General features: G+C 44.5%; 5 protein-coding genes across 10 annotated transcripts in view; 2 read left to right on the forward strand and 3 right to left on the reverse strand.

Annotated features, from left to right (window-relative positions):
• Positions 1–5,273: 5,273 nt before the first annotated feature.
• On the reverse strand, positions 5,274–7,396 carry LOC115102751 (eotaxin-like). The gene is made up of 3 exons (XM_029623013.2): positions 6,556–7,396; positions 6,247–6,361; positions 5,274–5,763 (listed from the first exon to the last, which is right to left on the reverse strand). The coding sequence occupies exons 1-3, from the start codon at positions 6,758–6,760 to the stop codon at positions 5,523–5,525; spliced, it is 561 nt and encodes a 186-aa protein (XP_029478873.1). The 5' UTR covers positions 6,761–7,396; the 3' UTR covers positions 5,274–5,522.
• A 9,597-nt stretch (positions 7,397–16,993) lies between these two features.
• On the forward strand, positions 16,994–27,610 carry si:ch211-122l24.6 (uncharacterized protein LOC557261 homolog). Of its 3 annotated transcripts, XM_029623014.2 has the most exons (6): positions 16,998–17,362; positions 17,594–17,696; positions 17,790–17,900; positions 26,685–26,826; positions 27,057–27,171; positions 27,345–27,610. In XM_029623014.2, exons 1-6 carry the CDS (start codon positions 17,132–17,134, stop codon positions 27,483–27,485), a joined length of 843 nt encoding a protein of 280 aa, XP_029478874.2. In that variant the 5' UTR covers positions 16,998–17,131; the 3' UTR covers positions 27,486–27,610. The 3 variants fall into 3 exon arrangements, with proteins under 3 accessions (XP_029478875.2, XP_029478874.2, XP_029478876.1); XM_029623015.2 differs by lacking the exon at positions 17,790–17,900 and having other exon boundaries at positions 16,994–17,362; XM_029623016.2 differs by having other exon boundaries at positions 16,998–17,696.
• A 163-nt stretch (positions 27,611–27,773) lies between these two features.
• On the reverse strand, positions 27,774–29,703 carry LOC115102753 (C-C motif chemokine 20-like). The gene is made up of 4 exons (XM_029623017.2): positions 29,543–29,703; positions 29,154–29,271; positions 28,728–28,805; positions 27,774–28,099 (listed from the first exon to the last, which is right to left on the reverse strand). The coding sequence occupies exons 1-4, from the start codon at positions 29,616–29,618 to the stop codon at positions 27,997–27,999; spliced, it is 375 nt and encodes a 124-aa protein (XP_029478877.2). The 5' UTR covers positions 29,619–29,703; the 3' UTR covers positions 27,774–27,996.
• A 13,801-nt stretch (positions 29,704–43,504) lies between these two features.
• LOC115102754 (ephrin type-A receptor 4-like) lies at positions 43,505–77,249 on the forward strand. The gene is made up of 18 exons (XM_029623018.2): positions 43,505–43,859; positions 45,283–45,350; positions 46,123–46,431; positions 46,588–46,942; positions 60,878–61,033; positions 61,516–61,929; positions 66,723–66,847; positions 67,653–67,812; positions 67,938–68,049; positions 68,585–68,643; positions 68,757–68,870; positions 69,956–70,141; positions 70,293–70,354; positions 70,734–70,943; positions 71,112–71,288; positions 75,051–75,241; positions 75,358–75,516; positions 75,935–77,249. The coding sequence occupies exons 1-18, from the start codon at positions 43,733–43,735 to the stop codon at positions 76,062–76,064; spliced, it is 3,114 nt and encodes a 1,037-aa protein (XP_029478878.1). The 5' UTR covers positions 43,505–43,732; the 3' UTR covers positions 76,065–77,249.
• Positions 77,250–137,214: 59,965 nt separating this feature from the next.
• The window catches only part of LOC115102756 (phosphatidylinositol 4-phosphate 5-kinase type-1 gamma-like), a 17,953-nt gene continuing 10,988 nt past the window's right edge, over positions 137,215–144,179 (reverse strand). For 2 of the 4 annotated variants that reach the window (XM_029623019.2, XM_029623024.2), the window contains exons 8-19: positions 143,974–144,173; positions 143,724–143,807; positions 143,564–143,612; positions 142,879–142,963; positions 142,548–142,706; positions 142,216–142,345; positions 140,396–140,431; positions 140,205–140,288; positions 139,606–140,128; positions 138,777–138,851; positions 138,338–138,421; positions 137,215–138,239 (exon numbers count right to left, since the gene is read on the reverse strand). In XM_029623019.2, the coding sequence (XP_029478879.2) occupies positions 138,237–138,239; positions 138,338–138,421; positions 138,777–138,851; positions 139,606–140,128; positions 140,205–140,288; positions 140,396–140,431; positions 142,216–142,345; positions 142,548–142,706; positions 142,879–142,963; positions 143,564–143,612; positions 143,724–143,807; positions 143,974–144,173 (1,512 nt within the window). In that variant the 3' untranslated portion in view covers positions 137,215–138,236. The other 2 variants (XM_029623020.2, XM_029623023.2) reach the window with 2 other exon arrangements.

Consider the following 144,179-nt stretch of genomic DNA (forward strand, 5'->3'; position numbering starts at 1 on the left):
TAAAGTGCTTTGAGAGACTGGTTAAGGATCAGATCACCTCTACCTTACCTGAAAACACTAGACCCACTTCAATTTTCTTACTGCCCCAATAAATCCACAGACGATGAAATCGCTATCGCACTGCACACTGCCCTATCCCATCTGGACAAGAGAAATACCTAACTAAGAATGATGTTTATTGACTATAGATCAGCCTAAAAACACCACAATACCGCTCCAAGCTTATCATTAAGCTCAGGGCCCTGGGTCTGAACCACGCCCTGTGCAACTGGGTCCTGGACTTCCTGGCGGGCCACCCCCAGGTGGTGAAGTTAGGAAACAACACCCCCTCTTCGCTGATTCACAAGGGTACGTGCTCAGCCCCCTCCTGTACTCCCTGTTCACCCATGACTGCGTGGCCAAGCACGCCTCCAACTCAATCATCAAGTTTGCAGACGACACAACAGTAGTAGGCTTCATTACCAACAACGATGAGACAGCCTACAGGGAGGAGGTGAGGGCCCTGGCGGAGTGGTGCCAGGAAAATAACCTCTCCCTCAACGTCAACAAAATAAAGGAGCTGATCGTGGACTTCAGGAAACAGCAGAGGGAGCACCCACCCTATCCACATCGACAGGACCCGCAGCAGAGAAGGTGGAAAGCTTCAAGTTCCTTGGCGTACAAATCACTGACGGTCCACCCACCATCAATCTGAAACGGTCAACCCACACAGACAGTATAGTGAAGATGGTGCAACAGTCCCTCTTCAACCTCAGGAGGCTGAAGAAATTTGGTTTGGCCCCTAAGACCCTCATAAACCTTTTCAGATGCACAATTGAGAGCATCCTGTCTGGTACGGCAACTGCACCGCCCACAACCAAGGCGGGGGGGTCTGCCCAATGCATCACCTGGGGCACACTGCCTGCCCTCCAGGACCCCTACAGCACCCAATGTCACAGGAAGGCCAAAAAGATCCTCAAAGACTTCAACCACCCGAGCCACAGCTAGGTTCACCCCGCTATCATCCAGAAGGTGAAGTCAGTACAGGTGCTCAGGGGTGTGAAGGTGAACGGCAAGGCACTGGAGCGATGAACTGAACCTTGCTGTCTCTGCCTGGCCGGCCTCCCTCTCTCCACTGGGATTCTCTGCCTCTGACCCTATTACGGGGGCTGAATCACTGGCTTACTAGTGCTCTTCCATGCCGTCCCTAGGAGGTGTGCGTGGTTTGAGTCATAGACGTGATCTTTCTGTCTGGTTTTGCGCCCCGCCCCCTCTTGTTCGTGTGTTGGAGGAGATCTTCGTGGGCAATACTCAGTGTTGTCTCAGGGTAGTAAGTTGATGGTGTGTTGATGTCCCGATAGTGGTGTGTGAGCTGTGCTTTAGAAAAGTGGGTGGGGTTATATCCTGCCTGGTTGGCCTTGTCCGGGGGTTTCGTCGAACGGGGCCACAGTGTCCCCCGATCCACCCCTGTCTCAGTATCCGGTATCTATGCTGCAATAGTCTATGTGCCGGGGTGCTAGGGTCAGTCTGTTATGTCTGGTGTCCTGTGTGAATTTAAGTATGCTCCCTCTACTTCTCTCGTTCTCCCTGTCTCCCTCCCTCCCCTACCAGAGGACCTGAGCCCTAGGATCATGCCTAAGGACTACCTGGCCTGATGACTCCTGGCTGTCCCCAGTCCACCTGATTGTGCTGCTGATCCAGTTTCAACTGTTCTGCCCGCGGCTAGGGAACCCTGACCTGTTCACCAGATGTGCAACCTTGTCCAGGACCTGCTGTTTTCGACTCTCTCTTTCTCTCTCTACCACACCTGCTGTCTTGACCTCTGAATGCTCGGCTATGAAAAGCCAACTGACATTTACTCCTGATGTGCTGACATTTTGCACCCTCTAAAACCACTGTGATTATTATTTAACCCTGCTGGTCATCTGTGAACGTTTGAACATCTTGAAGATCAATCAATATTTATATATTTCTTAATTACATTATTACTTTTAGATTTGTGTGTATTGTTGTGAATTGTTAGATATTACTGCACTGTTGAAGCTAGAAACACAAGCATTTCGCTACACCAGCAATAACATCTGCACCATCTGCACCCATACATCTGATTGTATGTGACCAATAACATTTTATATTATTTATACCTTAATAAAAAGTTACTCAAGTAGAAGTCAGACAGTAAAAAATGACTTGAGTAAAAGTCAATTAAAATGTTCTTGTTTTAAAAATGTATGGTTAGCCAGGGTCACACCAACACTCAGAAATTATTTACAAAATATGCATTTGTATTTAGTGAATCCGCCAGGCCAGAGGCAGCAGGGATGACCATGTGTTCTCTTGATAAGTGCGTGAATTTGACAATTGTCCTGTCCTGCTAAGCATTCAAAATGTAACAAGTACTTTTGGTTGTCAGGGAAAATGTATGGAGTAAAAAGTACAATATTTTCTTCATGAATGTAGTGCAGTAAAAGTAAAAGTTGTTAAAAATATAAATAGTCAAGTAATGTACAGATACCCCTAAAACTACTTAATCAGTACTTTAAAGTATTTTTACTTAAGTACTTTACACCACTGGGTAGCTAAAGGTAAATGAATAAAGTAATAGTGTGTTAATCTGAGTCTGAGGCCATGATCTTCTAAATAATTGTGGCGTGTCTACCTTTTCACTGGAACTGAATCGTAGCATCGTATAACCAAAAACACCACTTCCTGTACTCTAGAATCGAGTGTGTAGAATAGTGTGTGTATAGTGCGTATATGCATGTCTTTATACAGGCCTGGTTTCAACCACAGGTTACATATCTGATAGTTTGTTCTCAGAAAAACAAAACAAATACAAATACATTAAAAAACAATTGTGACAAACAGGATGTGCGTGATGAAGACAGACTGACAGATTAAAACCTTTTCTTTCAGAAGTATTTTTCATGAAAGATTACCTCGGCCTAACTGGTCAAAGCAAATCCAGTAATGGATGACAAGGCCCGCGAGAGAATGTGTACAGCTGTTGTTTCAGCCACAGAGCTCTATCGTAGACAGTGATACAGCCTAGCTGATAATAAAGTGCCACACAGAAAACGTTTGCTCCTGTTCTCACACTGTCTTCTTCCTTTAAAACTCTGAGTTGCTTTTCATTATCGCTGCCTCCGTCTCCTGCTAACCTTTCTCTGGTCTCCATAGAAAAGATAGGAGCATCGTTTTAATGTAGAAGGGTTTCCACCACTGTGGGTTGTGTCGGGTTAACACATGTAGCCTACCTAATGGTGGATAACATGTGTTAACCACAGATAGTGAGACCCTCTACTTCTGACACTGGCGAAGAAAGGAACAACAGTAGGAGTCCTAACCTTTCCCCTTCTTTCCCCTTCTGACTGACAAACCACAGAGAGCCTCTCCATCACCACAGAGACTACACACACACACACACACACACACACACACACACACACACACATACATACATACATTACACAAACACAGAATACTGGAACCTTTTCACTGCACTGGTAACGAGACAGGATAATGATGTCACTGATGATGACAACAAAGCAAAACTACAGATACAGGTACAGTAGAAACCAATGACTCTGACTCCGAATCAAGACTGCCTCTCATTCCTTTGGAGAACAAGACATTCCCAGTCTCAAACAAACTCTTATGGGCTAATTGTAAAAGAAGGACATCACTTAAGAAATGCATTAAAGGCATTTAATCCTAATCATCGCTACCAACAATGTAGTAGCAACAAGTGATTGTTTTCTAATCTCCCTCCAGAAGTGAGTGTTTTTATGTAAATGTTTTTCATGAATAATCAGAGTCAAAATGAAGGTACAGTTTGCTTTAACTGCCTTTCAAGACACCCAAGGAGGGTACTGTACACACACGAGGAATTATACAATAATATGGTATTAACAGATGCTTTTATCCAAAGAAACTCATAGTTAGCAACATACTGTACATTGTGTGACTTACACACAACCATACACACTAAATAGTATTCATAGTGCACAGAACGATGTGACTTTACAGAGGTGGAAACAGAAATGGAGGTGTTGTAAGTGGCTGTACAGACGGAAGGGGAAAATCCGCTGTGGCATTCTAGAGCATTCGCTACACCTCAAACACTCATACCTACTCCACAGCAGCCCCCAAAACCCCTTCGGTTAACAGAGAGACAGCGTTAACTTTCTCTCTTCCCACATGTAGTAACCTATTTAACATCAACCGCCACTGTTAGTGTACACCACGCGCTAACCGGTTGCTCCACCGGAGCTCCAGCCATGTTTTACTGTGTACACCGATACAGTTGAAACAACTCCACAGCTTTCCCTCTCTCCTGGAGCCATTGAAATGGATCATTCTAGAATGAGTCTAATTCCAGAAAGCACCGTCTGGTTCTGACTCCATGGTTGAAAGACAGAGGTCACTAGATGGCCATGCTAAACTGTCACGTTCTGTCACGTTCTGTCTTTGTTTTAGTATGGTCAAGGGCGTGAGTTGGGTGGGTTGTCTATGTTCGTTTTTCTATGATTTGCTATTTGTGTGTTTGGCCTGGTATGGTTCTCAATCAGAGGCAGCTGTCAATCGTTGTCCCTGATTGAGAAACATATTTAGGGAGCCTGTTTTCTATTGTGTTTCGTGGGTGATTGTTTTCTGTTGTGTGTTCTGCACCAGCCAGAACTGTTTTCGGTTGTTTCTCTTTGTTATTTTTGTTGTTTCCGTGTTCATTTGAATAAATATGGACACATACAGCGCTGCAAATTGGTCCGATCTCTCTTACTCCTCATCAGAGGAAGATGACGAACATTACATAAACTGGATAATAGTGTCAATATGGTCAGATTTGATGAGTAGGTACTAGGTAGAGATTGTTCTTTATCAAATAGGGTAAGAGGTCAAATTCAGGGTACGGTTATAGTTCAGGTTTGGGGTTAATAGCATTTGTGTAACATTTGTGTCTATCCATCTGTCCTTTCTAGCATGGCCTGATGTGACGATCATGGAACTTATGGGTCATATAGGTCATTAGTTGTGGAACAAAGTGACTAATATCCACAGCTAGAGGTCAGCAGAAAACGTCACCTTTAACATCAATACCTGCTTTTGTTAACTTACCCCTCTTAATCATTGGTATGCGTTGCTTTTATGTCACTTTTTTCACTTATAGTATTGTAAAGTGCTGCTCATCCATTGCTAATGTCTAGCGCGCACCAGGGTGATGCATGGCAGCCATTTTGCACCAGAACCCTCACCACATGTTGGCTATCACATTGGATGACAGAGGACAACAAATCGGCCATTTAAAACTAGTATTTTATTAAGAAACATTATACATTGTTTAGGCATACTGGCAAATAGCCAGCAAGTTAACACACAATCACAATCATCAAATTCACTGTGGAAGTAAATTCGATTGAATCATTCATAAATATATAAAGATATTCATTAAAGTGACATAAACGTTATAATAGCTGCATATTGAAAATATTCAAACATTCAAAGTCAATAGTCGGCTGTACTAGGAACTGGAAAATTCTGTCCTTCTACGTCTTGTGGTGAGTTGTTGACCATTGAGAAGCAATTTTGAGAAGCAATGTTGTTTTGTGAGGATTGTTGTTGGCTGGTTGTACGATAGTGGTGGTTGTAGTAGAAGTAGTAGTTGAGGTGATGTGATGTTTTTGCAGTGTGTGAGACTTGTTCTTCTCGTTCAGGTACTGCATGGTTTTCTGTGCCCAGGGGTTGGAAGTGTCAGAGCAGATTCGTAGGCCTTTCACTGTGACAAACCTGGGGAAAGAACAGGTTTAAAAAAACAATCAGACCAGTCACAATACGCGCTCAAAACAGTCATGCTTTCTATGAACCAACTGTCTATCTGGGTATAATGCATTATGAATGCATTCATATACTGCATTCACAACAGCTGAAATAAGTAAGGGATAATCAATGGAAAATGAACAATGTGAAAAGTGTGTTCCACGACCCGCTAGCGGAGTGAAACTAACCTTCCACAGTTGCATTATTTTCCAGAGAACACATAGAGCCCCGAGTTGATTATGCCTTTTAATACCATGGCTATAATTTAACACATTTGCCGTAAAAAGTGTTCAATGTTCAACATCCACTGACGTAGCTAGCAAGTTTACTCGATAGCTACTGTAGTTGCCTTGGTAGTCAAACAAACAGACTTGCTAGTTTAGCTAACCACAGTAATGGCTTGCTATTCTTAATATCGAATTCAACAATGCCAATGATGTTATGAGCACTTACATCACTGCCTTTATGTTACACATGGCTGTGTCCTGTAGGTAGTAGGAATCGATCAGGTTGCGGCGCACTATAGTGCCTTTAATCTCCAAACAGCAGGAGATTACTGATCCACCGGCTACAAGAGAGAGAAGAGTTGTAATTATCATGTTCATCATCATCCATGTCCACTGTACTTATAAAGCATGACATGATTTTCTTCCCCTTGAATTTCCATCGTCATCAATTTGCTTCCTATGCTAAGAACAAACATATTGAGTGGAATCTAACACTATCTAACCAAATGCATGATCACAGGACACACACACACACCTTGAGCAGAAGTGGTGGACATCAGTAGAGTGGTGGTGAAGAGAAGCAGGAGAGCGAGGAGGGCCTTCATTCTGCCTGTATCACTGGGTCTGCAGTCAGATGTGTCACGCTCACCAGAACTGTAGCTCTTTTTAAGCCCACCAACCTCATACGCAGAGACACAACATACCCGTATGCAAATACTTTTCCTACACTCAGAGAGCATCACAGACGGGTTTCCTCCCACAGAACCCCCTAACCATGAGGACTGTCTCCCCCGCTATCACTTTCTCATCACTGGTGACTTAGCGGGTTTCCATAGCGGTGGTGAGTGACACTACTATTTCTAGTTCTATGACTGTAGTACTGAGCGGCTGGTTTAATGCATGTCTATGTGGACACAGAGGGAAGCGCTGTGTTTTGGTTAAGAAATGGCATGATAACATGCCCGACTGGTCTCTCAGTATTAGTGTTAGTGAGACAGTTTAATAAGAGGCCCATGTAGCATTTGAGGCTAACCACAAGATAGGTTGACAATGGAAGGGAGGACATTTTGAGAGGCGTCACATCCAAATGGAAGATGTGGCTTGAGTGGAACGCCAAACAATTCCTACGCTAACCCTGACTGACTGTGCATACTGTACTATTCACACAGTAGTGGCAGTAGTGTGGCAGACACTGTTAAAATGGAGCCTTCAACCTGTCACTGTGTGAGATTCAGTTAGTTACCACAAGGGTAAAATGAGAAGTTGCCAATGACCTTTTATTTTTATATCAAAGCTTTGCAGCAGTAAAAACACCTGTAGAATCAATTAATATCAAGCCAAACACATTACTGTTATAATGTATTTATCTTAAACTGATTTAGAAACAGTTTACTAGGTAATAAATGCAAAAAAAAAAGACCCCCAAAAAATCAAAAAAGTAAATAAGCATGTTAGTGTTTGTCATGTAAATACTGATTAGGTCCAGTTTGAACAATCCAAGACTGATCTGTCGGATGGCAAGGATATTTCCTCCAAATATTCTGCTAGGCCATACAAATACTGTGGTGAATGTCCAACTCCTATAATGATGTTATGCACCATGGTGACCATCACTTTGAAGGTAAACTGACCAGGAAAAGCCCTAGTCAGATGAATCCTGCGTAGTCGAGATGTGTTTTCTGTTGCTGCAGGTTCTGAGGTAAAGTTGAACCTGATGAGTGGAGCTACTCATCTCTCCGACCACAGATTGTTTAGACCTCTCTAAATAACACACACACGCATGCACACACACCGTTCCACTGGTTATGATATTTCTGTGGCCACGTGTTCTTTAGACTCCTGAAAGTCCCCTTAACGTTCTTGGGACATTGTGTCATGGCCCCCTGGAGGTGTTTGACACGTGATGGTCCCAGGTGCCCCAAACGATTATAAGTAAAGTAATTAAATGGTATGGGGGTTATAAGGTAACTGTTATAATGTTCAGCTAAAATAGTGTAAAATCTTCAATCAGTGACTATATGATTGCATTTGGCATGATCACTTCACACTGACTTTTCAATATGACCCCACATGCGTTTGAATTTACAACCTCTGGACTTGGGGTGTGCTGAACTTCCTGCTGGGCCACCAAAATCTGTCAAATTTCAGAAGTCCCCTACACATTCATCAGTGGTTCACCAATCAGGGCCTTAATGGGCTTGGCAACAGCAAACAAGGACGATGTGTCATGAAACTAGGGTGCGTGTGCCCTGGGTAAAATGTTTGTTTGTTTGTTGGTAGAACGCCTCTTTGCGACCATCAGGTGACGTCCCTGGGATGAACCGGGGACTACACAAAAACCTCCAGGGAACCATGACACAACGTCCCAAGAACGTCCTAAAAACGTCCTCGGGGACATTCCCGGGACCAACCGAGAACTAGACAAAACCACCAAGGGACCAGGACACAACGTCCTGACGACTTTAGGCCGACTATTACGTGACATCATGGGGTCGTCCTAACAAACTCATTATTGTTTGCAGGGGTCATATCTGAAAGTAATTGTTATCAGTGTCCAGATGAATCATTGGTTATTATTAGAGATGCCTTTTCTGTTGCTGTGGGATCTGAGTCAGGGTTTTATCTGATGAGTGGAGCTACTACTCGCTCTTTCCACTGGTTTATGATGTGTTATGAAGTGTTCTTAACACAGGGCCTAGGTGGGACATGGTAAGAACAGAAAGGTGATGGGGGCTGAGGGAGGAACAGGAAGAGAGTGAGAGAGGTGAAGAAAAGACAGGGGCTTACAAGAAAGGAAGTAGGGGTAGTGTTGGTGGTCTACTCAGTCATTCCATCAGTGTTTGCATGAAATAAGTCGCAACACAACCACTGTACAGTAAGAAGCATTTAAAGTAGCTGCGGACAGAGATTGATTGTGTGTCCTATTCGTACGGTTCATGCAAATAAGGCAGACACCATCAATAATAATAATAATAATAATTATAAGTAATAATAATACAATGTAGACAGTTGAAATATAAGTGGCCGAGCACGTATGCATAGATCTGTGCAAAAGACAAAGAGGAAGAGAGAAAGAGAGAGAGAAAGAGAAAAAGAGAGAGAGAGAGAGAAAGAGAGAAAGAAAGTAAGACAGAGAGTGAGAGAAAGAGCAGAGGTGTCGTCTAACCACAAACATGTACTGTAGGTGAGATAAGTGTGTAGGAGAGACTGGAACACTGTAGTCCGTTATCACAGCCCATGTGTTCAAAAGTACACACTGCGCGTTGCCCACACACACACACAGACTTCTGTTCCAAGCCTGAGGGTTGCTCTCCGGTTGAGAGACAAAGAGAGTATAGCCTCAGGGCTAGTCTATGTTAATGTGCCTCCAGGATATATTAGCTAAGTCATATTTAATATACTGTTCCGTCTGTATAGGGATTCCTATGGTGGGAGAGGCATGGGGACACTCTGACCATCACTTCCCCTCTCTCTCTGTTGTCCTTCCCTCCATCACATTTTTGGGTGCAAATGAATGGGTAAGCATGGAGATGGTCATTTCCAAACTAGTTCTCTTTAAGCCATGTTCTGGGCTGAGATAGGCCTATCGACAGATAACTTAAACTCCTAGCCAACCTGAATGTAATAAAGGTTTGATGAAAGGTTGCACATGATAGTCAGAAAAGGGCAGAGAAGTAAATAACACAACCAGGTTTGGGGTTAATTCCACAAATGCAATTCTAGTTCAATTCCCCCTCATTGTAAATTCCATTTAATTCAATTCAAATTCCTGGTCAGTCTCTGAATTCAGTGATGATTAAATTCCTCCCAATTACAATGTTAGGTGCATTCCAATAATTAAATTCCCAATTAAATTCCCCAACAATTACACAATTCCAATTCCTTCAGCCATTCAGGCTGATCATGTCACTGTTAGCTATACTGGCAATATACAAATCCATGTAAAAATGACATTTGATATGATATTTGTTTTATACTAGGTGGAATTTTAAATGGAATTAGAATTGACCCCAACTAGATAGACACTGGACCCAACTAGACAGACATCAATTAAATAATAATATAAATCATCATCATCATCATAATATTATAATATATGCAATTTAGCAGATGTTCAGAAACTTGTATGGTTCATAAACTCTGTCTATCAAAGACAATTCGTAAAAATCCAAATAACTTCACAGATTGTCATTGTAAAGGGTTTAAACACCGTTTCCCATGCTCGTTCAATGAACCATAAACAATTCATGAACATGCACATGTGGAACGGTTGTTAAGACACTAACGGATTACAGACAGTAGGCAATTAAGGTCACGGATATGAAAACTTAGGACACTAAAGATGCCTTTCTGCTGACTCTGAAAAACACCAAAAGAAAGATGCCCAGATGCTAATCTGTGTGAATGTGCCTTAGGCATGCTGCAAGGACAGCCACCATTGAGTGGCTGCTGCCAACACACTGTCATTGACACTGACCCAACTCCAGCCACTTTAATAATGGGAATTGATGGGAAATGATGTAAATATATCACTAGCCACTTTAAACAATGCTACCTTATATAATGTTACTTACCCTACATTATTCATCTCATATGCATAAATACTGTACTCTACATCATCGACTGCATCCCTATGTAATACATGTATCACTAGCCACTTTAACTATGCCACTTTGTTTACTTTGTCTACATACTCATCTCATATGTATATACTGTACTCGATACCATCTACTGTATGCTGCTCTGTACCATCACTCACTCATATATCCTTATGTACATATTCTTTATCCCCTAACACTGTGTATAAGACAGTAGTTTTAGAATTGTTAGTTAGATTACTTGTTGGTTATCACTGCATTGTCGGAACTAGAAGCACAAGCATTTCGCTACACTCGCATTAACATCTGCTAACCATGTGTATGTGACAAATAAAATTTGATTTTGAAGGAGGCATGAGGACTGAGATGTGGCCAGGGCAATAAATTGCAATGTCCATACTGTGAGACGCCTAAGACAGCGCAACAGGGAGACAGGACGGACAGCTGATTGTCCTCGCAGTGGCAGACCCAGTGTAACAACACCTACACAGGATTGGTACATCCGAACATCACACCTGCAGGACAGGTACAGGATGGCAACAACAACTGACTGGGTTACAACAGGAACGCACAATCCCTCAACCAGTGTTCAGACTGTCCGCAATAGGCTGAGAGAGACTGGACTGAGGGCTTGTAGGCCTGTTGTAAGGCAGGTCCTCACCAGACATCACCGGAAACAATGTTGCCTATGGACACAAACCCACCGTCGCTGGACCAGACAGGACTGGCAAAAAGTTCTCTTCACTGACGAGTCACGGTTTTGTCTCACAAGGGGTGATGGTTGGATTCACGTTTATCGTCAAAGAAATTAGCGTTACACCGAGGCCTGTACTCTGGAGCGGGATCGATTTGGAGGTGGAGGGTTCGTCATGGTCTGGGGCGGTGTGTCACAACATCATCGGACTGAGCTTGTTGTCATTGCAGGCAATCTCAACGCTGTGTGTTACAGGGATGACATCCTCCTCCCTCATGTGGTACCCTTCTTGTAGGCTCATCCTGACACGACCCTCCAGCATAACAATGCCACCAGCCATACTGCTCTTTCTGTGAGTGATTTCCTGCAAGAAAGCAATGTCAGTGTTCTGCCATGGCCAGCGAAGAGCCCGGATCTCAATCCCATTGAGCACGTCTGGGACCTGTTGGACCGGAGGGTGAGGGCTAGGGCCATTCCCCCCAGAAATGTCTGGGAACTTGCAGGTGCCTTGGTGGAAGAGTGGGGTGACATCTCACAGCAAGAACTGGCATATCTGGTGCAGTCCATGAGGAGGAGATGCACTGCAGGACTTAATGCAGCTGGTGGCCACACCAGATACTGACGGTTACTTTTGATTTTGACCCCCCCTTTGTTCAGGGACACATTATTCCATTTCTGTTAGTCACATGACTGTGGAACTTGTTCAGTTTATGTCTCAGTTGTTGAATCTTGTTATGTTCATATAAATATTTACACATGTTAAGTTTGCTGAAAATAAACGCAGTTGACAGTGAGAGGACGTTTCTTTTTTTGCTGAGTTTATATATTAATAGAGAGTTACCTAAACTGAAGTAGGTGAGAGGTTCACACAGCCAAAGGAACATTAGACAAGATCAGTCATTGACACAGGCTTTGCGAGACAGCATATGACATCACATATTACAGTATGTCTTTTTTAGCGTACACTGAATATACAAAGATGTTCAAATAAACCTAGATGTAAACTAAACCCAGCAAGACATTCCCAGGTAAGGGATAGGTCAAGCTCTTACAACTTGGCAATGACCAAACTCTGGATTATGAATGGGGGAAAAGCAGAACTTCTGTTGTTACACTCTCTCTTTCCGTTCTAATTCATAAACGTAAGACGTTGGCAATAGCTTAAACTACATCTTCATTCAGAAAAACGGATCTGAATGACCAAACTGCTGGTAAAGTCTAGGCCTACTTCTGCTTTTCATGAAGGGGGAATCACAATGCAGAACTAGAGAATAATGGCGTTTTCAAACATGATTTCACGACATTTGGTCATTTGTCTTTCACCATTTCAGGGTGCACTTTATCTGAACGTTTCTACTATTCAACGACCACAACAACACCTTGCCCAATGCAGTCTGAAGACAGGCCGTGCCCTGAAAGGCATGACTACCCAACCCATGGGTCCAAACATGACTCAATACCCACACCATCTACCTGTTTCCTGTCACACCAAACTCATATGTAACACAGACACAGAGCTGTCTCTAAGGAAATCAATGGGACGGATGCATCTCAATAGCTTTAGGCAATACGTTTCTGCATATATTATGAGTTGCCTTTTTATCCACAAAGGCATATTTTCGCTCAATTCCTATTTTTTGCCAAAAGTGCAATCTGAAGTACAGGAGAGTGCAGTCTGCACACTGCAAAAAGTCATCATCGATATTCCCTGTTGTGGTTAACCTTTCTGCCTGATAAGATGCTGGTGGTGGTAAGAAGCTTCCCCTAGTCAGGGGATGAGCAACTAGCCGCCCGCCGACCATTTGAAAGCCCTCGGATCATTGGAATTATTTATTTTTTACTCAGTCGGGGTCTCAACTTACTGTTGAGAGTTAGAATAGTAGAATGCAATTCCTTAATATGGTTGTGTATCAGCTGTTTTTCTCTTGTTATGTCAGTCACTGACAGTCTATCTAAACTTGTTATTATGGTCGAATTACTGACCTGGCTAAGAAAACAAATATTTTGTTAGTCAGTCTCACTCAGATATCAAATTAAAAACTGCAAACATTTCTCTCCAGCTCATTTTCCTCTCTGCCCCATGTCAAGATGTGTAGAATTGCAGCAAACTTGTTTTAAAATATTAGTCAGCCACCAATTTGCAAGTTCTCCCATAAAAATATGAGAGAGGCCTGTAATTTTCATCATAGGTACACTTCAACTATGACAGACAAAATAAAAATCCAGAAAATCACATTGTAGGATTTTTAATGAATTTATTTGCAAATTATGGTGGAAAATAAGTATTTGGTCAATAACAAAAGTTTATCTCAATACTTTGTTATATACCCTTTTTTGGCAATGACAGAGGCCAAACGTTTTCTGTAAGTCTTCACAAGGTTTTCACACACTGTTGCTGGTATTTTGGCCCATTCCTCCATGCAGATCTCCTCTAGAGATTTTCTATGGGGTTTCTGGAGAAGGCCACTCCAGGGAAATGCTTCTTGCACAATTGCCCGGGCGGTGTGTTTGGGATCATTGTCATGCTGAAAGACCCAGCCACGTTTCATCTTCAATGCCCTTGCTGATGGTAGGCTTTGTTACTTTGGTCCCAGCTCTCTGCAGGTCATTCACTAGGTCCCCCTGTGTGGTTCTGGGATTTTTGCTCACCGTTCTTGTGATCATTTTGACCCCACGGGGTGTGGAGCCCCAGATCGAGGGAGATAATCAGTGGTCTTGTATGTCTTCCATTTCCTAATAATTGCTCCCACAGTTGATTTCTTCAAACCAAGCTGCTTACCTATTGCAGATTCAGTCTTCCCAGCCTGGTGCAGGTCTACAATTTTGTTTCTGGTGTCCTTTGACAGCTCTTTGGTCTTGGCCATAGTGGAGTTTGGAGTGTGACTGTTTGAGGTTGTGGGCAGGTGTCTTTTATACTGATAACAAGTTCAAACAGGTGCCATTAATACAGGTAACGAGTGGAGGACAGAGGAGCCTCTTAAAGAAGAAGTTACAGGTCTGTGAGAGCCAGAAATCTTGCTTGTTTGTAGGTGACCAAATACTTATTTTCCACCATAATTTGCAAATAAATTAATGAAAAATCCTACAATATGATTTTCTGGATTTTTTTTCTCATTTTGTCTGTCATAGTTGAAGTATACCTATGATGAAAAATACAGGCCTCTCTCATCTTTTTAAGTGGGAGACCTTGCACAATTGGTGGCTGACTAAATACTTTTTGCCCCACTGTATATATATATAGGCCAACGAATTGGTGTGGACTGGGGCTGGTGCACTTGGTTTCAGGGAACGGAAAACTCTCCCTCTTTCTTCCTCTTTTCAGTTTCCTGCTCTGACCGCAAAGGACCGATCTGGATGGAGGGAGGAAGGATGGAAGGAGGGAGGGCGGGAGAGGAGGAAGGAGGGCTGTGAAATGTGTGCAGTCACCAGCACATGATCTCATGACCTCACAGCATGCCCAAACATATCTGTTGACATCCTCACTTGTGGCCCCCGCCACCCCACCCCACCATGCCACACATACACATACAAATACACACAGTGTCGTATGGCAGTATAGAAAAATGTGCAGTTGTTAAGTTGCTAATTCCCTGCTATTCTACACATTTTGAGTAGTGCACACACACACACACACAGTACCTACCGCTGCACAGTGGAAATCACAATCTAGTCACCCCTAGCCCTGGGTTTGTTTCATTTCAATGGACTAGGCCCGTGCAAATGAATGTCCCTTATAAGACTCATGAAAGAACCATCCCTAACCTAAATCCAACATAAATTCTACATTTTCCAACAGTAGAGAAATCCATAGGCCTGAATCCATCTAGTCAGTGGCCTGACCATCATTTTTTCAGAGTTTCATTCAATAAGCACACCATGGTCCTAATTACACAATCTTTGCAGGAAATGTCTGACTAAGCAGAAGCACCCATGAGTGTCCCCCCGTCCCCCGTGACCCCAGCCAACCCCATCCTCGCTCTGAAAAAATTAAAAACAGATCCGGTCGGACTGAATCAGGTTCCTCATTTTAGGGTTTAAAAGCTGAGGATCTGGTCAAGAAAGATCAGTCATCTCCTCTCCTCCAGCCGGTTCTAGCCTTCAGAATCAGACAAGAACACAGTTGTGAACACCACCATAGTAACCATGCAGCTGTGCTACGGACCAATGGCGTGCCTCGCTCTCTTCGCTGTCATTCTCTCGTTAACAGCCACTGACACTGGTAAGTACAGTCTGCTACTGTAGTGAATTTGGGGGGTATAGCCCTTGCAGGACTTGAACCAACAACTTTGCATATGTTCATCCAACAACTAAAATTATGCCAAGAGATCTGTAACCCTTGGCAAAGTTATTGGTTTAGCCCTATTTTTGTGTTTTATAAACTCTGTAAATACAATATTTTCTGGAATAAAATCAGGTGGTGGTGGGTTAAAACATGTTGTACTAAACCACATATGCTTCTTTAACTCTTCAGACGCCAACAAGGTTCACAACTGTTGCACAAATGTCTCCAAGCAGAAGATCACCGTTCCCATCATCGGCGCCAGACTGCAGAAAAAGGCCCTCCCCTGCGTCAACGCTGTCATGTAAGAACCTCTCCATCCCAACAGAACACAGAACTTCACAAATCATCATGTATTAAGGCCCACTCTTACAACCTCCAGACAGACGAATGAGTTAGGACAAAAGAGTAGGACAGCTGTCTCAATGTTGTCATCCTGTGTTCCGCACAGCTTCGAGATCGACAACGGAGAGACCATCTGCAGCCATTGGAAAGAGTCCTGGGTTCGAAAAGCATTCTTCCAACTGGAGTAAGTCCTCAACAATATAACCAATGAGTGATCAATAGTCAGTCCTATTCATTCATATACATAGTGTAGTACTCCCTGTAGGCTAATCCTGAAATACTCACCGGTTACATACTTTCATGGCTGGCTAGAGTAGGTGACTTGCATAAAGACCTGTACAAGCGCCATTAGTAGAAAAGACCGGATGTAAAATAAATAAATGGTTGGTGGAAAGTTGAAATGCTTACTTTTGCTGCTGTTTCTTCTAGGATGGCCAGAAAGTCCCTGGACACACAGGTCCCCACCGCCAACTCCCCCACCACATCCCCATAGAGGACGCTCTTCACCCTCATCATCATCATCGTCACTCGCTGAACTTGAGGGATGGCGTTGTTTAAACCTGTAATTGAAAGGATAAACTATTACATTATTTATGCTAAAGAAGGTACATGTAAAGCCATCGAGATAATATGAGAGAAACTGGTGTATTTATTATTTATTGCCAGTTGAAGTATTTATTGGGTGTTTTATATGTAGATTGAATGGCTTTGTATGAATTGCAGTTTGCTATATGCTATTAACATTTAGTTAATTCATATGATGTGCATTTTAAAGTCAAAGGTCAACAGCCTATTTCCAAGTTGAAATAAACTGGAGATGTAAGAATGTATGTCAAGTATTTATACCAAATAAAACAACTGAATCCTTTGCTATCCCATCTTATAATCAATCCCCTTAGTCATTTCGTTAGAAACATGAGTCCTGCGTATTGTACATTCTCCATTTGCATGGGTTAGTTGGCTTCACACTCCCATTCAATTCTTCATTCTGAACCAGATTTTGGCTGAATTGCCTCTACTTATAGATTCTTGCCGCCACCGGGCGGATTCAATTTAGCATTGCAGCTACATACATTCAACATGTATGGACCTTTCCTTATTTCATCTCTTTCATTTCACACTTGACTTCGAAGCTCCATCAGCTCCTAGGGTTTGCGTTACAGTTGATGCAATTACGGTGGACGCCTAAACGGAAATGAAAACCACATGGAAATATGTTGTGACCTGCTGCACCGGTGTAGATGGAAGGGGGGATAGAAAGTTCCTAGATGTGCACGATCTCGCACTCCACTGGCTCCTTGACACGCGACATTCGGACGTTTCCTTTCAAAAAAAATCCAAAGCTCCAAACGGGACCTTTCTATTCATTTGCTTCCCAGCTAACGGCATTATTAACGTTTCACCTGGAGCCTGTCTATCAAATGAGGTGACACGGACGTTTGATGAGGCATTGTATGACGTTATTTAGCTTACGTTAGATGTTCGTGTCATTCGGTAAACAAGTCGAGCAAAATTATTCGAAGGATTATGCAAAATAATCACGAGTTGGAACCGCTAACGTAACGTTACCTAGCTAGCTAACGTTACTCGCCGAACTGTTGGCCAGCGGCTAATCAACTGCTATCCTAAACGTACTGTACTTTTGTATTCTTGACAGGTGCAAACTAGCCACGGTAACATAGTGCGCAAGATGGGGTTGTCGTTGTCATATCCACTGGTGAAAGAGCCAGAAAGTTATGTGGATCCTGATCTAAACGAAGGTAATGGCGTCAACAACCGTTAGTAGCTAAAATGCTGAATGAATAACCTGTGCATGGCTGGTGTACCATTCTTGTTTCCCAACGCCTCACCAGACTCCGACGAGATGAATTTTGCTATGGAAATGCATGAGATTAACTTGAGCTACACATACGACATGATCCAACAGAGGATTCGCTCTATCAAGGAGTCCGCCAAATTTGACAGTGAGTTTGGACCTCGTAATATTTGTTGTAAATATCCTATCAGAAATACTCGGGCTCCCAAGTGGCGCGGTGGTCTTTGGCACTGCATCTCCGTGCTAGAGGTGTTACTGCAGACCCTGGTTCGATCCTGGGCTGTTTCACATCTAGCTGTGATTGTGAGTCCCATAGGGCAGCGCTCAATCGGTTGGGAGGCCGGGGTAGGAGGTCATTGTAAATAAGAATTTGTTCTTTACTTACTTGCCTAGCTAGTTGAATACAAAAATAATGTTTGACTTTCAAGAAAAACATATTGGTCAAACTCGGCACAAATTCCTGTTAGCTACATAAAACTAATCCCATACAGTCATTGAATAATCTTAAATCCATGTTAGGTGCATAAAATTAACCCCATACAGTCATTGCATAATGCTAACCGGTTAAATTGGATTACTTTTCTCTATAATTTAGCCTAACAACAGGGTGGAACTGTATGGATTAGACAAACAGACCATCATCAAACATGGGAAAATAGATCAAACTGAGTGTATATACACTATATTGTAATGACCTGACTAGATCATAAATGAACAATTGTCCAGACAGAGGCTTGAGTTTGCGAATTGACGGTTTATTGAACCAACTTTACACAGGCTACTGTTTGGGCCGTAGCACACGCCAAATAGATGACAGATAACCCACAATCCAACCGTGACCTTCTCTTGTGAAGCCCAGATGTAAGAGAGAGAGAACAAAGGCTGAACCTGGTCTTAACTTCCAATGCCCAACCCCCCCTCCACGCCACTCCGCCAACCACCAGGATGCCCGGCATCAGAACATTCCAGGCATTCCCGTGATTGGCAGATAGCAGGTTGATTGACATGTCGGACCCCGCGAACACCGGGTACTGGTCAGTACAACACAACCACCTCCTAGCCTAGCACATAACACACAGCTGTCTGTGCGGGTCGCTACACAGCCCCCCCACCACAAAGTCCCTCGTCCCCGAGGGAACAAACAAAGTCTCTGAAGCGACCCGGAGGTCTCCTTTGCCTGCGTGGCCGTGATGGTCGCAGAGTGCCCCTCTGGGAACCAGGGGATGAAGGCAGGGATATGGGGGACAAGGAAGCGGGAACGGGTAATACAGTCCGTGGTTCTGGGGAACCACGCGGTGACACAGGGGGGGAGACAGGGGAGTGGGCTGTCTGGAGCCTTGTCTGCGGCACCTGAGGGTGGGTGCCTGGAGAATGTCATTGCCAGAGAGGGAATTGTGGGGGTTCCTGGGGTTTGGGGAGAAGAGGCCCCTCTGTATGGGGCTAACCTGTCCCGGTGCAGTGCCACCTTTCTCCCCCTGGGAGGAAGCTGCACCCGGTACACAACCTCCCCTACCCTCTCCAGGACACTGCAGGGTCCCACCCAGTGACTGTCCAACTTGGGGCATCTGCCTTTTTTCCTTAGGGGGCTGTAGACCCAGACCAGCTCCCCAGCCACAAAGTGCCTTCCCCGGGTGTGCACGTCATAGTTCCTTTTCCGCCTCACACCTGCATTCACCAGCTGCTCTCTGGCGAAGGTGTGGGCTGTCTCCAGGCGGTCCTGGAGTCTCCGGGCATACTCCGGCCCCGGAGGAACATGAGGGCTATCCAGGGGCCGACCAAACGCCATCTCCGCAGGGGTGCGGATCTCTCTCCCCAGCATGAGGAGGGCAGGCGTGCAGGAGGTGGAGTCTTGGACAGCGGAGCGGCATGCCATGAGGACCATAGGCAGGTGCTTGTCCCAGTCACGCTGGTGTTTGGAAGAGACGATGGCCAGCTGCTGTCCAAGCGTTTTGTTGAAGCGCTCCACAAGGCCATCACTTTGAGGATGGAGAGGAGTAGTGCGGGTCTTGTGCATACCCAGCCTCTCACACATGGTGGCGAACACACGGGACTCAAAGTTTCTGCCTTGGTCGCTGTGGATGGACTCTGCAGCTCCAAACCTGCTGAACATCCCCGCTGTCAGGGCGTCGACGATGGTCTCTGCCTCCTGGTCAGGCAGAGCATAGGCCTCGGGCCATTTTGTGAAATAGTCCATGGCCGTGAGCACCCAGCGGTTTCCACTGTCTGTGGTGGGGAACGGCCCAACTACATCCACTCCCACCCTCTCCATGGGAGCCCCCACTGGGAACTGTTGGAGCTGAGCATGAGAGCGGCCTGGGGGGCCCTTTCTCGCTGTGCAGTTGTCACAGCGGCGACAAAAGTCCTCCACATCCCTCTTGTGCTGCCCCCAGTAGAAGCCCTGACGGAGACGGCGCAGTGTTTTTGAGTACTCTGGAGCACAGCCTCCCGCAATGCTTTTGGGACCACCACCTGCCACCTCTCCTCTCCCGTAGCTGACTCCTTCCATGCCCGCTGTAGCACGCCATCAGCCAGCCGCAGTCTCTCAAACTTCGATCACAACCCTTTGGTCGCGAGTGAGAGCGCTGTCACCTCTTCCCATGGTGGCCTCACCTGCGCCTCTACCCACTGTAGCACTGGCTGTAGGTCTGTGTCCCGTCCCTGCTGCTGCCGCCATTCAGCCACGTCGACAGTCTGCAGCTCACAGCAGACAGGCCCGCTCACCCGACACACTGTGGCACAGACACCCTCCTCTGCCCGCAGCTCTCTCTCCCGTCCCTCTCTCCGTTCACAGTGGCGGCAGCCGTCTGCAGTACAGGGCCGACGGGACATGGCGTCGGCGTTGGAGTGGCGTGCCCCTGCCCTGTGCACCACCGTGAAGTCATACGGCTGAAGCTCCTCCAACCAGCGTGCCACCTGCCCCTCTGGCTCTCTGAAAGACATGAGCCACTGGAGAGCAGAGTGGTCAGTCCTTACAGTAAAGGGCAGACCACCCAGGTAGTACTTGAAGTGTTTGACGGAAGCCACAACAGCCAAGAGCTCCCGCCGGGTGACACAGTAGCGGCGCTCATGTTTGTCAAATGTTTTGCTGAAGTACGCCACCACTCTCTCCCCCTCTGGCCCCACCTGGGCCAGCACCCCACCCATGCCCACATTGCTCGCGTCTGTGTCCAGGATAAAGGGCAAGGTGAGGTCAGGGGCGAGCACGGGGGCCTCGATCAGTGCACGTTTGAGGGTGTTGAACGCCTCCTCACACTCCACTGTCCAAGTGAAAGCCTTGTCCTTCGGCAGCAGGCGGTTCAGTGGAGCAGCAACGCTTGAGAAGCCCCGTACAAACCTCCTGTAGTACGAGGCCAGGCCCAGGAAGCTCTTCAGCTGACGCTGGTCGGTGGGGTGGGCCAGTCTCTGACAGCCCCTACCTTGTCCTCCATGGTGCTGATCCCCTCCTTCCCCACTCGGTGGCCCAAGAAGGACACCTCTCTCCTCATGAAGTGGCACTTCTCGGGTGGAGCTTCAGACCTGCGGCAGCCACCCTCTCCAGCACACGCCGTAGCGCCCCCAGGGCTGACTGGAAGGAGCTGCCATGGGCCAGGATGTCATCGAGGTATACCAGACACTGCTGTCGGGGATGCCATCCAGCACCCTGTCCATCAAACGCTCAAAAGTAGCTGGAGCGTTGCACAGGCCAAAGCACAGGACCTTGAACTGCCAGTGTCCTCTGTTAGTGGAGAACGCAGTTTTGGCTCTGGCCTCTGGGGAGAGGGGCACCTGCCAGTAGCCACTGCGGAGGTCTAGTGAGGAGAACCAGGAGGACCCCTAACCAGGTCCAGCGACTCATCGATACGTGGTATGGGGTATGAGTCCTTCCTGGTTACCTCATTCAGCCGCCTGTAGTCCGCACAGAACCTCAGCTTGCCCCCTTCTTCGGAACCATGACGACTGGCGCCGCCCAGGGGCTGTCTGAGGGCTCAATGAAGTCTGCCCGCTGCATCTCCAACACAGCCTTGTCTGCCGCCTCCTGGCGTGCCAGCGGGATACGGCGGGGACGCATCTTGATGGGTCGAGCATCACCTGTGTCGATCTCATGCTGCACCAGAAGAGTCTGACCCACCTCTTCCTCACTCAACGCAAAGCTGTCTCTGAATTCAAACAGCAACTGCCACAACCGTTCCTGCTGCTCAGGGTCAAGACCAACACAGTTCCTCCCCCATATCTCCCTCACTGCAGACAGTGTCCTCTCCTCTCCCATCTGGGGTAGCTGGGCTGGGGGTGCGGCCCGGGCTCACAGAGGGCTGTGTCATGGAGGTAGCTGGGGAATGTAACACACCGCCGTAGGTGACAGGGGGACTGGGGAAAAGTCACACACAGCTGTGGGGAGGGGGCGCAGCCATGAGTCTCTGCTGCTTTAACTGTTGGAGTAAAGGGTTTGTTGGGTTGAGTGAATGTGACATTAGGGGGGCCATGGTGACTTCCGTCCCTCCCTGGAAGCTCAGTGTGCCCCTATTTAGGTCTAACTGGCAGCCTGTGCTCCTAAGAAAGTCCAACCCCAGGATACAAGGGTCCTGCACAGCCGCCACCCACACAGGATGACGCACAGTCCTGCCCCCTACTGTCAGAGTCATTATTCCCTTCCCTTTCATGGGTGCCAGCTCACCTGTGACTGTGCGGAGCTGCACAGTTGTAGGCTCACACTGAGTCCAACCTGGCACAATATCTGGCCTCACCAGGGTTACTGTGGACCCAGTGTCCACCAGGGCGGAGCAGGGCACCCCTCCACAGTGACAGGGACATGACAAAAGTCCCCAACACAGGTCCGGCCCACCACAACAACAGGCTCCCTCCGCTTGCCCTCGTCTGCTTCTGGGGAAGTGGAGCCTTGCTTCCCCGTCTGTGCCGGTGGGCTCCTCCTGAAGATGATGGTGGTTGGGATAGAAAGCCAGGGGTCCGCACTACCCGGTCTATGCGGACCCCGAGCCGTTTCCCTGAGCTCTGGGGGACATGGGGCAATCTCGGCGCAGATGGCCTGGCTGGCCACAACCCCAGCAGACCCTGGGACCAGGGCTTGTGTTTCGTGCCGCCTGTAGCGACACAGCCCGAATGAGTTCTGTCATTTCGGCCACCCAAGCAGGCTTTTCCGGCCCGGGCTGCTCTGCCCCCAGCTCGCACAGAGGGTGTGTCTCCCTGCACCCCCACCAAAGCCCCAGCTGAAGCCCCAGCCCACACCAGCTCCCTCTCCAAAGCCATCTCCAAGGCTGTCTGCAATGACTCAGGATGAGCCAGCTGGGTCTGTATGCGCAGCTCCGTAGGGGAGAGCGCCTGTATGAACTGGTCCCGTGCTAGCTCGCTCTGCACGGAGGGGGCATGTGAGCATATGCCCGCCGAGAGAGGCTCTCAATGTCATTAGCTAGCACCCGTAGAGGCTCTCCAGGCTGCCTGCGTCTATTCCTCAGTTCGGAGCGCAGTAGCCCGGGCTGTACACACTGTCCATAGCGCCTCCTCAGTGCTCCCACTAGAGCACCATAATCATGCCTGTCCTCGGGGCTAATCAATATCAAACAGGACAGAGTTTCATCCGTGAGGCATAAAGCCAACTGCAGTGCCCTTTCTTCATCCGACCACCCCTAAAATGAGCTAACAGTTCAAACTGAGCATGAAAAGCTTCCCAATCCGCCTTACCGGAATACTTCGGGGTCTTAACAGATACGGACGCAGCCGGGAACTGGGCGCCGCCATGTTTGTTTACATCCTGAGCCCCAGATTCCTCGTCACGCCGCGTCGCGTCGCCACTTCGGTCCGCCCACCAGAATCCGCGCGAAATACACTCGACGAAGCACTCATGCCCGCTTCAGCCACCATCACTCTAACGTCCTCCCTCAAGCGGCCTCTGCGCTCCGACGCCCTGGCGATCTCCTCAGACAGAACCCCGACGTCCATTCACACGCACCTCCTTGGCCATAATCGTCCCCTACCTCCACCTTCACTTTCGGATTCCTCGAAGCATTTTCAATCCCCGTTCTCACCTACGGTAGCTAGCCACATAAGTCAGCTAGCTAGCTGGCTAACTTGTATCAACGTTTTTACTTCTGACACCAATGTAATGACCTGACTAGATCATAAATGAACAATTGTCCAGACAGAGGCTTGAGTTTGCGAATTGACGGTTTATTGAACCAACTTTACACAGGCTACTGTTTGGGCCGTAGCACACGCCAAATAGATGACAGATAACCCACAATCCAACCGTGACCTTCTCTTGTGAAGCCCAGATGTAAGAGAGAGAGAACAAAGGCTGAACCTGGTCTTAACTTCCAATGCCCAACCCCCCCCTCCACGCCACTCCGCCAACCACCAGGATGCCCGGCATCAGAACATTCCAGGCATTCCCGTGATTGGCAGATAGCAGGTTGATTGACATGTCGGACCCCGCGAACACCGGGTACTGGTCAGTACAACACAACCACCTCCTAGCCTAGCACATAACACACAGCTGTCTGTGCGGGTCGCTACAATATATACAAAAGTATGTGGACACCCCTTGAAATTAGTGGATTTGGCTATTTCAGCACCCGTTGCTGACAGGTGTATAAAATCAAGCACACAGCCATGCAATCTCCATTGACAAACATTGGCAGTAGAATGGCCTTACTGAAGAGCTTAGTGACTTTAAATGTGGAACTGTCATAGGATGACACCTTTCCAACAAGTCAGTTTGTCAAATTTCTGCCCTGCTAGAGCTGCCCCAGTCACCTGTAAGTGCTGTTATTGTGAAGTGGAAACATCTAGGAGCAACAACAGCTCAGCCACGAAGTGGTAAGGTCACACAAGCTCACAGAACGGGACCACTGAATGCTGAAGCATGTACTCGGTTACAACACTCTGTGCTCGGTTACAACACTCACTACCGAGTTCCGAACTGCCTCTGTAAGTAATGTCAGCACAAAAACTGTTTGTCTGGAGCTTCATGAAATGGGTTTCCTTGGCCGAGCAGCCGCACACAAGCCTAAGATTACCATGCGCAACGCCAAGCATCGGCTGGAGTGTTGTAAAGCTCGCCGCCATTGGCCTCTGGAGTGATGAATCACGCTTCACCATCACCAACTTCATGGCAACATTTTGGCCCTTTGCGGTTTCAGCATGACAATTCCCCCGCACACAAAGTGAGGTCCATACAAAATGGTTTGTCGAGAGATTGGTGTGGAAGAACTTGACTGGCCTGCACAGAGCCCTGACCTCAACCCTATCAAACACCTTTGGAATGCCGACTGTGAGCCAGGCCTAACCGCCCAACATCAATGCCCGACCTCACTAATGCTCATGTGGCTGAATGGAAGCAAGTCCCCACAGCTATGTCCCACCCAAAAAATAATGGCACTTCCTGAACTTGATGTCATTGTTGGAAGGGGCTGTTTTCTTAAATGAGAATTACTACAAATTACTACAAAGTAACAGGGTGGAAAGTGATATCAGGGACACACAGAAAATGTTAAATACAAATATAATAAATACAATAATCATGAAAAAAACATATAATTTGATGAGAGAAATTTTAAGGACTATAAAAGAATGAAGAAATACAGCCTTAACAGCCAAATGCTCCATCTTAACATAGGGAGGGCAAACCCATGTTGGTGAATTCTGGTATATCATCAAATAAGTCAATCACAGCATGTTTTTGGATTTAATACATTTTTAAAATTCCATTTATATTCCGAAAACCTTAGTTGAAAATGATGCTGTTGCTGATCTTGTTGACAAGACGATTTAATAAATAGCCTAATGTCACAACAGTTCCAAATCAATAACCACAATGCAGAAACAGTTTGATATATTGAAAAACCTAAACATTCAAATGTATTATCGACACATACATGTGCAACAATAGTAATCATATTACTTCGATAATTTTTTTTAACAACACCTTGTAAACTGCACACGCACCAAAAACCCTGTTTTGACAAGTGACAATATATTACTCATATTGATCAGGGGGGGAAATCAGGTTGTACGTGCTGTTGAAACTAACAACAACAACAAAAACCATGGAAACTGGATATCTTACATATCAGTGTTGCAACATATCAGTGTTGCCAAAACCAAGACAAACACAACACTGTTTTATCAATTACTCCTAACGATATCAAGTTGATTTCAATAGAGGGAGGGGGGGGGATAGGTTGCACATTCTGTTCACTAGCACAACTCAAAAACCACACAGAATCTGGGAATCATTTGTATTTCACTGGTAGAGGGCAACACGTGGAAGTGTTTGCTTTTTGATTGACGTGAGTCACCAACGTGGCAAGTGTAATGTGACATATTTAATCACTCGTATCACTACACATTGAAACCAAAAGAACGGCCCAAGCGTTTGGGTAGTATGTGCTGTTTTAAACGTAGGTTATATCAAGGCCGTACAGAAACTAGGAATGACCTATACATGGTTGGTTTGACGAGAATTTGTAGAAGGCTTCTATCTATATTTTGGAATGGGCGGATGTTGATTTCGTGATTGTTGCAATCACGTAAGAGGGAACAAATCACCTTCTCTGATAGTTAACTTCAACGAATCACAACCCGCCATAGGATATCAACAGTGACGATGGTCGGTTGCTGTTGAAGAGAGAGTTTGAATGTCAAATCCGTGTATTGGTGTGTGGCCAGCGAGAGACCGTCCCGAATTATCCGTGGCATTTGAGAAATCAAATAATAGCTGCGTTCTAAGTCCTGCGACCCCCCGTTGACAAAATCAGCAGTACAAAACCAACGATATTGATCCGTTTTAAGCAATTGATATTGTGTCATCATGTTGCCTATAAACTTTTGTAGTTACATCACCAATCTGAAGTCAAAAAGGATCTGTACAGTGTGTTCAGAAAGTATTTACTACCTGCTGTGTTTTTATAAATGTAACCCGTGTGTGTCTGCCTGCGTGTAGAGTACAGCTACGACTGGAACACCAGTGTGTTGGATCTGAAGGACGAGTTCCCCCGCTGGACAGCTGATGACCTGCTCAACCTGAGACGGCAGTTTGAGATTTTTGACACCAACAAGGACCGCCTGCTGGACTTCAGCGAGTTGTGAGTGAACTTAGTACACGCCGATGTGACTTTTGATGTCACGTGGCTACTCGGTGGTATTTAGCTCAAGCCTAGGGGGCTGTAGGTGGCAGCACACGCACACAAATGCCATCTACAATAACGAGGTAGGTCTACTAAGTAGTCTTCTTGTGAATCGTGGTTTTAAACCATCACACTTGAATAAAGTGGCTACTGCGAGCACAGACTTACCTCCCTCTACCCCCTGACAGTTGCGCTTCTCTGAACATGGTCAACGATGCATCAACTATGGAGGCCAGGAAAGAAATGTTTAGTAGAGCGGACAAGGACAACTACAAGTCCATCAACTTCGAGGAGTACCTCCAGGTAGAGCACATGTCATGGCGCTGATGGGAAGTCTCTGCATCTACTTCCAACTCGGACCGTGTTGGCTCGTCTTGCACAACAGAGGATGAGTGTGTCCCCGTTTTCTCTTGTGTTTCTCGGCCTACATTGTGATTAGACCGGTCTGCGTTGTAACTGTGCTGTGTCCCCTCCAGCTGATGTATGACCTCAAGCAGGGCACGCCGGTCCCCAAGCCCCTCGAGAGCGAGGACGACAAGGACACGGCCACCGGTGACATCATCTGTGAAGTGGCCCGCATGGACACCTTCCAGCAGATGTGTTACGGGGTCTTCTAAACACAATTACACACTCCTGATGACATGATGGATTTGTTGTGCCTTAACTGGGATTGAGGAAATGACGTTGTATAAATTGGCTTTATATAATTCAAAATGATTAAATATACAGTTATTTTTCCCAACCTCTTGGTTTGTCTCAGGTGATCATTTGAAGTCGTGATGGGTTCTGGTTTTGCACTGTACTGTTGAACTCGGTCACATTCACAACTAATGCCCATTGCCGTTGTCAGCTCTAGTTCTACAGTAATGTGACTCAAATAAATAATCAAGGCTGGCATTGTCTCAAATATTTTTTTTATTTCTGCCGACCTTAAAAGAAACAAACGTTCAGCATTTAAATGTAGAAAAAATATGATTCATTGAAGCCGTTGACTTACTAGCTTATTTTGTGGATTCAGAGGACCCCTGTAAGCTTAAGCACTACAGTCATCAACAACAGCAAACATCAGAGCTAATGCATTATATTTCAAATATCTGCATCATTTCACCACATTACTGAATGTTGGGATTACTGGTGATGTAGGAGAATGTTGCTGTGGCTGGATGTTTCTTTCAGATCGGAGGGGGTTCCCGTCACAGTCTTGCTGCTAGACATCTTCTTCAGTTTGGCGCTGCATATGACACAGAATATGAAACTCAGGACAAGCAGACTCGCATGATTGTCTTTCTTTAGAAGGCAGTCGTTTGTACATGAAGACACTGGGTAAAACCTGTATGGCAAGTTCTATTGACATCCAGTCTTGTGGTTTTGGTGTATTTTGTAGTTCTGAAACCACGGTGTTTTACCCAAAAGGCTCAGACTTTTCTGTTTCCATCTACGAGGGCCGGCACCATTTGTCTCACTTGGCCATGGCTCCGGCTGTCCTGCTCTCACTCGGGACCAAGTACCAGGACACTGGTACTTTTCAGCTGACATTTACATACCACTGGCTAACTGTGAACTTTAACACCTCACAAAGCAACTGTTGTGATTGTGCAGAGGTTGTTGATTCTGTTCTTCACAAGTCCTCACTGTCAACACTCGCTATGAAAACACAATATCCTTAGTGTAACATCAAGGAGTACACACTAGTGTAACATCAATGAGTACACACTAGTGTAACATCAAGGAGTACACACTAGTGTTTCATCAAGGAGTACACACTAGTGTAACATCAAGGAGTACACACTAGTGTAACACTGGTGTTCCAGTTGAAAGGCAGCATGTGTGGTCTTATTAAGAGAAGTGTGTTTGCGTACCTGAGACGAGCCAGAGCCTTCCTCACCCATTCGTCCTTAACTGTGGCGCACACCTTTTTGTTCTTCAAGGTGTAGAAGCTACGACAGAAAACACACCATACATAAGCGTGTTTGACGCCAACGTTTGTAAACAATGTCAAACTAAAACGATATAGCCTCAACATGGTTAATAGAACAACCATTTTTTTTATATCGTGGATGGTCAGTCCTTGCGTCCATAGCTCTGTCTATGAATTTGAGTGGTTATATTTCTACAGGCCCATACCTCAGCTTTTTACCAAAGCAGAGGCGGGGTCACTCGTTGTTATTGTTTCAATTAAGGACTGTAGCTTATACCCTTGACCCCATAGAGATGACAAAATATGAGCATACATTCTAAGACTATGGTAAAGGTGTGTGTGTGTGTATACTTTGTTCAGGGCTTACATGATAGCGTCGATGTTGCACGCCTCCTTGGAGCTCTGTAGTTTGTAGCCTTTTATCTGCTGGTCAGGTACAGGCTTCTCCTGGTACTCCACACAACAGTAAAGTCTCCTAGGACCGTCTGAACACATGTACAAACATCAGTCAGCCACATGCCACACACACACATGCAGACCACAAGAACATGAATGTCAAATGTTCATTTCACTGTAATCTATTCTGTGAACTACAATGCTAGTCTTCTAATCGGATCTAACCTAACCAACATGACCCCAAAACAGAGTTGGCAGGTCTCACAGCTAGACCTTATCAGACTTTGGTAAAACAAAAAAGTGGTACATGGTCATGGGCAAAACTATTAAACGGGTAAATTGGTTACCAGGTAAACTTACATGCAGCTGAGGTTGAACTGAACATGGTCACAACACAGCAGAGAAGCAGGATTGTCTCCAGGTATGTGGGAGCCATGGTGATGGTAGACTAGAGAAGATACACCAAACGTGCCTACGGACTGATCCTATATACCCCTATAAATAGGTGTGTGCATGTGAGTGTGTGTTTGTTGACGATTCTGATACATGTCAATCATGTCCTTCACTCCTAACCTGTGGTTTCTAAATTGAGGACAGGAAGCCCATCTCTGCATATATATCAGTTGTTGCACTGGTTGTCGCTGTGTGCTCATTTGTTCTCAGTCGTATAACCTGGTTAAGGTCATATCATAGGTCCACACCTAATGGTGCTTGAATGGTGTGTGTTTTGTCTGATATGCATACAGTAGTGACTGTACAAATCTAGGGACTGATGCATGGTCAAGGCCAACTCAGGCTCCCCTCGACTTTTCCCAAAAAGAGCAACATCACCCCACATGGGCATATTAAAAAGGTGTTTGGCTGTCATGTCTGATATTCAAACTCTAACATTCATGAGTCGAGCATCTTTTACAAGCTCAAGAATAGTCAGTAATAATATTATGAGAGCACAGGAGGTTGGTGACACATTAAGTGTGGCAGGTAGCCTAGTGGTTGGAGTGTTGGGCCAGTAACCAAAAGGTTGCTGAATCAAATCCCTGAGGTAACAAGGTAAAACATCTGTTGTTCTGAACAAGGCAGTTAACCCACTGTTCCCCAGTAAGGCCGTCGTAAATCAGAATTTGTTCTTAACTGACATGCCCTTTTAAATAAAGGTTCAATTGAAATAAAAACATTGGAGAGAACAGGCTTGTGGTGATGGCTGGAGCGGAGTAGGTGGAATGGTATCAAACACTTGGTTTCCGGTTTGATGCCGTTCTGTTCCAGCCACTATTATGAGGCAGCCTCCCCTGTATGAGAGTGTTTGTGGTGAAGTTATGAAACAATAGCAGGTTGTCAAAAAAAAACTTGTCTGTACCGTGACCTATTTAGTGGTTCCTGCAGAAAGCTGACAAGAGCAAACCCAGATCACCTGACCTAGATCAAATAAATGATATTATTGTGTTGTCATGCAGCACTGAACATTAGTCTCAATAACAAATGCCATGAGAAAAATAGCTAGTGGGGAAATACAACTATGTGGGTTCGATTGAGCCCAGAATCTGGTGCAGCACTATGAAAGAAAATATATGTGACCTAACTACCGAAGATCAATAAAAAGTGCATGTTTCAAGTACATTTTTGAACCGTTTTTGAACAATATTAGCATAATAGCTTCAAATCAATTGATTAAAGCTCAAATCAATAATAGTTTAATAGAACTCATCATTTGCTACTTCTGTGGCAACTATGACAATTTTCAAATGCTTTTTTGTCATTAATTTAAGCCACTTTAAACTTTCCAATATATATGCAGCTGCTATTGAAAAGCCATCCACATACAGATTTTTGAGAAGTAGCCTATTGATTTTGGGTCAGCTACATTAAGTGTTTTTCACATAAAGTATTTGAGTAATACTCCAATCGAACAACATATTAGCGGGGGAGTGACAGTGTGGGAGTTTGGGACAATGTATTTGTATATATTATGGATACCCATTATATACCCATTAGCTGCTGCCTTGGCAGCTCTTCCTGGGGTCCAGCAAAATTAAGCCAATTTATACCATTTTAAAAACATTATAACACATTCACAGATTTCACAACACACTGTGTGCCCTCAGGCCCCTACTCCACCACTACCACATATCTACAGTACAAAATCCATGTGCATGTATAGTGTGTATGTTATCATGTGTGTGTGTGTTTGTGTGCGTGCGTGCGTGCGTGTGCATGTGTCTGTGCCTATATGTGTTGCTTCACAGTCCCCGCTGTTCCATAATGTGTTTTTTAATCTGTTTATTAAATCTAATTTTACTGCTTGCATCAGTTCCTTGATGTGGAAAAAAGTGCCATATAGTCACAGCTCTATGTAGCACTGTGTGCCTCCCATAGTCTCTTCTGGACTTGGGGACTGTGAAGAGACCTCTTGTGGCTTTTCTTGTGGGGTATTCATGGGTGTCCGAGCTGTGTGCCAGTAGTTCAAATAGACAGCTCGGTGCATTCAACATGTCAATACATAAATACAAGTAGTGATGAAGTTAATCTCTTCTCCACTATGAGCCAGGAGAGACTGACATTAATATTAGCTCTCTGTGTACATCCAAGGACCAGCCGTGCTGCCCTCTTCTAAGCCAATTGCCAATCTACTGTAAGTCATTTTTTGTGGCACCTGACCACAAGACTGAACAGTAGTCAAGGTGCAACAAAACTAGGGTCTGTAGGACCCGCCTTGTTGATAGTGTTGTTAAGAAGACAGAGCAGTGCTTTATTGTGGACATACTTCTCCCCATCTTAGCTACTGTTGTATCAATATGCTTTGACCATGACAGTTTACAATCCAAGCAGTTTAGTCATCTCAACTTGCTCAATTTCCACATTATTTATTACAAGATTTAGTTGAGGTTTAGGGTTTAGTGAATGATTTGTCCCAAATACAATGCTTTAAGTTTTAGAAATGTTTAGGGCTAACTTATTCCTTGCCACCCACTCTGAAACTAACTGCAACTCTTTGTTAAATGTTAGTCATTTCAGTTAGTTTTTTAGCTGACGTGTATAGTGTTAAGTCATCAGCATACATTACTCAAAGTTAGTGGCATACCCTGGGGAATTCCTGATTCTACCTGGATTATGTTTGAGAGGCTTCCATTTAAACTTCTTAAGGATTGGTGTCCCGCTAGCGGGACAACTTCCAGTGAAACTGGAGGGCGCGCAATTCAAATAAACAATCGTAAATATTATGGATTTTAAACATTTATGTACATTTAAGTGTCATATATCGGCTGAATGCTTAAATACTTGCTAATCTAACTGCGTTGTCCGATTTATAGTAGCTAGTACAGCGAAAGCATGCCATGCAATTGTTTGAGGACGGCACTCGACATCAAAATATTTTTCCACAGGTACAGGTTTCATACATTCACATATAACAATTAAATATTCACTTACTTTTTGAGAATATTCCTTTGATTTGTCATCCAAAGTGTCCCAGCTATAACATGTAGTGCCGTTTTGTTAGATAAAACTTAGTTGGCACCATCGATTTGAGTAATCCACTCGTTCAATTTGCAGAGAAACGAATCCAAAAATCTACCCCTAAACTTTGTTTCAACAAGTCAAAATACATTTCTATTTACTCCTCAGATACCCTAAAATGTAATCAAACTGTAATATTTATTTCGGAAAGAAGTATGTTCAATAGGAAACCGATTTTAGCATGCCCATAGTGTCTTTATGGCGCATGCAATCAAGAATTTCCAAGACTGTGTCCTTCTACTAAAACTGACTTAAAAAAAAAAAATAGTTACAAGCCTGAAACCTTGAACATAGACAACTGACACATTGTGGAAGCCATAGAAATTGCATCCAGGGAGCTAATTTTCAATATGACCTTTCTCTTGCATTTCTAAGAGGATGGTCTCTAAACATTATTATTTATTTTTAAATCTAGTTGGTTTTTCTTTGGATTTTCTCCTACCATATCTATTGTGTTATATTCTCCTACATTATTTTTACATTTCTACAAACTTCAAAGTGTTTTCTTTCCAATGGTACCAATTACATGCATATCCTGGCTTCAGGGCCTGAGCTACAGGCAGTTTACTTTGGGCACGTCATTCAGGCAGGAAGTGGAGAGAAAAAGGAGCCTAGCCCTAAGTTAAAGAATGCTGTGGCAGATGGCAGGGAGAGGTGAGGGGAGTGGTTATTGAGGGGAGATATCTTGCAGCCCCCTGGCTCCACACCTAAGCCTTATTTGGACTTCCTGCCCCAACGAGTGTGCTTTACTGTGAAATAGCATTGTATCTGGTCAAACACAATTTTTTTCCAGGATTGATAGCAGGCTGATTGGTCGGCTATTTGAGCCAGTAAAGGAGGCTTTACTATTCTTGGGTAGCGGAATGACTTTAGCCTCCCTCCAGGCCTGAGGGCACACACTTTCTCGTAGGCATAAATTGAAGATGTGGCAAATAAGAGTGGCAATATCGTCTGCTATTATGCTCAGTAATTATCCATTCAGATCGTCAGACCCCGGTGGCTTGTCATTGTTGATAGACAACAAAACCATTTTCACCTCTTCCACACTGACTTTATGGAATTCAAAACTACAATTCTTGTCTTTCATCATTTGGTCCAATATAAGTGGATGTGTAGTGTCAGCGTTTGTTGCTGGCATGTCATCCCTAAGTTTGCTTATCTTGCCAATGAAAAAGTCATTAAAGTAGTTGGCAATATCAGCAGGCTTTGTGATGAATGAGCCATCTGATGGTACAATGAATGATGGAGCCGAGTTGGCCTTTTTCCCCAAAATGTCATTCAAGGTGCCCCAAAGGTTTTTACTATCATTCTTTATATCGTGTATCTTTGTTTCATAGTATAGTTCATTTTCGTTTAGTCACATGATTTCTTAATTTGCAGTATGTTTGCCAATCAGTTGGGCTGCCAGACTTATTTGCCATACCTTTTGCCTCATCCCTCTCAACCATAACATTTTTCAATTCCACATCAATCCACGGGGATTTAACCATTTTTACAGTCATTTTTTAATTGGTGCGTTCTTGTTAGTAACTGGAATAAACAATTTCATAAATGTGCCAAGTGCAGCGTCTGGTTGCTCCTCATTACACACCACAGACCAGCAAATATTCTTTAAATCATCAACATATGATTCACTACAAAACGTATTGTACAACCTCTTATTACCAGCCTTTGGAACTTTGGTTTTCCTAGATATGGCTATTATATTGTGTTGACCTTCTACAAATGCCTCTTCTGATATTGAAAAGTTCAAAGGAAAAGTTAGAGATTGTCTAACGGTCTCTCACATAAGATCATATTTTTTGGCTGAAATATCTATATCAGCAGTTGAATTTGTGTACTCTGAAATGGTGCACTGCCATCCATAAACTGTCAACACAGAGTGCTGATGTGGAGGAAGGGGTGCATGCACCTGTTTTAAACAAGATCAGAATTTTCTCAGCGATGTCTGAATGCATGACTCACTGTGTCCTTAGGTAGGATGTTGACACACTCATCTCAAGGTTTTCACTCACCCACCACCCACACCCACACTCCACAGCCTTTTTGTCAATGTTGTACTTTTAATCATAACCAGTGGAGGGGGATATGGTACAGTAATTCAAATAAAAATACATGTAATCTGCATGAATAGATTTAATATAATCTCATTCCATTCTGTATTGTTAGATTTGTCAGTAGACATCAATGATGTATAGAAACACTAGATTGCAATTTGCTATGTATTGGCCAATGAGAAGCTTTGAAGCCTCCCGTCGGCCATATTGGTACTCCTCAGAAGAAGCAGTCCTCCATAGGAATGTACAGTATTTCAATTAAATGTTTCAAGGACAAAATAACATGTATTTAAGTATTATTTGGTTGTTGTGGGGACAGTAACATAAGTACTCTCAAAAAAATGTATTTTTTTATTTGTATGTTTAACTCACACAGTGTCATTTAAAAGTGTGCATTACGTTGTCTGTAATAGAATAAACATGGTAAAAATGAATGTAGACATCAATAAATGCATTTCTATAGCTTCCAAAATCTTTTTTACAATGGTGGGGGAGTAGTAAAATGGAGGTGCGGTGGCAGTCATGTAGTGTATGTATAAATCATTGATAGGCACATATGCAAGCTCTTGGTCTCTGTCTGACCCTCTCATGTCTGTCTGTGTCATATCTGCACTGACTGGCTCTGGTGTTCATTGTCCGGCAGTCTTTAACTGGCTCTGGTGTTCATTGTCCAGCAGTCTTTGACCTTGTGCATCCCCCGCACCTTGGAGTCTTTTGGTATACTCCAGTCAGCTATCTCTGACCCTGGTGACCCCCGAAGTCTCAGTCCTTTGGTACAGACTGATAAACTCTATCTCCAGAATGCAGTGGAATCAGAGCAAGCCTTCCAGTTGATCTGTAGACTATCATTGACTTTGATGAGCCCAGTCCTGGAGATGTGTCAGACAGACCGAGAGAAGGCAGAGAGAGAAGGAAGGAAAACATGGTCTAAGTGTAGCACAAACCAATAGACGTAACCTTGAACCCGGAGCTCCCAGGTTTGGGTTAGAATCAGCCAGTAGAAGATGGTGAATAACACCTATAGAAAGTCAAATGGGTCAAGCAGGTTCAGAGGAACTCTCCGTGAGTTGGTCTATCTTGGTGTTTGTCTCTCCCTGTCTGTCTCTCTCTCTTTGCCATGCAAAACACAGGGCCTTGTTGTCCTCTCATCCTTGAAGAACTGAGAGATAAAGAAAGCAAAGAAAGAAGCGATGATTGGTTATTTGACACTTCCCTCCTTCACCCTCCTCCTGCATGTGTGTGAGTGTTGTTAGTTGGTGTGAAAGAACAAACATGGCGGAGGGGGCTGTCAACAGACAGAGACAGGAAGTCAAAGGTGACGAGTGACAGATCTCAAAACCAACTTCCTGTTGGGAGAGTCCACTGTTCTCTTCCTTATTTTTGGTCTCCTCTTCTCTCCTTTCTGCTCTCAAAGCTTTGCTATGTAATACCCAAGTTAATGCTTTGTTAACAGAGGGCTGGTGTAGAGCTGCTTTGTAGTGTGTGTGTGTGTGTGTGTGTGTGTGTGTGTGTGTGTGTGTGTGTGTGTGTGTGTGTGTGTGTGTGTGTCTCCTGTCTCATCAGTGCAACAAGGGCCTGACATGTGCAATCATCTGTTTACATCTAATCCCCAAGTCATCTCCCTCATAACACAGTTCACTTTGTTTCCTTCCCCGTGCTCACTCAAAGAGACATCTACAGAGGGATCCTTCTCTGAGAAGACACCTTTCATCTCTTTTACTCACTCACTCTTCCTCTCTCTCTCTCTCTCTCTCTCTTTCTCCCCTCCTCTTTCCCCACATCCTCTGCCACTTTGATTTATTGTGGCTCTTGTGCCCTGTAATCATGTGTTTGTTTTCAGTAACAGTGGGAAGTGAGTCTGTGTTTATGTAGTGGTGCTCCTATACAGTGGCATGTGAGTGGTGATCTGTGTTTGAGTTCAGTAACAGTGGCAAGTGAGTCTGTGTTTATGTAGTGGTGCTCCTATACAGTGGCATGTGAGTGGTGATCTGTGTTTGAGTTCAGTAACAGTGGGAAGTGAGTCTGTGTTTATGTAGTGGTGCTCCTATACAGTGGCATGTGAGTGGTGATCTGTGTTTGAGTTCAGTAACAGTGGGAAGTGAGTCTGTGTTTATGTAGTGGTGCTCCTATACAGTGGCATGTGAGTGGTGATCTGTGTTTGAGTTCAGTAACAGTGGGAAGTGAGTCTGTGTTTATGTAGTGGTGCTCCTATACAGTGGCATGTGAGTGGTGATCTGTGTTTGAGTTCAGCGTGAATGTTGTCCAACACGAAAGAGCTAAATGTTTGCATAAGCAAAACACGTGTGTGTGTGTGTGTGTGAGAGAGAGAGAGAGAGAGAAAGCAAGAAAGAAAGTCTTCCCTGTCCACATATGTCTTGCCTTGGGCCTCTCTCCCACTCGCCCTCCCAAAATGGTGGAAAAGGCGGGAGGGATTCCCTTTGAGTTGCCCACCCACACACTGTGTCCTCTGGTCACCTCTCTCCTGCATGGGCTGTGGGGCAACAGAAGCTGCAAAGGCGTTGCCTTAAAACTTTCAGTGGAAGCTCGTGTTCCTCGAGTCCTCTCCAATTGAACAAGTACTGTGTCATTAAGTGTGAATTACCAGCAACGATTTAGATACTAGATTACAATGAGTCTCATTCCAGAATGTCACACGCACACATACAGAGGAGCATCCTCTTGACTGACATAATTAATGGCTGTGGAATAGTGGTTAGCCCTAAGCCTTTTTCCTTGATGAATATCATCCATCAACAGAGCGACACAAACTACCAAGACGGATGAGAATCATAGTACATTCCCTCTGGAAGTAAGGACACGCTCACACAAACGCACACCCAAGACACACACGCTTTGGAACTATTAGTGGTTGGTTATATATAACCATGTGAGTCGTGTCGGAGACCTCAGGGTGTGCGAGAGAGGGAGATGTTGAGAGGTGTGGTTTGGTCAAACGTACACATACAAACACGCACACACACACATGCGTGGAGTGAGAGGCAGGATGGAGCCTGCGGGGTCACCAGGTGACCTGAGAGTGTGCGTCGCAGACTGTGCTGACAGACAGACACAACCAAGGCCACCACGGAATCTACCACCACCCCACAGCTCTCTCTCTCTTTTTCCTATCTTTCTTTCCCAGTCACTCACTGCCTCTCTCTCTCGATTTTCTCACTCACTCTACCCATCTCTCTCTTTCCCTTGGGACTGCAGTGATCTGTTCATTCTGCCTTAGTGTACCAGTTGGAGAGAGGGAGAAAGTGTTCCCCTGTTCCTGAGGAGCGAGCCGCCAACAAGACGCCAGCACAACAGATGGATGGATGGAGAGAACAAACGTGTTCTGCATCATATCACTTCACTTTACATAACCGCACACACTGACTCACGCACTCACAGATACCCACACATAGATGAACGCGTAAAAAGTTATCTTTCTACCACATGCTAACAAGGAAAGACAGCAATAGAACGAGAGGGAGGGGGAGATGAGGAGAATTAAAGAGGGGAGAGGTTCCCTGGCTGTGTTCTTTTAGCATCAAAGTAAGCAAAAAATAAAAGGACACACACTCCTGGGTTTACTGATGACATCTTCTGCTGCCCTCTTCTTCCTCTGTTGGCAACTTAAACATTTTTTCACACACACACACATACACACACACTCCTGGGTTTACTGACGACATCTTCTGCTGCCCTCTTCTTCCTCTGTTGGCAACTTAAACCTTTTCACACACACACACACATACACACACACACACACTCCTGGGTTTACTGACGACATCTTCTGCTGCCCTCTTCTTCCTCTGTTGGCAACTTAAACCTTTTCACACACACACACACATACACACACACACACACTCCTGGGTTTACTGACGACATCTTCTGCTGCCCCCCTTCTTCCTCTGTTGGCAACTTAAACCTTTTTTCACACACACACACACACAAATGCTTAACAGATAAATGCCAGCAGATACATTATGGCAGAGGATTGCAAGGGGATTTGACCTCTTTAGTCCTTTCATCAGAGCATATGAAGGAAAAGAGAGGAGAGGACCATCATGCTAGACTTGATGCACCTGGAGTCTTATTCCGCCAACTCTCCGTCAGAGCAGCCGGTGGCTCAGTGGAATCACGTCAGCTGTGTGTACACTCATGCGTGTGTGTGTGTCTGTGCTCCCTCAGAGTGGTGTGACAGATGCTAGCGATCCCTAGGTCTCACCACTACGCCTCAGGCATGTTAATGATGCTCCGTTAACTGTGGGCTCTGGTCACATGCGTGAACATACACACACACACACAAATATCTGCTACCCTCTTTCTATGTTTGAGCCCCAATATAACAGCACGGATTGTGCTGTCTGTTAACCCGTACTCTTGTTCGTGGAGTGCACGTGATATATGAGGAGGTTTTTGAAAGGCCCCATACAGAAGCTCCACTAGCAACACTTCTGTCCTCTCCTTCTCCTCCTTTGTTCTTCTGTCTTAACCACCCACATATCTTTTACATCCCTGGAGCCTTACCAGACCTGCAGCTCATACATACATACACACACACACATACATACATACCATACATACCATACATACATACATACACACAATACATACATACATACACACAATACATACATACATACATACACACAATACATACATACATACATACATACATACATACATACATACATACATACATACATACATACATACATACATACATACATACATACATACATACATACATACACACAATACATACATACATACATACATACACACACACACACATGCACACACACACACTGAGAGAGAGAGAGAGACACACTGAGAGAGAGAGAGAGAGACCAGGTTGCTGTTGACCAGGATGTTGCAGGTACTTCATGCCCGACGCGATGCCACGCAACATGCCCACAAACTGGATCACTGTGAACTGACCGTCGTGTTTCTAACACAGAGAGAGAGAGAGGGCACGCGAGAGTGAGACATGCTATTTGAAAATATCTCGTTGCCCGAGCTCCTTACACACACAACACATGTCCAACATCTCTCCATACACAAGCATCCCCCTATCCTTCTCAGCGATGTGTCTACAAAGCAGTTAGACATATATTTGTCACACTATTAAAGGGCCCTTCTGTGAACTTCTCCCCATGACTCCTTTTATCACTACTTCTATGACGAGTACCCGATGGTGTCTGTGGGAGGCATGAGGAGTTAGTTGGAGATTTGAGGAGGGGGTTTGGAGAGAGCCAAGATGACTTCACTGTGGCTTCAGGAGCTCTTCTGGGGGTTAGTGGGTTTGGTGGGTTTAAGCTTTCTAGTAATTAGGGGAAGGTAAAGTATCCCTAGGGGTTAAGGGGTGCTCACACACACACACATACACACACTCTCTCACACACACACACACAATATAGATGTGTGGGCAGTAGGAGCCATCTGGGGCCCTATAGGAACAAAACATGTGTGTGGGGGCCGAAGGCTCGGGGCCGCAGTGGGAGTTCACTCTTCAGATCTGGGAATCCCACAGGAGAATGGGAACACCATCACGACGGTCATCAATCAAAACTACACTGACACAAACGAGCCTGAACAACGGCCTGCAACTCCATAATGTCACTGTGTCACCTCCGACCCGTGGCGAGGGTCTGCCCACTGGCACCCGCGTTCGATAGGCCCCTGCCCTCCACGGCTCGATGTGATTGGACACCGACTCCACAGCGAAGCTGCCACCCGCTCTCGGCTAATTGGGTCTTTGTGAATGCGCAGTCTGTCGTGGGTTTGGAGGAAAATGAGGTGGTGAAAACGGCATTATGGTCTGCGGCGGTGAGTGACGGGTCGATGTGAGGCGATGGGTTTCGGTCTCAAAGCACCAGATGCTCTTCCTGGTTTCATTATGGTGCATTATGGGGGACGGGATGGTTTCGCCTGAGCAACCGAAATGACACAAAGGCGTTCAGAATAGGACCCTGGAGAAACACAAACACACAGCACCCTGTGCTAAGGGCCCCGCCCGGACCTGAGAATGGCCCCATGCACCGAGATGGAAAGTGTATGGCGAACACGCATACAATTGACATATACAGGTCTCACACACAATAAATTCTCCCTCCGTCTCTAAATTGAGGTCAGCACAAAAGTTACACACTCTCACTCGAGGTTGAACACGTTTCAATATGACAAAAGGCCTCTAGTCGACATCGCAAACTCCCTAGGTAGAGCTCTTAACAAAACACACGCAACTCGCGTGACCCGGTCGAAAGCAATATTAGACGTGGACAGGACGGAATTAAAGATCGTGGACTACCAAGTCGGGGTTGGGATAAACAGCTGTAACAGGCTATAGTAAAAGACCTGTGTCTCTTCTCTTAAGAGACATCCACTGTGTTGCTTTGTGCAGCCGCTCCATTGAGAGAGAGAAGGTGTGGGAGGACGCAAACCCCTCTCTTTGTTCTTCCTCAACGCTATTACAGCCTGCACAGGATGGAGGCAGACTTTATTTCCGAACAGAGTGTGTAATAATGGCTGCGGTGCGTGCCTGCCTCGGTGGACTACCTGTATACGGTCGATGTAAGCATAGTATGACCTTTGCCAAGAGGTCTGGATCGTTATGGCACGGTGGTGCGCGTGTCCTGTTACGGCAACGTTTCTGGTATTCAGACCCTTTTTATGTTGACAGTGTCACTGTTCTTATTGTGTAGTTGTCCATTGCCTTAGGCAGGGTTGGGGAGTAATGGATTACATGTAATCTGTTACATGTAAGGGATTACAACAAATATGTAACTGTAATCCGTTACGTTACTCGGAAAAACACTGTAGCCGGATTACAGATACTTTTGAAAAACTAGATGATTTCTTTGAGGATTACTTTTAAATTCAGAAAGGATATTTGGGAAAAAAAATATTTGACACTTCTCTGTTTTCTCAATGACATTCAAATCAACATTGAAAAAAGGTGCAAATGTATGTTTGTTCCACCTGAGTGAGTCTGACCATTTACATTTTACATTTAAGTCATTTAGCAGACGCTCTTATCCAGAGCGACTTACAAATTGACCACAAGTCAGAGATCACTATGACGACACACCTAATGGGTTTGACGGATCGTGTAACAATAGCAGGAATAGGCTTTTGTAGGCCACAGTCCAAGCTATGTCTTCCAATGGTGCGACTGCTGTCGGCATCCTAAGATTATCCAACTTGAATAAACGCTTGGAGGTAAGGATGACAGCGGTGGTGTAGACTACGGCGATATGGATATCACTTATTAATGATATTTACAAAGTGCATTGATGTGAATCACACTGCTGTTCTCTCATTTAGCTATTTGCACTTTACGGATTGTGGTTGTTGTGGATGGCTGTTCACAAATTTAAATGTGCATTTGAACCCAATAATGGTTGAATTCAGGACGTTTAAGCTGCCTATCAATCATTGTTTTTGAAACCAGTGGACAGTCAGTGAAAAAAAATGTGCTCTTGCAACAGCTGCATAGTGCGGATCCCAGCCTATGAAATAAAAGTGGAGCTTTTATTGCTCAATCTATTTCCATTGGCCTAATGGACACAAACTCGCACACATTTGATAGCCTTAAAGGGGCAATCTGTAGTTGCTACATCCATTTTGGGATTTATAAATTATATACATTAAAGTGAAGATATAATGTAATATTATTATTATATGTGTTAGAAAGCAAAGGGTTAGAAGAAGCCTACATAACCAACCCATAAAATTACATTTAGATGTCGTTCCATTGGTAACATACATTTTTGTCTTCTTGCCTCTTAAGGGGAAAGTCATCTCAAAGTAACTAAATGTTACTCTACCTTTATTTAACCAGGCAAGTCAGTTAGGAACAAATTCTTATTTACAATGGCAGCATACGAGGAAACACTGGGTTAACTGTCGTGTTCAGGGGCAGAGCAACATATTTTTACCTTGTCAGCTCGGGGATTTGATTTAGCAATCTTTTGGTTACTGGCCCATCGATCGAACCACAACCTGACGTAATTAGATTACATTGCTGAATTTGGGTAATCCAAATGTTACGTTTTTGATCACAATTTTTGGACAGATAACTAGTAACAGTAACTGATTACATTTAGAAAGGAACCTACCCATCCCTGGCCTTAGGCTATTGAGATTAATCAGCATCACCCCAGATCTCACTCCCAATGGAATAGCGTCAGGTAGAGAGAGAGATATTAGCTAAAGACAGGGGGCGCTATCTCCCTCTTGTTTTTCCTGCATCCTTGTCAGTGAGTCATTGTAAATGCAGCAAGCAACAAACAACCTACTGACTGGGACGAATGTCAGTTCAACGTCTAGTTTTGATTTACATTTCAACTAACATGAATTGAATGTGAAATCAACAAAAAAAGGTCATTATGCCATTGGACTTAGGTTAACAGTTGGGTGAAAAAAAATACGAAATGCTGGTTCAACCAGTTTTTGCCCAGTGGGAAGTGATCTTCATATTTGATGTGTTCCCAGTTCCAAAGCGACAACATATAGCCAACAGCACACTATTTCATCTATCACTTTTGTTTCAATCTATAAGCAGTTTTCTATCTTAAATTAGTCCTATTCAATCCCAAAAAAAAAAGGTTATTATTTGTCACATACTACATATGTTTCGTTAAAAGCTTGTATGTTGATTTATCGAAACGATCACGTTATATTGGCTCATCATGACGAATCAATGACGCGGGCTTAGTGTGATGTTGTCACACGACTGTCAGTGACTTAATTGCCAGGAGCACAGGTAAAACAGTAAAAACACGCAGACATTACAACATAATCTACACATATGACATATAACAACTCACACGTTGACAAACACGTACACCCTATGCCAGCGACATACCACTGACCAGAGAAGAGAAGATACCTTCAACTGCGTCAGAGGGAGCGAGAGAGGACCTCCTTTTGCCCACAGCGTTCCAAGTATATCATTCCCACACACACACACAGTTTTCCGACAGGGATGCGCGGAGCTAAACGGAGACACTTCCATACAGCACAAATGGCTGCGAGTTTTTGCAAAACAACTTGTGCGTTCATATGGATGTTTACAGTTATTTCCACCGCTCGAGTGTATCCACCTAACGAAGGTAAGGAAATCAGTGTTTTGCAATTGTTTAGGCTTAAGGGAGGGTACGGTTCTCCGAAATATTTGGTTAGGCTACTTAACGTGTCTTAATTGAGGGTCCGTTTTTATCCCTTCATATTCGGGCACTATTGGAAACTGCTGTTTCTTATTTCGCATGTTACATACTTGGGAGTTCAAGTATGTACATTAAGTTGTTCCTCTTTCAATTGGACTTTTATCCAACCATTTGTTTCACAAGCTTAGAATGATGAATGATAATCGCAATCACTGCAATCCAAAACATGTATGTGGTTGCCTCCCAAACTATCTTTCTTTGTAATTTTAGCTGAATTTCAATGTTATGCAGTCAGTAGCCTGCTCAGCCGAAAGCAGTTTGAACAGGGGCACAAATTAAACCTCCAGATTCTGACAAATGGCACATTTCTAACAAGTAAAACGTCAAAACATTTTCGGTTTCAGCAGTGACCTACGGCCTTTGCGCTACGGGTTTTTATCCCAAATCAAATCAAATTGTATTTGTCACATATGCCGAATACAGACATTACAGTGAAAATCTTACTTACAAGCCCTTAACTAACAATGCAGGTTTAAGTAAAAAATAAGAAATTATAGTAGCAAATAATAATAGAGTAGCAGTAAAATAACAATAGCAAGGCTATATATAGGGCATACCGGTACAGAGTCAATGTTGCAGTGGTCTAAGGCACTGCATCTCATTGCTTCAGGTGTCACTACAGACACCCTGGTTTGAATCCAGGATGTATCGCAACCGGCATTGACTTGGAGTCCCATAGGGCGGTGCGCAATTGGCCCAGCGTCGTCTGTGTTTGACTGGTGTAGGCTGTCATTGTAAAAAATAAAAATGTTCTTAATTAACTGACCTGCCTAGTTAATTTTTTTTTAAATGTACAGGGGCACTAGTTAATCCCAACACAGTGTCATGGGCGAGCTATATGTGTAAAGTTTAGCCCAAAATCTATACATTCGTTCCAGTATATTTGCGATAGTCTGTCTGTTTGTGATATTTTTTCAATCTTATCATTTTCTTTCCATGTCTGCATCTGTATGAATACACTATTTACGGGTTCTTCTTGAGCCTAGGAGTGTAGGGTTCTTCTTGAGCCTAGGAGTGTAGGGTTCTTCTTGAGCCTAGGAGTGTAGGGTTCTTCTTGAGCCTAGGAGTGTAGGGTTCTTCTTGAGCCTAGGAGTGTAGGGTTCTTCTTGAGCCTAGGAGTGTAGGGTTCTTCTTGAGCCTAGGAGTGTAGGGTTCTTCTTGAGCCTAGGAGTGTAGGGTTCTTCTTGAGCCTAGGAGTGTAGGGTTCTTCTTGAGCCTAGGAGTGTAGGGTTCTTCTTGAGCCTAGGAGTGTACTGCCAATGGAAAGTGGAAATCACCTTCCGTACCTGTTTGTAACTGTGTGTTTCAGAGACGTTACTGGACACAAGGACAGTTCCTGGCGAGCTGAAATGGGCGGCAAGTCCAACAGAAGGAGGGGTATGTGGTCCTGCCGAGACAAAATAACCTATTTCAGTGAGAATATGTGTTTTATAATGCATAGTTGTACACAGGTAGACTATGGGTGAGTATATATTTTTTTGAAATACCCTATAATCCAAGCTAGACGGCATTCTACTGCAGTCTCATCTCCCTCTGTCTTCATTGCAAGCACACCCTCTCTCGCGCTCACTTTCACTCCCGCCAGCCTCTTTGTTAGTTTAAGAGTTATTGGTGAACTTGACTCCTCTCCAGTCTCCCTGTGCTCACTTTCTTTTACTGAACTGCTTGATTGACAAGGTCCTGGTCCCCACACACTGAGCCCTTTGATTGCCAGCGTACCCCCCCCCCCTCCACCCATTGCTTACGCGCGCACACGCACGTACGCACACACAAACCCCTCTCCACATCACAGTCGGGGCCCGTGTCCAGCTTTACGACTGTGACAGCTGTGATTTCTGTCCTTCAACAAAGACTCCAAAGGAGGGAATAAAACTTGGAGTCATACTCTATGACAGCTCCTATAGAGCACCTCTACACACACACCGTCTCTGGCTCGGTTCGTCTAAAGCTCTCACCAGCAGGGAGTGGGAGGCCACATTATTATTCCATGGTAATAAGATGCCATAGTTAGGCAAGGTCACCATGTAACTCCATAAAACGTCCTTGATAAACTATCCAAGATAAACGCATGGAAGGTTTTGTCATCACTGAAGCTGATTAATGACTAGAAATGACTTTGGTCTAATGATCAGAATGTGTGTGTTCCCAGTGGGAGGAGGTAAGCATCATGGATGAGAAGAACGTCCCTATCAGAACGTACCAGGTGTGTAACGTGATGGAACCCAGCCAGAGCAACTGGCTTAGAACCGACTGGATCCCTCGGTCTGGAGCGCAGCGCATCTACGTCGAGATCAAGTTCACCCTCCGGGACTGTAACAGCCTGCCTGGAGTCACCGGCACCTGTAAGGAGACCTTCAACCTTTACTACTATGAGTCTAACAACGACAGAGAGCACTACATCAGAGAGAGCAACTTTCTCAAGATCGACACCGTGGCAGCCGACGAGAGCTTCACTCAGGTTAGGAGCCTTGGTTTGTTTTTAATCTCTTTGTTACATTTTAAGATCTGATGGTGTGTTTGATTATGTTTTTTCAATGTGAAAATTACAATGAAGGAACATTGTTGTGTTCTTATGGCTATTTATTATCAGTAATGATGTTATTACTATGATCAGGTGGACATTGGGGACCGCATCATGAAGCTGAACACTGAGGTGCGTGACGTAAAGGTCACAACCCGGAAGGGTTTCTACCTGGCGTTCCAGGATGTTGGCGCCTGCATCGCTCTGGTTTCCGTACGTGTCTTCTACAAGACCTGCCCCCTCACTGTCCGCAACTTAGCAACCTTCCCAGATACCAACACCGGAGCTGACACTTCCTCGTTAGTGGAGGTCAGGGGGTCGTGCGTGAACCAATCAGACGAGAGGGAGGAGCCCAAGATGTATTGTGGCGCAGACGGGGAATGGCTGGTCCCCATTGGAGGGTGTGTCTGTAACTTGGGATACGAGGAGAAAAGCGGAGCCTGTCAGGGTAAGGCATTTGATTTACTTTTAATTTAAAGACCACATTTTCTTCTAAATTGTATCGAACCCCCGGGCGTATGCACTTAGGCGACTGAGCTAAAGTTAAGTCATCAGCTCTTGGACCTCTGGAAGAGAGAGTGAGGGAAATAGGCGAGACTGGAGGGAACAGACGTTCTGAAGACAGTTTTATAGCACACCATTACTCTCTCTGAATAGAGAGTCTCTGTTCAACACACACACACACACACACACACACACACACACCAGTTGAGCGTCAGTGCTTCAGTAGGGTATGATATACAGCTGTGGGTCTATTCTCTCAACCCTATTTATTATGGCCATCCCAGCAGGCTAATTATATAACAAACAGCTTCAACTTTTAAAGGCCTGCGGACCCGAGCAGAAGGTGTGTGTCTGTGATAGTAGAGAAAGGGACAGCTATCAAACGTTTCTGTATTTGACAGACACCAGCTTCTCTCCCTCCCTCTCTCTCCATCCAGACCTCCCTCTCTTTATCCATAGCAGAGTTAATGACGTCTTAAAGGCTGTTTTCTTTAACAAGATTTAACTAGACTCTTGACTCTGATCACCTTTGAACTGAAGTGAAGGACTAGCTCTTTTTAAGTATTTCCTTTTCCCCACTCTAAGTTGAAACAGCCCACTCAGGATTGGAGTGCTCTAGTGATTTGCCAATACACTGTCAGGCTTGATGACCGATTGGACCCTAGATTAAGTCTCTCCGTCATATCAATTAGCGGACTGCAAACAATGGACGGGTGACCAATAGGGAGAGAGAAACGACAAAGCGAGGCAGGGAATGAGTAGAAGACTGTTTAGCGCTACAGAGTGCTATAAAGAGACAGAGAAATAGAGCAGTGCAGAGAGATACCGGAGGATAGAGGTGGAGCAGGGGGGGAGGATTGGAGAGTGAGAGGGGGAGGAAAGGAAGGAGGAATTAGTTTGTGAATAGAGAGGGGGTTCTATAAGGAGGCCATTTAAGGCATAAGGCATCAATGATAGCCCCCCCCAATTGGTGCAGTGGGCTCACACAGGGGCAAGAACACAAACATAAGAGAGGTTACCCCCCCCGCTCCCCTCAACTATATCCCCCAATGTCCCTTACCCCCAACCTTACCCCCTTACCCCCACACACGCACATACACACACACACCTTTAAGAGCAGGGTCATGACCAGGCTTGATGAAGCCGTCAAAAACGTTGACAGACACACACACACACACACACACATACACACTGTTAAGTTGTGAAGGGCAGGGTCATGACCGAGGTTGATAAAGACGTCAAAACTCTGATAGCTGTGATTCGGGCTGGGAGGAGAGGAAGCAAGGGAGGGGACAGAGAAGGGGAGGAGAGACAAACAGAGGTGGTTTAAATGTGAATGGGACAGCCAGACTCCGGAATGAAAAAGGATCTCTGCGTTTTGTTAAGAGTTTTGTTAGAGTTTTGACGGCGCCTTTTTAGAGGGACTTTGTTCAGCTGTGGTTGCTCATCTGCTGCTATTACTGGGTGTCCTATGTGGGCGTTATCTGTGTGTGTGTGTTTCTCATTTCTGCAGTGTGTATATGTGTTTGTGTGCGATATACAGTGCCTTCGGGAAAGTATTCAGACCCCTTGACTTTTTCCACATTTTGTTACATTACAGCCTTGTTCTAAAATGTATTTAATAATTTTTTCCCCTCATACATCTACACACAATACCCTATCATGACAAAGCAAAAACTGTTTTTTACAAATTCTTGCAACTATTTTTTTTATTTTATAAATAAAATATCACATTTGCATAAGTATTCAGACCCTTTACTCAGTACTTTGTTGAAGAACCTTTGGCAGCGATTACAGCCTCAAGTCTTTTGGGGTATGACGCTACAAGCTTGGCACACCTGTATTTGGGGAGTTTCTCCCATTCCTCTCTGCAGATCCTCTCAAGCTCTGTCAGGTTGGATGGGGAACGTGGCTGCACAGCTATTTGCAGGTGTCTCCAGAGATCGGGTTCAAGTCCGGACTCTGGCTTGGCCGCTCAAGGACATTCAGAAACTTGTCCCGAAGCCACTCCTGCATTGTCTTGGCTGTGTGCTTAGGGTCGTTGTCCTGTTGGAAGGGGAACACTCACCCCAGTCTGAGGCCCTGAGCGCTCTGGAACAGGTTTTCATCAAGGATCTCTCTGTACTTTGCCCCGTTCATCTTTCCCTCGATCCTGACTAGTCTCCCAGTCCCTGCCGCTGAAAAACATCCCCACAGCATGGTGCTGTCACCACCATGCTTCACCGTAGGGATGGTGCCAGACGTGACGCTTGCCATTCAGGCCAAAGAGTTCAATCTTGGTTTAATTGGACCAGAGATTCTTGTTTCTCATGGTCTGAGTCTTGGAAGGGATGCACCTGAGCTCAATTTCGAGTCTCATAGCAAAGGGTCTGAATACTTGTGTAAATAAGGTATTTCTGTTTTTTTCTTTGCTTTGTCATTATGGAGTACTGTGTGTAGATTGCTGAGAAAAACACATTTCATCCATATTAGAACAAGGCTGTAACGTAACAAAATGTGGAACAAGTCAAGGGGTCTGGATACTTTCCGAAGACACTGTGTGGAGGGAGAGGTGAAATAAAGTGAGTAAGAGAGGGATAGAGAGAGACCTGAAATGAGATTTAATAAGATGCATGGTGGCGGTTGTCCAAGTGTGATCGACGTCAGAGAGACTTTATAACTGCAACTCACTCCGGTGCACCTTCAGTAACTCAACCAACAGAGGATTTGGTTATGTGTGTGTGTGTGTGTGTGTATGTGTGTGTATTGTGTGTGTGTGTAGAGAGAGATGGCCAGAGAGAGAGACAGGGCCAGCGTTATGGGTGTGCCTTAGGGGGCCTAGCCCGCCCTACTGTACCTCCTTGCCCATCCAAATAAAATATTTAAATATTGATCATTTATTTGACTGAGACGCACGTCGACATAGACGCAACAATACCAGATAAAGCACCCGAGCGAAACAGCACCCATCTGCCTCAGTATGTGTAGCCCATGTGCATGACATGTCGTACTCTTACATGGGCTACACATAGTAAGACAGTGGGGCGCTGTTTCGCTCGCTCAGGTGACATAAGCATTTTCTCACTTGAGCAAAAGTCTGTCTTCCACCCTCTCTCCTCCGTCCTCTCTCTTGACACGGAAACCGATGCAATGGTTGAGTGGTTGGGTCGATTCGGGTTGGGTCGAATGGCCACCTTTCATCAAGGATACTCATGTGTATCCTGTCACAACATTTTGTCAACCGGTGATTGTCAATCAAATAACTGATGTAATATAGCCTACACCTTCACAATAAATTCAATATATTTTTAGACAGGTGTTAAGAAACATGATTAGTCTATTTCAGAAGAACAGAAGTTGTCCTTTTGTTAGGCCCTGATCTGGCTGTGCCAAATGGCTGTGGGCTACACTCGTTCATTTAGCAGACGAGATTAGCTTAGAATTTTGTGGCATTATTTTAGATTATAGTGTGAAGAATACACTTGAACTAAGTTGAATTAAATAGAAAGGATATTTCCTCCAAACGATTTGAAGGAGTGCACATATGCGGCTATTCTATGTTGAGCGGTTAACAAAGAAATGTAACTTTAGTTGTTCTACAAACGTTGGGCGATATGTTTTGATGTTTAATACATTGTAAGGCTGCATGATGCGAGTCTATTGATGATTTGAAAAAAGTGGCTTCAAAGGCATTAGCTCTGCTTTGTTTTTTTTGCGCAGGCTGTACACATTTCATCAGTCTCTCATTCACAATTAGACAAGCACTTGATAACGGCTTGAATTTCCCTGCGGCGTCCCCTTTGTTTGGCCGTAATGCACCATAAAAATATCCATGCCATTTGCGGCCAGTGGCCATTGTGCCCTTGGCCTGGAGTGCTGCATGTTCCGAAGCACCTCTCACTCACATGGCTCTCCCTCAAGTGATCAGGTTTTTCTCACAGGCTACAAGTGAAGACAGACACATCGGGGACACAAATGCGCGTGTCCATATCCAATTCCGAGGTACATATTGAAGATATTGGAAGAACTCCCCACATTTACTTTTCATCAGCCAATATGATGAGTAGGCCTACCAAATGGCAAAATAACTAGCCTATGTCAATTTACTATCTTTCATAGTACAAAAGTGAACCTATTCTATTCTGTGAAGACATAAATGTGTCTCGTTTCAGGAAACTAGGCGTATGTCACGGGTCACTACTTCACAGGAGAGCACAGGAGAGCCACTTTCTGGAGGACCGAGTTTTGAAATCCGTAGAATAGAGTACAATAGCTAAGGAGATGGAGAAAACACTTATCTCCGGATTACATCTTCATACTAAGGGCAGCCATGGCATCCTTGATAGGGAGAAGCGCCCATCCATGATGTATATGGGTAAGATAGTCTAGCTAGCCACATTTTCAGATATTACACGTTTCTAATTTTGACAAAGTCATTTTCATTTCAAGTTCAAGTGTACTGTTAGCTAGCTAGCTAACGTTAGCTGGCTGGCTCGCTAGCTGACGTTACATGTAAGATCTTATTATACATATCTCAGAGCCATTTGCTTTGCTAGTTATAGCCTAGTGTTAGCTAGCCAACATTGAACCTGGCTGGTTAGCTACCTGCAGATTCATGCAGGTAGCTACATGGCTTAACCTCTTGGACCCTCCCCCCCGGATCCGGGATAATTGTCATCAACTACGCTAAATAGCATAGCGCAACGGTCAAATAATCTTACTAGAAAATATTCATATTCATGAAATCACAAGTGAAATATAGCGAAGCACAGCTTAGCCTTTTGTTAATCACCCCGTCGTCTCAGATTTTGAAATGATGCTTTACAGCGAAAACAATGAGCGTGTGTAAGTTTGTCGATATACCAGAAAAACATTATGTACACCTAGCGGCAGGTAACTTGGTCACGAAAATCAGAAAAGCAATCAAATTAATCGTTTACCTTTGTTGAGCTTCAGATGTTTTCACTCACAAGACTGCAAATGTTCCTTTTGTTCCATAAAGATATTTTTTATATCCAAATACCTTCGTTAGTTTGATGCGTTATGCCTATGAATCCACCGGAAATAGCGGTCACGACAACACAGACAAAAATTCCAAATTATATCCATAATATCGACAGAAACATGGCAAACGTTTTTTATAATCAATCCTCAAGGTGTTTTTCAAATATCTATTCGATAATATATCAACCGGGACAGTTGGTTTTTCAGTAAGACCGGGAGGAAAAATGGCTACCTCTCTGTTTAAAATCACACTGAGCCAACAACTGACCACTTACGCAATGTGGACGTTTACGCTCATTCTTCAAAATAAAGGCCTGAAACTACGTCTAAAGGCTGTTGACACCTTAGGGAAGCCACAGAAAAAGGAATCTGGTTGATATCCCTTTCAATGGGCAATAGGGATGCATAGAAAGACAGGGGTTTCAAAATGAGTCACTTCCTGATTGGATTTTTCTCAGGATTTCGCCTGCAATATCAGTTCTGTTATATTCACAGACAATATTTTTACAGTTTTGGAAACTTTAGAGTGTTTTCTATCCTAAGCTGTCAATTATATGCATATTCTAGCATCTGGTCCTGAGAAATAGGCGGTTTACTTTGGGAACGTTATTTTTCCAAAACTAAAAATAGTGCCCCCTAGCTTCAAAATACTCCACTATGCAAGTAACCATTTCAATAGAATGTCACTGCGACAACTGTTGATAGACGTAGCTGGTAAATTCGCTCTGGCGATCTACTCTGATTTCAGAGCACTCTCATCTGAGTGTGCCAGAGCGCAGAATAACTGACATATTTACGAACACTCAACACCCGTTGAATATGGATATTACTTTGGAAATGTGTGTGTGATCACAGTGCTGTGTGTTGCTTCTCCTTCTGTGTCTGTAACACAAAAGGTATTGGCAGTCTGAATATTCATATCCTGTCTGCTTCTCTCTGTGGGAGAATACTGAATACATGATCATCACCTGTCTACTGAAAGAGAAGAGAAGAGAAGAGAAGAGAGAGAGTGAGAGAGACGAGGGAGACCGGTAGAGAGATGAGATAGGTGTAGGGAGTGGGAGAACAAGAGGAGAGAGTGAGAGAGACGAGGGAGACCGATAGAGAGATGAGATAGGTGTAGGGAGTGGGAGAACAAGAGGAGAGAGTGAGAGAGACGAGGGAGACCGATAGAGAGATGAGATAGGTGTAGGGAGTGGGAGAACAAGAGGAGAGAGTGAGAGAGACGAGGGAGACCGATAGAGAGATGAGATAGGTGTAGGGAGTGGGAGAACAAGAGGAGAGAGTGAGAGAGACGAGGGAGACCGATAGAGAGATGAGATAGGTGTGGGAGAACAAGAGGAGAGAGTGAGAGAGACGAGGGAGACCGATAGAGAGATGAGATAGGTGTAGGGAGTGGGAGAACAAGAGGAGAGAGTGAGAGAGACGAGGGAGACCGATAGAGAGATGAGATAGGTGTAGGGAGTGGGAGAACAAGAGGAGAGAGTGAGAGAGACGAGGGAGACCGGTAGAGAGATGAGATAGGTGTAGGGAGTGGGAGAACAAGAGGAGAGAGTGAAAGGGAAACATTAACAGTAAAGGTGCCCTTTTATTGCTATCATCTAGGTCATTTACATATTCATTTTTTTTGCGCAAATTCAAATCCAGATAAAATGCAAATCTATCTCATTACATACAGTGTGTGTGTGCCTGCCTGTGTGTGTGAGTTTCTCTATAACCCTGTCCTGTCGTCCTCTCTCTCTCTCGCTCTCTCTCTCTCTCTCTCTCTGTGAGTCGGAAGTACCCCTGACCGCTCCAGTGTGTCGGCTGTCTAGGTGATGGATAGAGGGAGGGACGGAGTGATGGATGGATGGATGGAGTGATAAATGAGAGGGAGGGATGGACATCAGAGGGAGTTATGGGTGCCTGGTAGACCTGGGGAAAACTAGATGAGTTTTTCCAGAGTTAACCATTGTAGATTAGTGATCCCAAGGCCTGTCCCATTCACTCCTCTGTGATCAAGGGGCTCTTCAACATTGTAGCAGAATATAGCTACTTAAATGTTGCAATCTAGTCTGATTACGTAATCCCTCTTGTGTTCCGGTACTTCCTCTTGTGGCTTGTGAACAAAATCAGAGTTCCTAACCAGAAGAACTATGATCCTCAATGCAGATGTGTCACCTCTGCAGTGACACACAACAGAACATCTGTATGAGAGCCTGGTTAGATGTTATATATGGCTCCCCTGAGTGAGTGAGATGTCTGTCTGACTGTCAGCCTGCCTTTCCCTTAGGGTAAACCAGGATTAGCTCCTACCTCACCACCGCACGCACAGATATGCAAGCACAGCCCTGTGTGTTTGTATGTGGAATGCATTTGTCATTGGAAAGGTGTTGACACTCGTTGTCTTGGAGGATATTTACAGAGTTTGTCGCTCCTCTTCCTCCATCAGTCACCCAGACCTGCTAGTTACACACTAGTCTAGGTGGATTTAGTTTCACATTCACACAGTGTTTAGTGTGTGTGCCCAGGCTGGGGGAGGGGCGGTTGGAACTGACAGTCAGAATATTAGCATGTCAGACGCCCCCGGCAACAATTCTCTCTCTCTCTCTCTCTCTCTCTCTCTCTCTCTCTCTCTCTCTCTCTCTCTCTCTCTCTCTCTCTCTCTCTCTCTCTCTCTCTCTCTCTCTCTCTCTCTCTGCATGGGAAACATATGTTTACATTGCCAAAGCAAGTGACAGCAAATCTTGCTGTTGTGATTGCATACTGTGGTATTTCACCCAATAGATATGGGAGTTTATCAAAATTGGATTCGTTTTTCGAATTCTTTGGGTCTGTGTAATCTGAGGGAAATATATGTTTCTATGGTCATACGTTTGACAGGAGGTTAGGAAGTGCAGCTCAGTTTCCACCTCATTTTGTGGGCAGTGTGCACATAGCCTGTCTTCTCTTGAGAGCCAGGTCTGCCTTCGGCGGCCTTTCTCAATAGCAAGGCTATGCTCACTGAGTCTGTACATAGTCAAAGATGTGCTACTCACTCACACAGTTTATGGAGTTTGTAGTAAAAATGAAGTAGCCAACACTCATTTCCTCACTCTACCCAACTCAGCATTTTCTGTCAAATGAAGAGCAAAGGGGAAGGAGAAACTACAGGAGTGGAGAGGGATCTCTCTTGCACACACACACACACACACACACACAGAGAGAGAGAGAGAGAGAGAAAAAATAAATAAATAAGTTTAGGGATAATAGAGAGTAATGTGAGTTGTCTACCCCTTACCTGCTGGGTTTGGCTGGCAGCTTCAGCTGCTCTCATCAGGAGACTGGAGACAAGAGCCAAGGATCTGATTGTTTACACTGCGTGTGTTTGTGTGTGTGTGTCCTACTGTCCTTCCTCCTCTGTCAACTGCCACCCCCCTCCCTCACACACACACACACACACACACACACTCCTACTGTGTGCGTTCTGCTGGGCGGGACTCCTGTCTCTGAGTCTGATGGACGACCCAGGGGCTGTCCATCATAGAGACACGCGATACCTGACCTGCCGTTGACATGAACACACACACACACACACTCTCTCTATCTATCTCCCACACATGCACAAACACACCGGCACACATACAGCCACACTGGCACACATTGTTGGCACACCGTGAGCTATTGCATTGTAGCAGGAGGGCAGGACTCAAGGCTGTGAGCTGGCTTTGTCTCCGTCCCATCCTGCCTTTCTCCCTTTTTTTCACAATGAACAGAGGGAAGGTGAAAGAGAGAGGGAGAGAATAAGAAAGGGAGGGAGTGTGGCCACCAACCCATAAACACTCCTTCTTTCTTTCTCTCGCTCATTCCCTATCTTCTATGTTTCTGTCCCTCTCTCTTCTCTTTCCCCACAGTCTCTGATATTCTCTATTTTTCATCATTCCTCTCTCTGAAGGGAAAGGCTTGTGTGTGTGTGTCATGATTTGTGTTTGTGCTGCAAAGGGAGAGTGAGCGTTGACCTGGAATGACAGCTCATAAAGGCGTTATTAGCCCTATATAAGAGAGGGCTACAGTGGACTGCTGCTCTCTCTCTCTCTCTCTCTCTCTCTCCACACCTCTTTCCCCTCTGTCGCACCCTCACAAAGACCACCATCCTCAACAGTTTACGACCTTATGGTGTCACACACACACCAAGGTCTCTGCAGATAGTATTATAATACCCGGAACTTCACTCACTCATTGATAGCGGGGGCTCAGTCAAAAACAAACCTGCACTTGCCTTTTGCAACTAGCACTGACTTTCTGATAACTTCTGTATTGAGGAAAAATGCATTTACTACGACTGTGATACGTGGTTGTCTGCATTCATCTTAAGATTTAAGAATGCACTAACTAATTGTACGTCACTCTGGATAAGCGCGTCGGCTAGATAAATGACTCAAATGTAAAATGTCGACATCAAGGCCTACAGCTGTAAAGTGATTGACATAGAGCCATACAAGCAGGGTTCACGGATGTGAATGGCTCCTATCTGTGTGTGTTAGTGTGCGTGTGTGTGCATGTTCTTATGCAGTCAGCGCTTAACTGGTATCGATTGAGCTATAAAAAAAAACAATAACAATCTTCAAAGCATTCCAGAGAGAGGAAAAACAGAGAGGGAGGGAGGGAGGGAGAGAGGGAGGGAGGGAGAGAGGGAGGGAGAGAGGGAGGGAGAGAGAGAGGAAAAACAGAGAGGGAGGAAGAGAGAGAGAGGAAAAACAGAGAGGGCGGGAGAGAGGAAAAACAGAGAGGGAGGAAGAGAGGAAAAACAGAGAGGGAGGAAGAGAGGAAAAACAGAGAGGGAGGGAGAGAGGAAAAACAGAGAGGGAGGGAGAGAGAGGAAAAAAAACAGAGAGGGAGGGAGAGAGGAAAAACAGAGAGGGAGGGAGAGAGAAAAAACAGAGAGAGAGGAAAAACAGAGGGAGGAAGAGAGAGAGAGGAAAAACAGAGGGAGGAAGAGAGAGAGAGGAAAAACAGAGAGGGAGGGAGAGAGAGGGAGGGAGAGAGGAAAAACAGAGAGGGAGGGAGAGAGAGAGGAAAAACAGAGAGGGAGGGAGAGAGAGAGGAAAAACAGAGAGAGAGGAAGAGAGAGGAAAAACAGAGAGGGAGAGGAAGAGAGAGGAAAAACAGAGAGGGAGGGAGAGAGAGGAAAAACAGAGAGGGAGGGAGAGAGAGGAAAAACAGAGGGAGGAAGAGAGAGAGAAAAACAGAGAGGGAGGGAGAGAGAGGAAAACAGAGAGGGAGGGAGAGAGAGGGGAGGGGAGAGAGAGGGAGGGAGAGAGAGAGGAAAAACAGAGAGGGAGGGAGAGAGAGAGGAAAAACAGAGAGGGAGGAAGAGAGAGAGGAAAAACAGAGAGGGAGGAAGAGAGAGAGGAAAAACAGAGAGGGAGGGAGAGAGAGAGGAAAAACAGAGAGGGAGGGAGAGAGAGAGGAAAAACAGAGGGAGGAAGAGAGAGAGAGGAAAAACAGAGAGGGAGGGAGAGAGAGAGGAAAAACAGAGAGGGAGGGAGAGAGAGGAAAAACAGAGAGGGAGGGAGAGAGAGGAAAAACAGAGAGGGAGGGAGAGAGAGGAAAAACAGAGGGAGGAAGAGAGAGAGAGGAAAAACAGAGAGGGAGGGAGAGAGAGGAAAAACAGAGAGGGAGGGAGAGAGAGGGAGGGAGAGAGGAAAAACAGAGAGGGAGGGAGAGAGAGAGGAAAAACAGAGAGGGAGGGAGAGAGAGGAAAAACAGAGAGGGAGGGAGAGAGAGGAAAACAGAGGGAGGAAGAGAGAGAGAGGAAAAACAGAGAGGGAGGGAGAGAGGAAAAACAGAGAGGGAGGGAGAGAGAGGGAGGGAGAGAGGGAGGGAGGGAGAGAGAGAGGAAAAACAGAGAGGGAGGGAGAGAGGAAAAACAGAGAGGGAGGAAAAACAGAGGGAGGGAGAGAGAGGAAAAATAGAGAGGGAGGGAGAGAGAGAGGAAAAACAGAGAGGGAGGGAGAGAGAGAGGAAAAACAGAGAGGGAGGGAGAGAGAGAGGAAAAACAGAGAGGGAGGGAGAGAGAGAGGAAAAACAGAGGGAGGAAGAGAGGAAAAACAGAGAGGGAGGGAGAGAGAGGAAAAACAGAGAGGGAGGGAGAGAGAGGAAAAACAGAGGGAGGAAGAGAGAGAGAGGAAAAACAGAGAGGGAGGGAGAGAGAGGAAAAACAGAGAGGGGGGAGAGAGGGAGGGAGAGAGGAAAAACAGAGGGAGGGGAGAGAGAGGAAAAACAGAGAGGGAGGGAGAGAGAGAGAGGGAGGAGAGAGGAAAAACAGAGAGGGAGGGAGAGAGAGAGGAAAAACAGAGAGGGAGGGAGGGAGAGAGGGAAAAACAGAGGAGGGAGAGGGGAGAGAGGGAGGGAGAGGAAAAACAGAGAGGGAGGGAGAGGAAAAAGAGAGAGGAGGAGGAGAGAGAGGAAAAACAGAGAGGGAGGGAGAGGAGGGAGGGAGAGAGGGAGGGAGAGAGAGGAAAAACAGAGAGGGAGGGAGAGAGGAAAACAGAGAGGGAGGAAAACAGAGGGAGGGAGAGAGAGGAAAAACAGAGAGGGAGGGAGAGAGAGAGGAAAACAGAGAGGGAGGGAGAGAGAGGAAAAACAGAGAGGGAGGGAGAGAGAGAGGAAAAACAGAGGGAGGAAGAGAGAGAGCGGAAAAACAGAGAGGGAGGGAGAGAGAGGAAAAACAGAGAGGGAGGGAGAGAGAGGAAAAACAGAGAGGGAGGGAGAGAGGAAAAACAGAGAGGGAGGGAGAGAGAGGAAAAACAGAGAGGGAGGGAGAGAGAGAGGAAAAACAGAGAGGGAGGGAGAGAGGGAGGGAGAGAGAGAGGAAAAACAGAGAGGGAGGAAGAGAGAGAGAGGAAGAAGAGAGAGAGAGGAAAAACAGAGAGGGAGGAAGAGGGAGGAAAAACAGAGAGGGAGGGAGAGAGGAAAAACAGAGAGGGAGGGAGAGAGAGGAAAAACAGAGAGGGAGGGAGAGAGAGAGGGAGGGAGGGAGGGAGAGAGAGAGAGAGAGAGGGAGGAAGGAATACAGAGAGGGAGAGAGAGAGAGGAAAAACAGAGAGGGAGGAAGGAATACAGAGAGGAGAGAGAGAGAGAGAGGAAAAACAGAGAGGGAGGAAGGAATACAGAGCGGGAGGGAGAGAGAGGAAAAACAGAGAGGGAGGAAGGAATACAGAGAGGGAGAGAGAGAGGAAAACAGAGAGGGAGGAAGGAATACAGAGAGGGAGAAAGAGAGAGAGGAAAAACAGAGAGGGAGGAAGGAATACAGAGAGAGGGAGAGGAATACAGAGAGGGAGGGAGAGAGGAATACAGAGGGAGAGGATTACAAAGAGAGGGAAAGGAAAAACAGAGGGAGATAGGAATACAGAGAGGATGGGAGAGAGGAATACAGAGAGAGGGAGAGAGGAATACAGAGAGGGAGGGAGGAATACAGAGAGGAAAGGAGAGAGGAATACAGGGAGGGAGAGAGGAATACAGAGAGGGAGGAAGGGAGAGAGGAATACAGAGAGGGAGGGAGAGAGGAATACAGAGAGGGAGGAAGGGAGAGAGGAATACAGAGAGGGAGAGAGGAATACAGAGGGAGAGGAATACATAGAGAGGGAAAGGAAAAACAGAGGGAGAGAGGAATACAGAGAGAGGGAGAGGAATACAGAGAGAGGGAGAGGAATACAGAGAGAGGGAGAGGAATACAGAGAGAGGGAGAGGAATACAGAGAGAGGGAGAGGAATACAGAGAGAGGGAGAGGAATACAGAGAGAGGGAGAGGAATACAGAGAGAGGGAGAGAGGAATACAGAGAGAGGGAGAGGAATACAGAGAGAGGGAGAGGAATACAGAGAGAGGGAGAGGAATACAGAGAGAGGGAGAGGAATACAGAGAGAGGGAGAGGAATACAGAGAGAGGGAGAGAGGAATACAGAGAGGGAGAGGAATACAGAGAGAGAGGAATACAGAGAGAGGGAGAGGAATACAGAGAGAGGGAGAGGAATACAGAGAGAGGGAGAGGAATACAGAGAGAGGGAGAGGAATACAGAGAGAGGGAGAGGAATACAGAGAGGAAGAGGAATACAGAGAGATAGATAGAGAGAGCATGAGAAAGAAAGTGTGTGTGAGAGAGGTAGAGCCTCCCAGAAGAGAGGGATGGTTAGGACAGCATTGATTACAGAGACGGGACATTCCTATGGGAAGACTTCCTCTACTGATGAGTGTCATAAAACACTCTGTCACACACACACTGTCACCCCCATTTTCAAACACAAACTCTGTCACTCCCACATTCCGAACCACTCCCACTGCGATGACTTGGTCACCCCCTGGAAATGAAATAGGGGGAGAATAGAGATAGTAACGTAATTACTTCTAGAAGAGTTGTGAAAAAGTGAATGATTTCATGAATGGGTTGACAGCCATGGTGTAACGGTTTTCTTGAGTTGAAGGAGAGGAGGACCAAAATGCAGTGTGGCTATTTAGATTCATTTTTTAATGAATAAGAACACGAACAGTACAAAAACAATAAACATAACGAGAAAACCTAAACAGCCTATACTGGTGCAAACTAACACAGAGACAGGAACAATCACCCACAAAACCCAACACCAAACAGGCTACCTAAATATGGTTCCCAATCAGAGACAATGACTAACACCTGCCTCTGATTGAGAACCATATCAGGCCAAACACAGAAACAGACAAACTAGACACACAACATAGAATGCCCACTCAGATCACACCCTGACCAAACAAAACATAGAAACATACAAAGCAAACTATGGTCAGGGTGTGACACATGGGGGTTGGGCATTCTGAATAAGTCAAACTGAGTATTGTCATGTCAATGCATGTGTTTTGTTTGTACTAGAATGAAAATGAATGGAATCTCATCCTCTCTCTGTAGCGTGCACGGTCGGTTTCAACAGAGCTGTGTCTACAGACAGAGCATGTTCCAAGTGTCCTCCGCACAGTCACTCAGAGAAGGAGGGGGCTGCTGTCTGTGACTGCAACCCGGGATACTACCGCTCTGAGAGCGACACTGCATCTATGCCCTGCACACGTAAGAACACACACATCATTTCCCCCCAGGGGGTCGATTAATCGATCAATCTATACATCTGTACTCTTTCTCCTCTCGGTTCCTCTTCTCTCTTTTGTCCTCTCTCTTTCCTCTGTCGTCCCTCTGTACTGATCTAATGACTTCTGACTAATCCACCATGTCCTGGACGGGAGACAAGGCGTTGCGATCGAATGAATAGTCCTCGGGCTCAGTTACATGGCACTTTCAGTCCCTCTCTCTCCTTCTCGCTCTCTCTTTCTCTCTCTCTCTCTCTCTCTCTCTCTCTGACTGAGACCTTGGTCTGTTTGTAATAAACTTAATTATGCCTATATACAGCACAGGGTTCAACCAGTCAGCCTGAGAACGCAGACAACACTCTCTCACACAAAAACATAACGAAAAACTGTAACACGGAGGAAAGTATATGTAACCACAGCCACAATATATTTTCTAACTCAACCTCCCTGTCCTATGTATCCCAGAACCTCCATCTGCTCCGCAGCAGCTGATCTCCGAGGTCAACGAGACGTCAGTGGTTCTGGAGTGGAGCACCCCCCTCAGGCTCGGAGGGAGAAGTGACATCAGCTACAGTGTGGACTGCCTGCTCTGCCACGGACCTGAGAGTCAAACCGGGAATCAAACTCAGATTGGGAGTCAACTTGGAGAAGCTGGTAGCCTTAAGGGTCCTCTTGGGGCCCAGCTCTGCCTGCCCTGCAGTCAAGACGTCCTGTTCTCTCCCCAGCAGAGTGGCCTAAGGGCCACCAGGGTGTGTGTGAGCGAGCTGCAGGCACACACACGCTACACCTTCACCATTCTCGCCCACAACGGGGTCTCCCAGGGCCACAGTGCAGGGGCAGGACGGAGTGTGTCTGTCACTCTCACCACCAACCAGGCCGGTGAGTTTGTGTGAAGGAGTGTGTAAGTAAGTAGGGGGTGTGTGTGTGTGTGTGTGTGTGTGTGTGTGTGTGTGTGGCCAAGTACAGGCTGTGCATTGCATGGAGTGTGGGGGAAGAAGTGTATGTGCCTGCTGGTGTGTGTCTGTATACAGGGCCTTCAGAAAGTATTCAGACCCTTTGACTTATTCCACATCTTGTTGTGTTACAGCCTGAATTCAAAATGGATTAAATGTATATATTTTTTTATATTTTGTCTTCTTACACACAATACCCCATAAAGGTGAAATGTGTTTTTAGAAAATAAATGTTTTATTGGTAATGAAATACAGAACTATCACATTTACAAAAGTATTCACACCACACCCCTTTGCACACTCCAAATTGAGCTCAGGTGCATCCAATTTCCTTTTATCATCCTTTAGATGTCACTCCAACTTGATTGAAGTCCATGTGTGGCCAATTCAATTGCTTGGACGTGATTTAGAAAGAAACACGCCTGTCTATATAAGATCCCACAGTTGTCAGAGCAGAAACTACACCATGAAGTCAGTAGATCTCCGAGATAGAATTGTGATGAGAAGGGTATAAAACAATTTCTAGAGTGTTGAAAGTTTCCAACAGCACAGTCTCCATCATTGGGAAATTGAAAAAATATGGAACTACTCAGACTCTGCCTAGAGCTTGTCGGCCGACTAAACCGAGCAACCGGGAAAGAAGGTCCTCGGTCAGGGAGGTGACCAAGGACCCAATGACCACTCTAACAGAACGGCAGAGTTCCTTGGCTGAGATGGGAAAACCTGCCAGAAGTACAGCAGCCTCTACAGCACTTCACTAATCTGGGCTTTTTGCGTGGCCAGACAGAAGACACTCCTGAGAAAGTTACATGACAGCACACCATGAGTTTGCAAAAATGCACGTGAAAGACTCAAAGTATAAGTCAAAAGATTCTGTGGTTTGATGAGATAAAACACTTTGGCCTGAATACAAAGTGCTATGTCTGGATATAACCAGGCACAGCTCATCACCCGTCTAACACCATCCCTACCGTGAAGCATGGTGGTGGCAGCATCATGTGGATGCTTTTCAGTGGCATGGACTGGGAGAATGGTAAGGATACAGGGGACAATGAATGTACAATGACCCCTAGTATACAGCCAAAGCAAGACTGGAATGGCTTCAGAACAAGAATGTGAAAGTCCTTGAGTGGCCCAGCCAAAGCCCAGACTTGAATCCCATGGAAAATCTGTGGAAAGACTTGAAGATTGCTATTCAGCGCCGATCCCTATCTAACATAGCAAAGATTGAGAAAATCTGCAAGGAACAAATCCAGATGTGCAAAGCTGATACAGACATACCCAAGACGACTTAAAGCTGATACAGACATACCCAAGACGACTTAAAGCTGATACAGACATACCCAAGACGACTTAAAGCTGATACAGACATACCCAAGACGACTTAAAGCTGATACAGACATACCCAAGACGACTTAAAGCTGATACAGACATACCCAAGACGACTTAAAGCTGATACAGACATACCCAAGACGACTTAAAGCTGATAGACATACCCAAGATGACTTAAAGCTGATACAGACATACCCAAGACGACTTAAAGCTGATACAGACATACCTAAGACGACTTAAAGCTGTAATAGCCGCCAAAGCTGCTTCTACAAAGTATTGATTCAGGCGTGTGAATAATTATGTAAAATTAGATATTTCTGTATTTCATTTTCGATACATTTGCATGTAATCCATTTTGAATTCAGGCAGTAACACAACAAAATGTGGAATAAGTTAAGGGCTGTGAATACATTCTGGAACAGTACATGGGAGTAATGTGTGTGAGTGTGTTTGTCAAACTCTCAAGGAGTGACTTGTCTCGAAGACATAAACAGAATGCCACGGTCTTATTGGCTTATGCCACGGTGTGTGCGTGTGTGTGTGTGTGTCACGTGCGGGGAGAAAGTGTGTTGGTTTGATCACCTCTACATTTAGGAGGTCTGTAAAGTTTTTTACAAGGTGTTTCATTTGAGCTTCTACAGGGAGTGTGAGTCAGATGGAGTGTGTGCCTATGTACGTGGTTTTTCCGTGTGGTTTACTGTGCGTGAACTGGAACACTGCCCACTGACTCTATCTTTACAATGTCTTTGGCTGCATTTACACAGGAAGCCCAATTCTGATTTTTTTTTCTCCATGAATTGACCTTTTGACCAATCACATCAGATCTTTTGACATCAGATCTTTTTCAGAGCTGATCTGATTGGTCAAAATATCAATGAGTGGAAGGGAAAAAAAGATCAGATGCCTAGGTAAACACGGCCTCTGAGTCCCAGATAGTGGCAGACACACCGGCTCTGACTACCCGTGGGAAGTGTGTTGTCTCCCTGTGTAGCGTAGCGTAACCTACTGGGTGCTAAATGAGAAGGCTGGGAACTATTCTTCAAAGGCAGAAACAGTGTTGTCATTCAATACTCATTCATTCTGAAATAACTATTTTCTGTCTTTAGTGAGTCACTGTGTCATTCTCTATGTCAGAGGGACTATCACAATAATACAGGGACATACGGGGAAGACTATATTAGAGGGATAGAAAGGGAAGGGACAGACATTAATGGAGGGATAGAAAGGATGTGGGAAAGGCAATGATAAAGGGATAGACAGGAAGTGGGGAAGACAATGATAAAGGGATAGACAGGAAGTGGGAAAGACAATGATAAAGGGATAGAAAGGATGTGGGAAAGACAATGATAAAGGAAGTGGGAAAGGCAATGATAAAGGGATAGAAAGGATGTGGTAAAGACAATGATAAAGGGATAGAAAGGATGTGGGCAAGACAATGATAAAGATATAGAAAGGATGTGGGAAAGACAATGATAAAGGAAGTGGGAAAGGAAATGATAAAGGGATAGACAGGATGTGGGAAAGAATATGATAAAGGGATAGAAAGGATGTAGGAAAGACAATGACAAAGGAAATGGGAACGGCAATTATAAAGGGTAAGAAAGGATGTGGGAAAGACAATGATAAAGGGATAGAAAGGATGTGGGAAAGGCAATGATAAAGGGATTGAAAGGATGTGGGAAAGACAATGATAAAGGAAGTGGGAAAGACAATGATAAAGGGATAGAAAGGATGTGGGAAAGACAATGATAAAGGAATAGAAAGGATGTGGGAAAGACAATGATAAAGGGATAGAAAGGATGTGGGAAAGACAATGATAAAGGGATAGAAAGGAAGTGGGAAAGACAATGATAAAGGGATAGACAGGAAGTGGGAAAGACGATGATAAAGGGATAGACAGGAAGTGGGAAAGACAATGATAAAGGGATAGAAAGGATGTGGGAAAGACAATGATAAAGGGATAGAATGAAGTGGGAAAGACGATGATAAAGGGATAGAAAGGAAGTGGGAAAGACAATGATAAAGGGATAGAAAGGATGTGGGAAAGACGATGATAAATGGATAGAAAGGAAGTGGGAAAGACGATGATAAAGGGATAGACAGGAAGTGGGAAAGACAATGATAAAGGGATAGAAAGGATGTGGGAAAGACAATGATAAAGGGATAGAAAGGAAGTGGGAAAGACAATGATAAAGGAAGTGGGAAAGGCAATGATAAAGGGATAGAAAGGATGTGGGAAAGACAATGATAAAGGAAGTGGGAAAGGCAATGATAAAGGAAGTGGGAAAGGCAATGATAAAGGGTAAGAAAGGATGTGGGAAAGACAAGGATGAAGGGATAGGAAGGATGTGGGAAAGACAATGATAAAGGGATAGAAAGGATGTGGGAAAGGCAATGATAAAGGGATAGAAAGGATGTAGGAAAGACAATGATAAAGGGATAGAAAGGATGTAGGAAAGACAATGATAAAGAAAGTGGGAAAGGCAATGATAAAGGAATAGAAAGGATGTGGGAAAGACAATGATAAAGGAATAGAAAGGATGTGGGAAAGACAATGATAAAGGGATAGAAAAGATGTGGGAAAGACAATGATAAAGGGATAGAAAGGATGTGGGAAAGACAATGATAAAGGAATAGAAAGGATGTGGGAAAGACAATGATAAAGGGATAGAAAGGAAGTGGGAAAGACCATGATAAAGGGATAGACAGGAAGTGGGAAAGACGATGATAAAGGGATAGACAGGAAGTGGGAAAGACAATGATAAAGGGATAGAAAGGATGTGGGAAAGACAATGATAAAGGGATAGAATGAAGTGGGAAAGACAATGATAAAGGGATAGAAAGGAAGTGGGAAAGACCATGATAAAGGGATAGAAAGGATGTGGGAAAGACGATGATAAAGGGATAGAAAGGATGTGGGAAAGACAATGATAAAGGGATAGAAAGGATGTGGGAAAGACAATGATAAAGGGATAGAAAGGATGTGGGAAAGACAATGATAAAGGAAGTGGGAAAGGCAATGATAAAGGGATAGAAAGGATGTGGGAAAGACAATGATAAAGGAAAAGAGGTGAGAAAGGTCATGGCCTGTTCCCAAGAGAAAAAGGTAAAAGTGTCATCCAGGACTCAGCTGTGGTTGATTGGGTCATTGTGACTGCCATCAAACATTCAGGGAAGTGTTTTTTTTTATAACTCCAAATGTGGATTTGGATGAAAACCTGTCAATCCTGTAGCTTGAATTATTTTATTTGCGGATGTTATGCCATTGTGTCTTATACATTCTTCTCTGGTAAACTATTCAAGAGATTCAATACACAAACATAAAAGCCATGATATATCTTGGGCTGTCCTAGTTCTTCAACTTGTGTACCTCTCTCACTCACTCAGCTCCCTCCCCAGTTACATCCATCCAGGCTGGTGATGTCACCAGGCATGGTGTGTCGTTGGCATGGCAACAGCCCGATCGTCCCAATGGCGTGATCCTGGAGTATGAGGTCAAGTACTACGAGAAGGTGAGATGCCTCGTGCGAACCGCGGTTCAGAAATCCTTTAAAAAAAATAAAAAATTACACTCTTAGAAAAAAGGGTTCCAAAAGAGTTCTTCGGCTGTCCCCATAGGAGAACTCGTTTGTGTTCCAGGTAGAACCCTCTGTGGAAAGGGTTCTACAAGGAACCCAAAAGGATTCTATCTGGAACCAAAAGGGGTTCTTCAAATGGTTTTCCTATGGGGACAGCTAAAGAACCGTTTTAGGTTCTAGATACCACTATTTTTGATACCACTTTCTTTTTTGGGAAACCTATAACTGGTGTGTGTGTGTTATGTGCATCCCATGCATGTTTGTGAGTGTTCACATGCTATCTGCTTAAACTGGTATCAATAGACCTATAAAACAACCAATAAACAATCTTCAAAGCATTCCTTGTGTTTGACATGGAAAAAGAGGGAGGGAGACATGAAGGGAGAGACTACGAGATGCATTTTTTTTTGTGGAGAGAGCAAGATTGGCGGGAGTGATTTGTAGTTGATTTGGAATTGTGTGGCTACAGTTCGTCCTTGCTTGTCTGTTTTTGTGATTATAGGCCTAGGGTCCACAGGGAGAGGTATTTCGCTCCAGAACCACACATTGTTCTGCAACTTCAAGTTACATTTTAGGATCAGGACCTCATCCATTACCCCTTATCTTTACACTTCCCAGTTAAAATGGGGTGTATTTAAGTTATGCTGTATCTTGGAAAGATTCATGTATATGACCGCAGATTTCTGCTCATTAACAGATCCCTCCCCTCTTTCTCTCTTCCTGTCTCTCGTCCAATCAGGATCAGAAGGAGAGCTCCTACCGCATCATGAAGACGGCGTCTCGCAGTGCTGACATCACTGGGCTGAGTCCGCTCACGGTGTACTTGTTTCAGGTGCGCGCTCGCACAGCCGCCGGATACGGAGAGTTCAGCGGCCCCTTGGAGTTCTCCACCAACTCCGGTAGAAGACATTCTAATCTATTCTATTCGGCTGTTTTTGAGCAAGAGATATTGCATTTTTGGGGGGGGACCTGTTTTTAATGAAAACATCCTGGTTTGTAACCTGTTGTCTCCTCCCACTGACAGATCCCTTGCCTCTGATTGGTGATGCCGCCAGCTCCACCCTGCTCCTGCTGTCAATCAGCGGAGGTGTGATTCTACTGCTCACCTCCACCGCAGTCTTCATTATCAGCCGCAGGTACAAACACATATGGCCTCAGAAGAACAAGCAACCGCTAAAACACACACACACACACACACACACACACAGATCACCTGGGGCTTTGGAGGGGGATTAAAGAGGAGACAGTATGTCCTTCTAAAGGTCTGATTGTTCACCTGGTAATCCCCTTGTCCCTGACTTAACATTAGTGTCTCCACAACCACACAGCCACTGTATCAGCTTCCCCCTGGCCTCCGAACACTCACACACAACCTCTCCCTTGAGGCCTCTTTTTACTGACAGTGGCTCTCAAGGTATGACACACCACACCGCTTAAAGACACAATGGGTAGTGTTACAGACAGGTTCTGTAAGATAACACACCTTTCCTCCTATATTACCCGAGGCACTATTCTCTCTCCTTCCCACCCTCCATCCCCCTTCTCCTTCTTCCCCTCTACTCACCTTGAATAACCCGTCTCTGCTTGGATTGGTCAACGTAGCTGTCAATCACTCACATTGTGTGTGTTCCGTGCCACTCACTACTTCTTCCTCTGCCTTTCTTCTTTCAGGAGGGGCAAATACAGCCAAGCCAAGCAAGACTCCGAGGAGGAGAAACACCTAAACCCAGGTAAGACCGCACACGCACGCACACACACGCACGCACACACACACCTCATCCTATTCCACAAACATGTCGAACTCCTTTCCCCAACCCATCTCCTCCCCTTTCTCCATCTGTAGGTGTGAGGATATACGTGGACCCGTTCACCTATGAGGACCCAGACCAGGCAGTTCATGAGTTTGCCAAAGAAATTGACGCCTCCTACATACACATAGAGAAGGTCATTGGCATTGGTAAGGGAGCCTGACACACACGCTCACAGTAAATCGTCAAGGTTTTGAAGGTGTGTTGTAGGTGAGTGTGGGGATGTGTGTAGTTATTTATACTGTGTGTGTTGTAGGTGAGTTTGGGGAAGTGTGTAGTTATTTATACTGTGTGTGTGTGTGTTGTAGGTGAGTTTGGGGAAGTGTGTAGTTATTAATACTGTGTGTGTTGTAGGTGAGTTTGGGGAAGTGTGTAGTTATTTATACTGTGTGTGTTGTAGGTGAGTTTGGGGAAGTGTGTAGTTATTTATACTGTGTGTGTGTGTGTTGTAGGTGAGTTTGGGGAAGTGTGTAGTTATGTATACTGTGTGTGTTGTAGGTGAGTTTGGGGAAGTGTGTAGTTATTTATACTGTGTGTGTGTGTGTGTGTTGTAGGTGAGTTTGGGGAAGTGTGTAGTTATTTATACTGTGTGTGTTGTAGGTGAGTTTGGGGAAGTGTGTAGTTATTTATACTGTGTGTGTGTGTCTGCGTTGTAGGTGAGTTTGGGGAGGTGTGTAGTTATTTATGCTGTGTGTGTGTGTTGTAGGTGAGTTTGGGGAAGTGTGTAGTTATTTATACTGTGTGTGTTGTAAGTGAGTTTGGGGAAGTGTGTAGTTATTTATGCTGTGTGTGTGTTGTAGGTGAGTTTGGGGAAGTGTGTAGTTATTTATACTGTGTGTGTTGTAGGTGAGTTTGGGGAAGTGTGTAGTTATTTATACTGTGTGTTGTAGGTGAGTTTGGGGAGGTGTGTAGTTATTTATACTGTGTGTGTTGTAGGTGAGTTTGGGGAAGTGTGTAGTTATTTATACTGTGTGTGTTGTCAGTGAGTTTGGGGAAGTGTGTAGTTATTTATACTGTGTGTGTGTGTGTTGTAGGTGAGTTTGGGGAAGTGTGTAGTTATTTATACTGTGTGTGTTGTCAGTGAGTTTGGGGAAGTGTGTAGTTATTTATACTGTGTGTGTGTGTGTGTTGTAGGTGAGTTTGGGGAAGTGTGTAGTTATTTATGCTGTGTGTGTGTGTGTTGTAGGTGTGTTTGGGGAAGTGTGTAGTTATTTATGCTGTGTGTGTGTTGTAGGTGAGTTTGGGGAGGTGTGTAGTGGCCGTCTGCGTCTCCAGGGAAAGAGGGAGATCTACGTGGCCATAAAGAGTCTGAAGGCAGCATACTCTAACAAACAGAGGCAAGATTTCCTCTCTGAAGCCAGCATCATGGGACAGTTCGACCACCCAAACATCATCAGACTGGAGGGCGTGGTCACGCGATGTGAGTGATTGACAGCTACTTTGACCAATCCAAGCAGAGATTGACAGGTTCCGTCTACATTTATAAAGATATAAAAATGCAGAGGACCCCGAAACTGATCCTTGTGGAACACCCCCCTGTCTTAATCGCTGCTTGTTTGTCTCCTGTGCAGGTAAACCAGTGATGATCATCACAGAGTACATGGAGAATGGATCTCTTGACGCCTTCCTCAGGGTAAGAGGTCCTAGTGTTTCATGGAGCGTCAGGTAGCCTAGTGGTTAGAGCGTTGGACCAGTAACCAAAAGGTTGCTGGATCGAATCCCCGAGCTGACAAGGTGTAGCTCTGAACAAGGCAGTTAACCCACTGTTCCCCTGTAGGCTGTCATTGTAAATAAGAATTTGCTCTTAACTGACTTGCCAAGTTAAGCAAAGATTAGAAATAAGTTCTATCTCTATGTCTTTGTACTGTGTGTTATATTCTAAAACAGCGGGGGATTCAATTAAGACCTAGACAACCAGATGAGGGGAGTTCCTTACTAGTCAGTGACCTGAATTCAGCCCTGCGTGGAGTGAGTTTGACACCTGTCCTAAAGTCTCTCTCTCTCTCCATTAGAAACACGATGGTCATTTCACAGTGATCCAGTTGGTGGGCATGCTGCGTGGCATCGCGTCGGGCATGAAGTACCTGTCTGACATGAGCTACGTTCACCGAGACCTGGCCGCCCGCAACATCCTGGTCAACAGCAACCTGGTGTGCAAGGTGTCTGACTTCGGCCTGTCCCGAGTACTCCAAGAGGACCCTGAGAATGCCTACACCACACGGGTAAGAACACAGGGAGAACATAGAACACTAACATGTCTATCTGGGGTAATGATTTAGTATGTGAGATAGGTTCATGTTTCAATGACTGTAAGATCAGTCACCTTTGAACTACGGGTCCTTTGTGCTAGACTGTGGATTCAAATACAATTCTCTTCCCATGTGTTACAGGAGGTGACTGGGACGTACCACTCTCCAGGGGGGAAGATCCCCATCAGATGGACCTCTCCAGAGGCCATCGCCTACAGGAAGTTCACCCCATCCTCTGACACCTGGAGCTATGGCGTGGTCATGTGGGAGGTGATGTCCTATGGAGAGAGACCATATTGGGACATGAGTAACCAGGATGTAAGTGCGTTTTCTATGTAATGGATTTTCCCCTGAACGTGGAATCTTTTTTGTGTGGACTGAAGCAAAGTTAGATGGTTACAGTGCATTTGGAAAGTATTCAGAGCCCACTTTTCCCACATTTTGTTACGCTACAGCCTTGTTCTAAAATGGGTTAAATCAGTCTACACACAATGCCCCATAATGGTAAAGTGAAAACAGGTTTTTAGAAATGTGTGCAAATGTATTCACTGTAGACAAAGTTAGTTAAACATGCTTTCTTACCCTCTTTCTCTATACCCTGTTCTCTCTCAATTCAATTTAAGGGCTTTATTGGCATGGGAAACATATGTTAACATTTCCAAAGCAAGTGAACTAGATCAAATCAAAGTTTATTTGTCACGTGCGCCGAATACAACAGGTGTTGACCTTACAGTGAAATGTTGACTTACAGGCTCTAACCAATAGTGCAAAAAGGGTATTAGGTGAACAATAGGTAAGTAAAGAAATAAAACAACAGTAAAAAGACAGGCTATAGACAGTAGTGGGGCTATAAAAGTAGCGAGGCTACATACAGACACCGGTTAGTCAGGCTGATTGAGGTAGTATGAACATGTACAGTGGGGCAAAAAAGTATTTAGTCAGCCATCAATTGTGCAAGTTCTCCCACTTAAAAAGATGGGAGAGGCCTGTAATTTCATCATCATAGGTACACTTCAACTATGACAGACAAAATAAGAAAGAAAAATCCAGAAAATCACATTGTAGGATTTTTAATGAATTTATTTGCAAATGATGGTGGAAAATGAGTATTTGGTCAATAACAAAAGTTTACCTCAATACTTTGTTATATACCCCTTGTTGGCAATAACAAAGGTCAAACGTTTTCTGTAAGTCTTCACAAGGTTTTCACACACTGTTGCTGGTATTTTGGCCCATTCCTCCATGCAGATCTCCTCTAGAGCAGTGATGTTTTGGAGTTGTTGCTGGGCAACACAGACTTTCAACCAGGCAGTGATGTAACCATGCTCTTGCAGCTGTAGAACCTTTTGAGGATCTCAGGACCCATGCCAAATCTTTTTAGTTTCCTGAGGGGGAATACGCTTACTCTTCACGACTGTCTTGGTGTGTTTGGACCATTCTAGTTGGTTGTTGATGTGAACACCAAGGAACTTAAAGCTCTCAACCTGCTCCACTACAGCCCCGTCGATGAGAATGGATGCGTGCTCAGTCCTCCTTTTCCTGTAGTCCACATCTCCTTAGTCTTGGTTACGTTGAGGGATAGGTTGTTGTCCTGGCACCACCCGGCCAGTTCTCTGACCACCTCCCTATAGGCTGTCTCGTCGTTGTCGGTGATCAGGCCTACCACTGTTGTGTCATCTGCAATGATGGTGTTGGAGTCGTGCCTGGCCATGCAGTCGTGGGTGAACAGGGAGTACTGGGGGGGACTGAGCACGCACCTATGGGGAGCTCCAGTGTTGAGGATCAGCGTGGCAGATGTGTTGCTACCTACCCTCACCACCTGGGGGCGGCCGGTCAGGAAGTCCAGGATCCAGTTGCAGAGGGAGGTGTTTAGTCCCAGGATCCTTAGCTTAGTGATGAGCTTTGAGGGTACTATGGTTGAACGCTGAGCTGTAGTCAATGAATAGCATTCTCACATACGTAGGTGTTCCTTTTGTCCAGGTGGGAAAGGGCAGTGTAGAGTGCAATAGAGATTGCATCATCTGTTTGGGCGGTATGCAAATTGGAGTGGGTCTAGGGTTTCTGGGATAATGGTGTTGATGTGAGCCATTACCAACTTTTCAAAGCACTTCATGGCTACGGACGGGAGTGATACAGGACGTGAGTGATGCAGGTTGCCTTTATGTTCTTGGGCACAGGGACTATGGTGGTCTGCTTGAAACAACATGTTGGTATTACAGACTCAATCAGGGACATGTTGAAAATGTCAGTGAAGGCACCTGCCAGTTGGTCAGCACATGCCTGGAGCACACGTCCTGGTAATCCGTCTGGCCCTGCATCCTTGTGAATGTTGACCTGTTTAAAGGTCTTACTCACGTCGGCTACGGAGAGCGTGATCACACAGTCGTCCGGAACAGCTGATGCTCTCATGCATGCCTCAGTGTTGTTTGCCTTGAAGTGAGCATAGAAGTGATTTAGCTCTCTGGTAGGCTCGTGTCACTGGGAAGCTCGCGGCTGTGCTTCCCTTTGTAGTCTGTAATATTTTGCAATCCCCGCCACATAAGATGAGCGTCAGAGCCGGTGTAGTATGATTCAATCTTAGTCCTGTGTTGACCCTTTGCCTGTTTGATGGTTCATCGCAGGGCATAGCAGGATTAATTGTAAGCTTCCGGGTTAGAGTCATGCACCTTTAGCTCAGTACAAATGTTTCCTGTAATCCATGGCTTCTGGTTGGAGTATGTACGTACAGTCACTGTGGGGACGATGTCCTCGATGCACTTATTGATAAATCCAGTGACTGATGTGGTGTATTCCTCAATGCCATCGGAAGAATCCCGGAACATGTTCCAGTCTGTGATATCAAAACAATCCTGTAGTTTAGCATCTGCTTCATTTGACCACTTTTTTATAGACAGAGTCACTGGTGCTTCCTGCTTTAATTTTTGCTTGTAAACAGGAATCAGAAGGATAGAGTTGTGGTCTGATTTACCAAATGGAGGGTGAGGGAGAGCTTTGTACGCATCTCTGTGTTTGGAGTACAGGTGATCTAGAATTGTTTTCCCTCTGGTTTCACATTTAACATGTTGATAGAAATTTGGTAGAACTGATTTAAGTTTCCCTGCATTAAAGTCTCCAGCCACTAGGAGCACCGCTTCTGGGTGAGTGGTTTCCTGTTTGCTTATTTCCTTATACAGCTGACTGAGTGCGGTCTTTGTGCCAGCATCTGTCTGTGGTGGTAAATAAACAGCCACGAAAAGTATAGCTGAAAACTCCCTAGGCAAGTAGTGTGGCCTGCAATTTATCACAATATACTCTACTTCAGGCGAGCAAAATCTAGAGACTTCCTTAGATTTCATGCACCAGCTGTTGTTTACAAATATACACAGAACGCAGAGCGCCATCTCACAGTGTGCTGTTCTATCTTGCCGGTGAAGCGCATGTCCCGCTAGCTGAATATCCATGTCGTCATTCAGCCACGATTCCGTGAAACATAGAATATTACAGTTTTTGATGTCCCGTTGGTAGGATATTCATGATCGTACCTCGTCTAATTGGTTGTCCAATGATTGCACGTTGGCGAGTAGTATTGACTGTAACGGCAGCTTTCCCACTCGCTTTCTACGGGTCCTGACCAGGCATCCGGCTCTTTGTCCTCTGTACCTGCGTCGCTTCCTCTTGCAAATAACGGGGATGTTGGCCCTGTGGAGTGTTTGGAGAGTATCTTGTGCGTCGTCCTTGTTGTAGAAAAAATCTTTGTCTAATCCGAGGTGAGTGATCGCTGTCCTGATATCCAGAAGCTCTTTGTCTAATCCGAGGTGATTGATCGCTGTCCTGATATCCAGATTCTCTTTTTTTGCCGTAAGATACGGTGGCAGAAACATTATGTACAAAATAAGTTACAAATAACACGAAACAAAACCCCGCATAATAGCACAATTGGTTGGGCGCCCGTAAAACTGCTGCCATTTCTTCCAGCGCCATTTTCCCTTAGTAAACAAAAGTGAGATAATCAATAAAAAATGAACAGTAAACGTTACACTCACATAAGTTCCAAAAGAAGAAAGAAATGACAAATGTCTCTCTCCCTCCCTCTCTCTCCAGGTGATAAAAGCAATAGATGAGGGCTACCGTCTGCCCCCGCCAATGGACTGTCCTGTGTGTCTACACCAGCTGATGTTAGACTGCTGGCAGACAGAGAGAACACACAGACCCAGCTTCACACAGATCCTCAACATGCTGGATAAACTCATCCGCAACCCGACCACCACTCTGAGGAGGACAGGAGGAGACAGGTACACACGGGGGGGGGACACAATGTCTTTCATTGCAAGCTCTTTCAATGTGTTTTTCCAGCATAACATTCAGTCCCCATAACTACCTCAACCTCTGTCTTTATCTCTCTGTGCAGACCTGTTCCCAGTCTGTTGGAGCCTGTAGGAGGTCCAGAGTTTGTGTCAGTGTGGTCAGCAGAAGACTGTCTTCAGGCTATAGGGATGGGCATGTATAGAGACACGCTCACTACTGCTGGATACACCAGCCCTGACAGCCTGCTAACCCTCACACATCAGTGAGTCTCTCTCTAATCCCCCCCCTCTCTATATATCACTATGGCTCTCTCAATTTCTCTGCTAACCCTCACACATCAGTGAGTCTCTCTCTAATCCCCCCCCTCTCTATATATCACTATGGCTCTCTCAATTTCTCTGCTAACCCTCACACATCAGTGAGTCTCTCTCTAATCCCCCCCTCTCTATATATCACTATGGCTCTCTCTATTTCTCTGCTAACCCTCACACATCAGTGAGTCTCTCTCTCTCTGTATCTCTCTCTCTAACCCCCCTCTCTATATATCACTATTGCTCTCTATTTCTCTCCCTCTATTCCCCCCCACTCTCTCGTTTTCTCTCTCTCTCTTTCTTTCTGGGTGGGTACTCATAGTCTTCTTAACTCTGAACATGTCTAATTGAATTATTCCATGTTTACAGGGATATGACCAGTATAGGAATTATCACACCATCACACCAGGACCAGATCCTTGCCAGTGTGCAGCAGGTATTGCTGTCCCACATGCAACAAATACAGGAACAGATGCCAGACAGTATGATTCCCGTCTGAGCCAGTGAATGGATACAAAACTAAAACATTTTTTTTTAATGAATTTTATTTACCTCATCCATGCACTTTAGAATGAGATTTTCACAAGGAATTACATCAACATACAAAAAAACTGCAACAGAAAAGATGAACGGAAGAGAGAAAAGCAGCACTTTTATAAACCCTATAAACTTTGACCTTTGAACTATGACCTGAGGTTTGACCTGAGGCTGAAGAAGCTGCTGAAGATGGTTTCACTGCAACACTGAGGAAACAACGAGACATTTTGTCCCTTTTTTGTTTACTTTTTGTACATACGTGTCTGTGTAAATAACATTTCATCTGCTCCTGATTTTTCTTTTTTTGTTGTTGATTTTGTGTCACATCCCGACTTGTCTGTAGCTCATTCAGAGTGGTGCCATAGTTTTCAGTTTAGAAACTGTTTTTTCTCCCGTACACATTTCAAAACGGAATAGACACCTCCAGTTTGCCTCATATGCATCTCAGGACTAGACTACCAATTTGTCTTTATACCAGAAGGACTCCAGCTCCCATTCCCACGAAGAAGTAATCCATCCATTGAGCTTTGTAGACGAGGACTAATGAGTGCTACAAATATTCACCAACAAAGACCTGTAAGTTAATAGTGAAGCATAGTTCGACAAATAAAAACAGGACAAATTGAATGTCGTCTGGAAGTCGAGAAACTTAATGGACGAGCTGATAAAGTGTAGTTCTGAAGCATCACTGTGTGTGTGTGTGTGTGTGTGTGTGTGTGTGTGTGTATGTGTGTGTCAGGGTTGGGGTCAATTCCATTTAAATTCCAGTCAATTCAGAAAATACAATGACATTCCAACTCCAATTCTCTTCCAATGCTTTTCAATCAGTAAAATGTACAATTAGAATTGGGTTTACTTTCTGAATAGACTGGAATTGAAATGGAATTGACCCTAATCCTGGTGTGTGTGCTTGCCTTTGAGGACTAGTTTGGGATATTCAAAGACAGAAATATGGGCAGGGGAGCGTTTTGTGATAGAATGTATGTGTGCCAAGCTCTTGCTGGCTTTTTATTTAGGATGAGCACATTAACAACGGTATTAGCTAGTTTTATCTCGTCAACGATTAACATATACTCTAGGTATTACATGTCTTTGTAAAATGTCACTGTTTGGAAATACAATCAGGTGCATAAAGGATTTCATTCTATTTATCGTCTTCTTATTATCCAGGTTGTACATTGTGAAATAGGACAAATGTAAATGACTGAAATGGGTCATTTCTGTCTGAACTTCTTTTTGAAGCCGATGCGGAAGAGTGTGTGCGACTGGGAAGTGTGTGTTTGTGTGTGTGTGTGTGTGTGTGTGTGTGTGCGACTGGGAAGTGTGAGTGTGTGTGTGTGTGTGTGTAACTAAGGGAAGTGTGTGCACTGGTGTGGTCTGACTGGCAACAAAGCCAGGTGGATTAAAGTGAAGGGTGCTGGGAGGCATTCTGTTAAAACGTTCAGTGGTGTGGAGAGAGCCATCTGCTAAACACACACAGAGAAACGCATACACAGTGTGTCACACACACACACACACACTGTGACACACACGCAGCAGGAGAGAACTTCGGGCACACACACATGGACAGCATAGGTGAAGGACATCGGTAGCAGTACAACACAGATATGTCACTTTAGCAACGACATGTACTTGCACAAAACCAAACCTCAATTTCACATTCAAATCAGGGATATTTGCTTTTTTTGGATTAAATAAAATCCTTGCCAGCTGGAGACAACAGGCAAATCACCTTGGATACTCAGGCATTCTACACCGGGGTTTTGCATATGATCTGAGAGAGACACACACACACACACTCGCACCAACACAAAGCCGGCCTGTGGGTTAGGGGTGTGGGGCAGATATGCTGGGACAGTCTTTTTGAGGAGTTGATCCTGTTAATGGAGTTAGACACACTCCTCTCTCCCACAGACGAAACCCATCTCGGACAAAACCCACTCTGTCCTTATAGATTCATGTGCGCCCACTCTCCCACTCTAATAGAGTTTGAGGGAGACCGGAGCACGAAGATAGACACCCGTTCTTAATCTGTCCGTCTGTCTACGCAGGCTGCCACTGAAAAAACCATGTTAAGAGAACAGAATCTCTGTTAGGATGAATGCTTCAATTAAAAAATGCTCCCCTCTGTCTCTCGCGCGCTCTCTCTCTCTCTCCCGCTCTCTGTAGGGTGTCATTGTGGTCTTTTGGTCACTAGATTAGTGTGGTAATAGAACAGGCTAATCTCGCCTGGTCTTACACAGGGGGAGTGACCGTGGGGTGTCTTTAATAGCCAGCCAACCGTACCCTAATGTGTGTGTGACTGGGAGGAGAGAGACAGGGTTTAGACACACACACATGCACACACAGTCGCATGCACACACACACACAGCCAGGGTTTACATTTCTTTCAAGATTTCCATTTAAATGCATCACCTCATTGACCAACGCAATGCCAGAGGCATTCCCACGGTAACCCTGGTGTGCGTGTTTTGTGTGTGTGTAACGTGCAAGCAAGTTTGCATGCCCACTGGTACTGGTAGAGAGGTGACAGGCAGTCCCCCCAGTGTAAAATAGCATACACTGAGTATACAAAACATTAAGAACACATGCTCTTTCCATGACATCGACAGGCCAGGTGAATCCAGGTGAAAGCTATGATCCCTTATTGATGTCACTTGTTAAATCCACTTCAAATCAGTGTAGATGAAGGGGAGGAGACAGATTAAAGAAGGATTTTTAAGCATTGAGACAAGTGAGACATGGATTGTGTATGTGTATTTTAGTGCCTTTGGACGGGTACGGTAGTAGATGCGAGGAGCACCGGTTTGTGTCAAGAATTGCTACCAGACAACTTGACACAACTGTGGGAAGCATCCCTGTGGAACACTCGACACCTTGTAGAGTCCATGCCCCGACGAATTGAGCCCGTTCTGAGGGCAAAAAGGGGTGCATCTCAATATTAGGAAGGTGTTCGTAATATTTTGTACACTCAGTGTATACAGAAACGCCTAGTCCCTCTTTTTATCTCCCTCTCTCACGCCATCCTGGTGTAGCCACCTGTCCAATTTGGCAACCTGTGCTCCCTTTATTACTGAAGCCACTGACTCGAGTCATGTGATCCACCTCTCCCGCTGCCTGTGGACAGATAACATCTGACAGACATTAAAAGCTGACTAATGAGTCTGAGACAGACATTAGCAGCCAATTAATGAGTCTGATGTGGCATCCTACCACAGCACCTTTCACCCTAAAAACTGTTCAGACAGTTGGGTAATAGCTCTATGACTTTTCTGCAGAATAGTTATCAGGAATACTTCAAATAGCCACAGCCATTTAATGGAGTCTTGTCAAGGAAAGTAAGTGGCTGTAATGAAAACCAACAAACAGAGTCTCAGAGTGGAAATGCTGATCCTAATGAATACATTGACAGAGGGGACCTGATCCTAGATGGACCCAGAGTTGAGGAGTCCTGGTTTAAAGGTCATAGAGGGGTCGCTGAGGGCGTAGTTGTCCGGGTCGGGGGAGGAAGGGTGTGGTCTGCAGACCTAAAATGTCTCTGTCATTGTCTATTCAGAATCTCCTTGGGGAATACCAGTGTGATTAACACTAATCTTGCTGCTCTCTACGAAGCCTCCTCCCGCCGTTACAACATTACACTAGGACCACCAATTGCCAATCACATTTACAGACTACAAGCCCCAGTCCCCAACCCCAAAAATATTATCTTTAAGATGCACGCATCTATGCACGCACATAGTGAAAGAGAGAGAGGGAGAGAGAGAGAGAGAGAGAGCTGAGAGTTACAGCAACACCTCATGAAGGTGGCACCGACAAAGAAGGGCGACATCTTACGAGTTCGACCCCAACTTGGCTATATAGTGACTTATATCGTGTTTATCTTAAAAGAAAATGTGTACTAACATCACACATGACCACCAAGCACTTCTGGACATCAGATCAAAAGTTACGAACCTCAATTTCAACTTCAAATGCGACTCAGCTGTTCCACTGTTCATACCGAACCTTATTCATTGTTCCAGGGGCTACCAAAACGCAGCCGGTGTAGACGCGGGAGACGAGGTGGGGAAATTGGTTGCGATGAGAAAACAAAACGCCGCTCCCCTATGTTCTACTGGCAAATGTCCAGTCACTGGAGAATAAGATGGATGAGCTTCGTTCGAGAGTCTCCTAGCAGAGAGACTTGAAAAGCTGCTATATTATATGTCTTACTGAAACGTGGCTGGATGATGATGCTACGCACGTAGTACTCGTGGATTGTCCATGCAGCGGCAGGATCAGAAGGCAGCCTCTGGGAATTCAAAAGGAGGTGGAGTGTGGTTTTTCGTCAAATAACAACTGCCGTGCTGCTTCAAGTGTGAAGGAAATAAGGACTACCAACAGAGTCCTTATCTGTAATTATCACAGTTGTCTACATCCCTCCATCAGCCAACACCACTCCGGCACTCAGCAAACTGTAAACTGGAGCCATAGACATTAACCTCTCTGGTACAAGTGGGACGCTAGAGTCCCACATCGACAACAGCCAGTGAAATTGGGGGGCTTTAACCCAGGAAGACTTAAAACCGTCCTATCTCACTTCTACCAACACGTTCCATGCGCCACTTTATTCTACCCACAGAGATGCATACAAGGCCCTCCCTCGTCCTCTTTTTGGCAAATCTGACCATGACTCCATTCTCCTGCTTCCGTGTTAGAAACAAAAGCTCAAGCGGGAAGTACCAGTGATGCCCTCAATACGAAAGTGGTTGAATATAGAAGACGCGCGGCTACAAGACTGTTTGACTAGTACATATTGCGATGTGTTCCGGGATTCATCCAATAGCATTGAGGAGTTTACCACAACAGTCACAGGCTTCACCAATATATGCATAGACAATGTCATCCCCACCATGACTATAAGAATAGATCCAAATAAAAAAACATGGATTATAGGTAATATCCACAATGGGCTAAAGGCTAGAGCTACTGCTTACAATGAACGGGACACGGACATGGACACATACAAGAAAGCCCCCTATGACCTCTGACGAGACATGAAAGCTCCAAGCTCATTTGTAATTGTGAAGTGCTTTGAAAGGCTGGACATGAGACACATCAACACCATCATCCCAGACATTGTAGACCCACTCCAATTCACATACCACCCCAAGAGATCCACAGATAATGCAATCTTAATTTTGCACTTCACACTGCCCTCTCCCATCTGGACAAGAGGGGAAATAACTATATGAGAATGCTGTTCATCGACTACAGATCAGCGTTCAACACCATAGTGCCCTCAAGCTCATCACCAAGCTAGGGACTTTCGGACTGAACCCCTCCCTTTGCAGCTGGATCCTGGACCTCCTAATAGGGCGGCCCCAGGTGGTGAGGGTTGGCAACAACACCTCAGCCACGTTGACCCAACACGGGAGCCCCTCAGGGGTGTGTGCTTAGTCCCCTCCTGTTCAACCACTACTGAATGGCCAAGCATGACTTCAACACCATAATCAAGTTTGCTGACGACACAACGGTGGGAGGCCTGATCAACCAACGTGCTGAATAAGCCTACAGGGAGCGGGTTAGAGACTTAGCAGTTTGATGCCAGGACAACAACCTCTCCTTCAACTTCAGCAAGACCAAGGAGCTGATAGTGGACTATTGGAGAAAGAGGGGAGAGCACAGGGCTCTTGTGGAGTGGGACAAGAGCTCCAAGTTCATTGGGGTACACATCAAACAAAGGACTTAAAATGGTCCACACACACCCGCACAATCATGAAGAGGACACGGCAGCACCTCTTCCCCCTCAGGAGGCTGAAAAGTTTTGGCATGGGTCCTTGGATCCTCAAAAAGTTCTACAGCTACACCACTGAAAGCATCTTGACTGGACGCATCACCACTTGGTATGGCAAATGCACCGTCTACAGAGTGTGGTACGGACAGCCTAGAACATCACTGGGGCAAAGCTCCCTTCCATCCAGGACCTCTATATCAGGCGGTGTCAGGGGAAGGCCTGAAGTATTGACAAAGACTTCAGCCACCCAAGCCATAGTCTATTCAATCTGCTACCGTGCAGCAACGGTACTGGATATTTGGCTCTCGGACCAACGGGCTCCGTTACAGCTTCCACCCCCCAAGCCATAAGACTGCTAAAAAGCCAGATTGCTAAATAGTCAATGAATGGTACCTGAACTATCTGCACTGACTCTACTCACACTTACTAGACTATGTATACACACTCACACACACTACATTGACACTCCCACACAAAACCCACACACTTTCACATACGCTACATATGCACACACACGCTTGCCGACAAACACACATACATACATACACATTACACATTCACACTCACACACACACTTTTACACTCAGAATTTGCTGCTCCTACACTGTTCTCTGTTTTAATTGTTTTATTATCTATCCTGATACCTCGTCACTTTACCCTGCCTTCATATACTGTAGACAGTTGAAGTCGGAAGTTTACATACACCTTAGCCAAATACATTTAAACTCAGTTTTTCACAATTCCTGACATTTAATCCTTGTAAAAATTCCCTGTCTTAGGTCAGTTAGGATCACCACTTTATTTTAAGAATGTGAAATGTCAGAATAATAGTAGAGAGAGTGATTTATTTCAGCTTTGATTTGTTTCATTACATTCCCAGTGGGTCAGAAGTTTACATACACTCAATTAGTATTTGGTAGCATTGCCTTTAAATTGTTTAACTTGGGTCAAACAATAAGTTGGGTGAATTTTAGCCCATTCCTCCTGACAGAGCTGGTGTAACTGAGTCAGGTTTGTATGCCTCCTTGCTCACACACGCTTTTTCAGTTCTGCCCACAAATTTTCTATAGGATTGAAGTCAGGGCTTTGTGATGGCCACTCCAATACCTTGACTTTGTTGTCCTTAAGCCATTTTGCCACAACTTTAGAAGTATGCTTGGGGTCATTGTCCATTTGGAAGACCCATTTGCGACCAAGCTTTAACTTCCTGACTGATGTCTTGAGATGTTGCTTCAATATATCCACATAATTTTTCTTTCTCATGATGCCATCTATTTTGTGAAGTGCACCAGTCTCTCCTGTAGCAAAGCACCCCCACAACATGATGCTGCCACCCACCGTGCTTCACGGTTGGGATGGTGTCCTTCGGCTTGCAAACCTTCCCCTTTTTCCTCCAAGCCCAACGATGGTCATTATAGCCAAACAGTATTTTTGTTTCATCAGACCAGAGGACATTTCTCCAAAAAAGTACGATCTTTGTCCCCATGTGCAGCTGCAAACCATAGTCTGGCTTTTTTTATGGAGGTTTTGGAGCAGTGGCTTCTTCCTTGCTGAGCGACCTTTCAGGTTATATTGATATAGGACTAATTTTACTGTGGATATAGATACTTTTGTACCTATTTCCTCCATTATCTTCACAAGGTCCTTTGCTGTTGTTCTGGGATTGATTTTCACTTTTTGCACCAAAGTACGTTCATCTCTAGGAGACAGAACGCGTCTCTTTCCTGAGCGGTATGACGGCTGCGTGTTCCCATGGTGTTTATACTTTCATACTATTATTTGTACAGTTGAATATGGTACCTTCAGACGTTTGGAAATTGCTCCCAAAGATGAACCAGACTTGTGGAGGTCTACAATTTATTTTCTGAGGTCTTGGCTGATTTCTTTTGATTTTCCCATGATGTCAAGCAAAGAGGCACTGAGTTTGAAGGTAGGCCTTGAAATACATCCACAGGTACACCTCCAATTGACTCAAATTATGTCAATTAGCCTATCAGAAGCTTCTAAAGCCATGACATAATTTTCTTGAATTTTCCAAGCTGTGTAAAGGCACAGACAACTTAGTGTATGTGAACTTCTGACCCACTGGAATTGTGATACAGTGAATTATAAATGAAATAATCTGTCTGTAAACAATTGTTGGAAAAATTACTTGTGTCATGGCACAAAGTCGATGTCCTAACCGACTTGCCAGAACTATAGTTTGAAACTAGGGGGCACTATTTTTATTTTTGGAAAAATAACGTTCCCAAAGTAAACCGCCTATTGGCCGGGTGCCCATATAAGGCATATGGCTCTAATATATTTCTTAAATGTCAAATGATGTCTCATCATTATTTCTCAGATAATTCTAGATGCTAGAATATGCATATAATTTACAGCTTAGGATAGAAAACACTAAAGTTTCCAAAACTGTCAAAATATTGTCTGTGAGTATAACAGAACTGATATTGCAGGTGAAACCCTGAGGAAAATCCAATCAGGAAGTGCCTCTTATTTTGAAACCGTTGTGTTCCTATGCACCCTTATTGGCCATTGAAAGGGATATCAACCAGATTCCTTTTTCTACGTATTCCCCAAGGTGTCTACAGCATTTTGACGTAGTTTCACGCCTTTATGTTGAAGAATGAGCGTAAACGACTACATTGCATAAGTGGCCAGCTGATGGCTCTCAGAGTGATTCTTGCGTAAAAGAACGAGGTAGCTATTTTTCCTCCCGGTCCTACTGAAAAGGCAACTGTCCCGGTTGATATATTATCAAATAGATATTTGAAAAACACCCTGAGGATTGGTTATAAAAAACGTTTGCCATGTTTCTGTCGATATTATGGATATAATTTGGATTTGTCAGCGTTGTCGTGACCGCTATTTCCGGTGGATTTCTCAACATAACGTGACCAACAAACGGAGCAATTTTGGGTATAAAAATAATCTTTATGGAACAAAAGGAACATTTGCTGTCTAACTGGGAATCTCGTCAGTGAAAACATCCGAAGATAAAAGGTAAACGGTTAATTTGATTGCTTTTCTGATTTTCGTGACCAAGCTTCCTGCTGCTAGCTGGACATAATGCTAAGCTAGGCTATCGATAAACGTACACAAACGCTTGTCTTGCTTTGGCTGTAAAGTATCATTTTAAAATCTGAGATGACAGGGTGATTAACAGAAGGCTAAACTGTGTTTCACTATATTTCACTTGTGATTTCATGAACATGAATATTTTGTAGTAATATTTTTTGACCGTTGCGCTATGCTAATTAGTGTAGTTGATGACAATTCTCCCGGATCCGGGATGGGTAGTTCCAAGAGGTTTTAAGTGGTTGAAAAACGAGTTTTAATGACTTCAGCCTAAGTTTATGTAAACTTCCGACTTCAACTGTATCTACCTCATGTACCTCGTACCTCTGCACATTGATCTGGTACTCCCTGTATATAGCTCCATTCTTGTGTACTTTATTTGATTCCTCTTGTGTTACTATTTTAATCTCTGCATTGTTGGGACGGGCTCGTAAACAAGCACTCCAGTTGTATTCGGCGCATACAGGGGTGAAAGTACATTTATACCGTTTGGTACGGCGTCCTTACAAAATATATAGTGGGGGCCGTATCGGTAAAACATGAGCATATCAAAATAACTAAAACAACATTTCAAGAAAACTGTAGGCTATTACACCACTTTTTATAACTACCACATTTCAAACGCATGAAAAATGAGTGGTATAGCCTACGTTCCAAAATGCGACTTCGTTCTAGGAGAACACAAACGTTTTGCCAAGGCAGAGATGAGTGGTCAACTCCTAGACGCACGCGGTCAGCAAAGGATTCATTCATTCTGGCCGAATGAAAGTCGCCAAATGCCATGACCCTTTTTGGTGTTTTGTGTAACAGTCTCTTTCTATTCACCACTGTTTGGAGGGCCTCTAGAAAGTATTCACACCCTTTGACTTTTTCCAGATCTTGTTGTGTTACATCCTGAATTTTAAATTGAGTAAATTGAGAGTTTGTGTCACTGGCCTACACTCAATAACTCATGATGTCAAAGTGGAATTATGTTTTTAGAAATGTTTACAAATGAATGCAAAATTAAATGATATGTCTTGAGTCAATAAGTATTCAACCCCTTTTTGGAATGGCGAGCCTAAATAAGTTCATGGACTCAATCTGCATGGACTCAATCTGCATGGACTCAATCTGCATGGACTCAATCTGCATGGACTCAATCTGTGCGCAATAATAGTGTTTAAAATGATTTTTGAATGACTACCTTATCTCTGTACTCCACACATACACAACATGACCAAAAGTATGTGAGTCCTCCGCCAAACTTTACAGTTGGTACTATGCATTGGGGCAGCTAGCGTTCTCCTGGCATCCGCCAAGCCCAGATGCATCCGTCGGACTGCCCGATGGTGAAGTGTGATTTATCACTGCTGACATTGCTTCCAGAGGCAGTTTGGAACTCGGTAGTGAGTGTTGCAACCGAGGACAGACCATTTTTACACGCTACGCGCCTCAGCACTCTGTGGTCCCATTCTGTGAGCTTGTGTGTCCTACCACTTCATGGCTGAGCCGTTGTTGCTCCTAGACGTTCCCACTTCACAATCACAGCAATTGCAGTTGACCGGGGAAGCTCTAGCAGGGCAGAAATTGAATGAACTGACTTGTTGAAAAGGTGTCATCCTATGACGGAGCCACGTTGAAAGTCACTGAGCTCTTCAGTAAGGCCATTCTACTGCCAATGTTTTATATGGAGATGGCATGGCTGTGTGCTCGATTTTATGCATCTGTCAGCAACGGGTGTGGCTGAACTAGCCGAATCCACTAATTTGAAGGGGTGTCAACATACTTTTGTATATGTAGTGTACAATTATCTGTAAGGTCCCCAGTCGAACAGTAAATTTCAAACACAGATTCAACCACAAAGACCTAGGAAATGTTCCAATGCCTCGCAAAGAAGGGCACTTACTGGTACAGCAGATGGGTAAAAAAGCAGACATTGAATACCCCTTTGAGGATGGTGAAGGTAGTAATAACACTTTGGATGGTGTATCAATACACCCAGTCACTACAAAGATACATCGGTCCTTCCTAACTCTAAGAGGAAGGAAACTCCTCAGGGCTTTCACCAAAATTAGTTACAGAGTTTAATGGCTATGATCAGAGAAAACTGAGGATGGATCAACAACTTTGTAGTTACTCCAAAATACTAACTAATACTAACTAGGAAGCTTGTACAGAATAAAAAAAATATTCAAAAAAATGCATTCTGTTTGCAATAAGACACTAAGTAAAACTGCACAAAATGGGGCAAAGAAATTATGAACATTAAGTCCTGAATACAAAGCATTATGTTTGGGGAAAATCTAACAGGACACATCACTGAGTACCACTCTTCATATTTTCAATACTTTTTTTATTTAAACAGGCAAGTCAGTTATGAACAAATTGTTATTTACAATGACGGCCTAGGAGCTGTGGGATTTCTGCCTTGTTCAGGGGCAGAACGACTGATTTTTACCTTGTCAGCTCAGGGATTCGATCTAGCAACCTTTCGGTTACTGGCCCAGTGCGTTAACCACTAGGCTACCTACCGCCCCAAAGGGTAGTTATCCTGTTGGAAGGTGAACCTTCGCCTTCCAGAATGGCGGTGGCTGCATCATGTTATGGATTTGCTTGTCATTGGCAAGGACTAGTGAGTTTTTGAGGATAAAAATAAATGGAATAGAGCTAACCATAGGCAAAACCATAGAGCAAAACCTGGTTCAGTCTGATTTCCACCAAACACAGGAAAATGCACCTTTCAGCAGGATAATAACCTAAAACTCAACAATTGAAACAAAAATAATGTGTAAATATTGTACAATCCTGGTGTGGAAAGCCCTTAGAGACTTACCCAGAAAGACTCACAGCTGTAATTACTGCCAAAGGTTATTCTAACAGGGGGTGTGAAGATTTCATTTTAGAATACCTTTGCAAAAATGTCCAAAAACATGTTTGTACCTTGTCATTATGGGTTATTGTGTGTAGGTGGGTGAGAAATAAATATATTATCCGTTTGGAATGCAGGCGGTAACACAATAAGATGTGTAATAAGTCAAGGGTTATGAGTACTTTCTGAAGGTACTATACGTTGCAAGTGGATGAACGTGCACGGGTAGCCTAGTAAAGGAGCCCTTTGAAGTGATTGTTTGACATCGGGACTGGTTGTGTTTATGCCACAATAAATGGTAATACATTGAATCAATGAATAGGGATTCTATACAGTGCATTCGGACATTATTCAGACCGGGCTGACTTTTTCCACCAGTTGATTTTGTTACGTGTCAAATGCTTTTTTCCTCATCAATCTACACAAAATACCCCATAATGACATAGCCAAGCCAGGTTTTTGAATTTTCTGCAAAATGTATAAATTGTAAAATGCAAAATGTATTGTAAACTGCAAAATGTATAAAACTGAAATATTACATTTACATAAATATTCAGACCGTTTACTCAGTACTTTGTTGAAGCACCTTTGGCAGCGATTACAGCCTCTTGTCTTCTTGGGTATGACGCTACAAGCTTAGCACACCTGTATTTGGAGAGTTTATCCCATTTTTCTCTGCAGATCCTCAACCTCTGTCAGGTTGGATGGGGAGCGTCGCTGCACAGCTATTTTCAGGTGTCTCCAGAAATGTTAGATCGGATTCATGTCCGGGCTCTGGCTGGGCCACTCATGGACATTCAGAGACTTGTCCCGAAGCCACTCCTGCGTTGTCTTGGCTGTGTGCTTAGGGTCGTTGTCCTGTTGGAAGGTGAAACTTCAACCCAGTCTGAGGTCCTGAGAGCTCTGGAGCAAGTTTTCATCAAGGATCTCTCTGTACTTTGCTCCATTAATCTTTCCCTTGATCCTGACTAGTCTCTACCACAATCCTTCACCATAGGGAATGTGCCAGGTTTCCTCCAGATGTGACGCTTAGCATTCAGGCCAAAGAGTTCAATCTTGTATTCATCAGACCATGAGAAACAAGTAATTTAGGTGCCTTTTGGCAAACTCCAAGAGGGCTGTCATGTGCCTTTTACCGAGGAGTGGCTTCCGTTCGGCCACTCTACCATAATGGCCTGATTGGTGGAATACTCTGTCAGAGTAACCATCACCTCCCTGAACAAGGCCCTTCTCTCCCGATTGCTCAGTTTGGGCGGGCGGCCAGCTCTAGGAAGAGTTTTGGTGGTTCCAAACATCTTCCTTTTCAGAATGATGGAGCCCACTGTGTTCTTGGGGACCTTCAATGCTGCAGACATTTTTGGTATCCTTCCCCAGATCTGTGCTTCAACACAATCCTGTCTCAGATCTCTACGGACAATTCCTTCAAACTCATGGCTTGGTTTTTGCTCTGACATACACTGTGAACTGTGGGACCTTATATAGACAGGTATGTGGCTTTCCAAATCATGTCCAATCAATTGAATATACCACAGTTGGACTCCAAGTTGTAGAAACATCTCAAGGATGATCAATGGAAACAGGATGCACCTGAGCTCAGTTTCGAGTCTCATAGCACAAGGTCTGAATACTTATGTAAATAAGGTATTTCCTTATTTTTTTCCTTTGTCATTATTAGGTATTGTGTGTAGATTGACGAGGTAAAACATTTATTTAATCCATTTCAGAATAAGTCTGTGACGTAACAAAATGTGGATAAGGTCAAGGGGTCTGAATACTTTCTGGATGCACCGTATGTAAATCTATGGTTAGGCCCATAAAAAAATTCATACACTCGCAAGAGCGTGCACATATAGCAGGTCCCGTACCGGGAATAAATTAATTATACTTTCACCCCTCGGCGCATGTGACAAATAACATTTGATTTGGTTTGAGATGCTGCTGACTGTTTTGTGTTTGTCCGGTCCAGGGCACAATGACAAAGTGCAGGTTCCTCCTCTCCTGCTCTCTTTTCCCCTTGTCCATGAGTGTGTCCACTGATTCTGGTAGAGAAATGTGGGTTCTCTCTCCTGAGCTGCCAAGGTACCAGACTGCTCCCCATCTGCCACCAGATACACCCCTCCTGTGTGTGTGTGTGTGTGTGTGTGTGTGTGTGTGTGTGTGTGTGTGTGTGTGTGTGTGTGTGTGTGTGTGTGTGGTGTCCTAATTGTGTGCGAGTCCTCTATTCTTTAATGTCTGTGTCCTCTGTGATACACTGTTAAAAAAACGAAACCAATTAATCAGCGTTATTCTGTGAGTTGACTGGACTTCAAAAGGAGAAGAATTTGAGCTAATGCGTTAAAATTTGTTTACTGAACAAGCTTAATAGTGAGCTGAATATAAAACTACAAATTAATGTTTGCTCAAAACCACTCTAAACCATGCCCATCATTATCATATTTCCCACTATGCTCTACTGCAGGTTGCTTTTCAGAATTGCGATTCCATGCCAACATACATCAGATTGTTCTGGCAATTCTCACATAGAAACTTCATTGGGAGGATGATGTTTACATTTGTTTCACAAACCATTTTTTGAGGAAATCATGATGAAAGTGGACATTTTGGGCCCTTTTTAGACCTATACATGTCTCCTGTAAGACCCTATGATCTGTGAACCGTACATGATACAGACAACATCTTGGTGTCATTATACTCCTTATAGTGGGCTCTAACATATGGAGTAGGTCTAGATTCAGATTTTTTTTCGTCACAATAATGTATTTAACAATAAAAAAATATTATTATTCATATCTCAAAAGCACCCTTTTTGATATTGTTTATTTTTAGACATATTGTTTGGAACAATATACTCTTCAAACAAGTCAAAATTTCAGAGTGGGCTCTCTGGTACTTTTAACGATATGACCCATTTTATACATAGTAATGGACATTATAGTTCATTAACCAATCACAGCCCTCCTTTGGGATTGCACATTCAGCAAATCATCAGCAGAAGGAATTCCCTTTGAATCCATTTAGCATTCACTTTGTTGCCGGTGCTCATAACATTTTTCACAACTTTAGAATTACCAGAGAGCCCACTCTGGAAAAGTGATGCACTTGTAGAGTATATTCTTTGCAAACAATGTCTTAAAATGAACTAAATCAAGAAGGGTACTTTTGAGATATTCATATTAATATAATGTGTATTTCAGAACCAAGACATACTCCATATGTTAGAGCCCACTATAAGGAGTATAATGACACCAAGATGTTGTCTGTATCATGTACGGTTCACAGATCATAGGGTCTTACAGGAGACATGTATAGGTCTAAAAAGGGCCCAAAAAATGTCCATTTTCATCATGATTTTCTAAAGAATGTTTTGTGCTACGAATGTAAATAGCATGTCAAACATTCTTCCTCCCAATTAAGTTTCTATGTGAGATTTGTCAGAACAATCTGCCTCCCATGCTAGGCCTTATACTGTATCAAATCAAATTTTATTTGGCACATATTTAGCAGATGTTGATTTGATTTGATTTGTTAATGCGGGTGTAGCAAAATGCTTGTGTTCCTAGCTCCAACAGCACAGTAGTATCTTACAATTCACAACAATAGACACACATCTAAAAGTAAAAGAATGGAATTAAGAAATATATAAATATTTGGATGAGCAATGTTGAAGTGGCATTGACTAAAATACAGTGGAATAGAATACAGTATATACATGTGAGATGAGTAAAGCAGTATGTAAACATTGTTAAAGTGACTAGTGTTCCATTATTAAAGTGACCAGTGATTCCATGTCTATGTACATAGGGCAGCAGCCTCTAAGTTGCCGGGTGGTAGCCAGCTAGTGATGGCTATTTGACAGTCTGATGACCATGAGATAGAAGCTGTTTTTAAGTCTCTCAGTCCCAGCTTTGATGCACCTGTAATGACCTCGCCTTCTGGATGATAGCAGGATGAACAGGCAGTGGCTCGGGTGGTTGACGTCCTTGATTATCTTTTTGGCCTTCCTGTGACATTGGCTGCTGTAGGTGTCCTGGAGGGCAGGCAGTGTGCCCCTGGTGATGAGTTGAGTGGACCGCACCACCATGTGGAGAGCCCTGTGGTTGCGAGCGGTGCAGTTGTTGTACCAGGCGGTGATACAGCCCAACAGGATGCTCTCAATTGTGCATCTGTAAAAGTTTGTGAGGGTCTTAGGGGATGATGACGACAAAAGTGAGTGCTATGGGGCGATAGTAATTTTGTTCAGGCACCTTTGCTTTCTTAGGTACAGGAACAATGGTGGACATATTGAAGCAAGTGGGGACAGACTGGGATAGAGAGAGATTGAATGTCCCTAAACACTCCAGCCAGCTTGTCTGCGCATGCTCTGAGGACGTGGCTAGGGATGCCGTCTGGGCTGGCAGCCTTGCAAGGGTTAACATGCTTAAATGTCTTACTCACATTGGCCACAGAGAACGAGAGCCCACAGTCCTTGGGAGTCGGCCGCATTGATGGGACTGTGTTATCCTCAAAGCGGGCGAAGAAGGTGTTTAGCTTGACATGGCTGGTTTTCCCTTTGTAATCTGTGATTGTCTGTAGTCCCTGCCACATACTCCTTGTGTCTTAGCCATTAAATTGCGACTCCACTTTGTCTCTGTACTGCCGTTTTGCCTGTTTGACTGCCTTATAGAGGGAATAACTGCATTGTTTGTATTCAACCATATTCCCAGTCACCTTAGTTAAATGTTGTGGTTCATGCTTTCAGTTTTGCGCGAATGCTGACATCTAACCACGGTCTCTGGTTTGGGTAGGTTTTAATAGTCACAGTGGGAACAACATCTCCTTTCCACTTCCTGATGAACTCAGTGGCCGTGTATACGTCAATGTTATTCTCAGAGGCTACCCACAACATATCTCAAGTCTGCATGGATTCTGAGTAGTCAGACCAGCATTGAATAGACCTTAGCACGGTACTTCCTTTTCGAGTTTCTGCCTATTTGAAGGGAGGAGCAAAATGGAGTCGTGATCGGATTTGCCGAAGGGAGGGCGGGGGAAGGCCTTGTAGGCATCCCAGAAAGGGGAGTAACAGTGGTTGAGTGTTTTAGCAGCGCGAGTACCTTAGAATGTGTGGTTTCAAGATTGCATGAAGTCCAGTGTACTTCCATGAGGGCCACCGGGGTATCGGCTTGAGGGGGAACATATATAACCGAAGAGAATTGTCTTGGGAGGTAATACGGTCAGCATTTGATTGTGAGGTATTCAAAAGGACAAAAGGACTTGAGTTTCTGTATGTTATCACAATCACACAATGAGTAGTTTATCATGGAACATACACCACCGCCTTTCTTCTTCCCGGGGAGTTCTTTATTTCTTTCTGCACGATGTACTGAGAACCCAACTGGCTGTATGGATGGTATATACAGTATATTAGCCATGATTTCGTGGAACAGAGTACATTACAGTCCCTGATGTCTCTCTGAAGGACATCCTCGCCTAGCCCATCTACTTTATTGTCCAGAGACTGAACATTAGAAAGTAATGTACTCAGAAGAGGTAGATGGTGTGCCCAGACTAGAGGTCGGACTAGAGGTTCACTCCGAAAACCTGTTCTCCACCGCCGGTGTCTTGGAGCAGCCTCTGGGATAAGTTAAATTGCCCTTTGCTCCCGTGGTATTCTTAAAGTTAATGTGAATTTTGCAGCAGAACCGTATTTATTTTCAAATATTAATTTGGTGATCCCTTTCCGTAAAAACCAAGACTACTTTGCTTCCGAATGTCAGCATGTCGACCAAACATAAGGCCAAAAGCATGACTTTGAGAAAACCCGGCCTACAAGACCCGCTCTCATCACCGCCCTCTCCTGAGTCTGAGGGCCCAGGGACGCACACTTTACCCGGGGGTGCGGCTTGGCCTGGCGGCGCAGAAATGAACATTCTCGAGGCCATCAAACTATTACACTCTGAGATAGTTGAAATGAAAACAGAGGTGGTTGCTACGATTGAGGCCAGAATACAGGTTTCTGATACTTTAAAAGCAAATTTAACCATCCTGCGGAACGAGACTGTGCCGACAATCACATCACTCAAAACAACAACTGCGTCACACACTACAACGATTGCAGCACTGGAGACCTCCGCTACTAATGTCCCCGACTTAACTACATCCCTGGAGGCTGAAGTTAAACGCCTAGCTGCGGATTTGAAAAAGGTGAAGGAGAGCTGTGTGAGTTTAGAGGGATTCTTTCGCCGCAATAATCTGAGACTTGTATCGGTCCCAGAGTCAGCGGAAATGCATCGCGCCACGGATTTAGTTTCAGGGCTGCTGAAGGATGTTCTCGCCTTAGATGAAAAGCCCCTGATTGACCGAGCCCACCGGTCGCTGCGCCCAAAGCCCCGGGATGGGGAGAGGCCCCGTGACATAATTCTTCGAGTGCACTTTTTTCATGAGAAGATGGAGATCCTCCGACGAGCCCGCAATACCACTCTGAGCTTTCAAGGACAGAGCTTCTCCATCTACCAGGACTACTCCCCCACTGTTTCCAGGCAGCACGCAGCTTTCGGACAGGCCAAACGAGTACTTCGGGACCATCCAAGTGTGAAGTATGGACTGCGATTCCCGATTCCCATCTCATGAGGGTAAAGACTACACATTTGAATCTCCGGATGAGGCTATGGCTCACATTCAACGTCACATCAAGAAGTCTTGAACATGCTCACTGTTCAGCAACTGTTGCATGTGAACTGTGGATAGTAAGTACCTGTGGTACAATTATATTTAGATATAACAGGCTAGTCTTGTATAGTTGGCTAAACCATTCAGGCTTATTTGATGTGATCTAATGTTTTGATCATCTAGTGTGCGTGCCTTACAAGCATTCAGTCATTTTAATTTAATTGTATTAAGGTTTTACTTAACTCCTGTGTTTCTAGGCTCTCTCGCTCACCTACTCAGTTTGTTTATACAGTGTCTCAGTGACTCAAAATATTTTTGGTTATTTGTTTACTGCATCCATTTGCATTGACCCAGTAAACAGTCTCCCGAGGCTACACGGTTTTTGGGGTATCACTTCAATTTTAAAAGTTTTGAGCGTCATTTATGCCCAGCAAACGTTCAACGTTGCGCACACATAGTTTTTTGTTATTGGTTGTAAGCTGTCTCAGCGTCAACTAGACTACTATTATAATTACTATTATTTTTGATTGTCTTACTACGATTTCCTTACTTCAAATTAGATTTTTGGCTGAGAGCCTTTATACATTTTATTTATTTTCTCTCTCAATGCCTGTTATAAGACTGGGAATATAATGATATACATCTACAAGTGGTGCTTTTGTCATTCCGTTTGCACAAGGGATTCGCCTTTTTTTATTTGAAAAAATACATGCAAATCTTTCTTTTTGCTGCTTGATCCACTTACAAAACGCGACTTTAAAGAGCAGGACTGTGGGTTTAGGTTTAAGACCGCACTCTCACAGACATACTGTGCGAAGAGAACATGTTCTATTTAGGCTTGTACCTCGTTTGGGGAGGTATTGTCTGGGATGGGGGGAGGGGGTGGGGGGGCAGGTTGAATTGTTCAGTTCTAATGTTGTCATTCTGTCTTTTTAGTTTTTTTTCTGTACTTTTTCCAAACATCTACCACCGTACATTATTACTCCGAGACAAGTAATTCTGGGGGTTTTGGGCGCTCATTGCTTTTCCATTCTATGCTCTAATGACAGGGTTGAATAACGGGAATGCCCAGAGGGGCCGAAATAATGCGATCAAGTACATTTCATGGAACACCAAAGGGGTTAATAACCCGGTGAAGCGTAAGAGGGTGTTGACACACTTAAAGGGTTTGAATGCAAATATTGCATTTCTACAAGAGACTCACTTGAGGACTGGTGAGCATTTTAGGATGCGTAAGGACTGGGTTGGTCAAGTGTTCCACTCGAACTTTCATAGTAAATCAAGAGGTGCTGCTATTCTGGTTGATAAAGCTACTCCCTTTGTAGCTTCTGGGGTTATTGCTGATCCTAAGGGACGATACGTCATAGTAACCAGTGAACTGTTTTCTACCCCTCTTGTTTTGGCTAGTGTTTATGCTCCCAATTGGGATGACACAAGTTTAATTTCTTCCTTTCTGTCTGCTATTCCCAATTTAGATTCTCATTTGTTGATTTTAGGGGGGGATTTCAACTGTAAAATGTCCCCAGTTCTTGACAAGTCCTCACAAACAAATACAGGCCCATCTAAATGTTCCCTACTTATTCAATCCTTTCTTCAGAAATATGCTATGTTTGAGGCCTGGCGTTTCCTACATCCTACAGATAGACAGTATTCCTTTTATTCTCATGTTCATCAAACATACTCCCGGATTGATTACTTATTTTTGGACAAAAAACTTCTGCCTAACCTTCGGCAGTGTACTTACGAGAGTATTGTTATCTCTGACCATTCACCATTAGTGCTTGAACTAGAGTTTCCACAGCGACCTCCTATGTGTTATTAATGGCGTCTCAACCCCATTTTACTCTCAGATAAGGAGTTTGTCAATTTAATTTCTTCTGAAATCACCTTATTCCTAGAAACTAATTCAACACCAGGTATGTCCTGCTCTACCATATGGGAGTCTCTCAAAGCATACCTATGTGGCCAAATGATTTCTTATACAGCCAACCAAAACAGAGTTCGCTCTCAGCGACTTCGGGACCTGAGCGAGTCCATAGCCACATTGGATGAGAAGTATGCTACGGATCCTTCCTCTGATCTGCATAAAGAGCGCCAACTACTCCAATCTGAATTTGATGAGCTTTCTACTGGGCAAGCTGAACAGTTACTCTTGCGAGCTCGATACAAAGTCTATGAACAAGGCGACAAGGCCAGTAAACTCCTTGCGCATCAGATCCGTAAATCTGAGGCCTCACGTTTAATCTCACAAATAAAGACCCCGTCTGGTGCCACCACAGTTATACATAAAGAGATCAATGATCAATTCACACAATTTTACTCTGCGCTATACACTTCTGAATCCCCTCAAGACCCTTTGCTGATTGACTCCTTCTTTAATGGCTTGAATATGCCTTCAATTGATACAGACTCCCATGACTGTCTAGAAGAAGAATTTACGCTTGAGGAGATTGCAACAGCAGTGTCCGCAATGAAAAGTGGTAAATCACCGGGTCCGGACGGTTTTCCAACCGAATTTTACAGTACGTTTTCTGGTCTGCTTTGCCCATTCTTGTCTCGACTATTTGCAGAGTGCCTTAATACTTCAAAGCTACCGCCTAGTCTTTATCAGGCTTCAATTTCATTACTATTAACTTCTTGCGTCGAGCCATCCCGGATCCGGGATCGTGAATACAGCCTCAAGCTCATTACCATAACGCAACGTTAACTATTCATGAAAATCGCAAATGAAATGAAATAAATATGCTAGCTCTCAAGCTTAGCCTTTTGTTAACCACACTGTCATCTCAGATTTTCAAAAATATGCTTCTCAACCATACCAAAACAAGAATTTGTGTAACAGCATTTAGCGTTAGCATAGCATTTAGCGTTAGCATTCAGCAGGCAACATTTTCACAAAAACCAGAAAACCATTCAAATAAAATCATTTACCTTTGAAGAACTTCTGATGTTTTCAATGAGGAGACTCTCAGTTAGATAGCAAATATTCAGTTTTTCCTGAAAGATTATTTGTTTAGGAGAAATCGCTCCATTTTGTGCGTCACGTTTAGCTAAGAAAAAAAAATGTATCCAGGATTGTGTAAATCTATCAGCAAGCACATTAGCATAACACAACGTTAACTATTCATGAAAATCGCAAATGAAATGAAATCAATATGCTAGCTCTCAAGCTTAGTCTTTTGTTAACAACACTGTCATCTCAGATTTTCAAAAATATGCTTCTCAACCATAGCAAAACAAGCATTTGTGTAACAGTATTGATAGCTAGCGTTAGAATTTAGCGTTAGCATTGAGCAGGCAACATTTTCACAAAAAACAGAAAACCATTCAAATAAAGTAATTTACCTTTGAAGAACTTCGGATGTTTTCAATGAGGAGACTCTCAGTTAGATAGAAAATGTTCAGTTTTTCCTGAAAGATTATTTGTGCAGGAGAAATCGGTCCGTTTTCTGCATCATGTTTGGCTACCAAAAAAACGAAAATTCATGCATCCAAACGCCAAACTTTCTTCCACATTAACTCCATAATATCGACTGAAACATGGTAAATGTTGTTTAGAATCAATCCTCAAGGTGTTTTTCACATATCTCTTCATGATATATCATTCCTGGAAGTCTCCTCTCTGTCTCAATCACATGGATGAATGCGAGCAGCTTGGAGATTACGCAACAATTTCAACAAAGGACACCGGGTGGACCCCTGGTAAATGGGGTCTCTTATGGCCAATCTTCCAATGATATGCCTACAAATACGTCACATTTACATTTACATTTAAGTCATTTAGCAGACGCTCTTATCCAGAGCGACTTACAAATTGGTGCATTCACCTTATGACCTCCAGTGGAACAGTAGTGCATCTAAATCTTTTCAGGGGGAGGGGGGGTGAGAGGGATTACTTTATCCTATCCTAGGTATTCCTTAAAGAGGTGGGGTTTCAGGTGTCTCCGGAAGGTGGTGATTGACTCCGCTGTCCTGGCGTCGTGAGGGAGTTTGTTCCACCATTGGGGGGCCAGAGCAGCGAACAGTTTTGACTGGGCTGAGCGGGAACTGTACTTCCTCAGTGGTAGGGAGGCGAGCAGGCCAGAGGTGGATGAACGCAGTGCCCTTGTTTGGGTGTAGGGCCTGATCAGAGCCTGGAGGTACTGAGGTGCCGTTCCCCTCACAGCTCCGTAGGCAAGCACCATGGTCTTGTAGCGGATGCGAGCTTCAACTGGAAGCCAGTGGAGGGAGCGGAGGAGCGGGGTGACGTGAGAGAACTTGGGAAGGTTGAACACCAGACGGGCTGCGGCGTTCTGGATGAGTTGTAGGGGTTTAATGGCACAGGCAGGGAGCCCAGCCAACAGCGAGTTGCAGTAATCCAGACGGGAGATGACAAGTGCCTGGATTAGGACCTGCGCCGCTTCCTGTGTGAGGCAGGGTCGTACTCTGCGGATGTTGTAGAGCATGAACCTACAGGAACGGGCCACCGCCTTGATGTTAGTTGAGAACGACAGGGTGTTGTCCAGGATCACGCCAAGGTTCTTAGCGCTCTGGGAGGAGGACACAGTGGAGTTGTCAACCGTGATGGCGAGATCATGGAACGGGCAGTCCTTCCCCGGGAGGAAGAGCAGCTCCGTCTTGCCGAGGTTCAGCTTGAGGTGGTGATCCGTCATCCACACGGATATGTCTGCCAGACATGCAGAGATGCGATTCGCCACCTGGTCATCAGAAGGGAGAAAGGAGAAGATTAATTGTGTGTCGTCTGCATAGCAATGATAGGAGAGACCATGTGAGGTTATGACAGAGCCAAGTGACTTGGTGTATAGCGAGAATAGGAGAGGGCCTAGAACAGAGCCCTGGGGGACACCAGTGGTGAGAGCACGTGGTGTGGAGACGGATTCTCGCCACGCCACCTGGTAGGAGCGACCTGTCAGGTAGGACGCAATCCAAGCGTGGGCCGCGCCGGAGATGCCCAACTCGGAGAGGGTGGAGAGGAGGATCTGATGGTTCACAGTATCGAAGGCAGCCGATAGGTCTAGAAGGATGAGAGCAGAGGAGAGAGAGTTAGCTTTAGCAGTGCGGAGCGCCTCCGTGATACAGAGAAGAGCAGTCTCAGTTGAATGACTAGTCTTGAAACCTGACTGATTTGGATCAAGAAGGTCATTCTGAGAGAGATAGCGGGAGAGCTGGCCAAGGACGGCACGTTCAAGAGTTTTGGAGAGAAAAGAAAGAAGGGATACTGGTCTGTAGTTGTTGACATCGGAGGGATCGAGTGTAGGTTTTTTCAGAAGGGGTGCAACTCTCGCTCTCTTGAAGACGGAAGGGACGTAGCCAGCGGTCAGGGATGAGTTGATGAGCGAGGTGAGGTAAGGGAGAAGGTCTCCGGAAATGGTCTGGAGAAGAGAGGAGGGGATAGGGTCAAGCGGGCAGGTTGTTGGGCGGCCGGCCGTCACAAGACGCGAGATTTCATCTGGAGAGAGAGGGGAGAAAGAGGTCAGAGCACAGGGTAGGGCAGTGTGAGCAGAACCAGCGGTGTCGTTTGACTTAGCAAACGAGGATCAGATGTCGTCGACCTTCTTTTCAAAATGGTTGACGAAGTCATCTGCAGAGAGGGAGGAGGGGGGGGGGGGGGAGGATTCAGGAGGGAGGAGAAGGTTGCAAAGAGCTTCCTAGGGTTAGAGGCAGATGCTTGGAATTTAGAGTGGTAGAAAGTGGCTTTAGCAGCAGAGAGAGAAGAGGAAAATGTAGAGAGGAGGGAGTGAAAGGATGTCAGGTCCGCAGGGAGGCGAGTTTTCCTCCATTTCCGCTCGGCTGCCCGGAGCCCTGTTCTGTGAGCTCGCAATGAGTCGTCGAGCCACGGAGCGGGAGGGGAGGACCGAGCCGGCCTGGAGGATAGGGGACATAGAGAGTCAAAGGATGCAGAAAGGGAGGAGAGGAGGGTTGAGGAGGCAGAATCAGGAGATAGGTTGGAGAAGGTTTGAGCAGAGGGAAGAGATGATAGGATGGAAGAGAGAGAGAGTAGCGGGGGAGAGAGAGCGAAGGTTGGGACGGCGCAATACCATCCGAGTAGGGGCAGTGTGGGAAGTGTTGGATGAGAGCGAGAGGGAAAAGGATACAAGGTAGTGGTCGGAGACTTGGAGGGGAGTTGCAACGAGGTTAGTGGAAGAACAGCATCTAGTAAAGATGAGGTCGAGCGTATTTCCTGCCTTGTGAGTAGGGGGGAAGGTGAGAGGGTGAGGTCAAAAGAGGAGAGGAGTGGAAAGAAGGAGGCAGAGAGGAATGAGTCAAAGGTAGGCGTGGGGAGGTTAAAGTCGCCCAGAACTGTGAGAGGTGAGCCGTCCTCAGGAAAGGAGCTTATCAAGGCATCAAGCTCATTGATGAACTCTCCGAGGGAACCTGGAGGGCGATAAATGATAAGGATGTTAAGCTTGAAAGGGCTGGTAACTGTGACAGCATGGAATTCAAAGGAGGCGATAGACAGATGGGTAAGGGGAGAAAGAGAGAATGACCACTTGGGAGAGATGAGGATCCCGGTGCCACCACCCCGCTGACCAGAAGCTCTCGGGGTGTGCGAGAACACGTGGGCAGACGAAGAGAGAGCAGTAGGAGTAGCAGTGTTGTCTGTGGTGATCCATGTTTCCGTCAGTGCCAAGAAGTCGAGGGACTGGAGGGAGACATAGGCGGAGATGAACTCTGCCTTGTTGGCCGCAGATCGGCAGTTCCAGAGGCTACCGGAGACCTGGAACTCCACGTGGGTCGTGCGCGCTGGGACCACCAGATTAGGTGGCCGCGGCCACGCGGTGTGGAGCGTTTGTATGGTCTGTGCAGAGAGGAGAGAACAGGGATAGACAGACACATAGTTGACAGGCTACACAAGAGGCTACGCTAATGCAAAGGAGATTGGAATGACAAGTGGACTACACGTCACGAGTGTTCAGAAAGTTAAGCTTACGTAGCAAGAATCTTATTGACTAAAATGATTAAAATGATACAGTACTGCTGAAGTAGGCTAGCTGGCAGAGGCTGCGTTGTTGACTATGTAGGCTAGCTGGCATTGGCTGCGTTGTTGACACTACACTAATCAAGTCGTTCCGTTGAGTGTAATAGTTTCTACTGTGCTGCTATTCGGGCCAGCTGGCTAGCTAGCAGTGTTGATTACGTTACGTTGCGTTAAAAGAACGACAATAGCTGGCTAGCTAACCTAGGAAATCGCTCTAGACTACACAATTATCTTTGATACAAAGACGGCTATGTAGCTAGCTATGTAGCTAGCTACGATCAAACAAATCAAGCCGTTGTACTGTAATGAAATGAAATGAAAAATGTGATACTACCTGTGGAGCGAAGCGAAATGCGACCGGATTGTTGAGTGCAGAAGTTCTGTTCGCTAGACGTTGGCTAGCTGTTGGCTAGCTAGCAGAGTCTCCTATGTTAAGGACGACATAAAACTACACACTCTAAACTACACAATTATCTTGGGTACGAAGACAGCAAAGACAACTATGTAGCTAGCTAACACTACACTAATCAAGTCGTTCAGTTGAGTGTAATAGTTGTGCTGCTAATCGGTAGACGGTGGACTAGCTAACGGTGGACGTTAGCTAGCTGGCTAGCTGCAGGGCAGTGTAGACTGCGTTAGGACGACGAAATACGATAATTACGCAATTATCTATGATACAAAGACGGCTATGTAGCTAGCTAAGAAGAAATTGCTAAGATTAGACAAATCAAACCGTTGTACTATAATGAAATGTAATGAAATGTAATACTACCTGCGGACCGAGTGCAGATGCGACCGCTCGCTCCAACCCGGAAGTCACAATGCTGCAGACAACTTGGAGAAACGATAGAAAGGGCAGGCTAAATCGTGGCGCTTTCACAGCCATATAAGGAGACAATGAAAAACAGAGCGTCAAAAATCCTGCTCATTTCCTGCTTGAAGTTTCATCTTGGTTTCGCCTGTAGCATCAGTTCTGCGGCACTCACAGATAATATCTTTGCAGTTTTGGAAATGTCAGAGTGTTTTCTTTCCAAAGCTGCCAATTATATGCATAGTCGAGCATCTTTTCGTGACAAAATATTGCGCTTAAAACGGGCATGTTTTTTTATCCAATAATGAAGAGGTTAAAGAAAAACAAAGACCCCCTGGAATGTGGATCCTATCGCCCAATCTCGCTTTTAAACTGTGATTACAAAATCCTAGCTAAGCTTTTAGCCATCCGTATGGTGCACCAAGTAATACACTCTGACAATATTAGGCAGTAGCTTTTCATCTTTTTTATGAATATACTGTACTCCCCAGCGTCGGAGGACCCGGAGGTGGTGGTCTCACTTGAGGCCGAAAAAGCGTTTGACCGCGTTGAGTGGGATTATCTAACAGCTGCCCTTTATAGATTTGGCTTTGGCCCCAAATTCATTGCGTGGACAAAGATTCTTTATTTTTCCCCCATGGCTTCGGTACGGACTAATAACTTGTCCTCTGACTATTTTCCCTTGCACCGCGGATCCAGACAGGGTTGTCCACTCTCCCCCTTGTTGTTTGCTTTGGCAATCGAGCCTCTCGCCATTGTACTACGCTCTAATGATGCCATTCAAGGTATAATCAGGGCGGGCTGGGAGCAGAAAGTCTCACTATATGCTGACGACCTCCTTTTGTTTATCTCTAACCCTGATACCTCATTGCCCTGTGCCCTATTTGTTCTTAAAAAGTGGGGATCAATCTCAGGGTACAAGCTGAATCTAGGCAAGAGTGAGCTTTTTCCGGTAAACAAGGCTGCTTTAAAGAGCTCTTTTACAAGTTCTCAGTTTAGGATTGTCCGGGATCAATTCACCTACTTGGGAGTAAAAGTGACAAGGAAATATTCAAATTTGTTTCAGGAAAACTTTGTTGCTCTAGCAGACAGTTTGAAACAATCTTTTACTTTTTGGAATTCGCTACCCCTCTCTCTTATCGGAAGGATTAATGTCATTAAAATGAATGTGTTGCCCAAATGTTTAAATTTATTTCAATGTTTACCCATTTTTATTCCAAAATCACTTTTTCATTTCACTGGATCAAACATTCATGCATTTTATTTGTGATGGCAAGGTACCACGGATCGGTAGAAAACATTTACAGAAGCCTAGGTCATTGGGGGGTTTAGCTCTACCAAATTTTCAGACATACTACTGGGCTGCAAATTTCAGAGCCCTTCTGTACTGGCTGCAGACTGATCCTACTGGCCCTAGACCACTCTGGGTCCAGATGGAGTCTGAATCGTGTAAACCTGCAGCACTTTCCTCTGTGTTGTGCTCGTCTCTCCCAGTGTCCTTAGGCAAAAGGTCTATCATCTTTGAATGATGGGGCTTTTGGCATTTGGCACTCACTAGGCCTCTCCTAGCTGGCCCAATTATTCTTTGATGATACATTTGCCTCTTTTTCTCAGCTGCAGGAAAAGTTCAATCTCCCCCAATCCCACTTTTTCCGCTATCTCCAGACTAGAAACTTTGTCAGAGCTAACACACCTGGATTTCCCCATAGGCCTGCGAATACAGCTATAGAGAGCATCTTGGAGTTGAACCAGCTTCCTAGGGGCGCAGTTTCAAATGTATATGCAATCATTCATGACTTACAGAACCCTTTCTTGGTGCCTTTAAAGACTCGATGGGAAAAGGATTTGGGGGAGGAACTTGGGGAAGACGCCTTGGAATCTGTGCTGCACAGGGTGCACTCGTCCTCTTTTAGCACTAGACACAGCCTCATTCAATTCAAGGTGGTTCACCGTATCCACTGGTCGGTGGCCAAACTTGGAAGAATATTCTCTGATTTTGATCCTACCTGTGTCAGATGTAAAGTGGAACCAGCCACACTGTTGCATATGTTTTGGTGCTGTCATAAACTGTCAGGTTTCTGGGAATTAATATTTAAATGTTTCTCTGATATATATGATACTGTTATAGATCCGTCTCCCCTTACAGCCCTTCTTGGAGTACTGCCCATAGGTACCCCCCTGTCAAGAATCCAGTCGGACACTGTTGCTTATACAACTCTTTTAGCTAGACGGCTAATACTACAGAACTGGAAGATGGCAGCTCCCCCATCTTATAAATATTGGGTGAGAGATGTGTTGTGCTCTCTGAAACTAGAAAAATGTCAATTCAATTCACGTGGGAACCCCAAACTGTTTAATGAGGCTTGGGCTCCATTCCGGTCTTACTTTAAACAGTCCATCCTCTGATGGCATTCCAATTAAAACTAAAATAAGTCTGTATTTGACCCCCCTGTGACTTAAGGGTTGGAGGAGCTTCTCTCTGTTTTTGCTGGGGGGGAGGCATTAAGGTCCATGTGCTTATTGATTGTGACCCGCGGATGCCTTGTTCATCTTGTCTAAAGTCTGGTATCTTTAAAGCTATTTTTTTATTTGTATTTTTATTTGTATTTTTTTTCTAGTTGAGTATATTATTTATATTGCTTTGTGTTGTGTTTGTCTGTGTGTGTGTGTGTGTGTGTGTGTGTGTGTGTGTGTGTGTGTGTGTGTGTAAAACTTAATAAACAGAGTTAAAAACAACAAAGAAAATTGCCCTGGGGGTTACGAACAAGGATCCAGTTCGGGAAAGTCATATTCCTGTTGGTAATGCTGTTGAGTTACCGCCACTCTGAAATCCAAAAGTTATTTCCAAGTGTATTTAATAACACAAAAAAACATTCTGGGCTAATAATGTAAGAAATAACACACCAAAAAATCTAATACTGCCAAGTTGCTTAGGAGCTAGAAGCAGAGCTGCCATGTCTGCCAGTGCCATCTTGCTGTTACATGCTTTGTAATGAAGAGTTTAATTGTACTGATATCATATTTACTTAGACACTCATTTGTGACTCGTTTCTGGAAACTAGGTATATGTTGCGAGCGTCACTACTTCACAGGCGAGCCATTTGAACCTTACTATTTTTTTTTCAAATCAAAATGCATTTTTTGGCAGAAATACATTCTGAAACATAAACTCAGCATAAAAAGAAACGTCCTCTCAATGTCAACTGCCTTTATTTTCAGCAAACTTAACATGTGTAAATATTTGTATGAACATAACAGTTTTCAACAACTGAGACATAAACTGAACAAGTTCCACAGACATGTGACTAACAGAAATTGAATAATGTGTCCCTGAACAAAGGGGGGGTCAAAATCAAAAGTAATAGTCAGTATCTGGTGTGGCCACCAGCTGCATTAAGTACTGCAGTGCATCTCCTCCTCATGGACTGCACCAGAGGAGTGCAGAGGAGTTCTTACTGTGAGATGTTACCCCACTCTTCCACCAAACCACCTGCAAGTTCCCGGACATTTCTGGGGGAATGGCCCTAGACCTCACCCTCCGATCCAACAGGTCCCAGGCGTGCTCAATGGGATTGAGATCCAGGTTCTTCGCTGGCCATGGCAGAACACTGACATTCTTGTCTTGCAGGAAATTACACACAGAATGAGTAGTATGGCTGGTGGCATTGTCATGCTGGAGGGTCATGTCAGGATGAGCCTGCAGGAATGGTACCACATGAGGGAGGAGGATGTCTTCCCAGTAACACACAGCGTTGAGATTGCCTGCAATGACAACAAGCTCAGTCCGATGATGCTGTGACACACCTCCCCAGACTATGACGGACCATCCACCTCCAAATCGATCCCGCTCCAGAGTACAGGCCTCGGTGTAACGCTCATTCCTTCCAAGGTAAACGCCAATCCAACCATCACCCCTTGTGAGTCAAAACCGCGACTCATCAGTGAAGAGCACTTTTTGCAAGACCTGCCTTACAACAGGACTACAAGTCCTCAGTCCAGTTTCTCTCAGCCTATTGAGGACAGTCTGAACACTGGTTGAGGGATTGTGCGTTCCTGGTGTAACTTGGACAGTTGTTGTTGCCATCCTGTACCTGTTCCGCAGGTGTGATGTAGGGATGTACCGATCCTGTGCAGGTGTTGTTACACGTGGTCTGCCACTGCGAGGATGATCATCTGTCCATCCTGTCTCCCTGTAGCGCTGTCTTAGGTGTCTCACAGTACGGACATTGCAATTTATTGCCCTGGCCACATCTGCAGTCCTCATGCCTTCTTGCAGCATGCCTAAGGCATGTTCACGCAAGATGAGCAGGGACCCTGGGCAACTTTATTTTGGTATTTTTCAGAGTCAGTAGAAAGGCCTCTTTAGTGTCCTAAGTTTTCATACCTGTGACCTTAATTGCCTACCGTTTGTAAGCTGTTAGTGTCTTAACGACCATTCCACAGGTGCATGTTCATTAATTGTTTATGGTTCATTGAATGAGCATGGGAAACAGTGTTTAAACCCTTTACAATGAAAATCTGTGAAGCCTAGTTGGTTTAGCCACGGAAAAATTCAGGAACCTTCCCTCTAGTTATGATTGGCTGGGACAATGCATGGGCTGGATATGCCGAGAGATACATTCGGATTGGTCTGCAATGTAGCACGCTTCTGTCTGTAATATGAGCTGGTCAGTATGTGTAGGTAATCCTTTTTAACACACCTTTTTGAAAGATGTCATGTAGTAGAACTGAAAAAGGCTTCTCCACTTTCTGGAGGACAGAGTTTTGAAATCAGTGGAATGAACAGTGGAATTAGCTAAGGAGATGTAGAAAATTCTGGCAATTGATTGCAAATATGCAGAGAGATGTCGAAAAGAGAACACACAAAAGGCTGTTCTATAAAATACCTGTCTCTGGATTACATCTTCAAACTAAGGGCAACCATGGCATCCATGACAGAGAAGGAGAAGCATCCATCCATGTATACGTAAGATAGTCTAGCTAGCTACATTTTCAGATATTACAGGTTTGTAAATTTGTCAGAAAGCTGTTGTCATTTCAAGTTAAAGCGTACTGTTAATTATCTAGCTAACGTTTGCTGGCTGGCTCACTAGCTAACGTTAGTTGTATGATCTGTGTAGAAAAAGTATACGTATCTCAGAGCCATTTGCATTGTTAGTTATTGCCCAGTGTTAGTTAGCAGACTAACATTGGACCTGGTTGGTTAGCTACCTACATATTCATGCAGGGTAGTAGCGTTATGAGTTAGGATTATGGTTCATTGTTTAGCTAGCTAGCTAAATAACTAAACAAAAGACTCCACTATTCAAGCAGCCATTTCAATAGAATGTTCATGATGTCAATGCAACAACTGTCAATAGACGTAGCTGTTAAATTCGCACTGGCTATCGACTCCGTGCCAGAGCTCTGTGCCAAAGAGCAGAATAACTGACACATTTATGAACGCTCAACACCCGTGGCCGGTGTCAGTAAACGTTGGCAAAATAGCGTAATTCAATTATTGCCAGCAGCACAGTTATAGTCACTAATGGTCTGGTTAACATAAAAACAGCCTAACCAGCTCTGCTAGGGTGAGTAAAATGGTCAGAGTGAGCAGTTCTCTCATTTGTGTCTGGAAGTAGCTAGCAAGCTAGCCAACATTAGCCAGTTAGCTTGGGTGCTTGACTGCTGTTGTTAGGTCAGAATGCTCAAATCAACCCTACTCCTTGGTCAGAGCGTCCACTGTGCTTTCTGAACGCTCTGAGAGCGAAAAGCTCTGAGTATATGAACGTTTTTTATCCAGCAGGTCACGTGTGCAACTGAAGGTGACAAAACTCGAGATCACTTTCATTCCACACACAGAAATGCACACATGGCCCTCCCTCGCCCCCCCTTGGCAAATCAGTCCATAACTCCATCTTCCTACTTCCTGCTTTACAAGCAAAAACTCAAGAAGTACCTGTGATGCGCTCAATACGGATGTGTTCCACTGAAGCGGACGCTAGGCTAAAGGATTGTTTCACTAGCACAGACTGGAATATGTGACCATACTTGACTTTTTCCCACAAATTGAATCGTTACAGAATTATAATAAAATTGATTAAATTATACATTTTCCCTTGGCAATCTACACACAATAATAACCCAGAATGACGAAGCGAAAACAGGTTTTTAGAAATTCCTTATTTGCATAAGTATTCAGACCCTTTGCTATGAGACTCGAAATTGAGCTCAGGTGCATCCTGTTTCCATTGATCGTCCTTGAGATGTTTCTACAAATTGATTGGAGTCCACCTGTGGTAAATTGGATTGATTGGACATGATTTGGAAAGGCACACACCTGTCTACATGAGGTTCCACAGTTGACAGTGCACGTCAGAGAAAACACCAAGCCATGAGGTCGAAGGAATTGTCCGTAGAGCTCCGAGAGAGGGTTGTGTTGAGGCACAGATCTGGGGAAGGGTACCAAAACATTTCTGCAGCATTAAATGTCCCCAAGAACACAGTGGCCTCCATCATTCTTAAATGGAAGAAGTTTGGAACCACCTAGGCTCATCCTAGAGCTGGCCACTCGGCCACACTGAGCAATCGAGAGATGTATTTTGAATACATTTGCAGTGTTTTTGCTTTGTCATTATGAGGTATTGTGTGTAGATTGGTGAGAATATTTAAAAAAAAAACAATTTTGGAATAAAGCTTTAACGAAACAAAACGTGGAAAAGGTCAAGGGGTCTGAATACTTTCTGAATGCACTGTACATACCACAACCAGAAGCCATGAATAACAGGCAACATCTGCACTCTGCTAAAGGCTAGAATTGCCACTGTGATGGAGCAGGAAACTAATCCGGACGGTAATAAGACATTTCGCTACGACCTTAGATGAGCCATGAAACAGTCAAAGCGTCAATAGAGGACTGAGATCGAATCCTACTCTGCTCGATGGATGTGGCAGGGTTTGCAAACTATCACGGATTACAATACGAGCTGCCCAGTAATGCAAGCCTACCGGACGAGCTAAATGCCTTCTATGCTCACTTCGAGGCAAGAAACACTGAACCATGCATGAGAACAACAGCTGTTCCGGACGACTGTGTGATCTCTTTCTCCGCTACGGCTACTGATGTCAGTAAGACCTTTAAACAGGTAAACATTCGCAAGGCAGAGGGGCCAGATGGAACACCAGGATGCGTGCTCAGAGCATGCACTGACCATCTGGCAAGTGTCTTTACTGAAATGCTTAACCTATCCCTGACCAGGTCTGTAATACCAACTTGTTTCAAACAGACCACTATAGTCCCCGTGCCCAAGAACACCAAGGTAAACTTCCTAAATGACTCTCTCCCCGTAGAAGGCACATCTATAGCCGTGAAAATCTTTAAAAGGCAGGTCACTGCTCACATCAACACCATCATCCCAGACATCCTGGACCCACTCCGATTCATACACCGCCCCAACAGATCCACAGATGACCCCATAACTATTGCACTCCACACTGCCCTCACACAACTGGACTAAAGGAATACCTATGCTGTTCATGGACTACAGCTCAGCATTCAAAACTCATCCCCTCCAAGCTCATCACCAAACTCAGGACCCTGGGACTGAACACCTCCCTCTGCAACTGGATTCTGGACTTCCATTAACACGGGGGCCCCTCAGGGGTGTGTGCTTAGTCCCCTCCTGAACTCATCAAGTTTGGTGACGACAGGATGGTGGTAAACTGATCACTGACAACGATGAGGCAGCCTATAGGGAGGAGGTCAGAGACCTGGCAGTATGGTGCCAGGAAAACAATCTCTCCATCCCCCAATGTCAGCAAGACAAAGGAGCTGATCATGGACTACAGGAAATGGAGGGGCGAGTATACCCCCATCCATATCGATGGGGCTGTAGTGGACCGGGTTGAGAGCCTCAAGTTTCTCTGTGTCAACATCACTAAGGAATTAACATGGTCCACATAGTTGTGAAGAGGGCACGACCTGACCTCTTCCCCCTTCAGGAGGCTGAAAAGATTTGGCCTGGGCCCCCAGATCCTCAAAAAGTTCTAGAGCTGCATCATTGAGAACATCTTGATGGCAAGCAGTACCAGTGAACCAAGTCTGTAACCAACAGGACCCTGAACAGCTTCTTCCTCCAAACCATAAGACCGCTAAACTAGACTGCTAAATATCTAATCAAATGACTTCCCCGACTACCTACATTTACCCTTTTTGTGCTAACTATCTTGCACTGACTCTATGCACACACAGTGGACTCTACCCACACACTCACACATACTTACCCTAACCCCCAACACACACTTACACAACACAACACACACATTCACTTTTTTTGCACTAACTCTCCTGCTCTGACTATACGCACACACACACTGGACTCTACCCACACTCTCACACATACTTACACTGACACCAAACACACACACTTACATACATACATACATACATAAACACACACACAGAATACATATGTTCACACGCAAACACACACTCTCACACTCACCACATATGCTGCTGCTGTCTATTATCATCCTGTTGCCTAGTCACTTTACCCCTGACTATGTACATAGCCACCTCAATTACCTCGTACCCCGGCACATCAACTGGTACTCCCTGTGGTTCTACCTCAGCCATGTTATTTTTTACTTGGTATTTGTTATTCACCTTGTATTCACACCTAGAGTTACTATATATATATTTATCATTAACTCATGTGACGAATAACATATGGGTGGTAACTTACAATTCACTCGAAAGACAAGGCACACTGCGAAATATGCAAATAAGGTCGAATAAATTCGGGAGTTAAATTGTTTGTTCACTCAACCTAAAATTACAAGTTGAGTGAACATTCGATTCAACTTGAAAATGTATGTTATTTAAGATCCATGCCCAAATGTTGAGCAAACTCACAATCCTATTGTAGCAGGTTGCCTTACAATTGTGCGTTGAACCAACATCTTATTGTTGTTGCAGTGTAGGCCGGGATTCAGTCGTAGAAATTTATATCAAGTTTGAGTCACACAGACAACCAGGGTTTAACATTCAGTCAGTTACACTGTACATATCGAAATCGGCTAAATATCCAATTCCCTCTTCTGCCTATCTCTATATGTGATTGATTGGTTGTCCTTGATCGGTGGATTTATTGGTTGATTGACTGACTGATTGTCCTACTGTTCCCCTCTCTCCACTCTAGGTATGTGTCACTCTAAAATAGGTCTCTGTCTGTGGGTTCTGTTAGAGGTCAGAGAGAGGTAGACAGAGGGGAGGAGGAGGCGGAGACGAAAGGCATGTCAATCAATCTGGCATCTCGCTGAGTGAACAAATGAAGTGTTGTGGTTATTGGGGTGCAGGGTTAATGCAATTACTGTCCTCAGCAGCAGGGTAACAGCGGTGTGTGTGTGTGTGTGTTAGACATAGAGAGAAATGGCAAGGGGGATGGATAGAATAGAGAACAAGACAGGCCAACATGAACATCGGCCATGCGCAGTAGATCATCTGCTGTGTGTCGACGAACGGTGGTGATTCAACATGTCGAATCATTGGAGAATTAACAGAAATTGACGGCCAACGTTCTTTGGTCAGAGGCGATAGGACGGCCACCTGCTGTGCACAGCCAACGTTTGTGTAGGTCTGTCTTGTTCTTCAAATAAGAGTGAGAGAAAGGTAAAACATTTGACAGAGTGAGGGGTAGAGAAATTTGGAGAGGGGTGGGAAAAGACTGAAGAGAAACATTCTGACATTAATTAGCAGGGTACTGTGGGCCATGAAATCCAAGAAGGTCATGATATGGGGCACATGTATGGGGAGGAGACCTTAAAACAGACGTGTGTGTGTGTGTGTGTGTGTGTGTGTGTGTGTGTGTGTGTGTGTGTGCGGCACAGAGGGACATGAAAGTGTAGTCCGTTCTGCTAGGGGATGTCTGAAAGGTGGCCCTTTACTTCCTGTTTTGGATCACATGAGACAAACATAGACTAGGGTTACTGTCCTAATGAGAAACAGTCTCTATATATCTCTCTCTGTCTGTTCATTTGTGTGTGAGTGAGTGACAGAAAGAAAGAGAGAGAAAGAGAGAAAGAGAGAGAGAGAGAGAGAGAGAGAGAGAGAGAGAGAGAGACATTCAAATGAACTATGACCCCAACTTCAGAGCCAGATCACTTAGCTCCCTAGCCAACCAAATCAACCAACACAACTTACACATTGTGCCTTTCAGGAGGACTACTCTTAGAAGAAAGGTGCTATCTAGAACCTAAACGGGTCCTTCGGCTGTCCCCATAGGAAAACCCTTTGAAGAACCCTTGTTGTTTCTAGGTAGAAACCTTTTGGTTACAAGTTGAACCCTTTCCACAGAGGGTTCTACATGGACCTCAAAATGGTTCTACCTGGAACCAAAAAGTTTTTTTATCCATAACCAAAAAGGGTTGTCCTATGGGAACAGCCAAGTAACCCTTGTTGGAACCACTTTTGTCCAAGAGTATACCATTAACGTTTTTACTACCCAACTCAAAGAGAATTCCATTGTATTAACTTTTTTGAAATTCACATTCTAACTCAAATTTCTAATCCTCTTGGTGTGTGTGTGTGTGTGTGTGTGTGTGTGTGTGTGTGTGTGTGTGTGTGTGTGTGTGTGTGTGTGTGTGTGTGTGTGTGTGTGTGTGTGTGTGTGTGTGTACAGTAGGTGTATGTCTGTAACATGAATCCCCTAGGCTCTGGAGGCTATTCAACAGCATGTTTCAGTTGCATCAGTCAGATCGTCCGTTCCTGGCTTTTTTGTTATGGTTTCATAGGAACATCTGAAAACACAGAGTCTGCTTTCCCTTGGCAGGGGGTACACTCCCCACTGCTGTTGGAGGATGGGAGAAAATAAAGAGTGAGTGGGAAGGAGAGGATGGAGAGGAGAGTGTTTTTGAGAGCGTGAGAGAGTGATAGAGAGAGAGAAGAAGGTACACATACTGTCTCTTGCTGATGAAAGAATCTTTCATGGATCTTCTCTCCTTTAAGCGCCTCTACACTCATCTCTCCATCTGTTCATCTCCTCATTGTGAGTGGTGCTCAGAAATGTGCAATATAACACATAACACTCTAATACCCAACAATGCCCAACGTACAGTGTGCCGTCATGAGAAAGTGTCTGTCCATCCCCAGAGGACACTGAAATCAATAGTGCATCATTCGTGTGTTTGTGTGTGTGCGTGTGTGCTTGCGTGCGTGCGTGTGTGCGCACGTGCGTACGTGCGTGTGTGCATGGGTGTGTATGCATGCGCGCACATGCTTACAAAGTCAACTACAAATCTGTATCACATCGTCTTTCAGACTAGCAATCTACATTACATCATGTCTCCTATTATAGACCATTATCTATCTCCGCCTCCGTTACAATCTGATGCTGCTCCCCGATGTCTGTTTGCTCTCTAGAGAATGAATGCAGTGCCTGAAATGCAATGCACACGCACGCAAAAGACACGCGCGCCCGTGCACCCACAGTTGTCTGAAGACAGAGGTAGTGGCTAGTGTGTTGACAGAAGGGTGTGTGCTCGTGGGGTCAGACCTGTGACCAGTGTTGCTTCTAGTAAAGTCCCATTTACTGGAAACGAAGGTGAGGAACGCAACACAACCCTCTTGGTTGCGGTACCATATTCTCCTACCACGTCAAACATCTCTATTGCAACAATATACAGAATGAAACATACTGTATGTACATGAGTTTGGAAGTTGCCCAAAATTGGGATTCCTTAGCTACAGAATAGAGGAAAAGAAAGAAGTGTGAAGGAGAAAATAGTAAAGGAGGTGGTTGAAAAATACAACCAACATTTTCAGGTAATAGCAGGCGATTGGGTGAATGGACTCCCATAGATTCTGTACTTCAATTCAACATTTATAACCACAGAGACCCTTAATTGACAGCAATAACCACTATGTCTACATAAAGCAAGGCTGACCAAATACATGCTGGGGTATATCGGAGTCGGTTCGAATAGCTAGTCTGACTATGACACACAAGGAAAGATCCTACAGCTTCAACAATATTGACATAAGATCAAATGTATCAAAGACAGCGTTTCGAGCATTCCACTACGGCTGGAGAAAAAGAGCCATTGTCATTGAATATCGGGCACTCGGAGCTGAGGACATGCCACCCGCTAGTCAAACACAGACCGGACAATTACTGATGTTTGGACTGAAACATGATACACCCTGGAGAGAGAGAAAGAGAAAGAGAGAAGAAGAAAAAGAATGAGAGAGAGAGAGAGAGAGAGAGAGAGATGGAGAAAGGGCAACGGTGAATGGAGAGATGGGAGAGAGGGGAAGGGGTACACTTTCACAGCCAGGAGTCCAATCAATGGAGAAAGAGAAGAATTGAGTCATTTGCAGTCAAGTCGATTCAGTGAACTTGCTCAGGCAGCCATGACGGCAGAGTAAGAATTGGCTGTGAGGTCATGGGAAAAGACCCCAAAAAGCAGAGAAACTTCATGGAAATGTCACAGACTGGGTATCAATCCTAGGTCATCTGTGGGCCTCAAGACCATGTTAGCACATGGAGCTAAAGCCTACAGGTAATTGCTCTGGTAGATAACATGAGGCCTCAGGATCAAGGTAAGGCTACTCATTACATGTTCACCAAACCCTCTCCACTACATGAGCACATTTAACTTGTTATAGTACTGGGGCGCTTGACTGCAGAACAGAAGAAGAGAAGAGTGCCTGAGAGAAAGAAATTAAAAGTGAGTAGAGATGGAGAGAGTTTTGTCCTTTATGGGCTCCCTACCCCTCTCTCTCAGTTGGGATGAGTTGAATCTTGATAGGACAGACTATAGAGGAGGGGATTTCTATTTGAAATCAATGACTTTGTTGTCTCCGCCCAAGGCAAAGACAAACACAGACTCTGCTCAGAGATACTTAGGAGCTAAAACACATTTCAACAATGTCAAATATTTTCTTTACTGAGCTGCTGGTTGATCAATAAAACTTTCTTCCTTAGCAGCTGTAAGGAACACCACAACCCCCCTTACTGATAACATGTGTCCTGCAGTATTGAGGATAACACCGTATGTGTCCATGAATGAACTCTTCACATGCCAGAACCTGCATGCAAGGTCAACCATTACATAGCCCTACTACACACAAATAACCCTCACCCTTACCCCCCCCCGTCATAGTGTAGTAATCTACAGAGGTCAGAGCAGAGCAGAGCAGAGCAGACAGTCTGCCTGTCACATCTCCCCTGCTTCATTACTGAGAGAGAGAAAGAACTCCACCTCTACCTCACCTCTCGCACGACCAGCCTCTCCCTAAACCTCTCAACCCCCTAACCCAACCCATCTTTCCCCCTCTATAGAAAAAAAACAGAACCACCACAGTATGTTAATTCCAGGACAGATTTCCAATCACGATGGAGTGCCAAAAACCAACCACAGCAGTTGATACCAATGCAACATACCAAAACCACACTCCAGGCTCCAAAACCACACTCCAGGCTCCAAAACCACACTCCAGGCTCCAAAACCACACTCCATCACCAAATCACATTAGGAATATAAATACATATATAGTAAAGCCTGGAAATGTGTTCATTTTCCAGTAGACGTGTTCAACATCCACTGAAGTAGCTTGCAAGTTTACTAGACAGCTACAGTGGTTGCCTTGGTAACCAAACAAACAGACCTGTTAGTTTAGCTGACCAAACCATCAGTCCTACAGTAGCTTGCTATTATGAAAATCGAATTCAACAATACCAATACTGTTTTCAATTCGACGTTTGCTTTCAAAAGCAGCTCAAACAAAACATGTAAAAATGTACTGTAGCCATTGAATTCTACCGTGCAACTATAGCGTGCGTTTTAGGGAACTAATGCAGGCTCTAGAATGTCCTTCAAGCCAATCAGAAAGGAGTATTCAACAATGCCATGGTATAATTAAGTGATAATACCCTCGAAGCCGGTGTCTGGAGGATATATTGACACAACGTATTGTTAGGCCCGAGACCAAGTCGATGGCCGGCAAAGCGTGCCAATATATCCTCCAAACACCGGCTTCGAGGGCATTAACACTTTTATACAACGGGTTACCAACATATTCAAATACTGAATGACATATTTTCATTAAAAAAAAACTTTATTTTCATTAATTTACTCATAATCTTTCATCATTCCAAAAGATATAGTCCCGACACAAATCAAGGGTTAGTACCCAAGCCGGCTGGTTGTTCATTCTATCAGTTTGGTTGCTAGTGTCGCAACCCAGTGGTTCAGTCTTCTTGTTCCTTATCTATAGACAAGACCCAGTTGTTCATTCTAAATGTTCCATTGCCATACTGGCTGGCAATGTCCTTATCCCTTGGTTGCTACCAATCTATGGCTAACATACTGTACAGTCGCGTCAAAAAGTGCAGCCAGAATAACAGCAAAGTAGCTGCATTTGCATTTGTTTAAGCTGGTGACATTAATTTGAATACATCCATAACAATGAGCTAATGAGGCAGGATTTCGCCTGGCATAGAACATTTGCTCACTCGTCAGGACACTGTTGTTCAGAGGAACTAGCCAACAACACATTTAACACAATCACTTCATACTGAAGCTGGAAAGACTGCAAACTGGCTGTACTGCTTCATTTGACCCTTTCTCAATTGACATTTCTTTGTGTATTATCCATAATGATGCTAGCTGATTCATGATTTTGACTGGCTGAGAAATGCTGCCTGCCTGCCTGTCTGTCTCATCCTGACATCCTGAGATCGAATTTGAATATTGAAACAATGTTGCACATGTCGGGGAGACAGAGAACAAGGTTAATGTAAATCTATGCTGTTGAAAACCAAATGTTAGTCTAAAAGAAATGTGAGATAATGTCTAGATGCTTTTTATAGTGGAGATGAAGTTTATAAATTGCCGGGCTGATGAGACAGTTGATTGCGCAGTCAGATGGAACAGACTAAATAGGCATTTTAACATCCAAGGAATAACTTTTGGAATAGACGCCAGCTGGAATGCGGATTTAACCAACCTGCAGTCAGGATTACACCCACCCATTGTATTATAGCCAGTGTCTATTCCGCAAGTTACCACCGGCTAAATCTCGGATTACAGGCAACATCTGCATCGAGCTAAAGGCTGGAGCTGCCACTTTCAAGGACACTTATAAGAAATCCAAACAAGCAAAGCAAACAAACAAACAAGCAATGCAGGATTAAGAATGAATCCCACTACACCGACTCTGACGCTCGTCGGATCTGGCAGGGCTTGAAAACTATTACGGACTACAAAGTTCCTGGACATCAAGTTCCTTGGTGTCCACATCACCAACGAACTATCATGGTCCAAACACACCAAGACAGTTATGAAGATGGCACAACAACACTTTTTCCCCCTCAGGAGACGAGATTTGGAAAAGATTTGGTATGGGTCCCCAGATGCTCAAAAAGTTCTACAGCTGCACCATCGAGAGCATCCTGATCGGTTCTATCACCGCCTGGTATGGCAACTGCTCGGCATCTGACCGTAAGGCTCTACAGGGGGTAGTGCGTATGGCCCAGTACATCACTGTCAGAGGAAAGCCTCAAACATTGTCAGAGACTCCAGTTACCCAAGTCCTAGACCGGAGTGCCAAGTCTAGGCCCAAAAGGCTCCTTAACAGCTTCTTTTGCCCGCCATAAGACTGCAGAACAATTAATAAAATGGCCACCGGACTATTTACTGTTTATTATCTATGCATAGTCACTTCACCCCTACCTACATATACAAATGACCTCGACTAACCTGAACCCCGCTCATTGACTCGGTACAGGTATCCCCTGTATATAGCCTCGTTACTGTTATTTTATTGTGTTACTTTTTTATCATTTTTTACTTTGTTATTTTGGTAAATATTTTCTTAACTCTACTTGAACTGCACTGTTGGTTAAGGGCTTGTAAGCATTTCACGGTAATGTCTACACGTACTCGGCGCACGTGACAGGTTTGATTTGATTATAATAGAACTTCATTTCAATGTGATTCCTAAAATGACTCCTATCCTGGCATGCTGTCATGGGAGCAAAGTGTGCAAACTATAAAACCTTCAACAGACCATGGTTGTAGGGCGTTTTGCTGTGCTGTGTAAATAAATCGTATCTAACTCAATATACAATCTCAATTTTGGGCAAGCTATGCCATCATATCAGATTTGGATTAAAATGACTTTATCACTGGTTCCCAAATCCCCAAAAACACTGTAACCTTTCGTTGGTTTCTTATGGGGGTTTATCATATCCATGGTAACGTGATAAGAACAGTGATGGCCCAAAAACCATGAGTGGGCTGATAGGGGTGACGCAATGCATGATGGGTAGGTACGTACAGAGTTACCTCCCACACAGGACCAACTCTTCGTCTCCGTCTCGTTCTCTCCCTCTGGAGTTCAAACACTTCCCATCTGCTTTGATCTGCTCTCTCCATCCATCTCTCTCTCTCTCTCTCTCTCTCTCCATCCATCCATCCATCCATCTCTCTCTCTCTCTCTCTCTCTCTCTCTCTCTCTCTCTCTCTCTCTCTCTCACTCTTTCTAACTGATTCTGTCATTCTCTTTCACCCCCCCCCCTCTCTGTTTGTTGTTTCTCTGCTGCTTTCTTCCTCCTCTCCTTTGTTCTCCGGCTCAAAGAATAACAGAGTTTTCCCTGCAGATGAAACGTTTGCTTTGTTACGCCCCATTTCCCCCCTGATACAGAACATGCAGACTACACAGAAATGAAGAGGGGAGTGGGAGAGAGAGAGAGAGAAGAGAGAGAGAGAGAGAGAGAAGAGAGAGAGAGAAGAGAGAGAGACAGAGAGAGAGAAGAGAGAGAGAGAGAGAGACAGAGAGGAGACAGAGAGGAGAGAGAGAGAGAGAGAGAGAGAGAGAGAGAGAGAGAGAGAGAGAGAGACAGAGAGAGAGAGAGAGAGAGAGAGAGAGAGAGACAGAGAGAGAGAGACAGAGAGAGAGAGAGAGAGAGAGAGAGAGAGGAGAGAGAGAGAGATCTGTTAACATGTCCACATAGTCATCTGCAGAAAACATGTGAAGCAGGTATAGTCATGCGTGAATGAAACACTAATAGGATGTGGTGGGGAAGTACAGAACAGCTCATGTCATCACCATGAATGGGCTGTTTCACATAGTCCTCCTGCACAGTGGAATATGAGGAGGACCTGTGCCACCACAAGCCACTGTTTGCTTTATCAGAGTATAGAATAAAAAATACACATTAAGAAAACATGTCCTCACACATGCATGCATCCACGTTCACATACACCGCAAAAAGTACATCTAAGAAAGCCTATTTTAAATATCTTGTGTTGAGTGATAATTCACTTAAAATGTTTTGTTTTTTTCTTGTTTTTTCTTACCAAGCTTAATTATCTAACGTCGATTGCAGATATTTTTGCTTATTTTGAACCTAAAAAAGGTTTAAAACAAGTAATTGATCTTTAATTGAGTTATTAACCAAAAATAGCATTTTTTCATGTTAAAATAAGCAAATTATGTTAGATAACAATATTGTTAGATAATTTAGCTTGGGAAAAAAACAAGAAAATAAGACAAGCAAATTATCACTCAATATAAAATATTTATGTTTGCTTAAATTTCACTTTTTGCAGTGTGCATACGACCATACATAAAATACACTAGAGTATAGCAAAAATCTGGAACATGGACTTTAGAAGGTGTCGAAAGCGTTCCACAGGGATGCTGGCCCATGTTGTCTCCAATTTTTCCCACAGTTGTGTCAAGTTGGCTGGATGTCCTTTGGGTGGTGGACCATTCCCGATACACACATGAAACTGTTGAGCGTGAAAAATCAAGCATCTTTGCAGTTTGACACAAACTGCTCCTCCTGGCACCTAGTGCCATACACCGTTGAAAGGCACTTCAATCTTTTGTCTTGCCCATTCACTCTCTGAATGGCACACATACACAATCCATGTCTCAATTGTTTCAATGCTTAAAAATCCTTCTTTAACCTGTCTCCTCCCCTTAACCCACACTGATTGAAGTGGATTTAACAAGCAACATCAATAAGGGACCATAGCTTTCACCTGGATTACGCCTGGTCAGTCCATGCCATGGAAAGAGCAGTATATATTGAAAATGTTATCATCTTTTTCTCATAATCATAAATCAATGTACTTCTGTGTGTTTCTTTTGTGTGTGGGTGTGTGCTGTAGCCTAGTGGGTGAGCTCTGAGAGGGAGATTTCAGGCCTCAGTTAGAGACTGGACTGCTAATCTCTATGGGGGGTAATTCGGACCCGAGTTAAGCGGGCGTAAATGGAAACGTAGTTCCCTTTGTATCCACTTTTCTCTCTACGAGTAATCTGACTCCACCACCTTCATGTGCAATGAAACGCGCAACCTCTCGGTTCCAAATGGAGCAGCATCTACTTCATTGTTTCAGATAGAAATAACACCATTTTCCATGTACTGTAATTTACAAATTGATGAGAGCTATTGATAAAAGCTAGGTAAATAAGTAAGCCAATTGGATAAGGGGATCACATGGGCGGATTGGCCGTCTGGCAATTCTGAATTCTGGCAAATGCCAGAAGAGCCGGACCAGATTTTATTGGGGTGGGCTGGTTGAAATTGACCCCAAAAATATAGGATTGTTTTTTTAATTGACTTTTGCGCAATTTCTCTGTTGTCATAATTATCTATATTGAGCATTTGGCTGACCAGTTGTCAACGGCCGGCCCCTTTATCAAGATGGCCAGCCCCGATTTTAAGATTGGCTCAGTTGGCGCAAATTCACATCCAAAGTCAAGTGCACATCATCAAAGCTAGTGAGACACGCTCTGACTGTCTATCAGTCACTCAGTCAGAACAGAAAAATGTAAAGGTGGTGCCAATGTGCCAACTTATTAGCTAAAAGTTCTGGTTCTGCTGGTCTGAGTGCTGTGTCTGTGTCTGATAAAGGACAGATCAGCTGCTGTGGTGCAGTCGAGGTAGGAAGAAAACGGAGAAAGACACACTTATAGTGCATTCGGAAAGTATTCATTGACTGTTTACACATTTTGTTACATTACAGCCTTAGACCCTTTACTCAGTTATTGTTGAAGCACCTTTGGCAGAGATTACAGCCTCAAGTTTTCTTGGGTATGACGCTACAAGCTGGGAACACCTGTATTTGGGGAATTTCTCCCATTCTTCTCTGCAGATCCTCTCAAACTCTGTCAGGTTGGATGGGGAGCGGCGCTGCACAGATATTTCCAGGTCTCTCCAGAGATGTTAGATTTAGTTCAAGTCCGGGCTCTGGCTGGGCCACTCAAGGACATTCAGAGACTCCTGTGTTTTCTTGGCTGTGTGCTTAGGGTCATTGTCCTGTTGGAAGGTGAACCAGTATGCGGCCCAGTCTGAGGTCCTGAGCGCTCTGGAGCAGGTTTTCATCAAGGATCTCTCTCTACTTTTCTCTGTTAATCTTTCCCTCGATCCTGACTAGTCTCCCAGTCCCTGCCACTGAAAAACATCCCCACAGCATGATGATGCCACCACCATACTTCACTGTAGGGATGGTGCCAGGTTTCCTCCAGACATGACGCTTGACATTCAGGCCAAAGAGTTCAATCTTGTTTTCATCAGACCAGAGAATCTTGTTTCTCATGGTCTGAGTGTCCTTTAGGTGCCTTTTGGCAAACTCCAAGCAGGCTGTCATGTGCCTTTTACTGAGGAGTGGCTTCCGTCTGGCCACTCTACCATAAAGGTCTGATTGGTGGAGTGCTGCAGAGATGGTTGTCCTTCTGGAAGGTTCTCCCATAGCCACAGAGAAACTCTGGAACTCTTTCAGAGTGACCATTTTGTACTTGGTCACCTCACTGACCAGGACCCTTCTCCCCCCGATTGCTCAGTTTGGCTGGGCGGCCAGCTCTAGGAAGAGTCTTGGTGGTTCCAAACTTCTTCCATTTAAGAAATGATGGAGGCCACTGTGTTCTTGGGGATCTTCAATGCTGCAGACATGGTACCCTATTGAATGAAAACTCCATGAGAAAATCTGTTGGACAGCAAGTGGGAGGGTTTTCAGCATTTAAATTACATTTAATTCAGCGTGTGCAAGGGAATCAAACCTGCAAAGCCTGTTTACGCCCCTTCGTAAGGTAAGTCTAAATACCAACTACTGTGAAGTGCATAGGAAAGGCATGCATAAGAAAGGGATATGTTTCCTAAGTCTGAATCAAGCCCTATGAGAGGAGGAGACCCTGACCGCACTGACACACACGCATGCATGCACACATACACCCACATTTCTGCATTGCCAGTAAGCCCTCATTTCATTGCCACTGAGCCTTGTCATCAGCATGCACAAGTACCTGCCCACCCACCTGCTCCTGCCTCATTGGGGCATCACGTATCATCACCCTGTGCCAGAATCTCCTAACAACATCATTGGGCTTTTATTCACTCTCAGTAACAGGTCCCTGGAGTCCAGTAAGTCACGGTTTCCTGTGGGCCACTGCAACTGCTATGGCATGGAAACTGTAAAGAGCCAAGGCTCATGAGGGATGATTGGCAGGAAGTGAGTAATTATTACGCACCATTAACACCCGAAACCTGGCAAAAACACACTGACCTAACCAATACACTTTAAAACCTTCACAACTGATAAAGAGAAAGAGGAAAAGAGAAAGAGAATGGAGTCATCACCATTGGATGGTGTCTGTCTGAGTTTAAAACTGTTTTGACAATGTGATGACAGAGTGCTTGTGTCTGGACGTCTGGCAGGAGAAAGTAGTTGTGGGGACAGGAAGAGAAGAAGAGGGACACACACACACACACACACAAAGGGAATCTAAGGGGATAGAGAGAGATGAGAAAAGGGAGAAATACTCATAGGACTGGTGGTGTGTGAAATAGGGGGAGAAGTGCCTTCAGTTCAGAGAGAATGAAGCATACTGCACAACATGGCAAGGATAAAGAACAGGTTAAAAAGGTCACTGATACTAGGACAATATAGACTGTTTGGAAGCCTAGTGGTGCTGCACAGACAGACATACACACATACGCGCACACACTCTCCATGCCTTGAAAATGTAAATAAACACCAATCGCCGTGATGACAACCAGGCCGTGATGACAACCTGGCTGTGATGACAACCAGGCTGTGAGGACAGCCATGGATGTCAGGAGAGCGCCACCAGAAGGAAGTTACAGCATCACAGGACAGGAAGAGACCTCGACGGTGGCAAACGGCGTGTGTTTCCTGGGCCAATGTGGTGCTATCCAGACCTCATCCCAAATTCCCCAACCAACCCCACGGCACTCTGATCAGCTTCCGATAACTGCCACAAAAACACTGCAATCATTCTTCACCTTCCCTCTCTCTCTGAACCACTTTACTCCATCCTTTCTTTAACCCAGTAGTCTATCCAGCATTCTGCCCATAGTATTTCCTCTGTCTCTCTCATACTTTTCATGCCTCTACAAAACCTCGTGGGCATTCAGTGTATTTTCTTCCCAGTCTCATTGACTTACTGCACCATAAAATTAGCAATTTCTACATGCAGGGTTTATTGTCTTTCTTCGAAGGCATCCATTATATTCCTTCCTTGCTTTCCAACAATATGTTTTATGTCTCTTTCTCAACAAAACATGAGTTAGAATCTATGATAGAGAAGAGATGAAAAGAGAGAAAGGGGGAGCGAGAGAAAGAGAGAAGAGAAATAGGAATCTTGTTTTCATTAAAGGAGAAGATTGGACCAGCAGCCTGTGATCCCTGTCCATCAGAGATTCCATTATGGCCAGACAGGGCTGAGTTAACACCCGCAATGACATTCACACACACACACACACACACACACACACACACACACACACACACACACACACACACACACACACACACACACACACACACACACACACACACACACACACACACACACACACACACACACACACACACACACACACACACACACACACACACACACACACACACACACACACACACTCTTTGTGTAAAGTTTAGAGAGGATCTGATGTCAAGTGCTGCCTCACCTAAAGTCTATTCTGGTGGGAAGCTGCGATAGACCACCAAGTGCTAACGGTCAGTATCTTGTTAATATGTGTGAAATGCTCGATAATGTATGCGATATCAACAGAGATGTATATTTTCTGGGTGACTGAATATTGACGGGCTTTCATCAAGCTGTCCACTTCAAACTGTAACCAGTGCCTGCAACCTTGTTCAGGTTATCAGTCAACCGACCTACTAGGGTATTTAAAAACAGAACAGGAGCTAAATCCTCCACGCGTATCGACCACATCTTTACTAATGCTGCAGAAATCTGCTCTAAAGCTGTATCCACACCCATTGGATGTAGTAATCATAATATAATTGCAAAATCTAGAAGAAGAAAAAAGACTGGACATAAAATTGTGTATAAACATTCATACAAGAGGTTTTGCATTGATTCCTATGTTGAAAATGTGAAAAATATTTGTTGGTCTGAAATGTGTAATGAGGAACATCCTGACACCGTACTTGAAGCATTTATGAAACTGCTTCTTGCGCTTACTGACAGGCACATAAAGAAACTGACTGTTAAAACTGCCAAATCCCCATGGATAGATGATGAACTGAAAAAACTGTATGGCTGAGAGGGGAGAGGCAAAGGGAATGGCAAAGTCGTCAGGCAACACAGCAGACTGGCAAACATACAGTCAATTGAGAAATCACGTAACTAAACTAGACAAAAATAAGAAAACACTCTACTATGGAACAAGGATAAATTATAGAAACAAATGATAGTGGAAAGCTCTGGAGTACCTTAAATGAAATCCCGGGCACAAAAGCAAACTCAGCTCCATCCTTCATTGAGGCTGACGGCTCATTCATAACAAAACCCTTTGATATTGCCAACCCCGTTTTTTGTTGACAAGATTAGTGAATTTAGGCATGTATGCAAAAAACAAATGCTGAGCCTTCTTATTCATGCGTAACGGTATAAGGGCACAAGGCGAGACCCAAATGCAGACACAGGAAGCATGCGGTAGGTAGTGCACCAATATTTATTATAACAAAGGGAGTAGGTAAAGGAAGATCGGGGACAGGCGAGAGTTCATAAACCAGGTCAGAGTCCAAACAGTACCAGGCGATAGGCAGTCTCGAGGTCAGGCCAGGCAGGGGTCAGAAACTAGATAGGCAGGCTGGTAGTCAGAACAGGCAGAGTGGTCAGGCAGGCGGGTTTGGAGTCAGGACAGGCAAGGGTCAAAACCAGGAGGACTAGAAACAAACAGAGACAGGAGAAAATAGGAGCAAGGAAAACCGCTGGTTGACTTGGCAAACAAGACGAACTGGCACAGAGAGACAGGGAACACATGGATAAATACACCGGGGATGATAAGCTACACCTGGAGGGGGTGGAGACAATCACAAGGACAGGTGAACCAGATCAGGGTGCGACAGTACACCTCCTCTAGGGGCGCCACCTGGCGTCCTACCTGGGTGTATACCTGGTTGACCGGGGTGTCGTCGGTGGAAGTCACTAGAGGGAACCCAGCACCTCTCCTCCGGGCATTAACCCTCCCAGTCAAACAGGTACTGGAAACACTTTAACCTATAGACTAAATGGTTACTGAAATGGGAAGAGGTATGTCCATGATAGGCATTGCTCTGCTTTCTTGATATCTCAGTCAACCAGACAGGTCCTACAGGCCCTAGTATTGTCGCACCTGGACTACTGTCCAGCTGTGTGATCATGTGTAGTTTCACCTGGACTACTGTCCAGTTGTGTGATCATGTTTAGTTTCACCTGGACTACTGTCCAGTTGTGTGATCATGTGTAGTTTCACCTGGACTACTGTCCAGTTGTGTGATCATGTGTAGTTTCACCTGGAATAATGTCCAGTTGTGTGATCATGTGTAGTTTCACCTGGACTAATGTCCAGTTGTGTGATCATGTGTAGTTTCACCTGGACTACTGTCCAGTTGTGTGATCATGTTTAGTTCCACCTGGACTACTGTCCAGTTGTGTGATCATGTGTAGTTCCACCTGGACTACTGTCCAGTTGTGTGATCATGTGTAGTTTCACCTGGACTACTGTTCAGTTGTGTGATCAGGTGTAGTTTCACCTGGACTAATGTCCAGTTGTGTGATCATGTGTAGTTTCACCTGGACTACTGTCCAGTTGTGTGATCATGTGTAGTTTCACCTGGACTACTGTCCAGTTGTGTGATCATGTATAGTTTCACCTGGACTACTGTCCAGTTGTGTGATCATGTGTAGTTTCACCTGGACTACTGTCCAGTTGTGTGATCATGTGTAGTTTCACCTGGACTTAATGTCCAGTTGTGTGATCATGTGTAGTTTCACCTGGACTACTGTCCAGTTGTGTGATCATGTTTAGTTTCACCTGGACTAATGTCCAGTTGTGTGATCATGTGTAGTTTCACCTGGACTAATGTCCAGTTGTGTGATCATGTGTAGTTTCACCTGGACTAATGTCCAGTTGTGTGATCATGTGTAGTTTCACCTGGACTAATGTCCAGTTGTGTGATCATGTGTAGTTTCACCTGGACTAATGTCCAGTTGTGTGATCATGTGTAGTTTCACCTGGACTAATGTCCAGTTGTGTGATCATGTGTAGTTTCACCTGGACTAATGTCCAGTTGTGTGATCATGTGTAGTTTCACCTGGACTAATGTCCAGTTGTGTGATCATGTGTAGTTTCACCTGGACTACAGTCCAGTTGTGTGATCATGTTTAGTTTCACCTGGACTAATGTCCAGTTGTGTGATCATGTGTAGTTTCACCTGGACTAATGTCCAGTTGTGTGATCATGTGTAGTTTCACCTGGACTAATGTCCAGTTGTGTGATCATGTGTAGTTTCACCTGGACTACTGTCCAGTTGTGTGATCATGTTTAGTTTCACCTGGACTAATGTCCAGTTGTGTGATCATGTGTAGTTTCACCTGGACTACTGTACAGTTATGTGATCATGTGTAGTTTCACCTGGACTAATGTCCAGTTGTGTGATCATGTGTAGTTTCACCTGGACTACTGTTCAGTTGTGTGATCATGTGCGGCAAAGAAGTACATAGGCAAGTTGCAGTTGGTCCAGAACCGAGCAGCACTTATTGCACTTAGATGTACACAGAGGGCAAATGTCAATGACATGCATGTCAATCTCTCCTTGCTCAAACTTTATCAGAGATTGACTGCATCAATATTGGTCGTTGTGCGAGGTGTTGATGGGTTAAAGGTACCAAACTGTCTGTTCAAGCAGTTGGTACGCAGTTTGGACACTCATTGAATCCACACAAGACATGCAATTGTATTAGTCACATGCGCCAAATACAACATGTGTAGTCCACAGTGAAATGCTTCCTTACAAGCCCCTAACCAACAATGCAGTTAAAAAAATATGAAAAATAATAAGAAATAAAAGGAACAAGTAAGTAAAGAGCAGCAGCATTGCAAATAGCCATTTTATTGGATGATGGCTTGGGGTTGTTAGCTGTTTAGAAGCCTCTTGGACCTAGACTTGGCACTCCGGTACCGCTTGCCATGTGGTAATAGAGAGAAGAGTCTATGACTAGGGTGGCTGGAGTCTTTGACAATTTTTAGGGCCTTCCTCTGACACCGCCTGGTATAGAGGTGCTGGATGGCAGGAAGCTTGGCCCCAGTGACGTATTGGGCCGTACACACTACCCTCTGTAGTGCCTTGTGGTCAGAGGCCGAGCAGTTGCCATACCAGGCAGTGATGCAACCAGCCAGGATGCTCTCGATGGTGCAGCTGTAGATCCTTTTCAGGATCTGAGGACCCATGCCAAATCTTTTCAGTCTCCTGAGGGGGAATAGGTTTTGTCGTGTCCTCTTCACGACTGTCTTGGTGTGCTTGGACCATGTTAGTTTGTTGGTTATGTGGACACCAAGGAACTTGAAGCTCACAAAACCTTCTCCACTACAGCCTGTCGATATGAATGGGGGCGTGCTCAGTCCTCCTTTTCCTATAGTCCACAATCATCTTCTTTGTCTTGATCACGTTGAGGGAAAGGTTGTTGTCCTGGCACCACACTGCCAGGTCTCTGACCTCCTCCCTTAAGGCTGTCTCGTCGTTGTCGGTGATTAGGCCTACCACTGTTGTGCCATCGGCAAACTTAATGATGGTGTTGGAGTCGTACCTGGCTGTGTAGTCATGAGTGAACAGGGAGTACAGGAGGGGACTGAGCATGTACCCCCGAGGGGCCCCTGTGTTGAGGATCAGCGTGGCGGATGTGTTGTTACCTACCCTTACCACCTGGGGGCGGCCTGTCAGGAAGTCCAGGATCCAGTTGCAGAGGGAGGTGTTTAGTCCCAGGGTCCTTAGCATATTGATGAGCTTTGAGGGCACTATGGTGTTGAACACTGAGCTGTAGTCAATGAATAGCATTCTCACATAGGTGTTCCTTTTGTCCAGGTGGGAAAGGGCAGTGTGGAGTGCAATAGAGATGGCATCATCTGTGGATCTGTTAGGGCGGTATGCAAATTGGAGTGGGTCTAGGGTTTCTGGGATAATGGTGTTGATGTGAGCCATGACCAGCCCTTCAAAGCACTTCATGGCTACGGACGTGAGTGCTACGGGTCGGTAGTCATTTAGGTAGGTTACCTTAGTCACAGCGACTATGGTGATCTGCTTAAAACATGATGATATTACAGACTCGGACAGGGAGAGGATGAAAATGTCAGTGAAGACACTTGCCAGTTGGTCAGCGCATGCTTGCAGTACACGTCCTGGTAATCTGTATGGCCCTGCAGCCTTGTGAATGTTGACCTGTTTAAAGGTCTTACTCACATCGGCTATGGAGAGTCCGGAACAGCTGGTGCTCTCATGCATGTTTCAGTGTTATTTTCCTAGAAGCGAGCGTAGAAGTAGTTCAGCTCGTCTGATAGGCTCGTGTCACTGGGCAGCTCTCGGCTGTGCTTCCCTTTGTAGTCTGTAATGGTTTGCAAGCCCTGGCACATCCGACGACTGTCGGAGCCGGTGTAGTACAATTCGATCTTAGTCCCGTAATGATGCTTTGCCTGTTTAATGGTTCGTCGGAGGGCATAGCGGGATTTCTTACAAGCTTTCGGGTTAGAGTCCTGCTCCTTGAAAGCGGTAGCCTTTAGCTCAGTGCGGATGTTGCCTGTAATCCATGGCTTCTGGTTGGGAGTATGTACGGGAGGCCAGCCTCTCGGAGTTGCCTCTTCACTGTTGACATTGAGACTGGTGTTTTGCGGGTACTATTTAATGAAGCTGTTGAGGACTTGTGAGGCGTCTGTTTCTCAAACTAGACACTCTAATGTACTTGTCCTCTTGCTCAATTGTGTACCGGGGCCTCCCACTCCTCTTTCTATTCTGGTTAGGGCAATTTTGCGCTGTTCTGTGAAGGGAGTAGTGCACAGAGTTGTACGAGATCTTCAATTTCTTGGCAATTTCTGGCATTGGAATAACCTTCATTTCACATAACAAGAATAGACTGACGAGTTTCAGAAGAAAGTGCTTTGTTTCTGGCCATTTTGAGCCTGTGCTGATTCTCAAGATACTCAACTAGGCCAGTTTATTAGCTAACACAACGTGCCATTGGAACACAGGAGTGATGGTTGCTGATCATTATCAGCCTATGTACGCCTATGTAGATATTCCATAAAAAATCTGCCATTTCCAAGTACAATAGTCATTTACAACAATAACAATGTCTACACTGTATTTCTGATCTGGACCTGATAATGTAGGAAAACAAGTACATGTATGCAAGCACACGCACGTACACACAAACGCACGCACGTACACACAAACACACACACACATATCTCATGGATTTCCTCTTTTGCTCTTGTTTTCCCCTTCTGTGGTAGAGGTGGAGAGTACTGTAGGCAAACATAAAACAGAAATAGAAATGTGTGTGTGCTGCCTGAGATTATAAACAAGCCTCTAGATTGAGTGAGGTTGAGTCATATCGACCCAAGGCAGACATTTTATTTTAGCACTAAAGAAATACACCATCAAACTGTGCTTTGGTGTGTGTGTGTGTGTGTGTGTGTGTGTGTGTGTGTGTGTGTGTGTGTGTGTGTGTGTGTGTGTGTGTGTGTGTGTGTGTGTGTGTGATCAAGAATGGAAAAGCCTCTCCAGGGAACAAGAAAAAGGGCAAATCAGAAAACACACACAAACACTCAAGAACACAAGCAAAAAATCATCATACTGTCTGGGAAATGAAAAACAATTGTTCAATTGAATTTTGCAATAGAGTTACAGTAATGTCAATAAACTCAACTCTCCTAAACGTTTACAACTCTGCCACCTAGTGGCAAAACCACCCTAGCACAGATCCTGTATGCCCCGTGAAATGCTCTTGAACTACTGCAGGTCAGTTAAAAAAAGAAACTGTTGCCATTTTAAAGCATGTTTTCTGCAATTCTACCCATTTTGCCATGGGGCAGAGAGAACATTTAGCAATTTTATTAACACATTTCACGCAAGTCTACTCATTTTGCCATGGGGCAGAGATAAAATGTAGCAATTTTACAACACATTTCATGCTATTCTACAAATTCTGCCAGCGAAGAGAATTTTGCATCTAATTTCCTACAATTGTACCCAGTTTACCATGGGGTGGAGTTTTTTTGTTTGTTCCAGTTTTAAAGCATGTTTTCTGCAATGTAACATATTTTGCCATGGGGTAGAGAGAACATTTTTGCCCTGTTAATTATGTCTGAGTGAGAGTAGGGCTGTGCCAGTCGTGTTAGTCAGATGGTTACTGTCATGCAAAAGACTGCCGATCTCACGGACCATTAATGAACATAAACACATTTAGCATCTCCAGGCCTCCATGCATAGCAGCTACTGATGCAGACATTTGGTACATCTACATTTAGAAAAGTATAATAAATCAATTGAATATACACCATCACAATAAATCCATGATTTATGTTAGGCAGGTCTAAAGAAACATGATATGAAGAACAGGTATTTCAGAAGAACAGAGTATGAGTTGGCCTACTGTATGTTATCTGGATATACGCCATTCCCCATCCCGTGCAATTCTTTTTTTTACATGATATGATTTTATAGTAAGAAGAATATAATTGAACTTACCTGAATAAAATAGAACGGATATGTTTCCCATTCTAGAGCAAGAGTGCACATTTGAAGTGACTATGTTCAGATTCAAACGCATTGTTTGAAACAGGTGTTATATGCTAGATTTAAAGTTATTTGGCGACTTTAGCTGTGGATGATAGAAACCTTCGAAAGCCTTAGAAATCTTACGATATACGGGCTTGATGGACTATATATATCTTTACTAATATGTCAAATGTGTTTTGATTTAGAATGGTCCATTATCAAATGGGCCGGAACAGAGGCAAGAGAAAACACAAGAGAAAACACAAGAGAAAACAATCCAATAGCAAATGGAGGCCACTTTCCTGCTGGTTGATTTTTTTACTCATGTTTGGTCGGCTACACAAATCAAATCAAATCAAATGTTATTTGTCACATGCACCGAATACAACAGCCTTACAGTGAAATGCTTAATTACAAGCCCTTAACCAACAATGCAGTTTTACACGGGAAAAAACAAGTGTTACGTAAAACCTAGAAGAGTGAAACATTTAAATGACAAATAACAAATAATTAAAGAGCAGCAGTAAAATAACAGTAGCGATGCTATATACAGGGGCTACCGGTACAAAGTCAATGTGCGGGGGCACAGGTTAGACGAGGTAATTGAGGCAATATGTACATTTAGGTAGAGTTAAAGTAACTATGCATAGATAGTAAACAGAGAGTAGCAGCAGCGTAAAAAGAGGGGTCTGGGTAGCCCTTTAATTAGCTGTTCAAGAGTCTGCCAGGGTTCTTCTAGGTGAATGAGAAAGGCTTTGTTTCAGAAGGCTCATAGATCATAGAGATGGAGAGGTAATGTGGCAGTTGGTAGTGCCAGAACCACTGCAGTTCCAGGCATATGAAGAGAAGCATGATGCAATGGATAAGAGCTACTTCTGGCCTGGTATGCTGAAGACTGTCCAGATATGGGTGAAACAATGTAAACGCTGTGCCTTGGATAGGGATGTGTTCCCCATGCAAAGGGAACGCATGACTTGCAGCAACGTGATGGTACCAAGAGAGGTTGTGGTGGATTTGAGAGTGTCTTGGTCTTAACAGACATGTTTAACAAGTTCAACATAGCAGTGCTGACAAAGAACCAGACAGCTACGGCTAATGCTGTGTTGCAGCATTGGATCAAATACTATGGCTGTCCAGCAAGATTGCATTCTGACCAATGGAGGTGTTTCGAGGCCAACATGATCAAGGAACTCTGAAATCTCTATGGTATCGATAAAAGTCGCAGTAGCCCCTACCACCCTCAGGGAAATGGTCAATGTGGAAGGTTCAATCGTACGATGCATGACGTGTTGAGAGCACTGCCCCAGGACGGTCATGGGGATGTGCCAGCAGGGGTGCTGCAAACTGAAGTAGGCATAGAAGAGCCTGAGTTGATGTCAGGGGAAGAGGAGGCACCCCCTGAGGAGGAAGAAAGCATGCAGCGAATGAGGGGTTGGAGGGTCCCCGATGGTCAGAGAGGAGCTCTAGGAGTACATTGCCTGTGAGGTTTAGGAAGGGCATGTCTTATCCTTATCCTGTGATACCGAAACATGAAAGTTAAGTTGATGTGCACTGCAAGGTCAAGCATGTGAATTGTTGTTTTCTGTGTTCAGAGGTACTTGTGCTTAGCAGGGTTTTGCAGGGGGGAATGTGGCGGAGTCTAGGGATATGGCTTTTGCCGTTGCCGTTCTGTTCAGGGACTTTCCAAGACTACTATGAGGCAGGTGATATCACCGCCGGCTCTGAAAGGTCCTGGGGAGAGGTGGCACGAGCGAGTGTGCGGGCAAGTGTGTTGCAAAAGGTGGAGAGTTCGAGAATAATAACGAGTAGAGAGGAGACCTCCGTCAGAGTATCGTGGGAGGAAGAGGACGTGCTAGTTCTGGAAGACGATTGTTCCATACCACCGATGTGTCCTTTTCGCCTTCGGGATTACCGTGAGTTCAATTAATGGAGCTAGCTACCAGCCGGATTGATGCTAGCCAGCAACCCGCTTGAGTGATGGACGTCAAAGAATTGATACCGACATCAGAAGAGAGCCGTAAGTTAAAGTTATTTATTTATAAAAGATTCCAGTGGAAGTAACTGTAAGCTCTAATATACATATCTTGTGTTTTGATTTTGTCATCACCTTAGAAAGCACTGTCCATTTTGTTGAGTTAGGCTTTGAAACAACATCCACAATGACCATGTTTTCCACTCAGTTTCAACCTGTTGTTCAAATTCGTTCTTCATATCGATCAATCACAGTGAGCTGAGGTTTAAAAGCACATACTTTTTGATGGTAAGTGTTTGATGTGATTTTCGGTTGCATTTGCATTGATGTCAGAGTGGTTAGAGGGACAATAGAGCCCTGAGTACCAGACCATTAGCGACCTGATGATCATTAGCGAGTTAGGTATTATTACCCAAGTCATAGACTGCTTTCTCTGCTCCCGCACGGCAGGCGGTACAGGTGCGGCAAGTCTAGGACCAAAAGGCTCCTTAACAGCTTCTACCCCCAAAGCCATAAGACTGCTGAACAATTAATCGAATGGCCACCAGACTATTTACATTGACACCCCCCTCCTTCTATTTTTTTGTACACTGCTTCTACTTTTTTGTATCTATGCATATTCACTTCACACCTACCTACATTACAAATGACCTCAACTAATCGGTACCCCTGTATATAGCCTCTTTATTGTTATTTTATTGTGTTACTGCACTGCTGCTTGTAAGTAAGTGTCACGCCCTGGTCTAAGTATTTTGTGTTTATCTTCATGTATTGGGTCAGGCCAGGGTGTGGCATGGGTTTTTTGTATGTGGTGTGTATATATTGGGATTGTAGCTAGTGGGGTGATCTAGCAAAGTCTATGGCTGTCTGGAGTGGTTCTCAATCAGAGGCAGGTGTTTATCGTTGTCTCTGATTGGGAACCATATTTAGGCAGCCATATTCTTTGAGTTTGGTGTGGGTGATTGTCCTTAGTGTCTTTGTTCCTGTCGCTGTGTTAGTTGACAAGTATAGGCTGTTTCGGTTTTCGTTACGTTTATTGTTTTGATTAAACATGGATCGCAATCTACACGCTGCGTTTTGGTCCGACTCTCCTTCACCACACCTAGAAAACCGTTACAGTAAGCATTTCATGGTAAGGTCTACACTTGTTGTATTCGGCGCATGTGACAAATAAAGTTTGGTTGGATTTGATTCACACATGTCCAGAGCGCATAAAAGGAGATTACAGTGACTCAATGCGGTCATGACTCAACTGCAGGTGTGGCGGTAATATGGTCACCGCAACAGCCTTAAATAAGAGTGACGAATAAAATCAAATCAACGGGGAACCCGTGGAGGTCAGAGCCCCTGGGCACGTGTCCTGCAGACCCGGGCCCAGTTTCCTGATAGCCCTGGAATTTAGCCTTACAAGTGTTATAAAGATGCATCTTTCCTACGATGGCCGAAAATGTCATGTTTCCCAAAACACCATGCATAAGGAATGTTTCTTACGTGCGTTGTTGGAGCATGTATTGATACTGATAGGATCTAAAGGCAGCGCTGCTCTCAGATCAGCTTTCTCCATTCAGATCTTACCTTAACATCAGAGTGATTTCACAATACTGATGACGGATCACCTCCAGAGATATTACCACCTACGGATGCAAATCTTGAGGGGGCTTATTCCAATGCTTACAAAATTAAAATGCACTAAATCACCGATTTGGCACATCACAGTGCACATGTTAGGCCACACATCATGAAATATATTGAGACAAATTATAGACCGTAGCCTACAAGCAGCAAAATAGAACTCAATTGATTGAACATGAAATGTATATCAATATGGTTAAAATAGGCCGATTACTGTTTAGTTTTTATGCAGTCTAACAACACACTTGCCTGTTCTACGAGTGGTCTGAGGCAGGCGTTAGATTACAAGCGTTTTTAAGAGAAACATTAATCATGATGGTTTTGTGAACCAGCTCAGAGTTTTAATGATGCTCCCTACGAAGGGTCTAACGATTCATTTAGCCTTTAGATGCTTTTGGGAAACCGCGTCCTGGTTGGTATTCGGACATGATTACTAAATTTAGATTACTGGCTCTTAAGAATTGTTAGCCAACATGGCTAATTGAGTGACAGTCAGTGACTGACATGAAAGAAAAGCTGTGGATGCACAACCACATGTGGAAATTGCTCCTTGTCTACTATTCTAACTCTCAACTGTAAGTCGAGACCCTGAATTCCCTCCAAAACACAATAATGTTTTTTTGTTGGGGGGGGGGGGGTGTCGGGGCCCCCATGCGACCACTAAGTGACCCCTTATGTTTCTTATGCCTGGAGCCGTCCCTGAATATAGTACCTCTATGGGTCAGATTCTTCAAGTGTTTGCAGCCCTGCGCAAATAAATAAATATCATTATTTTACATAACAAGTTCAAAGGATAAGGATCCGCCCCTTTTTTTCCATTTCACCTAAAATGACCCAAATCAAACTGCCTGTAGCTCAGGACATGAAGCAAGGATGTGCATATTTTTGTTACCATTTGAAAGGAAACACTTTGAAGTTTGTGGAAATGTGAAAGTAATATTGGAGAATATAACACGGTAAAAGATAATACAAAGAAAAAAACTACAGTTTTTTTGTACCATCTTTGAAATGCAAGAGAAAGGCCATAATGTATTATTCCAGCCCAGCCACTAGATGGAAGCAGTCAAGACTGCCCAAATGTGCCCAATTGGTTGATTAATAACTTTTCAAGTTCAAAATTGTGCACTCTCCTCAAACAATAGCATGGACAGTGCAGTTAGATTACCAAGAATTTAAACGTTCTGCCAATATCAGATATGTCTATGTCCTGGGAAATGTTACTTACAACCTCATGCTAATCGCATTAGCCTACGTTAGCTCAACCGTCCCGTGGGGGAGCCACCGATCCTGTTAAGTGAGAGATTTAATTGACTAATTCTTACACAAGATATTATTTCATTTTTACTCAGTGATAAGCTCCAACTCCTTGTCAAAACACTTTACACACAGCCATTGGTTTGTCTTCAAGGGGCAATCTGTACGTTCACCCCAACACCTTTCGGGGGATTGATGATGAAGTCGTACAAGTACAGTATCATTGACAAATTTGAACTATATCTTTTTTCTTTGTGTTTTGTTTCAGGTCAATTGTGTTTTTTTCCTTTGTCTGGTTGCCACAGTGAGCCAGATAACTTACAGATTGCACCTTTAGAAGGATGGACATTGATTAAATGTTACAGTAATGTTTATAGCCTTTAAAGTTCCCTGGACTGGAACAACTTTGTAATTTTTTTAACCCTTGATGTTTTATATTATCAACCAGGACAAAGTGCAATATCTTATTTTCCTCACCAACCCTTTCGCTTTGTCACCCACACACACTATTTACAATTCACAAAATATATATTTTTCTTCTTAAATGCTGAAGAATGACATTATAGAACTACTGAGGAGTGTATGGACCTCCTTATAATTGAGTATTTTAACAATAATGATAATCATATTATTCTTTTTGAAAGTTACGCTGAATTTCAACACACTGTGTTGGTCCTGTGTGTGGCTCAGTCGCTTGCAACTCCAAGGGTGGTGGGTTTGATTCCCGCTGGAGCCACCCATCGGTACAAATGGATGCATGCATGACTGTGATTCGTTTAGGATGAAAGCGTCTGCTAAATGGCATATATTACCATATTTTATATTACACCTACCCTGGCCCATTTGATCAAAATTAATTTAAAAAAAAAAAAGGAAACTGACCAGGGGAATATTTCTCAGTAAGGCAATAATAACACATTTATATGATGTTATATCACATTTGTTCAGTATATCTAAAAAAAAAATCAAAAAAACATTCCCCAGCAATAGAGGAGAACAAATAAAAACTGACCGCTTGACCCCCCCCCCCCCCCCCCCCTTTCTAGCTCTGACTTTGCTGATAGCTCCTTTATTGAGGAAATGTGTCCTCACTATGCATATGATATGCGATTGTCCCACCTAGCTATCTTAACATGAATGCACCAACTAACTGTAGGTTGCTCTGGATAAGAGCTTCTGCTAAATTACTCAAATGTAACATTTAAATGTAAAACAATGACAAAGATATGGTTTAAAAAAAAAAAAAAAACATTTACAAAATGATAGTTTTAGAGGGCTAATAATAAAATAAAATGTTCAGGTTTTCATGACCATTGTGAAGACTCCAGTATGCCCTGTGAGAACACGGAGCACAGCACAATTCCAGACAGAAATGTTCACGATTCTCAACTTACATTATTGATGGAGCTGAATTTGAACCACCATCAGACCAGTGAACACCACAAAACATTATAAACAACTTGAGAAAAAAAAAGTTCTGCTTCATAAAAAGACAAAACTCTCCAACATTTAACCATAGGAGTCAAAAACCTGACCAAGACAATATAACACATGATATTCCATTTGTGATATTACAGCACAGTTAACAAAAAACAAATATCATTCTTAACACAACAAGACCAACTAAAGTACTATTACGGGCAGCGTTAGCTGATGTTTGGAAATGGTTGCAATATGGTTTTATTCAAACTACTCCCATTGAAGATTATGCATACTTTCATGTTTATGAGTTGATTTTGCGGCAAAGGGCACACTATTGTTGCATACTTGTATAGGACAATGTTAGGGTGTGTGAGTGTGAAGACGTGTGTGCTAGCATGCGTGTGTGTTACGAAGGTGTTGCCAAAGCAGAGAAATAACTTTTTTTTTTTTTTTCCCCCCACAGAATCCTTCTCCATCCATGTGGGTAAAACAAGCCTTCACATGCAGATTGGGACACAAGGGTTACACAATGCCGTAGAAGCTTCATAGAGCTTCCTGGAGCGTCGCAAAGCATCACAGCTTCTGTCTGTAGTCTTCAATCCTCTCAAAGTGATTCGCTTACATTGGAGACTCCACTCAACTTACTGTTGAGAAAAATACATTTGAGAGAGAGGGCGAGTTAGAGTTAGGGTATGAGTGAAGGAAACTTCTCTGTAGGGGTATGGACGAAGTGCACACTTACTGTCTCGCTCTCCCCGTCAGAGCCAGGTCTGGACTCTGAGCCGTAGTGCAGAGGAGAGTACACCCAGCTCCTGTCCTCCTGATTCTGTTGTTACACCACCCAACCAGCAGGGGCAGCAGACACACAGGTCAGCATTCGCAGAAACCGGAGGAAGAGAGAGAAAAGTACATTTAGGGAGGAAGACCTTCCACAAGTCCTAAATAGGTCTTCTAGCCCTATGTTGGGTGTTAATTGTTTAGTAGTTTTGCCATTTTGTCTCACACTTGTCCGATCCTTTCCGATCTAAGTTACACAAAGTGCCTAAGGGGCTATGTTAAGGGGTGATTTGAGGTGGGTTCTAGATGCTCAGAATCAGGGGAATGAAGCTGACACCAGTCTACACCACTTGACATTACACTACGACGGACTATGGCTTGTGCAACCAGCAGCCGTGACTTACATTGCAGCTAGAGCTTGAGTTGAGCTTCTTACGACCCAGAATTGGGGAGTACACCCAATACCTCCCATCAGCATACTGATAATACACAAAACACGTGCATACACAAAGACACACACACACACACACACATGCACACACGGGTAAGGACAGGGGGGTAGGAAAAGGAAGTGAGAGAAAAAGAGGGAGAATGGAGAAAGCAAGAGAGACAGAGACACATAGAGAGAGAGATGGACAGAAGGATGTTGTGACAACATGGGTGGGGTGGGACAGTGGAGAGCGAGAGGAAAAAGAGAGTGAAAATGTGGAGGAGAATGGAATAATACATATTCAAAATGGATGACGAAAGAACATAATGTTGAATGAACCACCAGGCCAGATTGCTGTTGACAACCCATCATGATATGACTGGGGGATTATAAGAAGGAATCACATGACTGGATTAATATGGATCAGCCAGGCATGAGCAACACACATGCCACAAGCCAACATGCAATCCACACGACACAACACAAAAGAGACTTTTAGCACTGTATACTGTTCTCTCTCCCAGTTGCTATTTCAGCGGAATGTTTGTTATCAGGCATGTGGTGTCTCAGGGTTCAATCCAACCTCTTTATTGCAGGGAGAGTAACCGACATTGCCACATGCTTTCAAGCCATACTTTGTGATTAATGATAGCAAACTACACAAACCCTCACCCTCATAGATCAACCACGCTGTCCTTACTGCCCGACTGTAAGAAATCCAAAACCCCAGTAAACCACAAGAGCTTCAGAGCTACACTCACACGCTGAAGACTGTTACACACGCGCGCACACGCATGACTTACAAAGTAGATGTCTGAGACTGGCACCTCCCCCTCCAGTGAGTTGTGGCTGACGGACGAGGTGACAGACAGATGATTGGACGAAAAGCGTTCTGCTGTCACCTGGGGACTCGGAGGGAGAGAGGAGGGAGGGGTGCTTGGAAGGAGGGGGAAGAATGGGGGGGAGGGAAGGGTGGAGGCGGGAGTGGTGGAAGAGGGCGAGGTGGAGGCTGGAGGGACTGCAGAGGGTGGAAGGGTGGAGGCGATGTGAGCTGATGATTGATTGGTGGAGAAAGGACGAGTGGAAGAAGAAGGGAGAGTGGAGTTAGAGTGAGGGTGAGGGGCAGAGGAGGAAGGGACTGAGGGAGGAAGGGAGCGAGGGAGAGTGGAGGCTGGTGGGACTGAGCAGGGAGTAGTGGAGGATGGAGGGGCGGAGGAGGGAGGAGGGGTTGAAGGAGGTGTAGAGGAAGTGGGGGAAGCAGCTGTGGTCTGTGTGATGACTTCCTCCTCTGTTGTTTTAGAGTCCTGAAGGTCCTCTGGAACCACACTGTGACAGAGAGAGAAACACCGCTGTCAGACAGTTGATAACATACGTGTGTATGTGTGTGTGTGTGTGTGTGTACCTGGTTGTAGGTTCCCTCTTCACCTCTACAGCTACAGTGATGGTCTGCTCGTGCACCGCCACTACTTCCTGCTGTGGCCTGAAACTACATGGGGCAGCACAGGAAGTGACATCGGACCATCGATTAGAGTCAGAATGGTCAGAGGAGAAGAGATGTGTTAGATTGAAAGGGTATGAAATAAGACTGCTTACCTCCCCTCACGGTCCCGTGGAGAGTGGGTTGGCCTCCTGTGGGATAGAACAGGGACAGGTGAGTGTGTATCTGTAGGAGCATGTGTGTGAGTCTGTATCTGTAGGAGCGTGTGTGTGTTAGAGAAAAATATATACTTTTTTAGGGCCGATGATGATACCAATATTTTAGGCCAATATAATAAAATGTGAACATTTTGATGACAACATTTCCCAGAGACAGCCATGTATGCATTAATGCATCCATTTTAAAATCAAACAGCTAGCTAACACTACATACTATTTGCTAACAGGTCACATAGCCATCTGCTTAGCTAGCTTGCTTATTGCATGAATGTCCGGGCACCTCGACACAAGCATTATTATTAGTGAATTAACTCAACTAATTCATTCAAGTTTGCAGACGACACAACAGTAGTAGGCCTGATTACCAACAACGATGAGACAGCCTACAGGGAGGAGGTGAGGGCCCTGGCGGAGTGCTGCCAGGAAAATAACCTCTCCATCAACGTCAACAAAACAAAGGAGCTGATCGTGGACTTCAGGAAACAGCAGAGGGAACATGCCCCTATCCACATCGACAGGACCCGCAGCAGAGAAGGTGGAAAGCTTCAAGTTCCTTGGCGTACACATCACTGACAATGTGACTGATGTCTTGAGATGTTGCTTCAATATATCCACATAATTTTCCTACCTCATGATGCCATCTATTTTGTGAAGTGCACCAGTCAAATACATCTGCAGCAAAGCACCCCCACAACATTGTGCTTCACGGTTGGGGGGGGGTGTTCTTCGGCTTGCAAGCCTCCCTCTTTTTCCTCCAAACATAATCATGGCCAAACAGTTCTATTTTTGTTTCATCAGACCAGAGGACATTTCTACAAAAAGTACGATATTTCTCCCCATGTGCAGTTGCAAACCATAGTCTGGCTTTTTTTTATGGCGGTTTTGGAGCAGTGGCTTCTTCCTTGCTGAGCGGCCTTTCAGGTTATGTCGATACAGGACTCGTTTTTACTGTGGATATAGATACTTTTGTTTCCTCCAGCATCTTCACAAGGTCCTTTGCTGTTGTTCAGGGATAGATTTGCACTTTTTGCACCAAAGTACGTTCATCTCTAGGAGATTGGTCCCATGGCGTTTATACTTGCGAACTATTGTTTGTACAGATGAACGTGGTACCGTCAGGCTTTTGGAAGTTGCTCCCAAAGATGAACCAGACTTGTGGAGGTCTACAATTTATTTAGATTTTCCCATGATGTCTAGCAAAGAGGCACTGAGTTTGAAGGTAGGCCTTGAAATACATCCACAGGTACACCTCCAATTGACTCAAATTATGTCAATTAGCCTAACAGAAGCTTCTAAAGCCATGACATAATTTTCTGGAATTTTCCAAGCTGTTTAAAGGCACAGTCAATTTAGTGTATGTAAACTTCTGACCCACTGGAATTGTGATACTGTGAATTATAAATTAAATAATCTGTCTGTAAACAATTGTTGGAAAAATTATTTGTGTCATGCACAACGTAGATGTCCTAACCAACTTGCCAAGACTATAGTTAGTTCACAAGACATTTGTGGAGTGGTTGAAAAGCGAGTTTGAATGACTCCAACCTAAGCGTATGTAAACTTCTGACTTCAACTGTATGTGTATGCGACCAATAAAACACATTTCGATTTGATTTAACATTTGCAACAGGAGTTAGATTTTGGTCACTGTGTCAATTCACTTACTTCTGAATCCTGCACCTTTCCGTTAGAGAATGAGCTAGCTTGCTGCTGCTGCGGTCGTTCTCTAGTGTGTGTGTGTGTGTGTGTGTGTGTACCTGAAGCGTGGGTGTTCTGGTGTATCAAAGGGTGTGGTAGGGAGAGAGTTGTTTGAAGAGAGAGTGGTAGCTATGGATGCTGTGGTCGCATCCTCAAAAGACGGAGGAGTGTGGGGATGCTCTCTCAGACCTGAGAGGAGAGAAGAGAGAGAGAAATAATTGTGATAGAGTATTAGTAATCTACCACCACAGCATGACACTTCACCCAAATAGCCGTGTGGGGAAAAAAGCTATTGGTCCTCAAATGCTTGTCGGTCATTTTGGCTCAAACAGGAGAGACAGTTTCCTTAGGTCAGCCTCTGTATGGATATGGAGTGTGGTAACCGTCTTACCGTCCTCCTCCAGCAGAGGGAAGCCACGAGCCCCTCTGAGGTGCAGGTCTTCGTTCTCCTGGTTCTCCTCTCTCTCCACGGAAAGCTGTGTTTGGACACTGTTTTTGGGTGCGGGCAGAGCCCCCCCCCGCCCTCTCTTGGAGGGAGAAGACCTCAGGGCTGAAGGGGAGGGAGAGGCAAGAAAAAGAGGGTGGAGATGGACGAGAGAGAAAAGAGAAAGCAGTCAAGGGGTCAACTCGATGAATCGATGACTCAATCTCGAAATTGTTTGTGAGCTGAAATATCAAATAAAACGCTTGTTTCAAGGTGGTGTAATGTGTCTCCTACTCACAGCAGCTCTTTCTAAAGACAGTGGTGCTGCAGAACTTGTAGAACCTGTCTGCATAGAAACTGGGCCTGTGGACAGACACTGTGTCCTGAGAGAGATAGAGAAGGGGAAACCATCTCAGCAAACAAACCATCAAACACATCTGTACAGTCGGGCATAGGGAATTATTGAAATGGGAGGGTTAGTCCATGTTACCTTTACAAACGTCTAGTTGGTTCTAAAATAATAACCTACTAGCCATTCTCAGTATCAGACTAATGTTCCATCCATAGGTTAGTCCTTAAAGGTTTAAGTACACCGTGTCTGTCTATATGCTGTTGACTGTCTGTGTTGAATTATGCAGCTGTGTGTAGAGCAGCTCGTCACCGGGCCTGTGTAAGCTGGAGGACTGGACTGCAGGTTGGCATTTGTTGTCATAAATCTTGCCCTGGAGGCACCTCTGTAGAGTAGTCACCAGCTGGCACAGCCACAATGTCATAAAATCATAAACCTAACCCTGACCTTAACCACACTGCTAACCCTAATGCCTTAAATGAAGAAAAGAAAAGCTCATTTTTGTTTTTATGATTTTTTCTCTCTCGATATAGACAATTTTGACTTTGCAGCTGGCCCATCTAACAGAAATCGCTCAGTTCTGCCTCCAAGGTAAGACTCATGACAATAAACGGCAACCTGCAACTGGACTCACCCCGTCACTGATCAGAGACTTCCACGAGTGCTCCAGTTTCTTGATTAGCCTGCAGGGCAATAAAAATTACTCAGTAATTCATACATCATCAAATTAGTACTGGTCCTTTTGATTAGCAGGACATCAGTAGTAACTCAATGAGTGATTTGGTGAAATTGACCTGTAGGACTGCAGGATGTCGATAATTCCAATAAAGAGAAGGAGACGCTCTCCTTTACCATCCACAGCAGGAATACCACCCATCCTGGAGAGAGAGAGAGAGAATCTCATTTAGTGGGAGAGGACTCCAAGACACCGTGTGTGTGTGTGTGTGTGTGTGTGTGTGTGTGTGTGTGTGTGTGTGTGTGTGTGTGTGTGTGTGTGTGTGTGTGTGTACATGCATGCCTGTGTGTGTCAGCTCGGTAACTCACGTAGCATCGTGGTCTAATGTGTCTCTACAAGCCTTCCCTCCCTGTATAGACTCCATGGCAGTAGAGTAGAGGGCTCTCTGGGCCTGAGGCTTCTTTTCATCGCCCCCTGCTGGTGAGCCCTGGGACTCTCTCACAGCCAGGCCCAGGTTATGGACCCCCAGCAGTAGACTGTAGTCCATGATCTTAAAGCTCTCGAGCACCTGGAG

The sequence above is a fragment of the Oncorhynchus nerka genome, linkage group LG20 (genome assembly GCF_034236695.1).
Source record: "Oncorhynchus nerka isolate Pitt River linkage group LG20, Oner_Uvic_2.0, whole genome shotgun sequence".
NCBI lineage: Eukaryota > Metazoa > Chordata > Actinopteri > Salmoniformes > Salmonidae > Oncorhynchus > Oncorhynchus nerka.

Coding starts and splice junctions, on each gene's coding strand:
- LOC115102751 (XM_029623013.2), bottom strand. CDS start 6,760: ATGCTCTCTGAGTGTAGGAAAAGTATTTGCATACGGGTATGTTGTGTC. Junction 6,362..6,555: donor GTCCACCACTTCTGCTCAAG/GTGTGTGTGTGT, acceptor TCTCTCTTGTAG/CCGGTGGATCAGTAATCTCC. Junction 5,764..6,246: donor TGTAACATAAAGGCAGTGAT/GTAAGTGCTCAT, acceptor TTCTTTCCCCAG/GTTTGTCACAGTGAAAGGCC.
- si:ch211-122l24.6 (XM_029623014.2), top strand. CDS start 17,132: ATGAAAACCACATGGAAATATGTTGTGACCTGCTGCACCGGTGTAGAT. Junction 17,901..26,684: donor GGAGTCCGCCAAATTTGACA/GTGAGTTTGGAC, acceptor GCCTGCGTGTAG/AGTACAGCTACGACTGGAAC. Junction 26,827..27,056: donor CTGCTGGACTTCAGCGAGTT/GTGAGTGAACTT, acceptor ACCCCCTGACAG/TTGCGCTTCTCTGAACATGG.
- LOC115102753 (XM_029623017.2), bottom strand. CDS start 29,618: ATGGCTCCCACATACCTGGAGACAATCCTGCTTCTCTGCTGTGTTGTG. Junction 28,806..29,153: donor TGCAACATCGACGCTATCAT/GTAAGCCCTGAA, acceptor TTTCTGTCGTAG/CTTCTACACCTTGAAGAACA. Junction 28,100..28,727: donor AAGGCTCTGGCTCGTCTCAG/GTACGCAAACAC, acceptor TGTCATATGCAG/CGCCAAACTGAAGAAGATGT.
- LOC115102754 (XM_029623018.2), top strand. CDS start 43,733: ATGCGCGGAGCTAAACGGAGACACTTCCATACAGCACAAATGGCTGCG. Junction 61,034..61,515: donor TGCATCTATGCCCTGCACAC/GTAAGAACACAC, acceptor TATGTATCCCAG/AACCTCCATCTGCTCCGCAG. Junction 75,517..75,934: donor CTGCTAACCCTCACACATCA/GTGAGTCTCTCT, acceptor CCATGTTTACAG/GGATATGACCAGTATAGGAA.